General features: G+C 44.5%; 2 protein-coding genes across 7 annotated transcripts; one reads left to right on the forward strand and one right to left on the reverse strand.

The window, feature by feature from the left end:
• The first annotated feature begins 6,698 nt into the window (after positions 1-6,698).
• On the forward strand, positions 6,699-87,534 carry EPG5 (ectopic P-granules autophagy protein 5 homolog). 6 transcript variants are annotated; one of them, XM_030567846.1, is made up of 44 exons: positions 6,699-6,791; positions 14,462-15,394; positions 18,120-18,363; positions 19,355-19,491; positions 20,067-20,174; positions 20,611-20,684; positions 23,197-23,305; positions 25,520-25,634; positions 26,135-26,285; positions 29,524-29,679; positions 30,155-30,312; positions 31,930-32,084; positions 33,419-33,559; positions 33,904-34,068; positions 34,985-35,107; positions 35,449-35,708; positions 38,122-38,262; positions 40,234-40,378; positions 41,208-41,405; positions 42,026-42,136; positions 42,861-42,980; positions 44,293-44,459; positions 44,670-44,897; positions 48,206-48,329; positions 49,363-49,507; positions 52,626-52,797; positions 56,405-56,567; positions 57,874-58,016; positions 60,128-60,284; positions 61,907-62,101; positions 62,851-63,064; positions 63,965-64,119; positions 64,271-64,478; positions 65,333-65,408; positions 66,543-66,646; positions 68,952-69,127; positions 71,531-71,716; positions 76,526-76,735; positions 76,868-77,012; positions 78,461-78,703; positions 79,678-79,897; positions 81,271-81,486; positions 83,206-83,320; positions 85,179-87,534. In XM_030567846.1, the coding sequence occupies exons 1-44, from the start codon at positions 6,729-6,731 to the stop codon at positions 85,359-85,361; spliced, it is 7,752 nt and encodes a 2,583-aa protein (XP_030423706.1). In that variant the 5' UTR covers positions 6,699-6,728; the 3' UTR covers positions 85,362-87,534. The 6 variants fall into 6 exon arrangements, 4 of the variants coding, with proteins under 4 accessions (XP_030423706.1, XP_030423707.1, XP_030423708.1 ...); XM_030567847.1 differs by having other exon boundaries at positions 33,904-34,060; positions 35,010-35,107; XR_004001056.1 differs by lacking the exon at positions 85,179-87,534 and having other exon boundaries at positions 81,398-81,486; positions 83,206-83,292.
• Positions 87,535-95,713: 8,179 nt separating this feature from the next.
• Positions 95,714-107,777, reverse strand: SIGLEC15 (sialic acid binding Ig like lectin 15). Its single transcript, XM_030567449.1, has 5 exons — positions 107,607-107,777; positions 104,374-104,757; positions 99,904-100,263; positions 98,210-98,240; positions 95,714-95,814 (listed from the first exon to the last, which is right to left on the reverse strand). The coding sequence occupies exons 1-5, from the start codon at positions 107,656-107,658 to the stop codon at positions 95,736-95,738; spliced, it is 906 nt and encodes a 301-aa protein (XP_030423309.1). The 5' UTR covers positions 107,659-107,777; the 3' UTR covers positions 95,714-95,735.
• Between the last annotated feature and the right edge of the window lie 36,402 nt (positions 107,778-144,179).

Here is a 144,179-nt window from a genome sequence, read left to right on the forward strand (position 1 = left end):
CGCTTGAAAATAACTAATATTTTCTTATTGCCTTTTCCTATCTCCATTTAGCAAACCTTTTCCCCCTCCCCCATTTCTTGGGGTCTGATCCTGCTCCCATTGAAGTCAATAGAATTCCCATTTGTTATCAATGTTGTGGGATCTGGCTCTTCCGTTTCTAATAAAGCCCAAACTAACTTGGTTACTGTTGTTGGCCTAGCTGCAAAGCTCATTGCCTGACCAGAACTTCCCCAGCCTTCATGTCCATCTCCATTGGCTGTTACCTGCAGGGCCGGCTCCAGGCACCTGCCCAGCAAGCAACTGCTTGGGGTGGCCAACGGTGAGGGGTGTCACATCCGGGTCTTCGGTGGCAATTTGGCGCCAGGTCCCTCACTCCCTCTTGGAGCAAAGGACCAGCCGCCGAATTGCCACTGAAGCGGTGGCAGTAGAGCTGCAGATTGCGATTTTTTTTTCCCCTGCTGTTTGGGGCTGCAAAAACTCTGGAGGCAGCCCTGGTTACCTGTCAGGTGCACAGACACTGATGAAGTCTGCCCATTGTGTGTCGCTCTTGGTGCGAGTGTATACAGGTTTTAATTTCTTGCTGTAGAGCAACAGGGATGAGTCTGCATCAAATTGCGTCTGAGCTCTGTGTGTACAAACCTTTGTTTCCTTGTGTGGGAAAGACCCCAATGTGATAAGTGAGGTTTGAATTCTGCCCTGCTACATTTTAATGATCTGTACGAAATGCACAGTTAGAGGAATATGTTGTCTTATAAAAAAAGACCTTTAAATATCCTGATATAATTTTATATTGTAGATTATTTTGAATCTCATGTGTGTACACACACACACACACACACACACACACACACACACACACAGAGGCAGGTTATAGATATTTGGGGTGCCCAAGCACCAGGAATATTCAGGGCTGGGGGCCCTGCTCCAGCAATATTTGGAGCTGGGTCTCTCCCTCGGCCCTGCCTGGATCGGCCCCCTGCCTCCCGCCGCGTCCCTGCCTGGAGCAGGTCCCGGCCCCCGCCTGCCACCTCTCCCCCTGCGTGTCCCCCCCAGCCGCCCCGCCTCCCTGCCTGGCAAAAGCGGCGCGCGCTTCTCCCTTGCCTGCTGGTGCTGCCGGAGTAGAGCGATTCCCCGCAGAACTGCTGTCTGCTGCCCCAGGGTCCTAGTGCCTGCCCCCCACTATGGCAAGGCAGGCTGCCCTTACCCTGCTCTAGCCCAGAGCCTCTCCAACGCCCCAAGCCCTCATCCCCCACACCCTAATCCTCTGCCCCAGCCCTGAGTGCCTCTGCATCATGAACCCCTCATCCTCAGCCCCACAGCCCTCACCCCACACCCCACTCCTCTACCCTAGCCCTGAGCCCCCTCCTGCATCATGAACCCCTCATCCCCCAGCCCCAGCCAGAACCCTCATCCCCCGTGCACTCTAATCCTCTGCCCTAGCCCTGAGTGCCTCCGCATCATGAACCCCTCATCCTCAGCCCCACACCCCACCCCTCTGCCCTAGCCCTGAGCCCCCTCCTGCATCATGAACCCCTCATCCCCCAGCCAGAACCCTCATCCCCCTTGCACCCTAATCCTCTGCCCCAGCCCTGAGCCCTCCTCCTCAGCCCCACAATCCTCACTCCACACCCCAACCCTCTGCCCTGAACCCCCTCCTGCATCATGAACCCCTCAGCACCAGCTAGAGCCCTCATCCCCCCCTAATCCTCAGCCCCAGACCTAAGCTCCCTCCTGCATCATGAATCCCTCATCCACAGCCCTCACCCCTGCACTCCCTCCTATCCCCAAACTCCATCCCAGAGTGTGCACCCCCTCCCCTTCCCACACACCCCTTCCCACCCCCAAACTCCCTCCCAGAACCTGCACCTCTCACCCCTTCCTATGCCCCCAGCCCAGAGCCTGCACCCAAACTCCATTCCAAAGCCTGCACCCCTCACTCCCTCCCGCACGCCCACCCCCTGCCCCAGCCTGGAGCCTGCAGCCAAACTCCATCCCAAAGCCTGAACCCTGCACCCCTCCTGCACCCTACTCCCCAGCCCAGGATCTGCACCCCTGACCTCCCCTCCCAGAGCCTTAGGCAGGTGGGGGCGGAGTTGGGGGACTGGTTTTAGGCACCACCAAAATTTCTACAAACTTGCCACCAGAGTGTGTGTGTGTGTGTATATATATAATATTTCAGATTTGAATCTTGCATACTGAACATGTAATTATATATACTCTAAAACAGACTTCAATTTGGGGGGTGAATTTGCTCCTCCGTCCTGCATGTAAAGGCCTGGACAGACTGGTTATAGCCACGAGTACAATGTGCAGAAAGGAGACATTGAAGATTACAGACTTCTGCTACTGCACCTTTTTCCTGATCTAACCTCTCTCTGCTCTGCCCGTCCCAGTCCTCCCTTTGGATCTTGGCCAACACTACAGCCCACTACTCTTTCAAATCTCGCCCCCCAAAGAGTTCTGTCGATGCTTCCCAACCCAATCGATCTGAAGTATTAACTGAGCGCTGGTCATGTAAGTGTTCCTCTTCTGCTGGGCCTTTGATGCAAGCTTGCCAATTCAGCACAACCCTCTATGCTGTTCTAGTCCTGGGTCTCCAGAACCATTCTGCCAATGCACCTCAATACTCACCTTGAGCTTCCTGGGGTATGGACTTCTGTTTTCCTCCCGTTCTGGAATGCATAGCCAGTAGCACATATACTGTGTCGTTTCCAGTGCAAGACACCTATGGACGTAGGGAACTTCAGTGGCTGGATCTCCATATATGATGGCCCATTGGGCTGACTCTATTTTTCTCTTGCCTCAGTTTGGAGGGGAGTGGGGGTGAGAAAGTGATCCCACGGGTTCCTATAAATGCAAGTGAATCCCTGACTTTAGTGTGGTTGAAAATGATGATGTAACACTCTCAGTGAATTTAAACAGTGATTCTCACTCTTTTCCATGCTAGACCCCCTTCCCATCTATCTGAAATCCCCAACCCATTTGGCAACATGGGCGATTGTGATCCCAACATTTGTTTGTGATAGTCCCTATCCCTGTTCTAGTAGTTGCAATTCCCAAGATGAGAACCCCGTATTTAAAAGATGCCAGAAGCTGGTCAAGCCTGGATTTCATTTGCAAATCCAGACCACAGAGTATTAAAAGAACAAACAGGTGAAGTGCAGATGAGAAAATACATCCCTATTTATCATAGTATTGTCACAAATGCACACCAGAGTAGATGGTTCAGTGATACATCCTAGCACTTATATAGTGCTTTTTCATCATTTGTTCTCAAAGTGCTCAACAAAAGAGATCAGTATAATTATTCCCATTTGACAGGTGGGCAAACTGAGGCATAGTAACTTGATCAGTCACCTAGCAGGTCAGTGGTACAGAGAAGACTAGAATCAAGATCTCCTGAGTCCCAGTCCTGCATTCTCTCCACTAGGCAACACAGTCTCAGCATGAGAGCGAATTGGTACAGAGCCTTTGTGAGTAGTGTCCAAATGTTACTTCCATCTGAAAGCTGTAGCAACAGAATTGAACCCAGAGCTACAGCTAGGGCCTTTCATTAAAGATTACTGGGATGGCTGAATAGTAAGGTCAGGGCCATAGTATAAGAACTAGTACTCAGAATATTGTACCCTTTTTTCTGCTGGGATTTCCAGACTGATGCAGGGCAGTAGATGGTCTTAGTTTGTTTCTTGCTTACAAAAACTGCTGCTCAATAACTTTCAAAGTGGTGCACTGTGTTTTAGGCACATAACTCACAATATGGAAGTCATGCAGCTAAGCCCCCGTGCATCACTTGAAAAATGGAGGGGTTAAAATGCAGCCCCATATTAATTGCCCAAGAGTGACGCTCCTATCTCAGTCCTGAGAGTAGAGAGAGCGATTATTTAGTTAACAGCAGGACTCCAATAAATAAATGCTTTTCGAAAAGATCTTTTTAGTTCAGAGTGTAGCTAACCACAGGGCAATGTCATGCACGTTTGAAATGTGGATCATTTCACTGTATTTGCTCTCTGATTTAAAGAAGCCGGTCCTGAAAGCAAACGCCAAAAGTATGAGTATTCTGCGCAGCCAATCTTAGAGAGAAAGAAAGCAAGCTGCCATCAAAAATCAAGGTTCTTCTTTGAGTTGTCCTAGACAGTGTCTAAAATCACTTCAGAATCAATAGGATAGATAAGAGGAAGGTGTGAAACCGCTAGCAACGCAATATTGAGTTCAGTTTTTCAGGAGGTGAATTAGAATGGTTGTAAGCATGTGGAAATACTTTCATTTCTAGCCTGACGTTTTCAGTTTCTAAAGGAGTCTGGAAAGGCAGATGGTTTCAAACCGTAAAATGTTGATGATAAAAATGACAAGCGCGGTCCGTGGCTATTATAAAAGCTTTTTATTATTGTGATTAGAGCAATCGTATGTAAGAGTGTGGAGGTAAATTTGGAATAGACCTGAATTTATTAAGAGTTTAGCACAACTGGGCTAAAATGAAACTTCACAAGCAAGTGGTAGAAGGGAGCTTTCAATCTGGGGCCGCAGAACTCCATCAACCAACAGCCCCTATCCCTGCAGCTGCAGCAGGCTGCAGAGTTACAAGTGATACATCACCAAAGAAAACCATGAGGAGTCCTTCTGACACCTTAGAGACTAACATTTATTTGGGCATAAGCTTTCATGGGCTAGAACCCACTTCATCAGATGCAGGGAGTGGAAAATACTGATGGGAGGTATAAATACACAGCATATTAAAAGATGGGAGTCACCAGAAAAAATTCTCATTGGATGATTGTTTCCAAAGCATGACATTTGCTAGCTGCTTAAGGAAATAGTAACTCTTATACAAATTGAGCCTCCTGTGAATATCCTGCTGTGTTTTTCTGTGCACTTGAAGCACAGAGATTGCTGCATTCTATGTAAAAAGCTGTTTAAGTGAATGAGAAGAAAATTTGAGCTAATTTGGAAATTAAGGGCAAAAGTCTTTCTTATCTGCGCTGCAAATTGCGATTGCATCTTTGCTTCTCATTGTGTGAACTGTTATTGACACCAGTAGACTTGCCAATGTTGTAACCAATTCAACGGAGCCCTGCAGGGCAGATAAGTGATCTGTAGTGTGACTCAGATGGAGAGAACATTAGTTAGCGGCAATAAGAATTTTATGGTTGCTAAGCTGTAGTGGAACAGAATAGGACATCAGTTAATGTGTCACAAAGATATCACTCACCATTGCAGTAAAGGAGAGGAAAAGAAAGCTTGAAGTAAATTAGTGGAAGTAATTTTTGCTTATGCTTGCCTATCTTTAATGGGCTTCCTAACCAGGATTTTGGCGCAATGACAAAAGACACAAACACGCCACATCCCTTAAAGACTCCATCCAAAGTCTTTGAATTATACCCATTGCGTGGTGTGCTAGGATTTTAAGGCCTTGTGTCGATAGATCTTGCTGCAGATTTTAGCAACCATGCATACACAGTTTAACCTGTGCCTGAAGACCATGTGGTAGGTCAGTGTGGCTAGATCCAATGCTGCTGGAATGCTGGGGTTGGGGAAGGGGGGAAATGTGCTATCCAGTAACATCACAACGACATACTGTCTCATTGCTTGGAAAACACAGCAGAACTGCTTGTTTGCAGAGAGATCCTTACAAAATACTTGTACAGAACTGTTTTTTGTTAATAGAAAACAAATGAGTTTTGACTGTTAAATTATATGTGTGATGAGGTTTGTCTGTGCTAAGTAAGCTGCGCAGTGCTGTAAGTGATAACAAATGGGTGCTAAATGGGCTGTTTTGGTGCTTTATTGGATTGTTTTTGTAAACTTGTAATGATTTGTTTGTCATGTTAATTAAGAACTAGCAGTTCCCTGCTATTATTTTTCTGAATAGTTAATAAAATGGCCATGATACATGTCTGTGTGAAATTGTTCATCACTTATCAAGGTGATCAAAACTCCTTTGGTCTAGTGTAATCTGTCAGTTTGGTTGTGTGTGCTGTTGCAGGGCAGGGTGTACTTGGAGTTGCAAGGATTTGGGTGTGTGCAAGTGCCTGGGATAGTGTTAGGGGTCATGTGGCTGGCACTGCTGCTGGCAGGTATTGATGGTGCCATGACCAGGCTATTGGTGATGGAGATGGCAGGGGTTGGTGGTGTGTGAGGTGGCTGGTGGGTATCAATGAAGGGCCCTGGGGTGGCTGAGGTGCTAATGGGGATGACACTGACGGGTGAGGTGGTGAGTAAAAGTGATGGGGCAGATGTCACGTTGGGAGCGCCAGAGCAGGGGCTGGGAATGGGGTAGCACTGGGTGGCCATAGCAGCAGCAGAAGTGGTGGGGATGGCATGGGCAGGTGTAGGCAGGGTGGGTATCGGTGGTGGTGGGGTGGCTGAAAGGGATGTGGCTGGGCCCTAGGGAGGATGGGGCTGGTGGGCATCATGCTGGGCAGCTGGCTCTGGCAGGTGTGGGGACAGCAGTGGCACTGGGGGCCCAAGGGGGCAGAGCAGAGGTGGGCCCTGGCAGAGGGTGCTAGCAGCCCCGGCTGAGCTAGGTATCAGCTGTCTGGCTTTGCGCCCTGCCGCTGCCTTGTGCACCACTAGGGGGCGCCGCGGCAGAGCCGCGTTCCGTCCTGGGGAACGAATATGTCCCTCCTCGCATTCCATAGTCACCGCGGCGCTGATTGGCTGGGGTGGAGAGGCCGGTCATGTGACTCCGCCCCTGCCCTGGGCTTCCGGTGCGAGCTGCAGGAGCGCCGGGGATGGCGGAGGCCGCGAGACCCCCGCGCAGGGAGCGCCCCAAGCCCGGCAGGGGCAAGGCCAAGGTACGGGCCGCGCCTGGTCCCCGGCCGGGGTGTCGGGGCGGGGCTGGCGCCTGCTCCCAGAGCTGGTCCCCAAGCGGCCGGGCCGGGCCGGGGAGCGCAGCGCGACCGTGTCCCTGCGGGGGCTGACGGCCCCCCGGAGCCGCCCGCTGCTCCGAGCCCGCCCGCTGCGCGCTCGGGGGTGGGGGGAGGGGCGCTGTCCTTGTCGGGCTCTGCCCGGCTGGCCTCTTCCTGCTGTTTTGTTCTAGTTAAGGACGGCTCAGCCCCGCTCCCCTCCCTGTGACCGGGCGGAGCTGCTGATGTTTTCCGGGGTATGTCCCGTCCCATAGCGTGTGACCTTGTAGTTATGCTCCTGAGAAATGCGACTTTTGCCGAAATGATGTTAAGCGAATCCAATTTCCCCATGAGAATTAATGTAAATCGGGGGAGGGAGGGGTTAGGTTCTAGGGAATTTTTTTTTGTCAGATTGAAGACTACACCTATACATGCGTGTGCGCACACACACACAGTATAAGTTTTGAACAAACAATTTAATACTGTACACAGCAATGATGATTGTAGAGCTTGGTTGAGGTGGTGAAGTCAGAGGATGGGATATTTCCCAGGGAATGCCTTACTGCTAAATCGGGTGGCCAACCTGTGGCTCTTCAGGAAGTTAATATGTGTCTCCTTGTAGAGGCACCGACTCAGGGGATGGAGCTACAGGTGTCAGCCTGGGGGGTGTTTACTGCTTAATCCCGGCTCTGCTGCACGCCCTGTCCCCACTCCACCCCTTCCCTGAGTCTGCTGTGTCCTCCTCCTCCAGAGCTTCCTGCATGCCATGAAACAGCTGGTTGGGTGGTATAGGAGGGAGGGGGAGGTGCTGATCAGCGGGGCTGCCAATGGGTGGTGGGTTCTGGAGCTGATGGGGAGGGAGCGGTTTGCTGACATATTACTGTGGCTCTTTGGCAATGTAGGTTGGTAAATTGTGGCTTCTTCTCAGGCTCAGGTTGGCCACCCCTGTGCTAAATGATGACCTGGCACTCCTCCCACTCTGCGCAGCGCATGGCAGTGGGGTAATCAACGGACAGACGGGGGAGCTGAACTGCCCAGAAATTGATAGCCTGCTGGGTGGCTGCTGCACAGGGAATTTAGGGGATTTGATGTGAGACTGCTGGTCGACCCTTCCAAGCCCCCATGAGCTGGCTCTAGTGGGCTGCTCTTTCTGCAAGCAGTAGATAAAGTAGGCAGCCCGTACCACAAACTAAAAGGCAAGTCCAATCCTTCATAGGCTTGGCAAACTATTGTAGGAGGTTTGTGGAGTGGTTCAGTGACATTGTGTCCCCAATCACAGACTTATGTAAAAAGCATCAATCTAACAAGGCAGTTTGGTCAGAGGTGTGCCAGAAAGGCTTCAACAACTTTAAACGAGCATGTTCTCTAATTGATCAGTAATGTAACAACGAAACAATGTTAACCTGGATGACTTTAAATAAGGAGTTACTATAATTTATAATTAGCATCTCTTGCCTGTGGGCATCACTTGTCACATGGCTTTGCCATAGGATCTTAGCTCTCATTCAGTGTTTGAGCCTCTTTCCTTACTGATTTAAATAGCAGCCTGCTTTAGTCACTGAAAGAACTATCCCGTAATTCCAGCTGAAAGCAATTTCAACTTCTAATATTAATTATTGGGTTCCTGGTGTTTCAATCAAATTATAATGAGGCTTTGATTAACAGGGGATTGAATTAAAGGAAAGGGTTAGTTTATTTTTGCCTAGCAAACTGATAAACTTAACGGACTTACATCAGTCAGCTCTGGGGTGGAGCATTGTAACTACTCGTGTATATCAACACATTAAAACTAGGGCTGTCAATTAATCGCAGTTAACTCAAAAAATTAATTTGGATTAAAAAATATTATTGTTATAACCTTAATACATATTCTTTACAACTCTGAGATAGATGAGACCCAAACTGGGTCTCTTTTGCCACCTGCTTCCATTATAGGTTTTTTTTTCTAGTGAGAGAATGGTATGGTAGATCTCAAATTAATGAAGGCTGCACTCAGAAAGACCTTAAGACTTCTGGAATATGCTGCTCAAACAGTTTCACTTTTGTTTCTACTGCCTGTCCCTCCCTTCTCGCATTTATCTCCAGACTTCTTGTCCAGTTCTATTCCTCTCCCAACAATTTAACTTTTTGAAACTTTGCACTTTTAGAGAAAGGTAAGGAATTGACTCTGTGTACACAAATTTGCAGAGGGACAATAAGGCTGAGGTCTGTTATTTCTCACCTCTATATTATTTATTTATTTAAAAACATTTTTGCTGTTAACAAGCATGTTCTCTCTGGAGACATGAATCCACAGTTTGAGAAGTGCAAAACTAATCATCTCTGATGGTATCTTCTAGACTTAACACCGAGTCCCATTGGGCAGATGGAAGGATTAACCTAAATAATCTATACAGATGCCCCTGGAACTCCATAAGATTGGGTCCCTAATCCATTTACTTATTTACAAAACTTTTCTTAAACATTACATGAATATATTGTCTCATACTATAGAATTAGAATTTATAATCCCTATTCCATGACGAGATACATTATAACTCAAAGATATCTTAATTACAACTATCTTTAGATAGGTTTTTCCCTTAAAAAGCATTTTATCAAAAAAGATTTATTTTTATTAAATCATTGATTTTTATCACCCTGGGGCTGCTCACCGGCACCCAAGATCTAACTGTAGTGAGCAGACAAATGTTGTAGTAGTTCCTGTTTATCCTTTCAAATAGGACTACTACTCATCACTCTGGAGAGGCTGAAAGACCCTGGGCTGCTTTGCCAGAAACTTGCTAATATTTCACAGTTCTGTCTCCTGTTTGCTAAATAAATCTGTGATGGCTTGAAAAGTATCAGTATCTCTGTGATACATTGGGTGGGGTGGGGTGAGAAGTAGCTCCCTTTGATGGACACCCAGCCAGCCAGTTAGCTGTAAAATCCCTCTTGGTCTGTTCTCTGCATGCTTTGTAATACAAGCCTGGAGTGGCAAGTATTAATTTTTAAAATCCTTGCGGGCCCCCACTTCTGCACTTGGAGTGACAGAGTAGGGATTCAGCCTTGAGAGCCTCTAAAAGGTTAGCACATGGATGAAAAGCAGCTGTAGTTCTGCCTCACAGAAGTAATGTTGCCTGGAATGGGGAAATCCTTTGAACACACAGCCCTCCCCCTTCATCAAAGGCATCTCCTGTCAATTCATTAAGAAGGTATTGAGTCTTGGGGTGTTTCTGAATTCACTACTAATTTTGGACACCCCACCTAGGAAGTAACAATGCTGGGATATATTTGTTCACCTCTAGTTTGCCAGAAAATTACAAGCTGCTTTCCTTGATGAGACTATAGCTAGTGATCTCTGCTGATCATTTCCTGACTAAACTCTTGTGATGCAGTACATCTGAGGTTAAAGGTGGGGCCAACATGGGAACTCAAGTTTTCCAGAACGTATCAACCTTCATCCTTAGTAGAAAAACTGGCTCTGTTTAAATCCAGGGTAATTTCAGGGTACAAGTTGGGGTCCAACCACATCAGAACTTGCTTTTCCATTCGTAACCCACTGAACCATGTGTGATCCTCTGGGATAGTGTATCTGACAACATGATGTTCTTGGGAGCAGGAGATGAGGCATCCATCCTTTGCTGAACATGCTCAGTTGTGTAACCAAGACCTAGAAGGCAGGAAACTGAATCTGAGGTTTTCAGAGAGAGCTTCAAGTGTCACCTTTTTACAAAAGATACAATAAATAAAGATTAGTACGTACAACATCACTAACAAGAAACAAAACTCAATAAGGTGGCAAAGCTACTGAAGCTGCGAGAGCTGAAGAGCAGTTTACCACTGGCACCTGTGTAAATCTTAATTACTGTGTGTGACTCAGAACAGACTTAAAATTTTTATTAAAGCTAATGTTAAAATTATCTAATATACAGGTTGAGAAAAGAGTGTCTGTACATCTGGGTATAGTGCTTAGGTTATCCACAAATACAGAGTTTGTTTTTAGAGTCATGAGACACAGATAGTGCATAATCAGCAATAACCTACATTTAGGTGAATGAATTTAAGACTACAGTTTAGATATTTAGCATCCAAGTATTCGGGTACATTACTCATGAAAAAAGTTATACAGAGAGTTGGTAGAGGAAAGGAAAATATATCAATGAGTGAAGATTGTCCTTCAAGTAATTGAGAATTTAGGATTGGTTGTCCATTTAGAAAAAAAACAGTCCATCAGGAAAGTATTTGAGTTACTTTCCTGACTTACTACACTGTTGGATGTCCTAGAAGTAAATGACCCATAAGTGTGTAACTGTTCCATACAGAACTAGACTTCATGTATTTTAATATTGACTATTTAGTCTTCAAATACACAAAACCCAACCCATACGTAACTTGCTATTGGAATTAATTCTGTTTGACATAAAGTAAATAATCTCCCCCCCCCTTTTTTTTTTAACGTAAATTACCTAATAGGCACAACCAAATGTATTTCAGATGCCAGGCTCAGTCCTGTCACTATAAGTTGTCTTTTATATAGCAAAAGTGTCTTTTTGGGAACATGTTCAATGGAATTCAGCTTATGGGGCAGGAAATCCCCTGTGGGGTGGAAGGACTTCCTGTAGTCCCCTCACAACTCGAAAGTGAACTCATTTTGGCCCCTGAACCATCTGTCACATTTAAGTGCACTCTGTCCCGTCACTCAGGCAACATGGAGTTACTTTTAGACTCCTCCGCCCCCTTCCACACCCAGGCTCTGGCCAGATCTTATTGGCTTTTCCTTTAGTGTCTAAAACCTATGCTTTAATTTCTGAGCACTGAGTACTTTTGTCATGTCCGACCTCAATTACTGCATACTCTTAGTCTTTTGCATCTCTGCGTTCCAGTTTGTTCCTCTCCAATCCATTTTGTGCTGTGAAAATCATCTTCCTGTCCTGCCACTCTGATTACATCACTCTCTCCTTTAAATCCCTCCTCTGGTTCTTCTTGTCATCTGCATTAAATTCAGGCTGTCTCTGCTCTTTCTTACATCTCTGCTCTTCTCCCTTCCTACACATATTCCTTGTTTGCTCCCCTCAAACCTTTTATGTAGTTGTTCCCTTTGTATCTTCCTTCAACTCTTCCCTTTGAGATTCTTCCGTACTGCCCCAAATGCTTGCGGCAACCTCCATGATCTTCCGCACCAGTCAAACACCTCATTTTGAGGAGGGAATAAAAAATATTGCTTGTAGTAAGTACATTAACAGTTGCCAGCCTAATACTGAATATAAACCAATAAATCCAGCTATTAAATAATAATAGACCACAAATATCCAAAAAGAATAGCAACCAACTCAGTCTGCTTTTCGTGGAGTAACCAAACCTTCCTGCCTTGTGTTATGGCTGTAATCTGTTGTTTAGTGCAGTAGTGCCTAGAGGCCTGTCTGCACTGTGCTAGGAGGCATTGTACAGACACAGTGAAAAGATGGTTCCTGCTTGATAAGTTTACACTCAAAGTATAAAAAGAGAAACAACAGGTGTTATGTTCTTATTTGATTTTAGAGCCTGATCCTGCAGTCCTTATTCAGATGAAGTTTCTGTTGAGTTTGTAGAGTTTTTACCCTGAAAAGGAAGAAATGTCAGACTTCATGTAATCTGCCGGGGAATTCACGGTCAATTTTATGGGGAAGGTGCTCAGATATGGTGGTGGTGAGCAGCAGTATAAAGTGTTCACGTAAGAGAAGGGTTGGTTTCACCTGAATAAGAACTGTAAGATAATATCTTTGGATTTTTAAGCATCAAGGAGCATGGGGAATTTGTCTTACTTTCCTGTAAAGTCCAGACTAATGATCGTATAGAAAGAAGTGAACAGGAGAGTATAAAGTAGAGTATCCTTTTTTAAATGGAAAATGAGGCAAACACCATCTGCGACTGTGGTCACCAGGCATAAATGATAGAGCACATCATATCTGAATGTCCCCTTTGTTCTTTCGCCGGGGGCATGAAGGACATTCACTAGCTCATTGTGGTGGCAACGTGCTTAGATATAAATTTGTAGTTGTTGCTACATACCCAAGCCATACGAAAGAAGAACAGAGAGTGGGAGATGTGGGATCCAAAAGCAAACCAAATAAATTGCCATTTTATAAAGAAGCTGCAATTAAAAGGTATTCAGTGGGAAAGTGAAAACAAATATGCTAGGTTAGCTGGGGCGTTGATATCCATTGTTATCTGTTAGCTGCTTTATAAGGCAGAACCGCACAATCAGCTGCTCTGCTAGGAAATGTGTGAAACTCAGTAAGTGTTGAGAACTTTACTTTTGTTACTTAGCCTTTTTCCAGTTTTGAGCAGGGACTGAGGGCTCTTCATTAATTCCCTTTCTCTGACTTTTGTCACATGATGATTTCGGCAATCTGTTGCATAATATAGGGAAATTAGAGCAGTATAAGCTAACTTTCCCGGTATTTTCTCAGTTCAGCAGACTAAATGAGAGCAGAACTCTGGATTTTAGCCATTTGCCCAGGAGTGCTTATATCATACCCTGGTTATATTGTCATATCAGGTGATTATTCCACACGTTTGTGTTTTTGGTGAGAAAGTCATAAAAATATACTTCAGACTGGGCTAGCTGTTTGTCTCCTCACAAGCATAACCATCCCTGTTCAGTAATAGCTAATGTTAATTAAATAGGGAATAATCAATTTAAAATTCACACGTCTCATTTTATTCAGCTTTTCTACTTCTCCAAGTGACAGAATTCCTAATGAAACTGCTAATTTCTAATTTGTGGATTGCATCACAGGGTCAGTCTTTAATTAATTGGACATTGCAAGAGCAATATCAGCTGAAAATGTAGGTTTTGTGAAAATAAGCTCATACAGAATTGAAGACCATTAGACATGTTTCCATGAAATTAAAAACACATTCAATGTGTGTTTATATTGTGGTAGAGCCTAGAGGTTTTTCAGTCAAAGAACAGGGCCCCATTGCTTTACTCATTTGTACAGCATATAGCTCAGAGACAGTCCGTGCCCCAGAATGCTGACAGTTTTTCATTAACAACACGGTGAGCATCATTCCAAGACATGAAAGCCAGGAAGTGAAATTGACAGGGCACTGGCTGCTATCTTTTGGGACTAGGGGGTGGGGGAAGGTGGGGAAGTTTAAGAGTATGTTAGGCATGGTGGAGACTGAAAGTTACAGCTTGCACAGTTTCTCTCATGCTGTGTATTAACTGACATGCTTGGTTCCCAAACAAGATGTTGAGTAAGAAATAGGGGAATTGAAAAAAGAGGAAGTGAATAGAGGAACACAGTCTGTGTAACCATGAATCATGTGCAGAGTTTAGTGCCTTTGGCATGTCCGCATGGCCAGTAGACATCTGATGCATTTAAAATGTGCTCTGTTTAACAGAATCCCTTTTCATTTGTGGATTAAATGAAACAAGGGGCCTAGTGACTTTAGCTGGCTCACCAAGTATACTTATTGCATGTCAACATGCGAGTTGAAATATGCATTTGTTTCTTACCTTCATAACTACATAAATTAGGCTGGTGATGTAAGCTTTAGGTACGTTGCAGTGCAGGACAAATGCTGACTTTCTTTTGTTACTCATTTATGAATGTCAGATTCTGATACGCTGTCTGCTCTTTTGTTTCTAGGAAAAAAAGAAAAAATGCAGTCAAGAGCCCCAGAAGCAGGACTTGGACAAGGTCTTCCTCCCCAACAAAGCTAGAGATCAAGAGGTGACTTCCCAAGCTAGCGAGGTGCAGGTGGAACATCCTGAAGTGTTTGCAGAGATTCAGCTTAGTGATGAAGTAGAAGATGGAAAAAATGTGAATGATATGTATGATATCCCCTTGACTTCTTTAACCTTAGCAGATGAAGGATCCCGATCAGCTACCCTAGAACCTCTCACACAAGGAGAAGAATTCAGAGCTAGTCTTGTGCATGAGACATGCCGGGAGAGGTCTGAAGAAGATGCTGGAAATAAATTGGAGAAACTCCAGAGCCTTATGGAAGCACTTGCTAATCAATCAGAAAACTCTGGCATAGCAGAAAATACCTTTACGTGCAATGCTGCTTGCACTCAGTCACTAATGGGAATTGTACGGGACAGAGGAACCGAGAAGGTACAAGAGGCTGCAAATCCTGCTCTTTCTTTGGAGGCACAACCTGTGCTGTCACAGCTCTCTAATGAAGCCAAAGAGCGTGCTCAACCTTCTGGGTTGAAAACTTTATATCCCGATTTATTGGCTGAATTGTCCCAAGAGAGACTGACCACACTCACGGTAAAACGTAACAAGAGGCTGTATCCAGAGATTCCCTCTGAGCCAGAACTAGTGCCATTTACCAAAGAGCAGCTGAAAATCTTTGAGCCATGTTCGTGGCTGAAGAATGTTGATTCCTACATGGAGGAGTTTGAGCACATTGCTCATCAGGATAGACATGAGTTTCATGAATTGCTCCTGAACTATTGGCGCTGTAGGAAGCAGCTCTTGTTGGCTGAGGCGGAGCTACAGGCCATGACATCAGATTGCCAAAGTGCCAAGGACAGGTTGTGGACTTTTAAGGAGGAACAGCAGTCTGTCAAGGTGGTGTAACAGAAGTTGCTTTTGATCATGGCCAGTCTATGATCCCAGTCATGTGGTCTGCTGAATGTGGATGTTTGCTGTATTTAAGCTGGCTTGTACAGAGAGGTTTATTTGCCTTGGATGATGATGTTTGTTTTTTTTCTTCTGTTCAAAGGAAAATAAACCTGTCACTGCTTAAATCAAGTTCATTACATAGAAATACTTATTCCATTGAATCCTTGATTTTAAACTGGTAGCTAATATAGTGGAGTGCAGTCTCTCTTGCAGTGAGCTCTGATAGACTGAAATTCCTGTACGTAGTGAATTGGAATGAGAGTTCCAATGCTTTGCAGTATGAAAACTGGAATTCAGCTTAGAATGACCTCTGCTGTGAGCGAAATACTTTGTGATGGTGACAGTCCTGTCCATCCTCCTTCCTGGGTGTGGGTGACCCCATGTCCAGTAGTCTTGGTTCAGTGGTTCTGGAAGGATTTGAGGACAGCGCAGCAGCCTGGTTATTTGGAGCTGGGGAATGAGAAGATAGATCCACTTGCATTGGTTGTTGCTTCCTTTATGTAGCACAGAGATTCCTGTTGTTGTGGCTGCCACTGCAGCCCTGAAGTATCTTTGGGCTTGTCTATGCTACATCTCAATATGGACCACCGGGATGTGAACTGCAGAGTACAACAAAGTGTTGCACTCAGCTACCCTATTGTAAAGAAGGTACCGACTTCTATTAACATAGTTCTGTTTGCAAAAGGACTATGTTACTGCCAGCTAGGTACCTTCTAGTCTGCAGCTTCAGTGTGAGGCAGTTACAGTGCAACACTTTGGTGCACTCTGCAGTTCACACCCCTGTAGTCCACCCTGCAGTGCCATGTATACATGGCCTTTGTAACTCTGCAGTTGCCTAATGAGGAAGGATTGTTTTGCTCACGTCTCCGGGAGAACCCCATCACGCAGCTTGATGTTCCAGCTGTGTGCTGATTTGCAGGATTTGGTCTTATAGGGCCCTGTCTTCAACCAGGAAAAATTGGAGATATTCAGCAGTGGTGGAAGTTGTAGTCAATGTAGATGTTCTTACTACTCAGTCTGATCCTTCCCAGAGCAAGTTTAGATAGTAAGAATGCCTATTGGAGAACTTTCTCTGTTGCTCCCATGAGTTGAGCTGCATGGCTGGTGAATTCCCTGTCCTTTTTTTTCCTACGCTAGATAAGACGTGAGGGCCCAATTGTAGATACAGTGAAACCCCGCTATAACACGATGATCGGGGTCCAAAAAATTGGATCGCGCTAAATGCGGGGTCGCGGTATAGCGGGGTTTACCGTTTCAAGCTGGTCAGTTTCAAGCCGGTCGATTTCTCTTGGACAGAAAACTACTTTCATTTGTGAACTGCCCGTAGCAGTAACTGAAAGGGTGCAGCTCCAGCAGCGGGGGCTCTCAGCCATGCAGCGAGAGAGGAAAACACGTGGGGAGAGTAGGGGAGATGTGCAAGGGGCAGAGGAAGAGCGAGGAACACCTGGGGAGGAGAACGACTCTTCTCACCATAAGGGTAAGCGGGGGGCAGGCGGGAAGAAGCGATGGAGAAGGCACATTCCATTTTTTGTTTTTGTTTTTCTTTGGGGGCGCTCCAGCCTCTTTTTTTTCTTTTTTGCACTTCAGTGGCGCTCTGGCAGTTTTTGTTTTTGGCCTGGGGCGACCAGAGCCACAGTACAATCGCATTATAGCCGAATTTGCATTATTGCGGGACGCATTATAGTGAGGTTTCCCTGTATATTACTCTTTTTTTAGAGGAATGTGGTGTAAATGAACATTATAACTTTTAATTATGATTTAATTTTATCAGTCTCTTAAATTTTGTATTTATCTATTTTTATGTGCAGTACACGGCATCTACACTCTATCCACAGACTTTTACATGAATATAACTGATTTCTTAGTGTAAAGTCCTGCATGTTGTGCGAACAAGTTTCAAACCAAACTTTCTAAGTGTGTATTTTGAAGCTTAGTTGCATGGCTGTGTGAAGCAATAGCATGGGCAGAATGGAACGATGGCTTCATTGTATTAAAGAACATTGGATGAGGTGGGGAAAGACTCCACTGAATGGTTTGATTTGCAGTTTGAGGAAAGTCATTTCACTGCTTGGCAAGTCTGGATAATTTTAAAGTATATTGTGGCAAATTGATGTTAGGTGGGCTGGAGTCTAGAAAAATACTCCTCTTGTGTACATATTGTGACTTTAAAATAAGATCAGGGTCTGCCTGGAAATTCTTTGTATTTTTTTATATATATACGTTTTAAGAGTAGATGGGACCAAGGCTGTGAGGCAGGTGTGCTCTACTGGATTGGGTGTGAGGGTGGGAGTTGAGACACCTGATTTTATTCTCACTTCTGTCACTGACTCACTGCGTGGTCTTGGGCAAGTCACTTAAACCCCAAATTTTCAAAAGTGGTTTCTGATTTTGGATACTTGAGGGGTTTGCAGGGCCTGATATTTTCAGAGGTGCTGGGCAGTCATCAGCTCCAGTGCTCAGTGCCTCTGAAAATCAAGTTGGATATCAAAAATCAGAATCTGCTTTCAAAAATGTCTTAGCTTCTGTTTCCCTATCTATTATCTGAGCAGAACATTGCTGACTCACGTTTGCAAAGAGCTTTGAAATCTGTGGCTAAGAAGCTCTGTGTAAGTGCAGATTTTTTTAACACATTTTAAAAAGAAAATGTATAAAATAATTGTTCTCTTTGCAGGGTATCTGTGCAGATCAGTGCCAAGTGTCGGAATACCATCGCTACCAGACAGTAGAGATGAATGAAGGTGTATTGGGGGAACTAAAGAGGTTGTTTGAAGCCAAAACGGAGCACGTGCATCAGACGTTGGTGCTGCACTCGTACACTTCAATGTTGTCCCGCTTGCAGGTGGAGTCTTATATCTATGGGTTGCTCAATAGCTCATCCCTGCTGAGATCTGTGGCTGTTCAACAACAAGAGCAAGGTGTGTCCACGATCTGAGTTTCTGCCTCTGATGTCCCCAGCATGCAGAATACTAAACTTGAACTTTCAGTCTGGAGTTCTATGTGTGGGTATTCATTAGGAACCCTCTTTCAACACCAAAAACTAAGGAGAGCTTATTCTGTGGCCCATGAAATCCCAGTCCATCAAAAGCATCCTGAATTTCTCACTTCAGTCTCATGGAGCATAGACAAGTTGCAGAAGTCAAGTACTTAAGCTTATTTTGGTAGCAGATTGCAGGAGTGCCCCCTGCTGTCTGATCTATGAGTGGCACTGGCTTTGCCTATGTCAGAAAAATATTTTTGTTCTGCATGCTGGAAGTGGGCAGAAGGAAGGCTTTAACTTAAAGTAACAAAGACATTTGTATATCAGAGTTGCTATTTAGTGATTGCAAGATGTTTAAAAAAAACCTAGTGTCTTAGTTTTAGAGAGTAGTAGAGTATTTGTTTGGATTTAATAATATACAGTAGAACCTCAGAGTTACGAACATCAGAGTTACAAATTGACCGGTCAACCACATACCACATTTGAAATCGGAAGTGCGCAATCAGGCAGCAGCAGAGACCAAAAAAAAAAGAGAAGAAAAAAAAGCAAACACAATATAGTGCTGTGTTAAATGTAAACAACTAAAAATAAAGGGAAATTTAAAAAAAAGATTTGACAAGGTCAGGAAACTTTGCTTGTTTCATTTATAGTAATATGGTTAAAAGCATTTTTCTTCTGCATAGTAAAGTTTCAAAGCTGCATTAAGTCAATGTTCAGTTGTAAACTTTTGAAAGAACCATCATAATATTTTGTTCAGAGTCACAAACAACATTCCCGAGGTGTTTGTAACTCTGAGGTTCTACTGTACATATAAAGGACAAAGGAGAAATTTTTTATAGAACCCCTAAAGCCGTGAGGGCATTAGTCAGCCTAGCAGGGCTCTTAAGAGTCAGCAGTGTCGGAGCTCTTATTGTGATTCTAATTCACAGCTTCTAAGCAGTCAGAAAACCTTTCCTCGGACTTGGGTCACCTGAAAGAATGTATCAGCATTCTTTTCAGTTTCACACGCAGAATTATCGAAGATCCTCAGTTCCAGAGTGACCTCCTCCTTTGGCTGCAAAGGCTGGTAAGGGAGGAGTGTATGAAGTAACTGCTGTTTATTAAAATGAACTGAATCAGTCCCAGAGGCCATCCCTGGAAACCTCACCACTGCTCTTGCTGTTTGGTGTCCTGAGTGAAAAGAATTTGGTGGTTTCATTCCAGTTCTTAGCAGACAATGGCCACATCACTGAAACCACTAGCATTATTGGCTCTTTTGTTGATAGAATCAACTGAGAGCCCGGGTGTTGAGAGGACTGGAGCCTGTGAACTCAAAGGTGGTTGGTTTGGATTAGGACAGAGCAGCATGGGGAAAACTCATGTTGGAGATGGATGTATTCATCACTGTCCATCCGGTGATCTTTTTTCATCACTCAGTTTCCCATAAATCAGTTCTTTTAAAAAACTACTTTGCATTGTAGCTCTTAAATCAAGCCGCAGCCCTTACTTGTCAAAGAGCACTCTTATCTCTGTTGGCCTTTTGGTGATACAGCATTCTCTGTACAAACCCATTGGGTGTTGGAAAGTGCAAGGAGAATAATAGAAAAGTCTGTGAAGGAGCCAACCTTGAAATTCCCTTACAAGATGCTCTTTATTGTTTAGGTGTCAGTCTTGCAAAGAGTTGGCTGTCCAGGGGACCACCTCTTCCTCTTAAACCACATCCTCCGTTGCCCAGCAGGTGTCAGCGGATGGGCTGCTTCGTTCATTCAGGTGTGAATGTTTAATCCTGTGTGCTTTTCTTTTTTTGGCTGAGATTTTGGAGTGGGTGGGAGAAAGGAAGAGAGTCTCTCCTGCTTGAAACTATAAGACTATTACTAGACTAACTGGCAGATTCCAGAAATATGGAATCTGGGACCTAGGAAGGAGAGAAGCCAAAATCTTTCTGTGGGGCTTTGATGGGCTGGATTTTCAGCCCTCCCTGTCTTGTGCCGTAGTGAGATCTGCAGCTAAAGGCAAAAGCTGTGTCTTCTTTGAAGACCTGTTTCTCGCTTAGATCAGCAAGTGAGTTTTGTCAAGACTTTCCTTTAATGCTAGAAAGTTAAAGGAAAAGCCAGATCATGGAAATTCAGAGATTTTATTTAGAAGCTGAAACTAAACTAGCTAAGGCTTCTGGTTTGCTTAGACTGAAATGTTGGTTTCATTTCAGATCAAAATCTTGGATAATCCATCAGGAGTCTTTCATTTTATGCAGTCTCTTGCCTTGCTTATGTCTCCTGTCAAGTAAGTGGAAAAGGAGAGAATTTGTACATGTGTTCTGACAATGTTTATCTCTGGATATTCAAACTCATGGTGGCACTAGGGATATTCAGGTGACATTGAGAAATTGTCAAAATGGGCAGAGTGAACTGATAGTTAAGTCTAAAGCCTTGTTGATATTCACTCATCCCCTATTTACAGCCGCAGCACTATTCTCAGATGCTAAATATTTAGCATGATGAATGTGCAATAGTCCTATTGTTCTTATCAATGTTGAAATAAAGTTCTCAGCTACTGTTTGCAGGAACAATTGTCATGGATGAAAAAGAAGTTCCTGAGTCACTAAGTCTGGAACAATTGTTGCATGCAAAGAATATGCTGTTTAATTTTTTCCCCTATACTTCCAACTTTACCCAGAAAAAACAATTGCAATACTTGATGAAAACAGTGAAGTCAGGGACCAATGATAACAAATGAAACATATTTCAGAGGAAATAAATGTTCTGATCAAAACCACAATCTTTTCCTGTTTCCCCACCCTGCTCTGTTAGATTAATAAAGGTTAGTGTGACTTTTATGATTGTGTGTGCTCACTGCATTATAAGAGTTACAGCCACTGGTTTTCTAACTGTCAAGATACTAGCTATTGAACCTAACTGATCTGAAGCAGTTCTACAGAAATATTTTAAATGGGTAAAGAGAGAGCTGGACTGAGTTATTTTCAGAGTTAATATTAGTCAAACCTGGATTGTCTGAATTCCAACCATCTGTTGAAGGTTTGATTTCAGTGCATAAGGATTTATATACTAAGCGGAGCTGACTGAGGCAGTGTGGGAAAGAAATTGGCCTACACGTTTTGATGTCTGTGCTCAGAGTTTGCGGGCTAGGTTGAAAACCTTGGAGCAGATCCTTCAGCCCTTGTAAATCTGCAAAGCTTCATGGACCTTCATGAAGCTTTAGTGAAGTACATCAGCTGAGGATCTGGCCCCCTGATCCTGTCTGTTGAGCCAGGTTTTGGGTGTCCTCTAAAACCTTGCATAGTCAGAGTTGCACTGTAGCTATTTCAAGTCAGTAACAGTAGCAGTGAATCTAGTGTCTTAATGAGTATTGCATCCAAAGAAGTGAGCTGTAGCTCACGAAAGCTCATGCTGAAATAAATTTGTTAGTCTCTAAGGAGCCACAAGTACTCCTGTTCTTTTTAATGAGTATGAATTCACAGCTATCAACTTTTCTTTTTTCTGATTTGGATGCTGAGAGAAGATGTAGTTATCCTGACAGCATATGTAGTGTTTCACCAACATGTTGCTGGTCCTGACAGGTTGAGAGAAATCAGACCGTATGATCATGTCATTTTGGTTACTATGTTGCTTTTCCCATTACTTCATTTCTGAGGTGGAAGTATCAGCTGACATCACCTGTACAGTTAATAAATCATGTACATCATTTGTAAACCAGTATTTCAGGATATCAAGTGATCAAAAGTATGGGAGTCTGTTTGTAGAGGCTTTCAAGTTAGCATCCACTAAAATAATTTTGAAATGGAAGTATGAAGAAAAACAGGATGGCCAGAATGAGGAGTTTAGGGTCCAGTGTCTCATGAGCTGTCAGAGCTAGATATGAGTGCTTCATACCACGGGAGGAGTCCCAGCTTTCAGTTGGCATATAAAACATTTGGTTATAGTCCTTTTGATTTATAAACTTATGACTTGTATTCACTTTCAAGGCCCTTCATGGCCTATCACCACACCTCTGGCCATCTGTCATTCACTATCAAGATATAGACTCCTGATCAATCCATCTAAGATACTTTTATGGCCCCCATTACCATAGTATGACAGTCCTTAATGAATTTATCCCCACAACATCCCTGTGAGGTTGGGCAGTGCTATTATTCCCATTTTACATATGTGGAACTGAGGCACAGAGAGGCTAAGTGATGTGCCCCAGTTCACACAGGAAGTCTGGTAGAGCAGGGAGTTGACCTAGGTCAGATTAGGATCCCAGGTTAGTGCCCAGATCCACTGGATGATCCTTCCCATCATGATGCCAGCCTTCATTGCCCATTTGGTACATTTTCAAACAAGCACCTTTGTGTTGTCTCCCATGCTTCCCCTCACACGTGGGTGGAACTCCTTGTAAACATTCACTGCCTTGTCATGCTCCAAATCCCTCTTTAAAACTCTCCGTTGCTGTGATGCTTAAAAACACTTGACAACAGTTAGGCAGTGGGTGCTAAACTGTTGCCCATCATGCTCATCAACATTGTTTCATTATTTCTTTGTACTTTCCCGTCTGCCTGTATCCACCTGTTATCTTATCTTACACTTGGACTGTAAGATGTGGGAGGAAGGAAGGAGCTTGGGATGGAGAGAGGAATAGGAGTAGCCCACCCCTCCCCTGTGGAGCACGGCTTTACCGTGTTATATTGGGTCATGTTATATTGGGGTAGAGGTGTACTGCAAATCTTGAATGTTTACTTTGTTTCTCTAATTTACTTAAACCTGGCTTTCATGTGAAATGAATTTGTATTCCCCAGAAATCGAGCAGACTTTATGTGCCACATGACACCAAGTGAAAGAAAATCTTCCACCTCCTCTGGGAAAGAATCTGGGAACTGGACATTAGTAGATGAGGGAGGAGAAGAGGTACTTTAAAACTAAATTGCTTTGCTTAATGTTTGTGCTCAAGCCTGTTGGATGAGTCTTACTGAAGGGTTGGAGGAGGGAAAAACCAAATATTCACCTGTAATGGAGTTCCATTTCAAACAATAAATCTTCATCGTAGAACAGTGATACTCAGACCTCATTTGTTCAGAAGCCAAATTAGCCATCAACATCATAGCTGTGGGGACTGAGGGTGCTGCCGCACCCCCTAACTTGAAATTGTTTGCATTATACACAGGATTTACAGTTTGGTTCAATAGCTATCAGCATCCCCATTACACAAATTGGTCCAGCCCCCGATCAACGTTACCCAAAAGAGCCACACACTATGCATTCATGGTTTCGTTTACCATAGTACGCCTCATTTTTAAACAGTATGATGGGAAATATTTAGTTATATAAAATTCTCACCGCAAATAAGTTATAATTTAGTGCAAGTTGATACTTCCGTTATGTTATTAACCAGTTAAGTTATTCTGAGTGGTTAATAACATAGATTGGTTAATTATTAAATCACAGTGTTTTAATACCATGTGCGGCAAAGAGCTGCAGGAAACACATTTAAGAGCTACTTGTGGCTCGGGAGCCTCAGTCTGAGTATCACTGTCATAGAGTATTACATTTTCAGTAATATAAATCTGAGAGCGAATACCTCAGGTAATTTAAGCGGGAAGGAGGGAAATAGAATAGACTGTTCTAAAAATAGTTGTATAAAATTACCCTTGTTATTTAATAGTGCAGAAATAGATACCCATTTGGGAACTTTCCTCCTTTCAGTCATCATGGAAATAGTGCTGCGCTGGGGGCTATGATATTTTTCCCCTCGTACTTTGAAGATGGTATCTACCACTTCTTTATAGTTGATGGCTGCTGTCATATAGGAACACACAGAAAAGGGGAATGAAAATATATATGTGAGTGTGATACTTTCTAGGTGTACCCAGCGTTGTGAGGTACCTCACCACACCTGCCCTTAGCGTGAAGCAGTCTTGTCTGAGCCTGCTGTGGGTCAGTTCCCTGAAACCACCAGCCTCTGGCAGCACAAGCTTTGCCTTCCAGGCCTCTGCAGGACACAATAGGCGCACACCAAACCCACCCCGCTACACCACCTCCTAACCCCCATCCTCAGAATGTTGCCTGCAGTGCCCAGCATCTTATCCATTGAACACACACTGAATTAGCAGGCCTGCTGTTCACAAAGCACCATACGTACTAGCTTACCATGCACACCTGCTGTTCATAAAGGAACCATACACACCACTTTGCTTAACACCACAGCACTTAGGTATGTTTATAATGAAAACAAGAATAACTTCACCCGAGGACAGAGATTCCATTGACAATGAGTAAAAATATTGGAAACTAATGATTTTATTTTATATGTATGCCTTTGTCTCTTTCAAGAGACTAAACTCAACAAACAGGTTAACTTCCTGTCTATAGAAGTTTGTTGCCCAAGGTTGTTTTCAGCCAAGCCTTATTGAGACCCTTCCGTAAAGCAGAATCACCGTCCTTTTACTTCCTCAGTGAAGGGTGACAAGGTGTCATCTTTGCCCCCACAAATATAGTAGAGCGAGCCTTTCATGTGCACCTTCAGACAGGGTTCTTCCCATTGCTCTTTCTCTTCCTGTTAGTTTCTTTCTGAAGTCCCTGCAATCCTTCATTTGCATTCAGTTCACACTGATGATAGGAGACTCATTGTGAAGTATATTCTACTTAGTTTACATTCAAACAGCCAACTAGATAAAACATTTCTTGTCTGACAGGAAACTGGTTTTTCACCTTGACTGGCAACCTGTCCCTAAACCCAAACCTTACAATTTTCAGTGCATGTACATAACTCCTTACATATTACCTGTACAGACATGTCACAATGTTATTGATGACCAGAGTAATATAGACTTCTATTGGAAACCTTACATAGCATTCTTTGAATTAGAATGTACATATCTGCCTCAAGAGATTCCTGTAGCCCCTATGCACTCCCTCTGTGCCCCTTGCCAATTGGCACTGACATTCTGGTGTCACGATGAGGAATGAGAAGAAGACCAGTATCCCTTTGCTACATTCTTTCTCTTCCTTCAAAAGAAAACTGGAGGTAGATTGTACAATAGCCAGGTCCATTCATTATCTGCCCCCCTCTCCTCTTGGGGGAAGCTAATAAAATCCACTCTGATATGTTTCTTTGTTTTGTAGGATGAAGCCCCCGAAACTAGCTGGATTCTCCTTTTGGAAGATGACTTGATTGTCCTCCTATCACAGTTTCCATTTCATGAACTGTTTCAGCATTTTCTTGGGTTTAACTCTAAAGGTGAATTGGCTGCTAAATACATAGACTTGTAGGGGATAAGGAATGATTTTAAATGTAAAACATGTTGGGGCCTTATATTGTTCCAGTGTCCTCTGAAGAATTAGATTTTCTCTCTCCTTTCACTCTGATCTGTGGTAACTGGCCGTAGATCTGCTTTTCAGATTCTATCTCTTTTCCCTGGCCTATAAATTATAAACACCTCACTCCTTGTGCTCAATCACTGTTTCTTAAACTCTTCTCCATCTCTGTTCACCCACGTGAAAAGATTACGAGATCTACTGCAGGCAATTTACATAAATGATTTGTACTTGCACAATTAGATTTTAATCTACCGTGAATCTGTCTCTTATAAAATGGTATTCACGCTGTATGAAATAAATCATTTAGATAGCGGAATAGAAATGCATTCCCTCATTGTTTCTAATGTTTTTTGATTTCTAAATTTCTAGGTAACTTGCTGATTTTTGTGAAACTTATGGTTCAGTGTTTTGATTTTGTAGGTGATTATTTCCCTGAAAAAACAACCCCTCAGGAGATGATGAAGATTTTTGCCTTTGCAAACTCCTTAGTGGAGCTGCTAGCTGTGGGGCTGGAAACATTTAATAGAGCACGCTACAGGCAGTTTGTGAAACGAATTGGTCATCTGATCAGGTAAGAGGAGCAGCTTTCTTCCTCTGTCATGTGAATCTGCACAGACAGATCTTGGAGTTTGACAGGGACCGCAATAGATCTAGCTGTGTGTGTGTGTGTTTGTATATAGGCATATAATGTATGTGAGCATATGAATGTGATTTAGAGTAAGTTCAGTGATAGTATTTCTCAGCATATAGGCTAGGAACCCTTAGGGGGCACCAGACTCATAGGGTGGAGGTTACACAGTGGGGCAAAGAAAAGCTGCATGACCATCAGTTCACACAGTCTACAGGTAATTATTTGGAATATGCCTGATGTCCCTCCTTGCTCCTGTGGGTTCAATAATATTACACAGCTACTCAGCAGAGATCAGGGCACAGCATAATGGAGTAGAGGTATTTTTAATACATAAAATAAATATAATACACTTATGCAGCATATACCAGTCTGTTGACCACCAAGCCAGAGCCCAAAAAGCTTAAAAAGCAGAATGTTAAGAAAAACAATATTTTCCTTCTCTGAATAGATGGCTTAAACTCCATCATAGATTTCCAGTACAACTTCAACCGCTACGACCCGTCCATTAATTCTGGAACACTCCCACACTAGTATCAACTTCCTGGACACCACAATCAGCTTCAACAATGGAACTGTAGACAACCATATATAAGAAACCCACAGATCACCACACTTACATTCATATATCCATTAACAACCTCAAACAAATCAAGACATCTGTCTACAGCCAGGCGCACTCAGTTACCGCTGAATTTGCTCCAAGAAGAAAGTCCAGGATATATACACCTTAACACACACAAATCCGCCTTCACCAAACAAGGGCACTCCACCAAAGAAGTAGATCACGTCATGGAACAGGCCACCCAAAAACCCTGAGAGAATCTGCTTCAATATAGAAATAAAGCCTCCTGCGACTGCAGACACTTAGTTGTTGCCTACAGTCCTACACCTGAACACACATGAGGTGTCATCAAACTACTACAATCCATACTCAGTTTTTCCTGAACTCCCACTTATAGGCTTCAAACAACCGCCCAGTCTCACCAAGCTCATAATCAGAAGCAAGCTCCGCAGAGATCAGGTTGCACCAACTCAAAGTGGCCTGAGACCCTGCCAGAACAACAGATGCAAAACCTGCACACACACGTCCACTGCTATAATGATCAACACTCTCCATGTCACCTTTTAAGATCCATGAATCCTACACATGCCTATCACAACATGTGGTTTACCTGATCCAGTGCACTATATGCCCAAATACAATTCTGTGGGTGAAACCAAACAGTCGCTACACTCTCAGATGAACTCTCACAGGAAAATGATAAAAGACGAAAACACCCTATCACCTGTGGGTGAACACGTCACAAAAAGGTCCAATAGAGTGTGATTGGTCAGTCCTCCTCCTCCTCCTCCTCCAAGGAAATGTGCGCACAAACTTTTCAAAAGACAAGCCTGGGAGCTTAAATTCATAACTCTGGTAGACATTAAAAATTATGGGCTGAACGGACACTGGATTTATTGCTTATTATAACAATCTAACCTGCTAATCCCCTCTTTTGGTCCTATGACTGCTTAGGTGTCAATGGGCCACTCTACCTTGAATAATCGCTTTAGAATATGTGCTAACTTCTTATGCTAAGCAATCTGGTCCACCTTGCATTTAGCTGTGACACTCTTAGGGCATGTCTGCACTACAAAATTAAGTTGACTTAAGTCATCTATAGAGCCACTGCATGTATTAAAGTGGTGTTTCATGTCCACATTATGCTCCTTTTATCAGTGGTATGTGTTCTCACCAGGAGTGCTTCTACCCATTTAACTATGTGGGCATTGTGGAGCACTGACAGCTGGAGCCCCCCTGCCATGGGGCTCATAGCTAGAGCCCAGCCCTGCATGGCGCTTACAGCTGGAGGCCTCGTCCCCCTCTTCGCGCTCCTTCCCCCCCGGGGGGCTGACGGTTCAGGTTGTCAGCTCCTGGGGCTGGCAGGGGGGGCACCCTCCGGCTGTGAACCCTGTGCAGTGCTGACAGCCAGTAGCCGATGTAAGTAACAGACACTGCGTTGCCCTAACAACATCGACCTAAATGCTATATCTCTTGTGAAGGTGAAGTTAAGTTGATGTAGTGGGCGACTTACATTGATGGGAACTACATTTTAGTGTAGGTGCTTAGAGAGACGTCAACGTAAACTGCCTTACCTCAGCCTAAGTCTGTAGTGTAGACCAGGCCTTAGAGCATTTCCCAGACCTGAAGAAGAGCTGTGTGTGGCTTGAAAGTGTCTCTCTCTCACCAACAGAAGTTGGTCCAGTGAAAGATTTTATCTCTCACCCACCTTGTGTGTGTCTGAGGTTTAAAAAAAAAAAAAAAAAAAGAGAGAAAATGGATAGAGGAAAGGGTGCAGAATGGAAACTGCCAGTGCACGATGTGTGCAGGATCCTGTCTGCCAAACTGTCTCAAAGGTGCACCAAGAGAAGCTGCAAGCCGCAGGATGAAATGCATCTGACAAAGTGGGTATTCACCCATGAAAGCTTATGCTCCAATACATCTGTTAGTCTATAAGATGCCACAAGACTCTTTGTCGCTTTTTACAGGATGAAATGTATTTCAAAAAATGTTTCATTCGTGCTTTCCCTTTTGGGTTAATGATACGATTGGATGTTCTGCATGCTTTCTCTATGCTAACCCAGAACCATGGCAGGTGATTTAATTCAATTAATTACTTGAAGCTCTTTGTTGTTGTAGTGAATGGACATAGCTGAAAATCAAAAGCCACTCAGCGTGGTCCCTTTTACAGTTCTGCTACTTCAGTCTATGTGTTTATTACTGTCTAATCTAGATTGTACTTGCTTTAGGACAAATGTTATGGCTTCCTTCATACTTGTTCAGTGCTGAACAAGTTAATGATGTTTCTTAATTATTAGATGTGTGGACTTTTTTGTGTGCACTGCCAATTTGTAAGGAAGGGGTGTATTTGACACACAAGTTTATATGTCCTAACGTATTTGGGTTAGTAAAATGTCAACTTACTTTACCTGTAAGACCAAGGAAAGATAAGTTATTATGACTCTAAAGTACTCAGCAGATAGAAAACTCCGAGGGTATGGTGCCGGATGCTCTGAAACTTTAGGACAGAAGATTGAATTTTTGGCTCTCGCTTGTGATCAGAGTTACTGTTTCTGGACACTGACGATGTGCTCTCTGATCTTTTTATCCTCCTTTCCTTTAACCCCTGTTGCATAGGATGACAGTTTGTTACGTGAGTGACCACTGGGCCCAGTATGTTAGCTGCAATAAAGAGTATGGATCAATAATGCACCCCTATTCTGTGGAGAAACTGCAAGTGGAATTTGATGAACTGTTTCTTCGGGCTGTTCTACATGTGCTGAAGGCGAAAAGGTAGGAAATCCTAGTGAAGGATGTGAAAACTCGCACCAAAATGCTATGAAGAACAATAGGAGGGTGAAGGTCTAGAGGTGAGACCAAATAAAATCCTGCATCAGAACACCCCAGGCTGCAGAATCCAGAATCTACATGGACCAGCTTTGATCTGATTGTGACTTAATATTTTAATAGTGATTCAGTATTTTCTGTGGATTCAGATTAGACTGTAGCATGCAAGATCCTTAAACATGCAGATGGTTACCAAAAAGGGGAGTGGTTAGAACTCAACAGGCTGATGTAACTTATGCTGTGGGGACTTGCCCAGTGCAAAGTGGGGTCAAGAGAACAGAAAGCCCACTCTTGTTCTCCTCTTTCCCAAATGAGGTGTGGGCTCCTCAGCCAGAGCCGAGGGTCTGGACCTGTAATTTCTTTTCAGGCACTGAGGCTTATTATTGTGCAAATTATTTCTACTTGGCTCAAAATCCAACAGGCTGGGTGTCTGGCAGTTCATGTCTGAGATGCCTTATGGAACGTTATCGAATGGCATGCTTTGGAAGCTCTTCTTCATCATGCATTGTGCAGAAAATGAGCACCTGGAAAATCTCTGCTCCACCATGCAGCCTGCCGACTGCAAGCACAAACTCAGAGGTAGAATTCCTTTGCTTGCTATGAATTAAGGAACCTGCAGGGCAGTGTTTTGAATTCTGTTCTGGATCTGTAGCTAAACACAGCCCTTTTTCCAGTGCCTAAGCATGTGAATTCCAAAGAACAAGGATGTTGCCCCTTCTGATTGGTAACTGCAATCACTGTTTTGAACAGGGCGGCACCCACCTCTCGTGGGCGCCTCCTTTCTGGTTGAGTGTGAGCCTGCTTTTCTTTCAGTTCTTATAATGAGGTGGTGCCCTTCTGAGTTACTGCGAAGTTAACTGCATTCACACAGTTTTCCAAAACCAAAGTTGAAATCTTCAGTTTAAACACTCAGCAGATGTGTAGTGTTGTCTTCAATCCAGGACAAGGCTCAATCACTTTTGTTGGTCTATGTCTGGGAGAAGCAGAGCTTCCCCCAGGCTTTGTAACACAGAATTCTTGGACATCGCTTCGTCTTGGGGTTCAGCTTTCCAGTGCTCACTTTAGTTTTCAATCAGTGCAGAATGACTGCACTAGCTTAATTGCTGTCTAAAATCATGGTATATGGGACGAGCAAAATCCCTGAACTTACTTGAAACCTACCTGCTCTGCTTGGCTCTCCCCAGTTCTGATCTTGCCTTGACTGATTATATAAACTGTTTAAAACAGATAAAAGGAAAAGGTCTTGTAATGGCACCGGAACTCACCTCTTGCAAGTGCCCCTGCCCGGGCTCAGCTTTCAGTCAGATTGGCAGGGCCTATCGCAGTACAATCGCCTAGGTTCTGGGTTCAGTTTCCTGGACTCAATCCTGCCTGCACTGACCTGTCGATGGTCCTGCTGCTCTTCAAGCCAGCCAGGCACCTGGTCATTGGCAGCCTTCCCTGGAGTCAGTCCTGCCTGAGGTGTAGCTGTCTGTGGCCCTGCTGCTTTTCCAGGAAGCCAGGCACCCTGATTTCCCTCTTCAAGCTCCGGGCAGTAACTGAGTGCCCTGCCTGTGCTACTTCCTTTATATGGCCCTTGTGGCTACTCCAGCAGCCTCTCTGGCTGCCTGGAGGACTTCTCCTCTGCTTTTTTCTGGGGTGGGGTGAGGCAGGGTTGCGAGGCCTCCAGCAGGGAGCCTCTGGACCTAGTTCACCCCATCACTGGTTTTTTCACACAATTTGTAGTTCACTTGTGAAAATCATTGCCACAAGATATCATTGAAGCCAACAGGTTAATAAATTCTAAAAAACTCAGAATATTTTTATGAATAATGAGCATCCAGAGTTAGAATAATAACAATTAACACCCCCCTTCCCCCAACCCAGGAGTTTTGGAAAGACTATAAATCCTCATGCTTCAGGACATAAATGCACCTATAACTATTGGGGTTAGGAAGGAACTTTTCAGGTGGGCAGACTATTCCATAGCTACCTGCTGCTGGGTTTCCTGCACCTTATCTGAAAGGGCTGGGACTGGCCAGTTTTGGAGGCAGGGTACTGCACTATATGGGCCACTGGTTTCGATCCAGTCTAGAAGTTCGTACGTCTCTTTCTGTTCCTGGCATATTAGACTAAAGTTAAAATATATATTTTGTTATAGGAGGCAATTAACCATTTCACCTATATTGACGTGTATTCCGTCCATGTGATTTGCAGACCCAGAACACATGGAAAACTTTGAGAAGAATCTTACGTCCATGAACTGCTCAGAAGAAATTTGTCTGCTCACCACATTTGCTCAGATGGCACAAGCTAAGAGGGCTGATGTAGATGAGGACTTCATCAGAGTCATTGTACTGGAGATATATGAGGTGGGCAATGCCATGGGGCCAATTCTGTGTGTTGTCAGTAGCAACCAGTGTGGTGCTTTGCTCTTGTTCAGTGTTGGTATCAGCCAGCTGTGTGCGTGTTCCTTCTGTGTGCTGCCCCGGCTCTGCGTAGATAGCTGACACAGCAGACCCCGAGAGAACTCCCAAAGACCACAGACTCTAGTAAGGTATGAAGGAACCCGAGCCAGGTTTACTGTCAAATGAAGCACAGTAATAGTTTCCTATAGACTCTACAGGACATACTACAAATATGTGCTCCCTGGCAATGGACACAGCTCAGTCAGTGGCGGGACTTTTCACTGCCCCCTAGGCAGAACAAAGATGCACTCTCCAGAACATAGTTTTATACAGTTAAGGACCGCTTACTCATCCCTGCTGATGTATTGAGGTACAGACCCTTGGCTCGTTAGGGTGTTATTTCCCCTTTTGATCATGTTGTTCCAGACAAACAGATCTATCCATCATGCTGTCCTGTCTTTAAGATGCACCTGCCTGTTCCTTATGTCTGTGGAGTGTCCTGATGTTATCTTGGCACAAGTTCTTCTTCTTGCCACTTCTGTGAGTGAGACCTGCCTCTGGCTCACAGCCCAGCTTTTGCTTTGCAATGCCTAGAAGTACTTTGGTTCAGGCTTCAGGCCTCAGACTAGGCCTCTGACACAAGAGGTTGTTTCAGGGCCTCTTCTTATTACACTGAGATGCTGAACACTACTGTGGGGCACTGAGCAGTCTTCCATTGTTAAGTTAAATGGAAAGTTCAAGGCACTCAGCACCCGTTAGGATTAAGGCTTTAATTTATAACCCTATCAAGCCGTTCTCTTCTCCTGGCTTGATTATTTCAGCCCTAGAGTATTAAACAAAGTATCCTGGATGGCTTGTTTGTCATTGCTACATAGGAACATCACTTCTGTAGACCAGCCTGGAATGAACAAAGTCAGGACATGGGAAATCCTTTTCTTTTCCTTTCCTTTCCTCATTCCCTTTCTCTGTTGGAGCTGGCCTGTAGTGCATCAGAACTAACTGAGCTGGAGCTCTGACTCTCCAATTTTATTACTACCTGTCTGTGCTCAGTTTTAATTTTCTGCGATCCATGGAGTCCATGCAGCCTAGGCAGTGTGGTCCAATAATTTTTCATGCTGTGTCAGGATAAACAGTTGGAAGAACTTGGATTGGAGTTTGCAGTTTGTAAACACCATTGTCCAGGATCAGCAGAAGAAAATACATATTATTTTATTGTATTCTCCACTACACTGCCCATTAACCTAATCATAATGTGTGGGTTTTTTGTCCCCTCCACCCCTCTGTTCTCACCTTCTCAGGTATCTTATGTCAGCATTTCCACAAGAGAGACATTTTCAAAGGTTGGCAGAGAGCTCTTGGGAGCAATCACAGGTGTCCATACTGGGATCATTTCTGTGCTCCTGGATCGAGTTAGAGACACCATTGAAAAAGTCGGGATGGTAAGAGCCAGTCTGTGTGTCCTTTAAAACAGCCACTGTGTTAAGAGCTTAAAGTGGATGTTATGACGTAGTGTATTAAGGATGAATAACCAGAAATTTGGCACGCAGTGCTTTATTAGGTGGCGCAAATAGAAACTGGTTGTGCTGTGACTGTGAGCAAATATGCTCCGCGTGTTCAGATGGAAGTAAGTAGAATGGGGGAAATGAGAGATGCTGGGATCAGTGTTGAGTAACGGTCAGTTCTTTTTCACTGTGTGTTGTACAATGCTGAGCACATTGTCAGCATTAAAGAAACCAATCTCTTTAACCATTGATTTGTAATATGTGTATTTCCCCCGCCACAGGTTTCCTTATACTTGTTTAAAGAGCTGCCATTGTACCGTTGGGAGCCATCTTCCTCGGAGATAGCGCTGATCCGTGACTGGCTATTGAATTACAATCTGAACACGGTGGAGAACAAACTAGCCTGCATTATCCTAGAAGGGCTAAACTGGGGATTTGGTGAGCATGTATGTATTAACAATTGAAAGCTTGACACTCAGTCAGACCTGAGAAAAACTGTTATTCAGCTAGCATTGTAACTAATCACGAATGCTGGAGATCAGTTAGGAGGTCTAATACATTCTACTGGGATGGGATGGGTTGCTTTGTGTGCATTTAAAGTTGTGAGGATACAGGGATCCCAATGGTTTTGGAAGATGCTACTGGAGGAACCAATTCTGTTCCCCTGCCGTACTGTCAAAGTTGTGAGTGGCGGAGGCAGAGCTCCCTCATTATAAAACAGAGGCTGCAACCGGCAGTGTGTGTTCTGAGAACCTGACAACTCTGGAATGTGCTTCTCTCCTGGGCCTGCCAGTACCAAGATTTTCAGGTGCATGGAATAGATCACCTTTTCCTTTCCTGCATTTAAGGAGTATGATGGATTTATAGGAGGAGTGTGTCAAGTCTTTGTTATGATATGATTGGCTGGTGGTTGTGGAAAAGTCCTTCAAACTGGAAACGAGTGTTTGGAATTGTGATTTGAAATATTGTATAGAAACTTTAGCTTTTGAAATGGTTTTTATACGAATTTTTTTTTTTTTTTTTTTTTTAGGATGGGGCCAGGAAACTCAAAAACAAATCAATAAACTCTTGGGGTCTCTAGGAAGGTCATTCTCTATAGACAGGTCCTCACTGTAGAACTCTGTGTGGCTAGAAGTCTCTGAGCCTGAGTTCATTATCCTTCAGTGTACGGTGCAAGACTCCTCTTGCTGACCAAGCATTTGGCTAATCTAACGCACCAGTTACGTTTTTTCCTTTTTGTGTTTACACTGTCTTTACACATTCCTTGGTGATATAACCCGAAGCCAGGTGAGGGTACATTACAGTGAGAATGATGATACAATGTTATAGGTCTTCTTTAATAAAGAAAACAAACTTTAACAGGATACTACTCTTCACCTCGATCCAGCTGTCCATGCTGAAGTTGCATTAATGGTCCTAGAAGCATACCAGAAATACCTCCCTCAAAAACCATCTGGTGGGCTGCTTTCTGAAAGCATAAAACAGGTACTTCTCCCTCTCTCCCTCCCTCTCTGAATTTTTGGTGGTTGTAGAGGAAAGACGTGTAGGATGGGAACCTCAAGCTTAATTTTAAAAAACCCAAACTTTCATGCTGTTGTATTGGGCATTTCATGACTGAAAGGATAGTTATGATATTCGAGCTAAGGTATTTGTTACACACACAAAGATTATGTTAAAAGAACATTATAAAGATTGCAAAGTCAAGGCCCAGTGTCACACAGGGGTCTGTGGTGAGCAGGGAATTGAGTCAGAGCCTCTAGTCCTAGTCTAATGCCCTAACTCCTGGATCTTCCTTCCTCTCTCATCATGTTACTTCTTTGTTATAGGTCTCCTACTTGGCTAGTGTTGTTCGTTATGGAGAGACACCCGAGACCTCCTTTAATCAGTGGGCATGGGGCTTGATTTTGAGATTAAAGCTGCACAGAAATGATCCTGGTGTGCAGCAGCATTGGCCTGCAGTTCCTGCTTTCAGCACTATGCTCGACATGACAGAATCAGTCACGCTTCATCCACTACTGAAGGCTGTCAAATCCGGCATCCCTATTGGCTGTTACCTTGCATTGGCAATGAGTGCAGTGGGTCATAGGTAAGTGTGCCATTTACCGATGCTTGTGAGGAGTGGGTAACTCCAGTGGGCCAAGCATCCTAAATGGTAATGGACCCGGAGGGCTAATACATTCTTCTTGTTCATCTTCAAATGGTCTCAGTATTTTGCTGAGGGGGATAGAAAACCGTTTTCTCCGTCCACCTCAGGAGAATGCTTTCCAGTAACATGCTAATTTATTTCATTTCCTCAGTTATAACTTAAGCTCTCTTCACATTATAGTTGAAACGGTGCTAAGTGATGACAGTGTTAAAACAATAATTGCTGGCGTAATGTCTGTAGCCCTTGTGGACAGGGGTTCCTTCTTAACCCTGCTAACCAAAAAGTGCTGACTTGCATTCCCTCCCATATTAGTCTGCAGCGACATTTTCTAACAGTGTTGCAACAGGATGTTCAGGAACATCCCTGTCTGTCTTGGGTACTAGAAATTGATAAGATGCTTGTTACTTCAATCAAAATGTTAATGAGCATCCTAACCTAGCATTAAACATGTTTCAAAACAGTCCTTTCTAGTATAGTCTCAGCTGCTTTGTGGTTAGGCTCACTGTGAGTTTCTCCTTTGATTAGTTCAAAACTGTAAAGTGATGCTACTTGTGTCCTACTTCAATATTTTCACTCTTTTTCCAACTTTTAGCCTTTTTGCTTTCTCCATATAATGTTGATGTAATTTGTGAGGAGAAATTGTCCTATTGCTTTTCTGAAAACCTCCATTCAGTGTGCAGCGGCAGACAAAAAAACGAACAGAATGTTGGGAATCATTAGGAAAGAAATAGATAATAAGACAGAAAATATCTTATTGCCCCTATGTAAATCCATGGTATGCCCACATCTTGAATACTGCGTGCAGATCTGCTCACCCCGTCTCAAAAAGATATATTGGAATTGGAAAAGATTCAGAAAAGGGCAACAAAAATGTTTAGGGGTATGGAACAGCTTCCATATGAGGGGAGATTAGTAAGATTGGGACTTTTCAGCTTGGAAAAGAGACGACTAAGAGGGGATGTGGTAGAGGTTGATAAAATTATAACCGGGGTGGAGAAAGTTAATTAGGAAATGTTATTTACTCCTCATACCATAAGAACTGGGGCGAGGGGGTGGAGGAGGTTGGGTCACCAAATGACGTTGATAGGCAGCAGGTTTAAAACAAACAAAAGGAAGTATTTTTCCGTACAATGCACAGTCAACCTGTGGAACTCCTTGCCAAAGGATGTTATGAAGGCCAAGACTATAATAGGGTTCAAAAAAGAACTAGATACATTCATGGAGGTCCAGCAATGGCTATTAGCCAAGATGGGCAGGGATGGTGTCCATAGCCTCTGTTTGCCAGAAGCTGGGAATGGGTGGTAAGGCATGGATCATTTGATGATTACCTGTTCTGTTCATTTGCTCTGAAGCAGCTGGCATTGGCCACTGTTGGAAGACAGGATGATGGGCTAGATGGACCTTTGGTCTGACCCAGTGTGACCATTCTTATGTTCTTCCTCCTTTGCATGTGCTCCCCAGTAGGGTTAGATCAGTTTGATTCCATGTCTTTAAAGACTGGTTCTAGCTTGAGAAAGTTGGTGGTGTGATCTGAGCATAGGATGAGAAGCTCGTACTATATGTAGAACGGAGATTTATTTGGACTGATAATCCCAGACCTAAGCATTTAAAATTTTTCTACAGCTGCACTAATTCATCTGTTTTACCTTATGCTGTTGGTAGAGCAGTTTTTGCACCCAGTCCTCTTGACTATACTGAAAAGCTACTTTGCATAAATGATCCAACTGAGGTGTTATGATATTGACTATCACTGTGGCTTTGGGAAAATCTTTTGCTCCATCTCCCATATGAAAAATGGGGGCTAATACTGATCTTATATCAGAGGAATGTTGAAGGCTAACTAGTGTTTAAGCAAACGGAAAAAGTAAAGAGCTATGAAAGAGGAGGTGTTTAATATTAATGTTACGTCTTCCTGGCGTAGAAGATCTGGGCGTTAAAATGTTATCCTCACTACCTTTGACATTGCCCCAGGGCTGTGTGTTTGTACTGCTAGCACTTGATACTAGGAACTGCACTGAATGAGATGTAGGCTCCCTTTTCCTAGACATCCCTTTTCCCTGCAGTGTCTGAGGCTGCTGAAAGTTAAGAGCAGGAATTCCACGTGGCATCTCCTGTAGTGAAATGCATTGCCAGCTATCGGATGGCTCCCCATCTCTATCTGCAGCAAATACCTATGTGGTTAGAGGCCTTAATTCTCTAGGGCTGACAAACCAGGAAGTTTCACCAACCTTAAATTCCTCCTTTTTTGGGAGGGAGGTGGAAAAACTTGAAACTGCTTGGATAAATTCACAACGATTGACGCTATTTAGTATTTGTTGGTCATTTTGTTTGTTTTTGGTTTCTCTCCTTGCAGCATTGAAAAGTTCTGTGCTGAAGGGATCCCTCTGCTGGGCATACTGGTGCAGTCTAGGTATCTGAGAACAGTAGTCCATGTACTGGATAAAGTTTTACCCTTGTTCTATCCCTGCCAGTATTACCTTCTGAAGAATGAACAGTAAGTATGATCTTTATTTAACTGTAGTGCCAAGGCAGAGCGATTTTTGCATGTGGCAACAGTTGGCTAGAAACATAATTGGCATATTTGCCAAGTTGTTTTTTTACGATTGTGATCAGAATCTGCTGTGGCAGAAACACCCACTACATGTGCTATCACCGTGTGTGCAGACATCCTGCTGAGACCAGATGTGTAGCTTGTAGCACAGTTCTCCAGTCTCTGGACAGCCTGACATGTTCTGTCTGTGGATAGGCTAGGTAGAGGAGCAGGCAACACTCTGGGTGTTACGCGATTAATGCTGTTACTGCTAAGTGTGTTAAAGTTCCAGTTAGAATCTCCATAGGGCATGGCCCAAAGGCCTATTAACATAATACCCTGTCATGACTAATTGCTATGTTACTAGACCAGGCTGCATAACCTTCTATCCAAAATCAGTCCCCTTCCAAGTCCTCATTGCTATCATGCTGAAACGTGATCTGTTCCAGGACTGACTGGTCAGTACTTAGAGCCTCATGGGGCAGACAAGGGTAGTTTTCAGTCTCTTTCAAAGAGTACTTCAGAGAATGCTTTCCTCTGCAGGGTAACTTCTGCAGAGAAATCCTGAAATATAAACAGGTCCGTCCACCAGTGTCCCAGGTGCCTTTCTCCTGATTACTGATCTATGTCAGTTCTTGTCAGACACCTCCAGATGTTCTTCAAGACTAATGTGCACTGATACCATCCGAACTGTCTGAGGAGCACAGTCAGGTTTTCTTAACAGGCTGGTCCTTCTCTGCCCTACTGCCTTTCCAGGTTGTGATACCATACTGTGCTTTCTTGATTTGAGCTTTTCTCCTGTTCTTCCTATTTTCTCTTGCACAAGTCTGGAAGTGTCACGCACTCCTGTGCTTATATAGCACTGCAGAGTGTATTACAAACTCTGCCTATAGAACCTGTAATGTAGAGGGTGGCAGTCCACTGGCCCACTGTGCAACACACGGCAATGTGGAATTTTGGCTAACAACAGTTGGGCAAGTGTGTCTCATAAGTAGTATCATAATCCCTGCAGAGCAGACTGGACCTCAGTTTTTTAAGATCTCATCTGAGACCTGTCTACACAAACTGATGCAACTTGCCTTCCTAAATATCACTTGCCTTGCTTTGTCCCACACACCTCTTCATGCCTTGTTCCATGTTGGTGCCTGTTCCTGGAATTCCTTCCGTCTTATCACACACCAGTCAACTTCCCTTTCATAGTTCAGCTGTCTCTTGAAAACACACAATTTCTACCAAATGTTTCAGTGATGATCTAGTATCAGAGGGGTGGCCTTGTTAGTCTGGATCTGTAAAAAGCAAGAGTGTCCTGAGGCACCTTATAGACTAACAGTGTTGATCTAGAGTCGGCAGTCCAAACATCTTTGAAAAAGAAATTGCATTGATCTGAGATTATACAATTTGAGAGGCTGTCACATCTGAAATGTCTGAATTAGACTGAGGCAGCTCATATGTGACTTCTGTGCATTTCTGATGCAGTGAGGGTTATAAATTGGTCCCATGCCATTTACAACATGTTGATGTGTCAGATGAGACTGTAAAAGCCTGCCTCCTGTCTGCTCTTTGCTGATATTTATAAAAAGCACATTGAGATCTTTAGAGTAGGATGTGTCTGGTCAGAATTTTCCTTCCTTACAAGTTCTGTGTAGTGGCTCAGACCTTTGGCTCCTGATGCTGCCATATTTCAGCTGTGGGTTGTTTAGGAAGGGTTGAGACTAAAATCGTGGTATAAACTCAAGACGATGCTTCAGATGTTCACATACTGATTTTTAAAAATGCAAATTTATTTATCATGGTTTGGTTTTAAGTCTAATCATTGTCACCTTTGGTATTATGGCACTTAAATCCCTCAGAACAAACCGACCCAGCCCTTTATGTATGATGTAGGAGAAATCTTAGAATGGAATGAATTTCATTTGTGATTATTATGGTCTCTAGGTTTTTATCTTACATTCAGCTGTTCCTTCACCTGGATAGTGGAGTTCCACAAAGCGTGACTCAGCAGGTTACGCACAAAGTGACGCAACACTTGACAGGAGCAAGCTATGGAGAAAATGTGGAGCTTCTCAACAGCATGATCCAGGTCAGAAAAAGAAGTGTGAATGGACTGTACATCTAATGGCTAGAGGGAGATGGGTCTGCAGTGCTCCAGTGTTAATTCTTTTTTTCTTAGTGTTGCAGCTCTTGATTGTTAAAAAGAGAGAGAATGCTCACCAGTGTTGTTTAGAATGTGGTACGAAGCATAATTTGCACACTGACATTAGGGTTGGGTAGAGCAGGAATTAAGAGGTGTATCTTGCTACTGTTAGGGTGTGTAAGTTTTCCTTTCTGATTGCTGGTTTGTGATCAGTATTTGGAAAATGGTGCTGGTCTAGAAAGAATCGGCACTAGTCTGCCAAAGTATCTGTAGCCCTATCAGGTCATGAAGTTTAGACCCCAACGGAGTTAAATGGAAGAAAATACCTGGCTTAGAAAAGACGATAAACTGATACCCATGATGACGTCGAGAGTTCTGCCTTGCAGGAAGAGCAGAATGAACACTACAGGGTCGGCATTGCCAGGCTGAGAGCCTGCAGGGTTTCAAATGTGTGGCCTCAGTGACTATTTCTTCTCCTGCAGTTAGAAGCCTTAGAAATGGTCTCTTCTCCAGCAGTGTTTGTAAGCTTCATGGACCCCCTGCTTCAACATCTCTTTATCCTGAGAACTTCTGTAGTCAGGGATAAAGAACAAAAATAGCAAACCCTTTACAGTGACATCACTTGTGTCCTTCTGCAAATAAACGGATCTCATTAGAGCCCTTGATGCTGTCACAAAAATCAACCAATGGAAATTAAACAATTGTTCAGTTAAGTTTTGTGCTTTCGTAATTCAGGCTGTATGCTGTTTGTTAACTCCACCCTTTAACTTGGCAGACCCACATTTTCATAAGCTGTCAGCCTGATGGAGCGTGGCCAGCTGCAGTGTTGGAGTTCTGGGTGCAAGTTCTCACTGCTCAACAGTTGTGGCACAGAGAGAGAGCAACGCTCTACCTGCTGGATCATCTATGCAAAGCAGCTTTTCAGTATAGTCAAGAGGACTGTGTGCAAAAACTGCTCTACCAACAGCATAAGGTAAAACAGATGAATTAGTACAGCTGTAAAAAAATTCTGAAGGCTTAGATCTGGGATTATCAATTCCACACAAATCTCTGTTCTATATATGGTATGAGCCATTTATTTGAAAAGTAACAGGGATGTCGGTAAATTGAGCTTTGGCTAATTGGGTGGTACTGTGGTACTACTGAGTGAATTGGAATGGGGGCATCACTGGCATTAAGACAAATAGGGAATTTTGAAGTATGGAATATGGGTAAAGTGAGTTTTACTGTGTCTTTAAATTATGGTTTCTGACTTATTAATACTGTGTTTGTACTGTTCTCAGTGCTTTACATGGTACAACAATATACAGGCCCAGCCCTAAAAGACATAAGACAGGATGCATTGTTCTTGCTTTTGGATATTCCAAACTAGGATGATTTCATTATATTCATTATTTGGCCTCCTGTGACCCTCTTGGAAAAAATGAGATTTTTAGCTGGCATTTCAGTGATGGCTTTGTGAAGCAGGATTGGGAGTTGGTTGCACGCATAAGGGGCAGGCTGGAGAAAGGCACAGAGACAATTCCATAGCTAAGTAAATTCCCCATCACTCTCTCACATTCATTCTTTGTTTTATGCAAACTTCCCATGTAGAATGCCTTAGGTTATCACTGTGACAAAGGTCTGCTCTCTTCACTGGTCAGCTGGCTTGTGGCAGGAAATGTGACCCCTTCTTTCATCGAGGGCAATGCAAATTCCACGCAGGTAGGCAGTTATGTGACTCAAAAGTGCTCTGTTTTTCCCATGACACCTGTTTGAGTGTTGTCTTCTACTCTTGTGATTCCTTGTTTTCCTTATTGCAAAAGGTCTCTTGGGATGAAATAAAATTCTAATCTAGTCTGAGAGAGCACTGCAGGCTTATCAGACTGGAGATGTCGCAGGCCTTTGAACTGATGTTTTTGGGCGTGAGGAAGTCGGCAATTTAAATCCTAAATCTGTACCCAAGAACTCATTTAACATGACTGTCAGTACTACATAATGTGTATCCTCCCCAGATAATCCCTTGTAGGCTTCAGTGTGAGAGACTGGGCTGCCATGTCTGACAAATGTTCTAAATTCTGGTCACCTTCCTCTCTGCCTGCAACATGTAACAAGCCCCTAAGCAGAGATCTTTTTTGCATGTGTTGTGTGGGAGCGGAGTTCCTATGATAAAATATATGGGTTGGTTATTTTATCTGGAGTTCTCTGAATGGATAATGGTAACTACAGATCTTACCCCTTCGTCAGCTAAGATTCTTCTGGTTCTAATAGGTCAGCAGTGAAATAGAAAGTTTGGTTGCATATACATGGGGAATAGGGTATCTGTTCATAAAACTTCCTGGCTCCATGTGATGATGCTTTCAAAACTTCATGATAAGGATCTATAAAAATTATTTAGAAAACAGGATTTCCTCTGTAGTCAAGATTTTCTATACACTGTGTCTTACAGGTTTGGTTTTCATGGATGGTTCTGAATATGGAGTCCATATTTGAAGAAGATTCCCAACTTCGCAGAGTTGTGGAGGGTGAATTGGTCATCAACGCTTTAACTCCTGATCAGGCTCTGAAGGCAAGAGAACAGTTACCCTTTCATACATGGAAAATTGAGTCGTCTTTTGAGCCATTCCTGGCAATTTTGCTTGCACAGACACCAGTGTATCTCTATAAGACCTTATTTGCTTGGTTTACAGGGAAATAAAAGGGTTTAAAGGATTTTCCATCCTCTTTTTTTAGTTTAACATTTTAAAACCAGCATGCCAAAGGCCTGATTGTTTAATACATTATTATTTTTAATGTTTTTTATAGTAACTCTTCTATCTGTATATGAAATACTTACAGAGCATATTTACTATGGCATCTGAGCACCTCTCAATCTTCAGTGTATTTATTTCACAAGGGTGCTGTGAGGATAGAGCAATGCTATTATCCTCTTGGTACAAATAGGGAAACTGAGGCATTAAAGCAACTAAATGATTTACCCAAGCTCACACAGGGAGTCTGGCGAATCAGGGAATTGAACTCATGTCTGTGGAGTTCCAGGCTAGTGCCCTAATCACTGGACCCTCCTTCCTTCAACTATTGCAGCGTAAATGTAATTTTTTACCGAGCGAGCCTTAAACCATTGGTCATAAACATTGACCTGGATTAAAAAAAGCTTATTGCTAATATGAAACTGATACAGGTGTTCTTATGTTTGTAGAATTCAGGGCTTGGTGGACGCACCTGTATCATTTTGCTTGGTCTTCATCTCATCTATCTTTGGGAAAGCTGATGCAATTTCTTTTTAGTGAACAAGTTAGCTTTCCATTCAGTACTGCTGCACTGTACTAGCTGTCCTTACGTTTGCAAAACACTATTGAAAGTGCTCAGCACTTGTTACATTAATTAGTACTCTGTTGGTTTCTTGGACCTCACAAAATATATACGGTCTGCTGCTGTCTACAGGATGGCATGGGGATGTATGCTCACATACAGAAATATCAAACTTGTTCTGTGGAGAAGATCAGCTTACACTTTGAATTAAATCCTATGTCCCTTTTGTGGCCTTTGGTCTGCAGCAGTTCTGTTGTTGCCAGCGGTATGTTTGCATGAAGGTCGAAGGTATAATATGACCCTCTAATAGCAAACCAAGTGGACCGGATTGGGCCTATAGCTGAGAGTGTGGCACCTTGGCCTTAACATTACTGCAGAAGCGTGACTGTTTCATGGGTTACTGCTATGTAATAGCTGTAGGTTATTCACAGTTTCCCAAACCATCCTTGCTCTGCTAATCAAAATTAAAGATGTAGGAATAAATTAGAACCTAGTCTGATGTAGGGAACTGCCATGGAAATAGGCCTCCTAGAACACTTGTTGAAAAAAGTTCTCCACTTCTTTTGCAGAAAGCCCAGGCCCAGCTGAAGCTGCCTATTGTACCTTCTCTCCAGAGACTAATCATCTACCGTTGGGCTCATCAGGCCCTTGTTACCCCTGCAGATCACCCCCTTCTGCCCCTCATCTGGCAAAAATTTTTCCTCCTTTACCTTCACCGACCAGGGCCGCAGTATGGGTGAGTTTATTGTTCGTTAAAGGTTCTAAAATAATTAGTGGCAGGCATTTGTGTTTCAAGTATAAATGAGATTACCAAGTACCCCTTTTCCATGGTGCCAAGAGCTCAGCTGAGAGCAGTATTTAGTGTCCGTCGTCTCCATGATGCAAAAACCAGTTTATGATGCAGAGATGTTGATTTGACATTAACAACAAGACTTTTGTTTTGAAGGTTACCTGTAGATGGCTGTATTGGAAGAAGATTTTTCCAGAGTCCAGCTCAGGTTAACCTATTAAGTGCAATGAAGCAACGCTTGACAGAGGTAGCAGACTTCCACCATGCAGCTAGTAAAGCGCTTAGAGTAGAGAGTGCTGCAGATGGCAGTGAAGGCTTGTCCCAAAAGGGGAGCTGCTCACCAGATTACCTGACTTCACCAGAACTGCATAAAGAACTTGTCAGGTAAAGAAAGCCCGTCCCATTTCAGTCATGGTTGACACAGCTAATTTCGCTATAGCATTTGCTGAGATCCTACTGTTACTATGTACCATACACATTCTTCATCGAGTGATTTGCTCCGTTCAACTTAGGTGTGTGTGCTCGCCGCATGTACCAGTGCCGGAAGTTTTTCCCTCAGCAGTATCTGTAGGGGACTGGCTCTGGCGCCGCCTGGAGTGGTGTGCATATGCCACGGCATATAGGGCACCTCCACCCTCAGTTCCTCTTTGCCACCAGTGATGGTGCATGGAACTGGTACTGCTTTGGCTAGAGCTGTTGCTTTTCGTTCGTTCAAACTCATTTGCCTCTTGCAAATTTTATTGAATATATTTCCCTCTAGTTTAGTTCAACCGATTTGTTAAGTTAGAGACTTAGTAGGTCCCTAAAGGGACTTTGCCTCGGGATGGGGCATGCCCCGGTCCTCAGGCTTTAAACCCCATGATCGCTGTAAAAGGCCAAGCCCATTAGCAAGCCACATAATACAGTAACTCCTCACTTCAGGTCGTCCCGGTTAATGTTGTTTTGTTGTTACCTTGCTGATCAGTTAGAGATCATGCTCTTTTAAAGTTGCGCAATGCTCCCTTATAATGTTTGGCAGCTACGTGCTTTGTCCACTGCTTGCAGAAAGAGCAGCCCGTTGGAGCTAGTTGGTGGGGGCTTGGAACCAGGGTGGACCGGCAGCCCCGCTATCAGCTCCCTGCTCTCCTAAGTTCCCTGTGCGGCAGCCGCCCAGCAGGCTATCGATTGCCAGCAGTTCAGCTGTCCCTCCAGCCCACCGCCATGTGCCGTTCCCACCCTCTGCCTTGGAGCTGCTCCCGGGAGCCTCCTGCTTGCTGTGCCGGGGGGAAAGAAGGGTGCTAATGTCAGGGTGTCCTTCTCCCCTGTGCTCCTGCCCCCCGCTTACCCTGTCTCCACAGAGCAGCGGGGAGACACCACAGGTTCTCAGGATGGAGGGCTCTTGCTGGGAGCTCAGCCGAGGGCTAGTTCATCATTTAGCAGTAAGGCATTCCCTGGGAAATATCCCACCCTCTGACTCCTCCACCTCAACCAAGCGTCACAACTATCATTGCTGTGTACAGTATTAAATTGTTTGGTTAAAACTTATTTTGTGTGTGTGTGTGTGTGTGTGTGTGTGTGTGTGTGTGTGTGAGTCTGTCTGTCTGTCTGTCTATAGTCTTATTTTGTCTGGCAAAAAAAATTTCCTTGAAACCTAACCCCCCTATTTACATTAATTCTTATGGGAAATTGAATTCCCTTAACATCATTTCACTTAAAGTAGCATTTTTCAGGAACATAACTACAACATTAAGCAAGGAGTTACTGTAGTTTATGGTGCTTGGGCGAATGTCACATTAGTGATAAGTGCAAAATCTGCAAGTCCTTTAAGCCCAGGACAAAGAGGAGCATGACATTTGTTTGAAGGTGCTCCTGATGGAGTCTGCCCTTACCCCAGTGTTGGAGCAGCACTCTGATTCGGCGCTGAGCACCATGACCTCAATGCACAGCACCCCCCGGGTACCGTCTACGAGCTGGCACCGGTCTCCTTCCGTGGCTCTAGCCAAGAAGCCCAAGAAGATGGGGCGAAGGAGGTCTCCAGCTTCCCACAAGGGAAAGCACAAGTCTAGCGGCGGAGGTCCTCATCAGCTCCAGGTGCTGTCCATGCCAGAGGTCCTGCAAGCAGCGCAAGACATTATGTCCCTCCTGGTGCCTCCCACTACGGCCCCTGCAGGGTCCTGGTCCTGGGGTAAACCTGCACTGGCATCATCGTAGTCTCCACCTTTCCAGCAGCGCTCCCCATGGCAGGGCACATTCCGCCAATGATCGCCCTCTTGCAGCCGACACGCTTCTGACCGTGATAGGCAGAAGCTTCTTAGCCCCATCCAGTCTCTGGAGCTTGGACAAGGGCAGAGAGGCTCAAGGTGCAGCTCACTGGTAACCAGGCGCAGACCTCTGGAGGCATGCGCCCCCCAGCAGGAGTTTTGGAGTTGACGTCTGAAATCTCTGCGGCACTGGTACTGCTCCAGGGACAGGTCGAGGGACCAACGATACTGTTATCTGGACTGTCGCCAATCCCCCAGGCGGCATCACCGCGTGCAGCTTCATCTTCACAATGCCAGGCCCCCTCTTATTCCCGGTCCCGCTCCATATCCCGGTCTCGCTCATTAAGTGTGAGGCGTAGATCACCAGCTCAGGGCCATTGCAGATCTGCCCAAAGCTGCCGGTCGCCGAGAGCCCGATCCAGATACTCGTCGAGGTCAGCCATATCCAACTCTGAGAGGAGCGACTGGAACCAATCAGGTCAGAGCCACTCAACAGCCCCATCCTGCTGATGCACGACCTCCCTTTTGATGGGCATGCCTTGTTCGCAGAAGAGACAGACATTAAACTCCATGGCCTGAAAGATTCCTGCATGACCATAAAAACGCTGGACCTGTACGTCCCTGGCCCTGCCCACAAGTGGTTTAAGCCGCAGCAGTCTTGGAGCTAGGGGAACCACCCTCACTAGGAGCCTCACCACAGAAGATCCAGTGACTGCAAGAGGTGCCCTGGCCATCAGCCCCGATCTACATCCTAGTTCCGCTCGACCCACAGTAAGCAGATGGGCAAGCTCCCATTCTGAGGGTACGCCCGAGCGTGACCTACCGGACTGTTCCCCGGATCCTTCCTCCCCTCTGTTTGCCAACTGCCTTTCTTCCTTCCTCCCTGCGTGGGTGTCTATAACATCGGACTGGTGGGTCCTTAATACGATGGTGCAGGGTTACACCCTTCAGTTACTTTCTACCCTGTTTCCCCCCCCCCCATTCCCGTCCTCCTTCAGGGACCCCTCTAATCCTTGAAAATTAACTCTCCAAAGCTCTTTCCTCCTGCTATCCCATACTTCAATCTAGGCTGACAGACTATGTTCCACACTGGAATATAACAGGGCCATTGAGCCGGGCTCTGATGTAACCCGCCAGTCGGTTTGTATCCCTCTTTGTCTTAAATGTGTAAAGGATATTAGTTGGTTACATCCCCCAGTTACTGAGCCTGGTTCTTTAGCTCAAGTTGAAAAGACTCATTCTTTTTAGCTCCAGAGGTTCCCATTTCAGTCGTTAGTCTTGATCAGAACAGTGGTCTTCACGAGCTGCTGTGAACACACTGTGTGTGTGTGTGTGTGTGTGTGTGTGTGTGTGTGTGTGTGTTGGTTCATGTGCCATTAAGGAAGAAAATACACACACTGTAGACATCTAACTTTTTTTCTTTCCCTCTCTCCCCATGTTTTTCTCTTTTAGGCTTTTTAATGTGTTTGTTCTGTGGCTGGAGGAAGAGAGCTTTCAGAAAGGAGATACATACATTCCATCTTTACCGAAGCAATATGATGTGTACAGACTTGCTAATATCATGCAAAATCAGCAGGTGAAACAGAGACTTCAGTATCACTGACAGAACAGGACTGGGTTGATTTGTGATCCAAAATTCAGTTCACTGGTTAAGAGACACTTAGTAACTTCTTAAATTGTGGTGCACCTTATGCTCTTCTAGTCTGCAGCATAGTCCATTCTGCAAGCTGAGGCTTTCCAGCACGAGTGGACTTTTTCTTACACTCCTGACCCAAACAGCCTCCCTCCGTATGTGGGCCAGAGCTCAGGCCCAGAGTTCTTGCATGCTACAACAGGAACATAGCTCTTATTCTGCACCTACTTATGCTTTTTCAAATGGCCTTGAGGGCAGTCCAGAACTGGATTTTAAACAGTAAATAAAACACTTGAGCCTCAGACCTGCTTTCACTGAAATATTATGTATTATTTTGTGATCAAGCAAAAATGAGCCAGAGGGATGCTTACATTATTTTGTACTCTGTGCATGTGAAACCTTGCGTTCGCCTATTTGTTGAGGGCTCTTTGATCAGGCAAACCCTTGAAAGTTATTCCTTGTAGCTGGAGTTGTGTGTTCCCCCCACCCCCGTTCCTTTTGGGTATGGATAAAGTCTGGGAAATACAGCCCTTTTTTACCTGATTTCAGTAGCTTATGCCCTTGATACTTAAGGAACTGCAGCTTCCTCTCCATTTCTTGCAAGCAGTTGTTTGTTTGAGTTGTGCTTGCCCTACTGTCTTGGGGTTCAGTTTGAACTGGGCTTGGAATGGAGCCCTTTAAGCTCAGGGAACTCATTTATAGAAGTTCCTCCCAGAGCCTATCTGTTAGATTCCTTCCATGATAGTCATGAGTGCCTAGATAGGTTTATCTCTAGCTGCTGCTTTGCTTCAACTTTTTTCTTTTGGGAGCTCAGTTTTTCTGGGAAAAGTTTTTCTTTAAAGTATTGGGCTTGGTTTCTGCTCAGTGATTGTACAGTGTCCCTGGTACTGTATGTGGAGATGGGTGCACTGTATATTGTACGTTGTCAGCTGTGCAAAGTGCCCTGTAGTAATTTGAGCTTTCTCTCATGCCATAGGATTTGTGGATGGAATATGTCAATATTGAACGCATACAGCATGAATTTCAGGAAGCTCTAAATCTTTGGCTCCAAGTCAAACTTGAATCCCATGCAACCCCTAGCACTTTATCAGTGCAGACAGATTTCACTAACCCTTTGTCAGGTAAGCCACAAACACGACATTGTTCAAGCTATTGCAGAAGCAACGAGTGTACATTTAGGACTGTTGTGAAAAAAGCTCATTTTAGCAGTAGGCTGCTTTGGGAACACGGTGTTTATCATAACCAGTGGGTTAATGAAGTTCATATATTCTGTTGATCTGTTTCCTTATTTCCTCGTGCGGGTATTGCTGTAACCCCTCAGACAGAGACCAACACCTACAAAATCTCCACCAAGCATTCTTAAAACTACAATACCCGCATGAGGAAATAAGGAAACAGATCAACAGAGCCAGACGTGTACCCAGAAGCCTCCTACTGCAAGACAAACCCAAGAAAGAAACCAACAGGACTCCACTGGCCATCACATACAGTCCCCAGCTAAAACCTCTCCAATGCATCGTCAGGGATCTACAACCCATCCTGGACAATGATCCCACACTTTCACAGGCCTTGGGTGGCAGGCCAGTCCTTGCCCACAGGCAACCTGCCAACCTGAAACATATTCTCACCAGTAACTGCACACCGCACCGTAGTAACTCTAGCTCAGGAACCAATCCATGCAACAAACCTCGATGCCAACTCTGCCCACACATCTACACCAGCGACACCATCACAGGACCTAACCAGATGAGCCACACCATCACCGGTTCATTCACTTGCACCTCCACCAATATAATATACGCTATCATATGCCAGCAATGCCCCTCTGCTATGTACATCGGCCAAACTGGACAGTCGCTACGGAAAAGGATAAATGGACACAAATCAGATATTAGGAATGGCAATATACAAAAACCTGTAGGAGAACACTTCAACCTCCCTGGCCACACTATAGCAGACCTTAAGGTGGCCATCCTGCAGCAAAAAAACTTCAGGACCAGACTTCAAAGAAAAACTGCTGAGCTTCAGTTCATCTGCAAATTTGACACCCATCAGCTCAGGATTAAACAAAGACTGTGAATGGCTTGCCAATTACAAAACCAATTTCTCCTCCCTTGGTTTTCACACCTCAACTGCTAGAACAGGGCCTCATCCTCCCTGATTGAACTACCTCATTATCTCTAGCTTGCCTGCATATATATATATATATACCTGCCCCTGGAAATTTCCACTACATGCATCTGACGAAGTGGGTATTCACCCACGAAAGCTCATGCTCCAAAACGTCTGTTAGTCTATAAGGTGCCACAGGATTCTTTGCTGTTTTTTCCCTAGTTATGAGAAGTCATGTGAGACTGTATCAAAAGCCTTACTAAAGTCATGATATACCACATCTACCGCTTCCTCCCATCCACAAGGCTTGTTACCCAATTAAAGAAAGCCATTAGGTTGGTTTGACATGATTTGTTCTTGAAAATCCATTCTGACTTTTACTTATCACCTTATTATCTTCTAGGTGTTCGCAATTTGCTTAATTATTTGGTTCATTATCTTTCCAGGTACTGACATTAAGTTGATTGGTCTGTAATTCCCCAGTGTTCTGTGAATCTATGGTTCTATGTGCCAGACACGATAGTGTACTAGTCTTTTGAAGTGTCCCTACTCCAAAGTAGGTGTTGCATCTGTCACAATGGGCTCATGGTAAAGGTGGCTGAATACCTTCCCTGGAAAGCTGGATTCTATCCCTGCCTGTGCCAAGAGCTCCTGTGTGATGCTACTCAGGTCATTTAAATCAGACTTCTTGCAGGTAGCCAATAATTGTATGTCTTTGTTTTCTGGGGGTCTTACTTGAGACCTTGGGGTCTGATTTGCACAAGTGTGAGCAATCTGAGCTGAACCTGAAGCCAAAGGGAGTTGTGCTCTAAAAGTGTCAAGTACTATATATTACTAAGTACTCTGAAAAATCAGAGCACGGGTGTCTCAAATTGGGCATCCAAAATTAGTGGACACTTTTGATCTTAATCTCTCGACCTCAGTTCCCTATTGGTAAAATGGGGATAAAAAATACCCCCTCATCTCAGTGTTGTGATAATAAAGACATTAATGTTTGACAGGTGCTCCTATACTGTAGTAATGAGCACCATAGAAAAGCCCTTCAGGAAACTACTCTGTTTTTAAAGCAGGGTTTGAATAGTGTGCAGTAAAAAAGGACTGAAGCCGCACACTGAACAATGAGGGGGGAAAACAATATTTAATTGAGCATCATCCATTTTGTGCAGTGAATGAGGCAGAGGTCTTAGGGAGAAAATAGTATGTGGTCATATAATTAAAGACTATATCATAATGCATACACATCATGCACACAAGGAGGCTGAGTTATTAGTTAAGAAAAAGAAGTGAGAGTTAGAGAGGTTAAAGCAACTAAAATACATTAACAGGTGAGTCCAAGTTTGTAAGTCCAAAAATGATAGGAGAGATGTAGTAATCTGCTAGTTTTGTAAATGTCTTTTCAGGGTCACCCAGGGTAAATCTCTGTCAGCTTGTTCAGTATTCCATCCTGCTGGAATCCAGAACAGTTCGGAGATTCATGATCATTCCCCTGGATCTTTTCTTATAGCTGTTTTCTCCAGAAAACAATCTGGCCAGTGTCTCCATCACAGCTTGGGCTTTTCCTTGTTGACTAAATGCAGACTGGGTCTGTGGATTTCCCATTGCTGAACACAATGACCCATACTTTGAAGTTAGTGTGCTTCTTCATTTACAGTTCCAAGGCTCCAGTCCTGTTTGATGAATAGTCCAGTTAGAGATATACACAATGCATTTAGTTATAGCAGTCCAAACAATCTTTCATTAGTTTTCATGAAATTTACACATCAACCATCTCCTCATCTTGGCATTAATACATAATTTTGATCTAGGGTTAACTAAGTACAAGGATATACATAATGTCAGACAATAGCAACCAACACATAAATTTGGTGTAAATGTAATTACCAGGGTATATGCCATGTAAATGTAATATGATAATTTTCCCCTTAGTTCTAACAAGTGAATTGGCTTATGCCTGCTAGCCCACTTACATTTCTTTGCTATTCACACACAAGTGAATTGGCCCACAGCTTTGATTTGAGCTGGTCTGTCAGCGTCACAACCAGTAGTAATCAAATTATTTATATGGTCAGATTATATCCTACATGTTTTTCTTTGAGTGACAAGAAATGCCCCTCCTTTCCTTTCTAGCCAAGGAGAGAATACTGAGTAATTTGAAGAAGTATGAAGCACCCAAACCCCCTCTTCCCCTTCAACCAGTGAAACCTCCTGTGCCTGTTGTTTCCTCTGCCAGTCTAGTAAGTCAGAAGGAAGCAACACAGCTTGTGCGCATGGATCTTAACAACTTGCAGCAACATGCCAAGTAAGATTTAGCTATGTTTTTTCTGCTCTGCTGGTATGCTCAGATGACTTCTGAAGCAGCCTTCTTGTCTGTATCGTTAACATGATTAGAAATAACGGAATTTGATTCACTGTTACTGACCTATTTTGTGTTTTTCTTGTAGATTGCATCATTTAATTGATGATTTAACAAATTTAGGACCAGAACTAACCACTAGGATTTACTCTGTTCCCTGGAAAAGAGTGGAACATTCACCTCATTCTAATTAAGATATAACCTAGTCCTACTCTAGATTGTTATAGTTAGTAATTAGTTAACTAATCCTTTTACACAGGTCATCCTGCTGTGGCCATTTCTTGCAATAGAGCCGGCAAAAGGAAAATCTGGCCTCAAGTGATGGTACTTCATACGTTGTTTTTATACAGACTATTCTGTCACCATTCTTATAGCAAAATGCAGCTGAAGAACTTAGTTTTAAAAAAACTGATAAATGAATAGTTTAAAAAAATTACCTTTTTTAGCCATTAAGAAAAAATCTTGACTTGATCACGTTCATAAGGTGCAAGCAGAATAAATAAATATACTTATTGCACTAATAGAGCGAGTTTCACAAAGTTGAAAACAATTAAGCCAGATCAGCTGAGAAGAATAATTTAATCAGAAAAATATGAATAGTAATTGTGAAATCATTTAAGAACACTTTACTAGACAACCAAAAAGCCACAATCTTACAACTGAGGAAGGAGGCCATATTGGGTAAAAAAAAAAAACAAAAAACAACCCACAGCCCCAAAACAAAAAACTTGGTTTAAAGGGGAAGTGAAAGCAAATATTTAAAAAAGAAAGAAAGAAAGAGGAGAAATTGGAGGTTGATAGTAATGAATATAAAGTTAGTAGTTGTAGACAATTATATGGGAAGCAAAAAACTACAAAGAGAACTATGACAAAGGACCACAAAAAGAATTCTCTGGCTAGCAGAGTTAAGTTTAATAGGAAGGAATGTTTAAAATTTATTAGGAACAAAGAATCCTGGCAATGGTATTGGTCCATTAATAAATGGAAATAGTAGAATTATCAATAATAATGAAGAAAAGGCAAAAGTGTTCACTAAATATTTCTATTCTGTATTTGGGGAAAAAAACAGATGCAGTCTGATCATATGGTGATAACACTTGTTCATTTCACTAGTATCCCTGGAGGATGTTAAACAGAAGCTACTAAAGTTAGACATTTTAAAATCAGCAGGTCCAGATAATTTGCATCCAGTAATTTTAAGGGAACTGGCTGGACCTTTATGTTGATTTTCAATAAGTCTTAGAGCAGCAAGGAAGTTCCAGAAGGTTGTGACCATTTTAAAAAAAGGACAAACACAACGGCTAGGGTAGTTATAGTCCTGTCAGTCTGACATCGATCCTGGGCAGGATAATGGAGCAGCTGATATGCGACTTTATTAATCAAAAACAAAATTGCTAATCCACATGGGTTTATGGACACTGGATCCTGTCTAATAAACTTGGACTTCTCGAAGGCATTTGACTTTGTACTGCATGACATTTTAATTTAAAATAATTAGAATGATATAAAATTACAAGACACACATTAAATTGTATTTCTAAATGGGGAATCATCCTCAAGCAGATGTGTTTCTGGTGGGGTCCCCTGGGGATTGGTTCTTGGCCCTACGCTATTTAACATTTTTATCAATGACCTAGAAGAAAATATAAAATCATCACTGATAGTTTGCAGAGAGCACAGAAATTGGGGAATTGGTAAATAATGAAGACAACAAGTCACTGGCACAGAGCTATCTGGATCACTTGGTTAAGTGGGTGCAGACAAACAATTATAGAATCATAGAACTGGAAGGGACCTCGAGAGATCATCTAGTCCAGTCCCCTGCACTCAAGGGAAGACTAAATATTTTCTAGACCATCCCTGACAGGTGTTTGTCTAACCTGCTCTTAAAAATCCTCAATGATAGAGATTCCACAACCTCGCTAGGCAATTTATTCCAGTGCTTAACCACCCTGACAGTAAGTTTTTCCTAATGTCCAACCTAAACTGCCCTTGCTGCAATTCAACCTCATTGCTTCTTGTCCCATCCTCAGAGGCTAAGAACAATAATTTTTCTCCCTCCTTGTAACAACCTTTTATGTACTTGAAAACTGTTATCATGTCCCCTCTCAGTCTTTTCTTTTCCAAACTGAACAAACCCCATTTTTTCAATCTTCCCTCCTAGGTCATGTTTTAATCATTTATGTTGCTCTTCTCTGGACTGTCTCCAGTTTGTCCACATCTGTCCTGAAATGTGGTGCCCAGAACTGGACACAATACTCCAGTTAAGGCCTAATCCATATGTGTTCTGGTATGGCTAAATGTAAATGTGTACATTTGGGAACAACAGAATGTAGGCCATATTTGCAGGAGAATGGGACTGTATCCTGGAAAGCAGTGACTCTGGAAAATTTTTGGATGTTGTGGTAGATAATTAGCTGAATATGATCTTCCGGTGTGACACTGTGGCCAATGGAGCTAATGCAATCCTGAGATGCATAAAGAGGGGAATCTCGAATAGGAGTAGAGTGGTTATTTTACCTTTGTTTTTGGCACTGGTGTGATGGTTGATGGAATATGGTTTCCTGTTTTGGAGCCTATAATTCAAGAAAGATGTTGATAAATTGGAGGGGATTCAGAGAAGAGCCATGAGAATGATTAAAGGATTAGAAAACATGCCACAGTGGTAGACTCAAAGAGTTTAATCTATTTAACTTAATAAAGAGAAAATTAAAGGTGATTTGATTAGTCTGTATAGGGAATAAATATTTAATAATGGGCTCTTCAATCTAGCAAACAAAGATATAACATTTTCCCAATGGCTGGAAGTTGGAGTTAGACAAATTCAGACTGGAAGTTAGATTTTGAAGTGAGAGTAAATAACCATTAGCACAATTTACCAAGGCCGTGGTGGATTCTCCCTCACTGACCATTTTTAAACCGAGATTGGTGTTTTTCAAAAAGATCTGCCCTAGGAATTATTTTGGGCGAAGTTCTATGGCCTGGGTTATGCAGTAGGTCTGCCTAGATGATCACAATGGTCCCTTCTGTCACTGGAGTCTCTAAACCCTTTCAAAGAGTTGGCATGATAATTGAGAAGAGATGCATCAAACTGCTTGAAATACAGAACAAATCCTGAAAGAGTTTTTTTTTTTTTTTTTTTTTAGCAATAACTCTCAGTGGGCTTCGGTGTGTTAACTGAACCATCCAGCCTTTCTATTTAAAGGCTATTTATATCTAGTTACAATATGTGGCCTAATTAATTTCCTGCTTGATTGTCCCAGGCTCTTTTTTCAGGTGCTATCTTTGAGTAGTTTCTGATCCTCCCGGTGAAGTTACTTCCCCATTGTTATGAATTGCTGCTTGTGAAATGTACATCTGTTTTTATTCATTCTGTTTTTCATTTATTAAACTTCTGTACTGCCTGAAGTTTGAATTATTTTCTATCTAGAACTATAGTTAACAACCTGTTTCCTTGTAAAACCCGTAATCCTGCAGTCTTGGTAATTCTTGCTATTAAAGTGTCCAGTGCCCAGCTCTGTGCTAAAGGTTTTGTCTTGTCTATATTTCGCAGAACTGCGGCTCGCCGGGAGACCCAGCAGGTTGCGCTTGACAGTGAAATATTGGACACCATGCCCAAACTCTATATCAACAGGGAAGAACAGATTACCCTTGAGCTGAAGTGTCCGGGTACTTCAAATAAAAGCTGTCAGGGAGCAGCTCTTGTGACGGTCCAGGTTAGAAATCTAATTTCACAACCCCTAGCTCAGCGGTCCCCAAACCTTTGAGGGTTGCGCCTCCCCCAGAGCCAATGGGGCCGCAGCTTGGGGCAGAGGGATGAAGACAGGCAAAGAGGCTGAGGCTGCGGGGGGGAGCTAGGGCTGAGAGTGGGGCTGAGGGCGGAGCTAGGGCCAAGGCTGGGGGCGGAGCTAGAGCCGAGGCTTGGGGGGTGGAGTCTCAGCTGGTCTGCGATCTGCACCTGCAGTGAGGTGCGGCTCCGCTTCTGGCTTTGCCCCCAGCCTTGGCCCTGGGCTGGGAACGGAGCCGCGGCCAGTAGCAAGGCTGGGAGCTGATGTGGGGCCATCAGTGGAGCCATGCCAAGGCTGGGGATGGGGCCAGTGCAGAGCTGGAGGCGAGGAGGTCCCCACCGTACCTCTCTGGGTGTTCCTCCGAACCCCCATAGTGGGGCACTCCCCACACTTTGGGGACCTCGCTCTAGGTCCATGCTTTTAGATCATTGAATTTGTATACTGAAACCACCAAGTTGAGAGTTCTTGTGCTTGGGGTAGTGCAGGATGTGCACTGTTGTACAGCTGTTGCATTTCACTCTAGAGGTGGATGCATTTCCTCAACTAAAGAAATGGTCCCTATGTAAAGTTTATATTTAATCTTATTAAATTATTTTGGTGAAAGACACTCGGCAAATATGTTTGTTGATGGGAATAACGGAACCAAAATGGGATGCTTATAGAATACCTCACTGGTTGTGTAGACTGAGTTTTAGTCTATCTACTTGTTTAGGTCAGTGGTTCTCAAACTTTCGCACTGGTGACCCCTTTCACACAGCAAGCCTCTGAGTACCACCCCCCATATAAATTAAAAACACTTTTAAAAAATATTTAACACTATTCTAATTGCTGGAGGTGAATCGGAGTTTGGGGTGGAGGCTGACAGCTCGTGACCCACCCCCATGTAATAACCTTGTAACCCCCTCCGAGGGTTCCCGACCCCCAGTTTGAGAACCCCTGGTTTAAGTTTTATCCATTTGGTTATATGTATTTAAAAATACTAAATAGAGGAGCATAAATTTTGTTACTATGTGATCATTAACTATGAAAATGATCAAGATGTGTGTGCTTACGCAGTACATTCCACAGGATCGAGACATGCTCTGTGCCCAAAATCAGGAAATCCTCTCTCTTCAGGACCTTGCTGTTGGGTTCCAGTTTCTTTTCATTTTTGTTGTGAGAGGAGGGAGAATTTTAGAAAAACTTGTCTCGTAAAGGTTCTCAAATTATAGTTAACTGGCTCTATCTCCCTTAGTTTGAAGGGAAGCATAAAAATGAAGCAATAAGCCAGCAGCTTCACACTCTGCGTAAAGAAGTAAAACTGCTACAAGCAGAAGCCACAAAGCCGCCTTTTCTGAGCATTGTGGAAGCAGCTGTGCATGTGGAAAACTTTATAACGTAAGTGACGCAATTGCTGCTATATATGGTAGTGTTTTACAATGAGAATTTGACTTTCTGTACAGCCAAGAGAAAAGGCAAAATCTATTTTCATGTTTTTGTAATGCCCACCGGTATGAGTCATGGGTAGGATTTGAACCCTCAAACTTACTGATTCATAACACAGACCTCTACCACACGAACAAAAGGCGTAACTCTGTCTTTCGACAACAATAGTAGTCTCTTCTTATCCAGGCTATCTTATCTCATAGTGTTTTGCATGTTACACTTTTATTTATTGTACTCTGCACTAGTATAATGATTGCTTTCGAACTCATTTGCAGAAGCAAATGACAACATTTTCTTTGTGCAGTGACATCATATCCTAAATATCAGGCCACAGCAAAAATTTACAGCATTTAGATCCACCATAAACTGAAAATAGGTGTTTATAATGTCAATGTTTATGGACTTTCCCCAATGCACTCAATAGTTCCTTGATGGTCAGAGCTACGATTCAGAGTTTGCCAAGGTGTAACTGATTGGAACTCGGTAAACAATTCTGTTGATGGTTCACAAAAATAGATTCCCAGGCCAGAGGGGACCGTTGTATTCATCTTGTCTGACCTCCTCTATAACACATGCCATAGAACTTTCCCAAAATAATTCCTAGAGCAGATCCTTTAGAAAAAGATCCAGTCTTGATTTAAAAATGGCCAGTGATGGAGAATCTACCATGACCATGGCTAAATTTGTTTCAGGGGGTAATCACTCTCGCTGTTTAAAAATTGACACCTTATTTCTGGTCTGAACTTGTCTGGCTTCAAGTTCCAACTTTTGGCTTGTATTATAGAACTGGAAGGGACCTCGAAAGGTCATCTAGTCCAGTTCCCTGCACTCGTGGCAGGACTAATTATCTGGACCATCCCTGACAGGTGTTTGTCTAACCCACTCTTTAAAATCTCCAGCGATAGAGATTCCACAACCTCCCTAGGCAATTTATTCCAGTGCTTAACCACCCTGACAGTGAAGTTTTTCCTAATGTCCAACCTAAACTGCCCTTGCTGCAATTTAAGCCCATTGCTTCTTGTCCTATCCTCAGAGGTTAAGAAAAACAATTTTTCTTCCTCTTCCTTGTAGTGACCTTTTTACATACTTGAAAACTGTTATCGTGTCCCCTTTCGGTCTTCTCTTTTCCAGACTAAACAAACCCAATTTTTAAAATTTTCCCTCCTAGGTCATGTTTTCTAGACCTTTAATCATTTTAGTTGCTCTTCTCTGGACTCTCTCCAGTTTGTCCACATCCTTCCAGAAATGTGATGTCCAGAACTGGACATAATACTTCAGTTCAGGCCTAATCAGCCTGGAGTTGGGTGGAAGAATTATCTCTCATGTCTTGTTCACAACACTTCTGCTAATACATCTCAGAATGATGTTTGCTTTTTTTGCAACAGCGTTACACTGTTGACTCATATTTAGCTTTTGGTCCACTATGACCCCCAGATCCCTTTCTGCAATACTCCTTCCTAGGCAGTCATTTTCCATTTTGTACATGTGCATTATACACATTTTTTATTCTACTTTTCTCTGCTAGATTGAAGAGCCTATTATCAAATGTATTCCCCATATAAGTACTTGAAGCCTGTGATGAAATCACCTCTTACGCTTCTCTTCGTTAAGCTAAATAGATAGATGCAAGGAGCTCAATCACTTTAAGGCATATTTTCTAATCCTTTAATCATTCTTGTGCCTCTTCTCTGAACCCTTTTCAATTTACCAACATCCTTCTTGAATTGTGGACACCAGAACTGGATGCAGTATTCCAGCAGTAACCACACCAGTGTCTAATATGGAGGTACAGTAATATCACCTCTCTATACTTTATGCTAGTTCTTCATGGCTAATGAGTAAAATGCAGTAAAATCTTTTGAAAATAAAGTGACTGTATCTGACTCTGATTACAAAGGTCAAGATCTAAGGCGCTGCTTTTACATACGGAGCCATTTTTCAAGAACCACTCTTAAAAAATCCCACCAAACCAAAAAGTTATATTACCAGCCCTGGTAATGTGGATTTTGTTATGGGTGATAATTTGTATATAGACTAGTAGTTTTATATGCATTCTTTTGCAGAGCCTTAATAAATATCTACAAGAGGCAGCCTACGTCTAGAATTCAGAAAGTTGGAATTAGCTTGTTCTTTGCAGTAATAGATTTTGTGTGTGATGAAACTCAGCGCCATCCACCCACAAGACAGTTCTTTACCTCCTGCATCGAGATCCTCGGCCAAGTAAGTTTATTTTGTATACGCTCTAATTCTGCGTGCTCCACAATTTTTTAATCCCATCCGCCTACTAATATCTGAGGTCTAAAATAAATCCACAAATGTCTGGGAATTCATAGCTTAAGTATGCCACTCATTCTCCTACCACTGCATTGCATAATACCTCAGCAGTGTCACACACAAGCAGCATGAAGATTGTTCTGAGATGCTTGCTATAGATACTGCAGGCTCAATGTGAAAAGAAATTGATTGAGTTTAATAGTTAAGAAGTCTGGATCTTCAGTTTGCCCTTTGAATTCCAGGTAGCTGCACTACTTACAAGAGTATTTTAGCATTTTGGTTCATTGATTGACTATTTGTTGTTTCCATGGACTTGTCCAGTCATCCGTGCCTTTGTCACCTTCAGATTAAACTGTTGCAGTATACTTGATGTAGAACAGGGATCTCAAGCTCAAATGACCACGAGGGCCATGAAGACTAGTACATTGGCCTGAGGGCTGAATCATTGACACCCCCACCCCTCTCCACCCCTTTCCTGCCCCCATTTCAACCCCTTCCCCAAAGTCCCCACCCCAACTCTGCCTCTTCCCTACCCCTATTCCAACCCTTCCTCAAATCCCTGCCTCTTCACCTCTTCTCTGCCTCCTCCCTTGAATGCGCAGCTCCCCGCTCATGCCTCTGCCCTCCTTGAAAGCTGTAAGCGCTGCCAAACAGCTGTTTGGCGGCAGAAAGTGCCTGGAGGTAGGCAGAGGGGTGGGGACATGGTGCACTGGGGACAGGGGTGGCTGTGGGGGAGGGAAGCTTGGCAGCTGCAGGAAATGACTCAGAAGGGCGCGGGGAGCTTGCTGGCCGCAGCAAATAACTCTGCGGGCTGCATGTTTGAGACCCCTGATGTAGAACACCGGTCAGGAGATGCTGATGTAAAACACGTTTCCTACTGCTTGGTAGTGTTAACTATAGGAAGCCTATTATGCCAGTGCTCCAGAGAAGCCATTAGCAATTCGTGGTGTTTATGTTGATTTATTAAACCTCATATCGTTTCGGTTCTAGGTACCACTTTCCCTATGCGCCACTGCCTCATTTGAGATCAGCTGAAGAGTTCTTGTTTACTGTCCCTACATTTCAAATGTATAGTGACAGGAGGAAGGGCTCTTGAATCAGGAATTAATTTCTCTCATTAGCCCATCTGAGCCAGAATTTCTGACTTCTAGAACCATGGTGTAACACTTTCTTGGACACTTGGGCTTTTGCTAAAGGCAGCGGTGGAACATACTTATTTTACGAATGGATTTTAGAGGAGGGTGTTTCTGTTACGCTTGTTTATTTGTATTATTGGGAGCCTAGATCATGGACCAGGATCCTACTGGCTAGGTTCAGGAGAAACACAGAACAAAAAAGACAGTCCCAGCCCCAAAGAGCTCAGTTCAGTTTATATTGCGTTTTAAGAGTACTTTTTATGTGCTGCCAGAGACAGACCTGATGAGATGTATTTAAAAAGATACGCACTGGATTATCTGTTTTTGAGAGAATTGTAATCCAACTGAATTCTCCACCTCCAGAAAAGCCTGCTGGAAAGAATGAAACTGCATTCTTCAGGAATTCTTTAATGACACTGACTCTCTTTTAAGGTATTTATCAGCGGGACCAAATCTGAATGCAGATTAGTCCTCCAAACCATCCTACAGAATCGAAGACTCTGTAATTTGCTCTCTCCCTACTTCACTCCAGTTGCCTCACCTGATGAATTTGTCAATTTGTATGAAAAAGTTGTGGCGTTTCTCAGTGATGACAACAGTGATGTTGTTTTCACGTTGCTGACGAAGGTAACATGCTCTGAATGCTCATAATCTAGTGTTATATGGGTTGCGTCTCAGGACTGTTTTCCAAAAGAATATGAATTCATACTAAGAGAGAAAAATACATTCCTGATTTTTTTTTTTATTATTTTTTTTTAAGTAGCAGTGATGAATTACTCGTTAGGAGTATATTGCTAGTACAGCCCTGCTCTTATTGTGGCTAAGTTGAAGCAGGGCTGGAGGTGAACACTATATAAGAGACTATAAAGATATCATTTCCCATCAAGGGCAGCAGCAGTACACGCTTTCCAGTGCTTCCCTTTCAGCAAGTTTTACTTCAGAGCTGGGTTCAAAGGAAGGTTTGGGGTGCTTGGCTCATTCCATCCTTGATGCCTCTGAAGAGGCAACCACAAGGGAGCCAATCAATCCCATTGTGAGGGCAGTATTGGAGACACAGACACATGTCCACTGGGAACCTGACTGAATGCCCCAACACACTTCATGGAGGCAGCCGAGCAACCACTGGGTAATGATTACGTTCAGTCACTATTGACCTAGGTTGGATTTGAACAGATAACCTAGAGGTTAGACAGACGCTGTCTCCATTTTCAAACTTATGAGCCATGCAGCCATCCCTTCTTTCCTGGCCTATCTTGAAACAAAAATATTCTTTTTCTGTCCCAGCAAATCTTTTATTCTTAAAATGTAGCTCTTCTATTAACTCTGTTTTTAACGTAGATCTTTCTTGAACAAACACTGCCTCTCTTCTGTTTTAGTTTGACCTCCTACAATGGCTAAACCTCACTAAGCCACCCCTGTCTGAACGTACCCGGCTTCTGGAGTCCATTCACTTGGCACTCAGTGCCTGTGGACTTGAGCCTGAAGAAGACATTTTGATGCCATTTAATATTTTCTGCAAGCACTGGACATATCTCCTTCAGTACCAGTTCCCTGACCATTACAGTGACTTTCTAAGACTGCTCATGCAAAGTAAGTATCTGAGTCAACCAGGGCAAGCCTCAGATTAATTTTAAAATAACTAGTACATTGAACTATACTAGACTGCTTCAGTATTAAACTCCTAAGAGTTGGACTGGGTTATGGAGAGAGATTGCAGTGCAGTTAAATCACCACAAATACAGTATGATTTCAGAGTTGTCACAGTTTAGTAAATACAGATTTGCGTATATATTTTCTGCTAATTGTTTGTTTGTTAGCTGTGCTAAAAAGCTACATTTTCTTTCATGTCAAGATCCACAGATCTAGGGTGATAGATTTTCAGCCTGCATTGCTGCAGGGAAGCAGAGCAGAGCCTTTCTCTCACTGGCAAAGTTGGAGTGTCTCATATCAGTGAGCCATTTTGCCGTCAATTATGTTAAAACATATTTTTGAGACACCTTTAACTAACCTTGGTAGTTAAAACACTGGAATTCTGGAACCCTGGATTTGATTCTCAGCTCTGCCACACATGTCCAGTGTGACTGAGGAAATTCCTTAATCTCGCTATTCCTCAGTTCCCCCATCTGTAAAATGGGGTGACAACACTCCTTTTCTTTCACCCGTTGTCTTGTTTGTTAGGTTGTAAACTCTTGGAGGCATTATCTGTCTCATGCTATATCTGTGTAGTGCCCCTACTGCAGTTGAGGCCCTATAAGCTGTAATAAAAATAACACTAAATCTGAACATTAAAATATCCACATCTGGGGAATAGCTTTAATATCCTAAGAGTCAAGCCACCATCTCTCACATAGTTTTCTCATCGGCTATACATGTCGATCTAATGGCAGGCTCCTGTGGCTAATATTAGGAAAGAGGAATTAAAGTTATCATTATGATTTTAATGTATTTTTCCTAAATAAAAAACACAATCCCCATTCTTTTTGTCCTAAGGTTCTTCAGAGCAGCTCCTTAGCCCTGACTGTTGGAAGGCATTGCTTAAAACTTTGGGTTGCGGTACTTCAGAAAGTGAACGAAGGAGCGTAGGTGACTCCACTAAAAGTCCAGTACTGTGGAACGCTGCAAAAATCCTTCTGTCTGCAGAACAGGTGGGAAGCTTTCTAGCTGATCTCTGAAATTTGCTGTAATTCTCAGCTGAAATCAGTATCCACCATTGAACAGCAACAGAGCTCTGTAACACTGTTCTCCCCCTGAATTTGTATCCTCCTTGGTTGATTCAGAGCTGTCCACTCTCTGCAGGTTACAGAGACAATAGAATGGCTTTGCAAGTCTTTCTGCAAGCTACGATTAGCTTCATTGGATTTCAGGAGCTTTGGCCTGTTTTCAAAGTGGAGTCCCTACATGACTGAAGTGAAGACATTGCTGGAATACCTTGTGAAATGGCTTATTGATTCTGAGGTGGTCTGTTTAGCACAAGAACCAGTTGGCAGCAGCAGAATTCTAGCAGGTAATGTGCATAAAAGCAAATTATTCAACTTTAAATATCCACAATCTAGTGGGTTAAGATCTTATACTGAAGACCTTTGCGTCTGTAAATACAGTAGAGGGCCCAGCCTTATAAAGATCTCAGCTGTTGCTTATGAGCTGTGAAGTCATTTAGCTTAACTCCTAAGGAGTTTAGGATCTCCCCAGAGCCAAGGCTCCATATAAGCCCAGTTATCAGGAGCTGCAGTCAGTGAACCCAGGGAACATAATCAACCCGCATTTATCCAGAGTTCAGGAAATTCAGGTGGATTTTTATTTGGCATTTAAAAAAAAACAGGGCAGGATATTGTGGGAACACTTTGTCTTTAGTACTTCACATTGCAGGCATGCTGTGCAACTTCTCCCCTCTATGGTGATGGGAGAAATCTAGATTTACTGCTGAGAGTTGTGTGTCCTGGTGTCAGATTCTCTTCAGATGCATATGTGCTGCTACCACTGTTTTCAGAGAAAGAAGTGTGGCATTGTGATTTGAATACAAGAGTGGGAACTAAACTCCTCAGTTCTGACACAGACCCTTTTTGCCTTTAGCAAGTCCCTTCACTCCAGTGATTCATTTTATAAAAATTGTGTTAATATTTACCTGATAGGGGTTGTGAGATTTAATGAGGTAATGTTTGTGAAACTGTTGGGAAATATAAAGTACTTATTAATTTATTTCCAGTCTTCATTTGCCCATGATTTAGTCTGGTTTGCGCCTCTGTTGAAGGAGGAAGTTAAGACCTTTTATCCAGGTTTGGTGGCTGTGTGTAATTTGATTGCTACAGTTATACTTGAGTAATAAAGCTGTGTGTGTTTGTGTGTGTTTTTGTGTTTTAGTGGTGCAGTCCTTGCATTCAACCATCACTGAGCTCTTTAAACCATGGATTCTGGTTTTAAATAGAGATGATGTCAGGTAAACACTAATGCAATTTAATTTTTCATAATTACATGGACTGTTGCTATTAAACAAAAGGGTATTTTTTAAAGTAATGGCTTCGTTGTAATCCTCTGTTTAACCAGCAAACCTGATTATAATTTAAAGTCATGTCATTGATCAATTGTGGAACTAATCAATGAACTCATTAGAACACTGTTTTTTATCTTAATTTTTTTAAGGAATTGCACTTCACTAAGAAAATTACTTGGTCAGAGTCCTCTCACTCACTCCAGTCAATGTTGTGTTTGACTTGAGTTTCAGATAAAACCTGAAAAGGAGCCTAGTAGTATCTTTAAAATAACACACACAGTAAATGAATTACCTTAATCCGCTGTCCTACACTTGCTTCACTCAGTCTTGGACCAATGGAAAAGAACTATTGCCAGGCTGTGGGACCAGGGTCCATACTGAGAGCTAATAACTTGCTACTGTCAGGACAAAAAATATCTTGCCATAGCAGGACAGTCCTTTCTGGAGCTTGAACACTTGACTCAACACAGCTGTGGAACCATAGATGATAAAAAGAAAAATATGGATGCTGGCAATTAGTACTGGACACAGATTAAAAAAGTGGCTTCCAGATTCCTGCCTTCAGCTTCCATAATACTGATGTCTTCCATGTTACTTTTCAGCATGAGTCAGCCCTAGCATTATACCTGCTGTGGAGTGTGTGTTTTCAAATACATCTCAGAGTTTTCACTTGGGGAAACAGTTCTCATGTTAGCAGTTTCAGTGCGGTTTCCTTTTAACCCCCCGATCATCTTTAGCTGTGAATGTATCTTCCGCATATAATTGAAAAGTTGACTGTTGCTGGCATATTCTGTATCTTGGCACTTGTGAAAGACATCTGGGAACGTTGGCTCGGGTGACTAGATAATACTGTGGACCTCCAGGGTTGCTTTACTACAGTCCCATAATGTGTACCTGTTCTAAGCAAGGAACAGGTGAATGTAAATGGTTGAGTCTGAATGGAGTGTGCACACCTGTAATATTCCCATCCAGGGACAAGGTAGGATGGCTTGTGCAGATATTTTTGAATTACATAAATGTTTATTACTCATAATGGCTTGATAAATGCAGTGACACAACTTCATTGTTTGTATTTTGAAGTAAACAGCAATGCTACCCCTGGTTGGAGAGTGACACTCCTCTAGCCTCAAGTATGGTACAGTTGTTCACAGATTGCATATTGGTCTTACACCAAAGCTTTAAAGGTGGGTGAAGTCCAGATTTATGCTCTTGTTGTTTCTCTCCAGTTGCACTTTCTGCCCTAGCAGCTCAACCAGTGTTTTGGCTGGATGTCTTTGGTGGGTATGAATTTCTAGCCAAGCTTGTGTCTGTCGTTCTGTTATAAGCACTGTCCTCTAACTCATTCGTGAAATGAAAAGGATTTTAGTGGCACAGACAGAGAGGAAGGGTAGATTTTTAGAAAGGTTAGAGAGAGAAAAGCAAAAAGTTCTGGCAAAGGGCCTGAAGAGGAGGAGAGGGAGATTTAAAACCAGCCACAAATATTTCTGGTTCCAATGGCAGATGCAGTTTGAAGAACTTCCTGTCTTGGTCCTGAATCACTAGGAGATATTCTGAAACAGATATTTGTGCATTCTTGAACCCCCCAGTAGAGGGCAGTCGAGGTGTTGCAGTGCCCAAATCAGTTTTCTGAAATGTTCATTACTCATCTGAGAATTGGGAGGGTTCATCGTTAGTACGGTGATTCATGGTCATATGTCATAAAGGTGGTAAAGCAGGCGGATTAACGGGGTAGTGATCCGAGTGTTGTCATTAGTTGAGGGCTGGGAGTGAGAAGGGCTTTGGGCAGGGTTTGAGCAATTAATCTTTCATGTTCTAGGATTCCTGCAAGCCATTGGGTGTGAGAGAGTTCTTGGGTGTGGGCCATGGCCACTGGGCACATGCGTATGAGTGCTGCTGGGCTTGAACTCTAACACCATGGTATTTTACAAGGATATCCCCGTTACACAGCCACAGAATAGATGGCAACAGTGTTAGACAAAATAGGGGGTTTGTTTGTTTCAAAACTTTGTGTGTAACTACTGCTGATGGAGGGTGCCTGATTGGCCATCCTGAATATTCACCGCCTCCATTTATCAACAGTGCACATGTACTGCTACTGCCCAGACTGTAACCTTCCTGTCATTAACCTGCTAATGTGTCTCAGCCCCTAATCTGGAGGGACAACCTCATCTCCAGGCTCATCCATTCTTAGACACGGCTGCTGAGATTGCAAACAGTGTTGCTATTTGTCATAGTGTTTTTTATATTCATGTAAATGCTTGTCCACCAGCAATGGAACTGTCACCACTAATTCATATTACATAGGCCACTAAACAGCCACCACACGGTAATAACGTGGGGTGGCTGAGCTGAATTCAGGCTAGTGACAGTAGAAATGAAAGAAAAATATGTTGTGATGCCTTTGACAGTTTTCAAATCCTGTAACAGTTTTGAAAGGATGCAAGAACCAGTTCACTATGTACAGAACGAAGTGGATTATAAACCGGGATCCTAGTTTTCCATGATAAAAATCCCTGAAGTTTTCTTATAAGAAAAACATAACAATCTGTGTTTTCTGCGATTAAAATGAAGTGCTGAACTTCAGTTTCCTTAGCCACAATATATGTAGTTGCCTAGCCACAATATATATAGATATCAGTTGAACAGGATGTTTTATTGATATATTTACAGTTGTAAAACATTTGAATGACCCACTCACAGTGCATTGTTTCTTTACTATTGATGGCCCTGCCGTTTCAGGCTCTTGTTTTTGTTTCTTTTCATTCAGTTTAGCGCTTTTCATGTGTTCTACAACTGTCTGCCTTCGAATGTAATCTACAGCCTTGCTGCATGCAATCTAGAACAGCACATTATCATCAACATGAAAGTCCTCCTTGCCAGACTCAGTGACATGGTCTTTAGGGGTGATTTTTTTTTTTTTTAGAGTTTTGGGGATTTTTTCATAACTTTAATTACTCACATCTGGAGGCTGAAATGAAATTTGAGATGCATTAAAACACAAACCCCTACATGCCACTGAGTAACCTCTATACACCTGAAGCAGTTTATTGGAGTATATTTAGTTATGTAAACTTAAAGCGCATTCAAAACTCAACCACAAGAGGGGGAGGTTGTGCGCATTGAATAATTGACACTGGTACTTTCAGTAAAATTTAGTTAATAGTTAATATGGTTTTATTTGTTCACAAAATGTAAAAACTAAAGATTCTCTTTAAAAATGCAAATTCCACATTTTTCGGATTTCTAGGATCCCTGATTACAACTCTTCTTGTCCAAGTAACTTTTTCAGAGTGAGCAATGTTCAGTAGAAGAAGCACTTTAGTTATAGATTGAAACAAACAAAGTTTAGAAAATGTCCTTTTTCTTTGAATGTTCTGTCCATGGAAGAACTGGTAGTGAGTGTGTGTCCCCTTTATAGTCAGATTTGTCCGTGTTTGGCTAGGTTTCCCTGGAGTTGAGTTTTAAATGGGCTGTTTCCTTTTAATCTAGATAAGTTGTTGCCAGACCACCGTGGGGCTCTCTGGTTACATCTGATGCATTATTGTGACTCATGCACAGCCCCCAAAATGCCAGAATTCATTCTCTATACTTTCCATGCTGAATTCAGCAGGCTTCCATGGAGAGAGATGCACCCAGATCAGATGCTCATGGAAGAATTCTTTAAAGTAAGCACCTAATGCGTACTGAAATAAGACCATTTATACTTTAGATAATTCCGTCTTTGAAATTAAATGGACGTCCGTTGCAGTTGATTTAGCCAAAGAGTACATCAATTAGGTTTATTGTAGAATCTGAAGGTTGCTATTACAATATATTATTTATTATTATTAATGCTATCATAATTTATCAATATGATATTATTACTGTGAGATTAAGTTACATTGATGTATGGCCCTCAGTGGTACTATCTGAACTTATGGTATCTGAGCATCGCAGTCTGAAAACATCTACTCAATGTGCAGTGGCAGTCAAAAAAGCAAACAGACTGTTGGGAATCATTGAAGAAGGGGATAGGTAATAAGATAGAGAAAATATAATATTGCCTCTATATAAATCCATTCTGCTCACATCTACATGCAATATTCAAGATGTGGGATCACCCCATCTCAAAAGAGATTATTGGAATGGGAAAAGATTCAGAAAAGGGCAACAAAAATGATTAGGGGTATGGAACAGCTGCCATATGAGGAGAGATTAATAAGAGTGGGACTTCTGAGCTTGGAAAAGAGTTGACTAAGGAGGGATATGATAGAGGTCTATAAAATCATGCCTGGTGTGGAGAAAGTAAATAAGGAAGTGTTGTTTACTCCTTCTCATAATACAAGAACTAGGCGTCACTAAATGAAATTAATAGGCAGCAGATTTAAAAGAAACAGAAGTATTTTTTCACACAACAGAGTCAACCTGTGGAACTCCTTGCCAGAGGATGCTGTGAAGGCCAAGACTGTATCAGGGTTCAAAAAAGAACTAGATAAGTGCGTGGAGGATAGGTCCATCAATGGCTATTAGCCAGGATGGGCAGGAATGCTGTCCCTAGCTTCAAAAAGAACAGGAGTACTTGTGGCACCTTAGAGACTAACAAATTTATTTAAGCATAAGCTTTCGTGGGCTAAAACCCACTTCATGGATGCATAGAATGGAACACACAGAAGATATTTATGCATACAGAGCACATGGAAGCTGGAAATGGGCGATGGGATGGATCACTTGTTGATTACCTGTTCTGTTCATTTCCTCTGGGACACCTGTTATTGGCCACTGTTGGAATACAGGATAGTGGACTAGATGGACCTTTGGTCTGATCCAGGTTGGCTTTTCATATGTTCTTATCTTCAACCTCCTTGTGAGGTAGGGCAGTGCTATTATCCCCATTTTACAGGTGGGAAACTGAAAAATGTAGTGACTTGCACAAGATGACATAGGATTTGCGTGGTGGATCAGCAATTGAGCCCAGTTCTCCCATGGCCCAGGCTAGTGCTGTAACCACTGATTCACTTCCTTTCCGTTAATATAGGCACTACCACAATGCATATAAATAATAAGTCCTACTCATGAACCAGGGCCTCATTGTGGTAGGCATTGTACAAACACAGAACAAAAACATGGTCACTGTCCCAAAAAGCTTACATTCTACATATAAGACACGAGACAATGGGAGGATACAACAGAAAGACAGGGAGCCCATGGGCAGCATGATGGGCAGTGGCCACAGCATACCAGCTGCCTAGCCATTGTCACCATGCAGTGAGGTATTAAAGTTTCTAAGAATGATTTTGTCAGCTTGGCTCTAGGCTTTCAGGCATTTGCGCCAAGGACAGCTTATAAATGAATTTCTAGACAAGAAATGAACTTGAGAAAGAATATTAATCAAATTAGTGTCCGTTTTGGTAATGTACTGAAGGTTTCCCAAAAAGTTGACTCTCGATGACTTAGGGTTTATAATGCATAATTAACATGACTTTGGAAAATAAGTATCAATATATAGACAATGCATGTAGTATCAATCAGTGGATTATAAACCAGTTTTATACTAACTAAAATGATCACCATACTTCCATTTTCTAGTTGACTGCTTCTGATTTGCACCCTAAAATTGTAGTACAGATAGTGGTGGAACTCGAGAATCTTTCCTCCAGAGCCTTTACTGCCTTCCTGCTGGTGTTGCATTGTTCATGCATGTCTCAAATTGTTACAGAATTTTTTGGTCTTCCCCAAAGAGAGAAAAGCCAGTTGCAATTTTGCATCTGAAAGTCCACAATAGCCTGAATATTGCCCCTGCATTTTAAATAGTCTGAATTTGGTGGCCTTCTGGACGTACTGCAAAAGACACTTCTTTGACTGGGGTTTTTGGAAGGGCTGAGGGTTATACTTCCTTGATGATGAAGGAGTAGAAGAGAATTCTTGTAGATGACTGGCTATCTTGAGGTCCTGTTGAATGGCTTATTTAAAGCTGTGGAGATTGAATTGCTTTATTAGTGATGCTGGGGTGCCTAAAGCTATGGACAATGTCTTCTGAGTTGTTTAAATCTAAATAAATAAAATAAAGTTGCCTGTCTGTTTTCTCCTAGGTTGAAAGAGGCAGCCCGAAGAGTTGTTTCATTTTCTTGGGTTCTATTTTATGTGACGTAAACTGGGTCAGCGTCCTGTCTGATGCCTGGAATCCCAAGCCCGTTCCTGAAACGCACAGTATGATTGTCTGCTTTCTCTATATGGTGGTTCTGTTGGCAAAGGAGGAGCAACTTACAAGCAAAGAGGTAATTTTGAAAAGGTTCAGAGATGGATCAGATTGCCTTGGGTTTGTCACAAACTTAGACATCTAAGCTTTGTTTATGTGCTACGGGGACCTATGAGATGGCGGCAATTGGAAGCTACCATATTAATGGTTGAGGCCAGGCATTGTGCCTGATAGGCTGACAGAGTGGTCCATCAGGTTTACAGAAATATACCTTGCATCCATTTATCTCTATGTTAATTGCCATTTCCAGGCAAGCAAGTCTACCATACCTAAACCCTGCCTGAGCTGCAGCACACTAGTAAAAGAAATCCCATGAACTGTGTCCAAACCTGGATCCATTGGGTCTGTCTATCTTAAATATTTATGTCATGCTGTCTGGAGTGGCTGTCAACTGTGCGTGCCTGCTTAGGGGCAAACTGTCAAAAACCAGTACAGGCTGCCCAATCTGCTGGTGTTTTCTATAATTAGATTTCAGCACAACCCACTGACAAATGGGAACTCTTGGATCACTACACTAGTCTTACCCTCGAGTCACAGGCATTCCCTTCAGACTGTCCAGTCTGTCTTGACACCCAGACAAACTGAGCTTTGTGAAAAAAGGTCACTCAGGCCAAAAATCACACCACATCACGTTGCTCCCTCCAAAGGGCCAGTCACTTAGCCCAGATCAACTTTTGCTCTAGATCTTACATCAAAGACAATGCTGGTGGCCAATTTCTATAGTAAACTAAGTACACTTTTATTAGCTAAGAAAAGGAAATGAGAGTTACTGAAGGGTTAAAGCAGGTAAAATCTAAGTACAGGTGAGTAATTCCAAATGATGGGAGTCATGTAATAAACTGCCTTTTTCCCCAAAAACCTTTTCAGGGTACCCAGATGATTTCTGGGGATCTCTACTTTTGCATCTGGTACACTTCCGTGTAAGAGTCCAAACAGGCCAGAGATGAAGGATCTTTCCTTGAATCCAGGCTTACAGCTTCTTCTCACAGACAACACCTGACATACCGATCTCCTAGAACTGGAAGGAACCTTGAAAGGACATTGAGTCCAGCCCCCTGCCTTCACTAGCACGACCAAGTACTGATTTTTGCCCCAGATCCCTAAGTGGCTCCCTCAAGGATTGACCTCACAACTCTGGGTTTAGTAGTCCAATGCTCAAACCACTGAGCTATCCCTGCAGACAACATCTGACAGTGACGCTACCCAAATGCATTTTGTGTCTATTTGACCTCAGGTCATCACACACACTGACCATGTGCTTTGAAATTAGCCTTTTTACTGATAAAGCTCTTTATTTTCATTTCACACAGCTTTAGTTAGAGGTGTATTTGTTATGTAAATGTTTGCCATAACATTATAACAGGACACAAATGATTGAAACTATGCAAGTAACGACCCATTCATTTTCATTGTGTTTAAACACCAAATACATTCAGACATTTAACAATCGCTTTGATCTATGCTAATACACAAGTGAATTGACCTGGCTTTGATCTGAGCTGGCATCTGGTCTGTCACCATCACAACACGTATATGGTTCCCTTTATCATATCTGAGGGTATGGCTACACTTGAAATTTAGTGTGAGTGTGGTCAGAGCACCAGCGCTGGGAGAGAGCTCTCCCAGCACTGCACGTAAATCACATCCTCTACGGGTGTAGCTTGCAGTGCTGGGAGCCGCGCTCCCAGCGCTGCGGCACTGATTACACTGAGGCTTTACAGCACTGTATCTTGCAGCGCTCAGGGGGGTGTTTTTTCACACCCCTGAGCGCGAAAGTTGCAGCGCTGTAAAGTGCCAGTGTAGCCAAAGCCTGAGCATCTCACCACTGTAATGTATTTATCCTCTCAACACACAGGGAAGTGCTATTATCCCCATTTTACAGATGGGCAACTGAGGCACAAAGATCATACAGCAAGTGTTTAGTGGAACTGGGACTTGTAGCCAGGTTACCCAAGTCCCAGCCTAGTGCCCTAACCACTGGACCACTTTCCTCTTTTGAAGTAGCTTTCCAGTGCCCACAGTGAGACATCTTCATTTGAGGAGCCTGATTTATCCTGGTGGATTAAATAAAATTTATTGCTTCACCCTGATCTCCATGGTCTCTGTAAATAAGAACAATTCACTAGTTAGGGCCTTTCTGTGAGAATAAGCCATAGCTATGTTGTTTCAGTTTAATTCAGACTGGACTTTTATACTGCGTGAATGTGGCATGACGACCTCTCTGTGAATTGAATTTTACAGTTTTTAACGTATGTGGGTCCAGAGCTTGGGGGAGATGGGAGACATGTTCGATGAATCCAGATAGATATATCTGGTTCCAAGCCTTTCTAATGAGGCGTCAGCCCTCTACAAGGAGACAGGCTGCTGTATTCTGTCAAGCAGGGAATGATTAACTGAAGTGTGCTACTCTTAAATGTAATAAACAGCTGTACTCCAGGGAGGGCCAAGAGATTTGATTGTTTAGTCATATTTTGTGTATTGCTTAAGTGGAAGTTGTTCTACCATAGGAAGTGGTTGTAAGAAGCAGTGATCTAGCTGCAACTGAGCCTCCAGTGACTTTGTAGGGGTTGTAAAAAACCAACTAAACATGCCTGTCCCCACCACTGAGTCTTTATCTCACTCCTCCAGGTGATTCTTCCCCAACAGCCCTGGAAGACTCTTCCTAGAGAGGCTACCCTTCTCCCCCATGTAAAAATCAATAGGAGCCCTTTTCATTTTCCTGTCTGATATTTAAGTACGATTAGCTTGAACTGCTGCTGGTCCTGATGCAGCCCACATCTGCATCTATCCCCGGTGGCCCAGGGCTGTTCAAAACTGGAAAACAGTATTAAGCAAAGACCTAAAACTTCGGTGCAGGAACCCAGGCATAATTGCCAAGGAGCATAAAACAATTAACATGGAAACCTGTATCATCCTGTTAAACCCAATTACACTCTGATTCTGTACTTTTATAGCATGATATAAGCAAATTGAATCAGTCATCAGCATTCTTTACTTTTCCTGGAGTATTATTTGTAGCCTCAGCTATATAGCTGCTTCTACAAACATTTATTTCTTACCATACAACTCTACCTTCCCTTCTGAATATACACATGGAGATGCTATGTAACAATAGCAGCAGGTCAGGGTGATGTAACATTCCTAAGGCCTTCATCTCTGTGCCAGCTGAACACTGGCTGTGGCTCCTTATTGGGCAGAGATTTGCCACACCATGTGAATATTTTTATAACGAGCTGCCTCTGGCTGAGTTTTTTCCACCTGTTCCTCCCCCTCCCCATCCCTTCTGGCTGGAGATATCCTAGTTTCCGACAGCCCCTGAGTTCCACTTTATGGTTGCATTTAAATATGTGTTCGATAGAGAGAATAAATGCATTAAACACAAAGAGAAGCATTTAGCAAAAGTGGGTTTTAAAGATTCAGTAAAGTTTACTTAAAATTAGCTATGGCTCTCTTCATAGCTCCCAAATTCCCCCTGTGGTAGCATGGTGAGTCTCCCAAAAGTTCTTTGTTTGCACAGAGTCTGTCACAATAGGGTGCTGGTCCATGACAGGGGCTCCTAGATTATTAACAATAATAATCAGACTCTGTTTCGGTTCCTTTGATGCATTGTGTTTGAAGGAGGTATGATGATGTTCTTCATTCTAACCTCTAATCCACAATAGCCATTGTATTTTCCAACTTATTCAAGTGACTGGAGTTCAGTATCCCAGGTCAAGGACTCCTGTTCTTTTTGTGGCTACAGACTAATGTGGCTGCTACTCTGAAACCTGTCATTATGCAAGGCACTAAATTTAGCCATATGTAGTGGAAATCCATCAACTTCATGAAAAAACTCGTACAGATAGAGCAGATGATATCTTCCTTTCCAAATGCAAACAGATGGCCTCTTAGAGTTGGTATGGCAACTTCCACCTTTTCATGTTCTGTGTATGTACACCTCTACTCCGATATAACGCAGCCTGATATAACACGGATATAACGCAGTAAAGCAGTGCTCTGGGGGTGCGGGGCTGTGCACTCCGGCGGATCAAAGCAAGTTCGATATAACGTGGTTTCACCTATAACGCTGTAAGATTTTTTTGGCTCCCAAGGACAGTGTTATATCAGGGTAGAGGTGTATGTTTATCTTCTTACTATATGTTCCATTCTGTGCATCTGATGAAGTGGGCTGTACCCCATGAAAGCTTATGCTCAAATAAATTTGTTAATCTTTAAGGTGCCACAAGTACTCCTGTTCTTTTTGTGGATACAGACTAACACAGCTGCTACTCTGAAACCTTTGACTCCTTTCAGTGACCTTCTAGATATTTTGTCATTTCAAAAATCTTCCTTAAACGTCTAAAGATACCTCCAATTCTCACACAAGTGTATCATAGTGTAGTGGATAAAGCACTGGACCAAATGATGGGACACCTGGGTTCTTCTCCCACCTCTGCCACTGACATATGTTACCTGACCGATGTGACCTTATGGAAGTCAGGTCATGTCTCTGTTTCTCTGTTTGCCCTCTTACGTTTTCCTACATGTTTAGATTGAAGCTCTGTTTATGGCAAGGGCCATCATATTGTACCAACACATTGGCCTGCTAATTTTGGTTGTGGCTGTCAGATGCCACTGTAATACCAATAGTACATACAAATGCAATGAGTATTGTTTTAGCACAATGCACTATTAAAGCCACACTGCTAGCAGTTAGCTGTTTGGTAGGTTTTTTATTACACTTTGTGCATCTCTAATCTAAACATTGTGGATTGATGTCTCCATTAGTTTCCAATATTTAGTATTGTGACTGTTCATAAAAAGAGAATTTGTTTTTTTTAATCTTCAGGAATCGCCACTGATTAACCTCCTTGGACAGGCCAGCTCTCTTCCATGGCAACTTTTACACATTGAATCTTATCAAAGCATCATCAGCTACTTTAGCAGCCACTATCCTCCTTCCATCATCCTAGCCAAGGATTCTGCAGCTGAACTGATAGTCAAACTTTTAAAAGTTTCTGCAGGCTTTGGTGCTTCTTCTGATAGCCATGTGCATTTTGTAAGTATGATTGGCAGTTCTTCTAGACTGCTCCTGATCATCTTCTTGTTTTGTTGAGGTCGGGATGTGTCGTGTGGTTATATGGTCCATGAGAATAGAGCTAAGTGTGCCAACTTTTTAAAATTTTAATAGGATGCAACACTAAAATGCCAAGCATACATTCACCAGGTGGTTCAGTTTCTCAGCACCCTGGAACAAAATGGAAAAATAACCCTTTCGGTATTGGAACAAGAAATGTCAAAGCTCTTAGACGATATTGTCATCTTTAACCCTCCAGGTTGGTTCTAAGGAAATATCATGTTTTTTACAGTTGTCAAGACATATTATTTGTAGAGTTAGGTTAGTTACAGATACAGATAATTTTTGAACTATTTCATGCATTTAAAATACATGCAATATTTCTGAGATGGGCTTTGGGCCTCTGAGGATTTATTGACTATGTAATGAATGTCCCTTGGTTTTGAAGAACACATATGCCCTCTCACACAGCTGAAGGAGAGAGAATTCCATCTCCTACTCATCAGCCAAAAGGAAGAAGGTTCTTGGGTGTAGGTGGTTTGGAATGGAGGGCTCTTCCACCACCCTTTTAGCAGCTGAACAGCATGTTGTCATATATCAGATTTATCAAACACTTGCTAGTTAGAAGCTGATGGGGAAAAAATGGTGCAGCTCCCTTAGCAGCATTCAATGACAGGACATTCCCACTTCACAGCAGCTGGGGTGGGGAGGGCTGGACTTCTCACAAGAGCGTTGCCCCAGGTCCTTGCTCATATGGAGTTCTCTCTTTTCTTGTCATTCTTTGGTTCATTAGGTGTCTGGTAAAATTTTTTACAGCCGGGTCTAAGTGGCTGTGGCCTTGGGGAAGTCATTTAACTTCTTAGCCTCAGTTTCACCATTTGAACTATGGTGCCAGTAACACTTCCTTGCAGTGGGCTGTGAGGATTAATGACTGAGTTAGTTTGGTTTATAAAAATAGTATTAAATTACTTAATTTCCATTTAGTAATGTAAATTTGTTGAATTAAATTGTGAAAAGTGCTATCTTTAGATAAGGATTATAAGAACTAAGCATTATAATGGCATGTTTAAATTGCTTTAAAGAAAATTGTTTATAAGTAGTTGCTATTGAAGGGGTCCCTATGAAATAGAGTAGGCATTATGAAAAGATATTCAGGGTCTGATGCTTAGACTGGCAAGGTTATCTGGATAATCTAGTATTTTGGGAAATGCTGTGGGACTGCTAAAATCTCTAGGACTCCTCTGGTCATATTTGAAGTGACCAAACAGCTGTAAAGGGTTCATTAACTTTATTTTACAAACAAGTTGTGTTGAGTGGGAGCCCAGTAAATGTCCCCTCCCCGCCCCCCCCACTCACTTAAATAATAGTAGCACCTAGAGGCCCCAGCTGAGATCAGAACTCTATTGTGTGAGGCACTGTACAAATAATAGGTATAGTGCCTTGCCTGAAGTGTCTAATTCGGCAGGTCAAAGTGGATTCTCAGGAAGAATGATCATCTCCTTTTTATAGATGTAGAACTGAGGCACATAGTGAATAAGTGACTTTTTCAAGGTCATACAGGAAGTCTATTGCAATGGCAAGAATTGAACCCAGATCTCCTGAGTCCCAGTCCAGTGCCTTAAACACAGGACCATCCCCCCTCCCTTCTTTAATTTTTATTTTTACACCTGACTTATTCTTACTGGTATATTTTTCTTTGACTTTCAGACATGGATATGCAAGCTCGTCATATGGCTCTCAGTAGTCTCTTTTCAGAAGCACTGATGATGATGAATAATGCCAGCATCACAACAGCAGAGTCGCTACGGGGTAGTTTACAAACCTGGATCAACACCAAAGTGCATGGCCTGCTAGTGATGCCCCTGCTAACAGCAGCATGCCAGAGCCTGGCCTCGGTCAGACATATGGCAGAGACTACAGAAGCTTGTATTACAGCTTACTTCAATGAAGGTAAGAGAGAACCTCTCCTTCTGTCACTTATGCCAAGTTCTGAGCTAACGTTAAAGATCACCCTTGAAATGTCCACTAATTAATTGCTAGGTTGGAGCTCCTTGTAGCCTCAGGCTACTCAGAAGTAGCTTGAACTTGGTTTTAATTTTGTAATCAGACCGTCTTTCCTGAAGTATGTTGTTGATGTTACTCACTGTGCTCCGTGTGTGTATCTGCAGTAATACCTTTGCACAGTCAAGTAGGGTATGGACAGTGTTGTTGCTTATTTTTGAATTTCTTTGGTTGTCTGTTTTACAGTCTTAAGGTAATGATTTCTTAGAATTGTTTCCAGCCACACATCACTTTCTGATACTGTCTGACTTTGCCCGATGGCTACTCTCTTTCTAGCTGAGGGGACCTAAATGACCTTTCCTATGTATTCTAGTCCATCCTTTTATGGAAAAGTCGTACAGAATTTAATAGAAAAGGATCATTTTTTCTATAAAGCTTTTTAAAAACAGTCATGTAGAATTTAATACAAATTTTATGTTGTTTGGTAGAATTCTGTGGGATGGTTATAAGAAACCTTGTAGAGAGGATCATGTTCTCTCTCAAATTGTGTAGGTTTTTGGAGTGATGTCTATGGAACTATATATCTGTTTCTGCCCCAGTCAATTCTGTAAGACTTTAGCCCCCCCAGGGGAAGTGTTTGAGGTCCTGTCACTGGGACGTATAAAATTAATACTGCTGTCACACCCTCAAATGTACTTGCTTACATGGAGATGGATGAGATAACCTAATAGGTCTTTTCCATCTTTAACTTCCATGATTCTCTGACAAGCTGATGATTTGGAAAATAACTGCCAAAGTATGAATTACTTAATTTAAAGGAACATAATGAAGTAGGTTAGGTCTAAAGCTTTACTCTGTCCTAAAACTGTTTTAACAAATACGTCCTGTCCTTTCTGTATTCTCTTCTCTCACTTTGTTTTAAGAATTTCCTCTCAACCAGGATTTAGGCTGGGGCCCTATACTCGCCTCCCTTCAAGTTCCTGAACTCACAATGGAAGAATTTCTGCAGGAATGTTTATCCTTGGGAAGCTACCTGACCCTTTATGTCTACATGCTGCAGTGCTTAAACACTGAGCAGACTCTGACCAATGAAATGAAAATGCTGCTAACTCTTGGCAAATGGCTAGAGCAAGTGTATCCAAGGTATTTAGCATTTGATTCAGTACAGTCGTTGGTCTGGTGTAGGACTATACTCCAGGCTTTCTAATCCCAGCTCTGCCACTGTTTCTTGAGCAAGTCATCTTGGCCTGCATTTTCAGCTATCTCCTAAGTTGGAATATGTTACATTCTCAGTGTTCAATTGGAGATGCTAGGGGCCTGATTTTTTCAAAAGGTGCTGAAGCTAATGTGGGATGCTCAACTCTGGAGGAAAAAATTCAGGACCGAGTATTTCCAGTATTGGTGGGCACTTTTTGAAAATGGAGGTCTTCATGTCCCTGCCTCCCTGTAAAACATGGGTAAACCAAACAGGGAGCGTGGTGAGAATTGAGTGTTGTTTATAAAGAGCTTTGAAGCTGTAAAATGCTATAATACTGTAAGTACTAAGTATTTATTAAAATACAAATAGTGCTGGTGTATAAAGCACTAGTAAGTGTTACATGCTGCTCAACAGTGCTATCCAGAATGTAGCAAATCGGTTGGCTGGTAAATGCCTCTCCATTTCAGTGGCAATGGGGCAAAATTTTCTTGATTAAAAAGCCTTGCTTGGAGAATGCATGCTCTCCTTTTTGCAGTTCAAATCTCTTGGCCATCTGATGACTGTAGTACCCTCCAGCTCTATCCACTTGATTGCCGAAGTGGGGAAAGACAGCAATCTGCAAAAGGCTGTTTCGGTACCTTCTCCAATGCTAAATGCATGCTCCAAGATTGCTGCGGGGTTTTTTGGTGGTAGAAGGACTGGACAGAAGTTACGGGAGCACAGTCTGGTGCAGATCTCTCATGCTGATGCTTTCTGTGGAATATCTGAGTTCATTAACCTTGGGTGTGACTTCAGGCCATTTGGTTTTAAAACAGTCTTTAAAAATATCCACAGAGGAACTTGTGCTGTGTGCCTTGCTCAGCAGAAGCCTTCAGTGTTTCCACTGCTATACAATAAAGTGGAAAGTTTTAAAAAACAAAATCTGCTGCTCCTCAGAGTATCAAATACCTGTAAACAAAGCCGTTCAAAGAAAAACGGGCCTGACTCACCAGTCTGTTACACCAGATTTTATGCCATTTATCAATAAATTTAAGGGCTGAAGGAATCATTGGGATAGTCTAGTTTGACCTTCTACATAATACTGGCCTTTGAACTCCCCCTTTAATTTATACATCGAGCCCATAGTTTCTGGAATTCCACTTCACTGGAGTTATTCCAGCATAAGAACTAGTATATCTAAATGTCCTTCACAAACTTGTCAACTAAACACTTCACTGGGCTGGTGTGTACAGGGACACTTTCCAGTGCCACAGGCTTAAGAGATATTGAAGGAGAAGGAAGATCAGTTTCTAAGCATTGTTCTTTCATCTACCAAAAGTTCAATGAAGGAAGAGGCAAAGCTGTTTCTTTGGTGGCATAAAGCCCTGCAGTTATCCCTACTCCAAACGGAACAGAATGACGCCATCCTGATTGAATCAGTCATCCGGATATTGCTCTCAATACAGGGCAGACAGAATCAGCTGGCTGAGGAGAGACTGATGTCCGGAATATTGGGTGTTATTGGTCTAGGCAAGAAATCTCCTTTGTCACCCAGGTAAGAATTTAGGAAGCAGTGCTCTGATTAAGAAAGTACGTATTTTGAAAATACTTGCTCAGATCCTATACACTTTATGAATGGATGGTACTAATCTCTGAAGTTGGGTTAGGAATCCAAAGTTCCTGAAGGTTTGGGGGTGTTCCTGTTTTGGCCTATTATAGAGAAGCAATGGAGTTTGGGACCGCATTAGGATCTGAATGTAAACTTTCCCATAATTTGTGCTGGAGAGAGGGGAAGTTGGGAGTTCTGGTTTGGTGCCATCTCTAGTTCAAGTGTCCCTGTTAACTATGGTTTGACCCATGAACTTAATTTAATCACAAATTTCTCTTGGGATGGTGGATAGCCTTCCTGGTGAATGGGTTATACCACTAAAAATGGAGTGTAGAATAATTGTTTCCCGGCTGCTCGAGAGATAAGGTACTTGTTTACAAAAATCCTGACAGAGGAAACTTGATTGTGATCCTAGGTTGGCCTGTTTTCATGTAAAACAGATCTCTTAATTTTAGAGAGGGCACAGGATTGGTCCTGCTTTCAGCAGGGGGTTGCACTAGATGACCTCCTGAGGTCCCTTCCAACTCTGATATTCTATGGATCTATGATTCAATGTTTGCAGAGAGATCCATCAAAGAGAATACTTGTCTGGCTTTCTTTTACCTTGTCTCTAGCAGTCAGCTGTCTTGCATGTCTCACATTACCAGCATGTGTATATTCATGTTCCACTCTGCCTTTCCTATATTATCCTGTATGTGCTGGAAAACATGAGTGGTTCAAAGAAACACCAAACCTTGCATGTTAAGCAGTTTCCTTCCTGAAGAGATGGATAGGGAGCTTGGTAATAAGAGAACCAAAAAAAAAAAAAAACCCAATCCAAATGAAAGAGAGTTATCCGAACCAGAAATATTTGGCCCTGATCCAGCAAAGCACTTAAGCATGACATAACTTTAAGAATGTAAGTGGTTTCTTTTGGGCGAATCCAACCTCCATTGAAACCAGTGGCTAAGGATACAATTCTGTCACAGAGGTCACGGATTCTGTGACTTTTCAGGACCTCTGTGACTACTTCCAGGGCAGGGCTGGAGCAGCTGTCAGCCTTCGGGCCACTGGAGCAGCAGCTGGGGTTGGGTCAGCCTTATTACTGCTGGAGCAGTGGTGATCAGCCCTGGGGCTGCTTCACCCCCTCCCCAGGACTGGAGCAGCAGTGGGCTGGAGTGACTGCCGAAGATCAAATCCAGCATCACTCTGACTATTAGTGTTCCCTTAGGATATTTTTTAGTGAAAAGTCAGGGACTGGTCACAGGCTTCCATGAATTTTTGTTTATTGCGTATGCCCTGTCCCGGACGTTTACTAAAAATGCCAGTGACCGCACCGTAACCTTACCAATGGCAAAGCTCCCATTAAGTTGAGTGGGGACAGGATTTCACCCTTTTCTGGTGATAGACATCTCAAAATACACAAAGGATGTAAGTACAAAGAATGAAAAGAAGTGGTTGGGGTGATCTGAGGCTATAACTAGGTACCAATGAGATCTCCAGTTTATTTGTGTTAATTTGTATTATACTGCAAGAGGTGCATTGCATTAAAAAAAAAAAGGTGGAAAGATCCTTCACCTATTTTAGTGCAAGAAATAATAGGGTGATATTTTTGGCGCGTCTAATCCTGATGCTCAGTAGCATCTAAATTTTACATCAACTTCTCTCTTCCTTTTGACACTTAAGGTTCCGTGTGGTTGCCCGCAGTATGTCAGCCTTCCTGTTGGTGCAGATTCCTCAGGAGAATCAAATCCGTCTGAAGCCTGGTTCAGAATTGCAGCTGTCACAGAAAGCCCAGCAGGTAATGTGTCAGCCATTGATTTCACCGAGCATCCTCTGTCTCTGTACTGGCTAATCAAGTTGCAGTGTGAAGCTCATTGGAATCATTACAAACAATGTATATTAAGCCTACCTTCTCTTCTGAAAGGCCTGATTTCAGTGAGAGCGAAATGTCCATTCTAATTTGGCCCTCAGTGCTTGCCCCCTCTTTATATCTGGGTCTAAATTCTGAAATTCAAAAGCAATTAGTTGATCTTATCCTTGTAACTTGAGGAACTTTTGTTTGCATCACAAACTACTGCACTATTTGCTATAACGTGGCAGGACTGCTAGTGTGTGTTTGAGAGAGCAGGACTAAGATACTTGAGGTGATCTAGGCCAGGGAAGTGAGTTGCATAGGCAAAGCTGGTTGCACAGCAACCCATGTTGTTTGGCAGGGATATTTTGTCACATTATAAATCTTAAAACACACAGCTTTCAGTGAAATAGTAAGTTCAATACACTGAGTGAGAAATAATGGAAACTAGATAACAGAAGGAACGGGAAAATATACTCTTTGGCTATGGGGCGAAGGAGAGGATTGAACACTTTTACCAATGGAACATCAATTGGCAGTATTTTGTGTGTTTCTTAAACTTTTGGAAAGGTTTATTTTTGATCCAATAACTTCAGAATACAAAAAGTGTCAATAAAAAATGGACAGGAAAGGGTTAAGTTCTTCTGAGGCCTTGTCTGTATAGACAGGATGCACTGGTTTAATTAAAAGTGTCATTTTTAAAATGATTTAAACTGGTGCATACCTCTGTCTGGGTGCTCTCTCATTTCTATTTAAGAGGGGCGTATTTCAGTTTAACTGATTCCTGATTGTCTAAGCTAAATAAGACTGGTTTAAATCCAAATAAGAGAGTCTGTGAAGCCTTTTGTACCAGTTTAACTTAACTGGCTTAAAATTGTTCCATTGGTCAAATCAATGCATCTTTGTCATGTCCACAATAGCAGAGTTCAGGAACATTGGGACTCAGCAAGAGCAGGTAGAAGGGATGAAAAAATATCAGCCTTGACTTTAATATATTCCCTTTAAAGGGTTATATTCAGGCTTTGTTTAGCCCAACATTAAGTTTTGTGGATACAAACCTTTAAATGACTAAGACAGCAGAAAAACATCCTCCTGCAGAGTGTTTGCAACCCACACATTGCAGCAATATGCTAGTGCATGAGAACCTGACAGTGGAATTAACCACAAATGGAAGCGAAGCTGACTACTCTCTTTTCCTTCTTTGGTGTGAGTGAAAAGTAAAAGAGGTTCATTCAGAATTCTTTCATCTTTAATTAATCACTGGAGTTATCGCTAACTTGGGTTATGGATTTCTTTTTAATATACGGTTTTTAACCTGACAGTGTTAGGCAGAAACAATATACATATTTATATGGAAATTCCGGGGACTGATGAGAACATTGTGAAGTGAATTGCAAGGGTACTACGAGCTGTATTTGGTGTATTTTCCCTAAGGTTAATTGTTTAGTGCCAGACGTAAATATAAATGATATGTGAAACTTACGACAGGGTAGTTGTTCCTGTCACCCATAGAGAGAGAACAACATTGGCATATGTAATGTGAAGCTAATGTGCTGATACTGTACTATACAAAATGTGCATGTGGAATGTTACATGATCATGGGAGCTTGTTATACAAATATTTGTATAAAACCAGTAAGTAGATGTAGGTCAGATCCTCAAGTAGTGTAAACCAATATAGATCCATTGAAGTAAATGGAATCACATTTGTTTAATGGGTCAGATCATTAGCTGGTGTAATTGTAACTGCAGAATATAGGGACAGAATATACTTAGCTAACTGAATTTTTCCCTCTATTTGTAGGCACTGAATACCCTTGAATCTATGGCATCAAACAAACAATATATGGAGTATCAGGAACAGCTTTCCCAAGTGTCCCAGTTTATCAAGCACCCAGATCATTGTCTTCAAGATGGAAATAATCTCTTGGCTCTCCTTGTGAACACTCTGTACCCAGAAGTGCATTACTTGGACATTATACGATAGCAAGCACTGAGATCACCAGAAACCTTTTTACAGTCTTGGCTTTCTCCAGTTTACGTTCAAAGTTGTTACTGCACAAGTAATTTTCATTGGAGAGTCGTACTTTATATCAAAATGAATCAAAGGGGGCGCATGGGTGGGAAATGTCCACGGGCATGTTATTAACTCTCTTGGGTATTTTGTTTACGTTCTTAACATACTGCTTCAAATGGAATCACTCAATTTTTGTCTGGTGAAAACACTTGAATGGCTTCCCGTGTATAGTACAATCTAAAAGAGTGATTGAGACTAGATGTGTGAATCCTTTGAGAGAATGTCGCTTGTCCTTGTCTTATATACAGCAGTTGGGTTTTTTGCTTTGTGCCTTTTTCTTCTTCTGAGACTTCATTGCAGAGCTTTGGACCATTGTTTAACCATGGCACCTCTAAAAGTTATCTACCTACCTATTCTGAAACTTGGAAACTCACTATACTCATGAAGATAGTGTCTCTTTAAAAACTGAACTTCTCTGTGATCGCGCAGACCTCTGCTGTGGAATGTGACCTTTTACATCTTTTTCCACCCCTGTAAGCAGTAGCTGACGTTTTTTTTAAGCACTTGAGGTTTTTTCCAACTTCCAGATGTGACTGAATCCGATTCCATATCGTTTGCTAGAATGAACCATTCATGTCCATGTTGCTTCTATTATAAAGACAGATAAAGTCAAGAACTGAGTTTCTAGATGTAGAAGGGAAAGTAGCCATTGGTATTCACGTTAGCTCTCCAATCCCTCAGTGCTGCTGAAAGAGACTGGCTGTTTTGTGGCTGAATCGACCGGCAGGGAGACTGCGGTGGCTTTCCTTCCTCACTAGTTGGGCATCTTGATATCGGAGATGACACTGTGTTTAATTTGGTGATTTATTCTTAAAATTCTGTTACCAAGATGTGAACAACTGTACATTTGTCAGTTTAATTATCCTAATCTTTGTTGCCTTGCGCATTAATGAAAGGAACATCTCATAAGAAAGCAGAGAACAGGTCTTCCCAGCTGTGTTTATATGGCTCTGTGGCCATTTTGTTTGTCTTCATAGAATCTGATGTGTTCCAAATGGCCTTAAAGTTCCATTGCTGTGGGCTGTGAATACCTCAGGATTTTTGCAAAGAAACCATGATATCTTTTTCTCATCTAATTACTCAGTGCCTTTATGTTTAGGACACGCTTGCATTGCAAAACACTTAGCTCTGGTCACCACTAAAAGAGAAGTGCTACCTACAACCTCTTCCATAACCAATCATTAGCACATTCACCATTTTTGCACTTAAATATAGTTTTAGTGTTAGAGAACTAACCAGTTACTGAGTGACTCATTTGTTTTGTAATTTCCCTTTCTCTTCTTGCCAAATTATGCAAACCACGTCAGTTTGGACTTCAGATAACACCCATTCTCCAATTTGTCTTGCAGTTTTGTTCTCTGTGTATCAGCCTGTACTTCGTTTTGTGCATCAGCCAGCCATCACTGTTGCATGTTTTGAACAGGCCCTTTTGGGAACTTCGCAACTGGAAAAATAAATTCTGCTGCTTTTTTCGTTTAGACTTAAGACACTGGTTTTAGCACTTTTATTAGACGTAATGTTATGCCTCAGTTGTATAAAAAATATGAAAACACAGGACTTTTATGTATATATTGGACATGCAGATTTTAAAAGAAAAGCCATTGTGTCAGCCCTTGAGTTTGTACAGATGGTGGGTTTATAATGTACGAGGCCTGCAAAGACCATATGAAATAAAAAAAATGAAAATCAAGTAACTCTTGGTGAAGGTCCCGATAATTCCATTGAACCACAAGCAGCAGCCGTATTATCCCACAGTGTGTAACTTATTGTTCTTGGGAGATGAAGGTATTGTCTGGGTGTTTGAAGTCTTCAAGTTAGGTTAGTTACCTTTCCTGACTCTGTTCCTTGTATGCATGTTGCACGACCATGTTATATGATTGGCAGAGGTCCTAAGAGAGGCCCAGGAGGAAAATGGCAAGAATGTGTTGCTTTTTCTTCATGGTAATATTTATTACAATTTTGTAAATAAAAGCTGTTTACAGTTAATTTGTGCAGTTTTGATCCCTAAAGTATCAATATTTGTGGCTTTTGGAAACCTTGAACTGTACGGTGTCCATTGCAATAAAGCGAGTGGTCTGCTGGACTGCAGCCTAATTTCTATTAAGAAAATGAAGGCTGGGAGGGGAAAGTCGTTGGTCTCTTCCAGCCTTGGACTCCTTGTGATCGTCTGGTCTGACCTCCTGTATAGCACCGTCCACAGAACTCTTAGAATTCGTAGAGCAGATTGTGACAGATTGGACCCCGCTTCCAGGATGCTACTGATGTACTGAGGTCCCACTGAGCCTGCCTGTTCCACCAGCCTGAGCTCCCTCACCCTGTCCTGCTGCAGGTGCACTCACAGGTAAGGATGCACCCAGCTGTAGAATCACACAGCGTCTGCAACCAGCTCTGTGTGGGAAGACTCAGCTCAGGGAATTGCCCAGCTCTCTGGAGTGTAAGCTCAAAATTATATTGTCTGGCGCTGTATAGAGATCTCTATTGTGTAGCAGGTCAAATGGCTTACAGGTTGTGTCAACAATGTTACCCTTGTCAACTGAACAAGTAATCTCATAAAAAGAAATCAGATTAGTTTGATAGGATCATTTTCCATAAACCCATATTGTATTACATTTCCTTCCTTTAATTCTTTAGTTCTCTATTAATTGAGTCCCATAGAAACCCGCCATTATGTTGTCCAGGATTGAGGTCAGGCTGACGGATCTTATCCCATTTACCCCTTTTTAAAATTAGGCACAATATGAGCTTTCCTCCAGTCTTCTGGATCTTCCCCAGTGCTCCATGACTTATTGAAAATCAAATATTAACTGTCTAGCCAGCTCCTCGGCCAGCTCATTTAAAATGTTTGGATGCAAATTATCTGGACCTGCTGATTTAAAAATATCTAACATTAGTAACTTCTATTTAACATCCTTCAGAGATACTAGTGGAATAGGAAGAGAGTTATCACCATGTGATGAGACTATATCATCTGTTTTTCCCCCAAATTCAGAAGAGAAATATATATTGAACACTTTTGTGTCTTCCTTATTATTGATAATTCTACCATTTCCATTGAGGAATGGACCAATACTTTGTCAAGATTCTTTTTATTCTTAGTATTTTTTTTTTAAATCATTATTGTCCTTAACTTTGCTGGCCATAGATTTCTCCTTGTGTCCCTTTGCTTCCCTTATCAATATTATACAATTCTGAACTGCTGATTTATCTATTTTTAAAATTTTTGTAACTGCCTTCACTTCCACTCTAAATCAGGACAGGTTTTTTTTTAACCAGCACAGCCTTGTTCCTCAATTGTTATATTTGTGGGTTTTGTCATCTATTAAGGTTTTCTTAAATAATTGCCAATTATCCTCCTCCCAGCTGACTTGGCTCATAATTGTTTTCAGCTTTTTTAAATTGGCCCTATTATAAATGTGATACAGTAACATAAGAACGGCCATACTAAGTCAGACCAAAGGTCCATCTAGCCCCAGTATCCTGTCTTCTTACAGTGACCAATGCCAGGTGTCACAGAGGGAATGAATAGAACAGGTAGGGGATGGATCACTTGATGACTATCACCCATTCCCAGCTTCTGGCAAACAGAGACTAGGGACAGCATCCCTGCCCGTCCTGGCTAATAGCCATTGATGGACCTATCCTCCATGAACTTATCTAGTTATTTTTCTTTTTTGAACCCTGTTATAGTCTTGGCCTTCAGAACATCCTCTGGCAAGGAGTTCCACAGGTTGAGTGTGCCTTGTGTGAAAAAATACTCCCTTTTGTTTGTTTTAAACCTGCTGCCTATTAATTTCATTTAGTGACCCCTAATTCTTGTGTTATGAGAAGGAGTAAATAACACTTCCTTATTTAATTTCTCCACACCAAGCATGATTTTATGACCTCTATCGTATCCCCCAGCCATAACTACTTCAGCTTAAGCTACCATTAAGTTTTAGTTCAGTGATCAGCTCCTGTTTATATGTTAGAACAAGGTCTAAAAAGGAATTTTCCCATGTTGGGAGCGTGTGTGTGTGTGTGTGTGTGTGTGTGTGTGTGTGTGTGTGTGTGTGTGTGAATTGTCATCAGTAATGTTTAGACATTCCAAGGATGTTTTAATACTGACAGCACGAGACTTCCAGAATTTGTCCCTCCAACTGAAGTCCCCCATGCTCATACAGGTGTTTTTTCCTACACCATATAGATAGGTGTATCAGAAGGTGGCCATTGTGTTGTCAGTGTGATTTGATGGCCTGTAGCAGACACCAACTAATATCCCATCTGGTAGGACATTTATTCTTAAGCATTCAAGATAATTTTCTTCTGAGGTATCAGTGATGAAGTAATGCCATTTTTGACACAGAATGCCACTCCCCCTCGCATTTGTCCCATTTGATCCTTCCTGACTAGGTTATAACCACTGATTTTTAACATTCTAATCATGCGAATGATCCCACCAGGTTTCAGTGATACCAACTACCGTATATATTTATTAGCCCATTCCTTTATAAGCCAACCCCCCAAGATGGTTAGGTAAAAATAGCAAAAACTGAATGACCCTTTCATAAGCCGATCCTATATTTCAGGGGTTGGCAAACTTTGGCTTCTGGCCCATTAGGGTAAGCTGCTAGCATGCTTGGACGTTTTGTTTACCTGGAGCATTCACAGGCATGGAGCCCCTCAGCTCCCAGTGGCTGTGGTTTGCCATTCCTAGCCAATGGGAACTTCCCACAGCTCCCATTGGCTGGGAACGGCGAACCACGGCCACAGGGAGCTGAGGAGCTCCATGCCTGCAGATGCCTCAGGTAAACAAAATGACAACATATTAGATATTCAATTCAATTATTCCATAGAGTTTAAAATCATCAAATTTTGGTGTTGACCCATTTATAAGCTGACCCCCACTCTTTGATGCATTTTACCAAAAATATTCGGCTTATGAACGAGTATATACGGTAGATTGAATTTATGCTCATAAATGAGCCATTCCCATTCCTCTTGTCTGTTACTCAGCCTGTATAGGCATTGGTGTACAGGCAAGTAAAGAATTTCTTCTCGTCATGTCCTTTGGTACCTTGATTACTAGTGCTAATTTAAGAGTAGCAGTAACTTGCGATAATGCAGTGAAGTAGAAAAAATGAAGCATAATACGTATGTACAATGTTTTTATCTGCAGGTCTCCATGTACTTTGCAAGTTTGCACAGGGAGTCCATTGCAAAGCCAGAAATAGAGCCCCCTATGACCTGGTCCTGTTCTCTCACTGCTCTAGACTCTCTACCTGTTTAGCATGTCTGAGAAGAGGATAGATTCATGGACACTTTTTTTTTACTAGTCACGCTGAATGATTTAATGTCCATTTTCCCAATAAACAATTCTAGTAAAATGTGTCTCTAAGTAAAAGGGAGGCAGTGGGAGTGCATATGTGGTAGGTGTTGATTGTGCAAAAACAGAGTCAGTGGTAACTACTGTATTATACTTCATAGAAATAATCTGAAAATGTATGTCCCCCCTTTTCAATGTATTTTACTTAACATTAATGGCAGTGCAGCCCTTTCCCTCTGCAGAACAGCTTGAGGGATCAGTGTGCAAGTGGGAAAGAAATAGTCGTTGTGAAGAAGTATTTTTCAAGATCCAGTTCGTCCTGTTAAGGAACAATCCTGTTCTGGGATGGGTTAAGGATAATGTGACCCTGGTAGCTGATTTCCATCTCAAATTTCTGACACTGTTATTTTAATAGGAACAAACGCAGCTTGTATGCTAATTAGAAACACAAACATAGACAAAGCCAAGTACAATATTAACTGCCTGTTGCTGAGCTACAGACTTTTTTCCAAACGGCTGCCCATAATCACCTACCCGAGTAGATCTGGCAATCTGCTTAGAGCAGGAACTGTATACTCACTAGCTAGTATATCATACAGAAGCAAAATACAGGCAGCATCTAGTCTGCCTTCTATGAGTCCCCAGAACCAGGACCTCCACTCCAGGGGAAAGATTCTCCAGTGAGTGCAGAAAAGCATTTGATTTGCTTCCTCTGTCCCTTTCCCAAAATGTGTGCGTGCTTCAGTTCCCCACCTGATGGACAGGCTTCCTTTCCTTATTCCTTCTATCCCTTGTTAGAGTCAGGTGAGAAAGGAAATGAGATCCAGTAGGTATCTTGGGGTCAGGGGTCAGCTCTCTCACTGCAGGGGCCTTTTGTTGCATCTCCTGCTGTAAGGCGGTGATGAGAGTGAATGCACTGCAGACAGATTGCCTAGAATTTTGTTTGCTGGGAGAGGGTGGTGATGCAGACGTAGAGGAGATCTAATCCGCTCTCCGGCACAAGAGTCTAGCGCAAACGCCCTGTACTTTAGATTTAACTGACTGCTTAATAGGGAAACCCCATATAACAACCATTCTAGTCACCGCAGTGACAAACAGTAGGTTATGGCAGTCAGTCACAGAGAGTGTTATGGAGGGTAATTACCAAAGAGGAAGGTGCAGTGTGGGGCTTGGAAGAAGGAGACCTCGTTGGGAATTAGGGTTTCAGAGTTACTGAAAGTACGTTCTATGCGTCTGAAGACAGAGTTCAAGCTGTTGTTAAACACATTAATTAAATCAATGGTATCTATGCAATTACTTATGTGGCTCTTATCACCATAGTATCTGACCATCTAACAATCATGAATGGATTTTAGCCTCCAAACGGAAGAATTAGCCCCATTTTACAGATGGGGAACTGAGGCCCAGGTTCAACTGAAGTGACCTGCTCAGGGTGACACACGAAGTCTGCGGCTGAGCCTGGTGTTGAACTCAGATTTCCTGAGTCCTTGTTAATTGGACCGTTTTTGCTCATGAGTCCACAGCAATTCCTGGGCAACACCGAAAGGTAAATGGCATTAACCGAAGATGAAGAACGAGTACCTCAGAACAGCTGATGGCAGAAGAGATTGAAAAAAAAAACAAACCCTCAGTTGGTGAATCATTTAAAGTGGCAGTAGCCATCGCTCCCCGAAAGGAGCCACTGAATCAGAGGCAGGTATTTCTGAACTGTTTTGGATAGGACTTTATACACAGTCTTATTAGGTTGTCTAAGGCCTGTTCCATTTAGCAATATGGGACTGGTAGGAAGGTGGCCAGGTTGAGAACTCAAGATTGAACTTTTTGCTGCAATTTTTAAGGCCTGTTCCCCCTTCTGTGGAAGTTGGGGAGTTTCCCCATTGCCTCGAATGGGTGCAGGATTGAGCCCCAAACTGCCATTCAATGTATCCTGCGCGGTGGTCACCATTAAGCCAAAATATCCCCATTTTCCACACTGCAGCATCAGATCCTGCAGATAGTTCCTGCTCTATAGGTAAGGAAACAACTGCAGGAAATGAGGCCTGAAAGAGTACCATATTGCAACGTCGACCCCTTCTTCTCTTCCCCTGCCCCTCACTCTGCCAACATTCCCAGCCTTTATTCCTCAACCGGCTTCTTCAAACAACTCCCTGCTTTCTTCTATGATGCCCTTTATCCAAGGGGAAATTCCCCAATTAATATCTGTACAGCAACTACCTCATCCTCCTCCACAGCCCCCCTTAAAACACCACTCAGCGGTGGTGCCTACAAACCCCAGCCAGCTGGGTCCTGTGACCAGTTGTGACTATCGCTGTTCCCATTCCTGTCTTTTCTATCTCCGTTACACCTGGTAACTCCCCTGGTGTTTAGGGCACTGGCCTAGCACTTTGGAGAATTGGTTTCAAGTCCCTCCTCTGCCTCCCATTTTCTGTGTGACCTTGGGCACATCACTTATTCTCTCTATGCCTTTGTTCCTCAGCTGTTGAAAGGGTTATTACAGCCCTGCCCTACCTCACATACTCGGTGGAGAAGCCGGCAAGCCCGAATCTTTAGCCAAGTTCTTTGAATATTAACCTCATCCAGAATAGGTCATGGGCGATGTTTTATGTTAATGATTCATTGTAACTTTGCTTTAAAAAAAGATTGTGAGGCACTCATATGCCAGGATAAGAGAGGCCATGTAATTAGATACATAGAATCCTGTTGTTACCTCCCCTCTGCTCTCAATTAAAAGAAGCAAAAGCCAACAGCAACCACACTGCCTGTCATCACCATGGTCATTAGTTCGTTTGTTATTCCCTATCCCCAACCTGTCATCTGTTTGTGCCTTTAAGAGTGTGTCCTTACTGGAATCCCTGGCTGTGACTGCAGCTTGAGCAGAGCTACCTTGGGCACCAGAAGCATGAATCTGCAGGCTGGCTGGGTGAGCCCGCCTGCCCCAGGTAGTCACTCATGCAGCTAGCCATGGTGATGCCCTTGTGGCTGAGCTAACTAGATTAAAACTGGATTGGGGGTACCTACATGCAATGCAATAACACATCAGGATTGCAAGTGTACACTCTAAGCCATCCAGAACAGGGACACTCTTTATGCAGGTTAGCACAGCAGCCATCATGCTGGCATCCTCAGCCTCATTCAAGGCCTTGATATGCTACCAGAATATCAGACTGTAGTAACAAGTAACAGGTGCGTCAGTGGTAATGGTTGGCGAATGACGACTCTTTAATAGTGACCACCGTAGAGCAGAATATAAAGTGTGGGGTAAGTATGCTGAAGGAACCTTTCTGCATAACGCAGCTACATCTGAGAGTTGGCTGGGAATTTTTCTCCTCTGAAAAAAAAATTAGAATATTTTTGGGGTTTTCATAGAAAAATGAATTTTTTTTGACAACATTGAAAAATGTTGGTTTTCAGTGGCTGAAAACTGGAAACAATTCTTTTTCCAGGTGATAGGGTTTTTTTCCCCACAAAAACTGAATTTTTTTTAATAAAAACCAAAACAGCTTTTTGTAGAAATTTCTGTTTAGTCAAATAGCCATTTTCCATTGTAAAAACAGCTGGACAGAAAAATTTTAACCAGCTACAATCTAGAGAGAGAGAGAGAGTGTGTGTGTGTGTGTGTGTGTGTGTGTGTGTGTGTGTGAGAGAGAGAGAGAGAGAGAGAGAGAGAGGGGTTGATAATATAGCTCAGGGCTGCCCAGAGAATTCCGGGGGCCTGGGGTCTTCAGCCGGGGGGGTCCTTCCACTCTGGGACCTGCCGCCGAAGTGCCCCGGAGACCCGCGGCGGGGGCCCCCCGCCTCCGAATTACTGCCGAACACCCGGCTGCACTTCGGCGATGGGTCCCGCTTTGGCGGTAATTCGGGAGGACCCCCTGCCGGCAAAGACCCGTAGCTGAAGAAGCTTCGGGAGCCCGGGCTCTGCGAGAGTTTTCTGGGGCCCCTGGAGCAAGTGAAGGACCCCGCTCCAGAGCCCCAGAAAACTCTCGTGGGGGCCCCTGCGGGGTCCAGGGCAAATTGCCCCACTCCCCCCCCCCCCGTGGGAGGCCCTGATAAAGCTAACACAAGTTTTACTGCAGTGTAGTCCGTAGAGCCTCTTATCATAAGGAAACTTCATATAATGTACATACACGTGTGTGTTTATATACAACATCCACTAACAGCAACTGCTAGAATTAAGGCTGCAATCGAGTTCTCATTCCAATTTCCTGTTTTCCACTCCCACAGCTTTCTGAATACGTTTCCCTCTTGGGCTAACATGGTTAGTCTCTGCCAGAAGGGAAGTATTTTTGGGAGGGGGAAGCCAAGGTGTTTTTTTTGTTTGTTTTTGTTTTTGTTTTAAAAGATGGAATAACTTTTTTCAGCAGTTTTTAAGAGAAAAGAGTAAATATATATAAGATATAAAAATACATTTCCCTCCCACTTAAAAAAATTCAACAACTTTTTTCTTCACATCTGAAGAAAGGCTGAAGTTTGAAATGGCAACCTCAGTCCTTTTGTTGTCTTTAATAAGCTGCATGTGTTTTGCAAAGTTCTAGTGGTTTTAAAATAGTTTTAAAATAATTTTTTGAAAATGCAGGATGAGGATGATGACCTTTTTGGAAAGTGCTGGAGGACATTTGACTTTTAACCATGTCCTGATTGCTGAGTGGTACAGGCTGAAAATATGCAGGTTGTTGGAACTGACATCCACAGTCTTCTCCTTGGCCCTGGATATTCCTTCCCTTTTCTCACTCTCTTTACCTACAGTTCCTTTTTTTTCCCCCACAGCTAATATTTTTGGTAGGTTGCAGCCAGTAGGGGCCAACCAGTTCACGCATGACTAGTCTGACATTCCATGCATCAGAGCCCAGTAGTACATATGCACCTTGTTGGAGAAAAGACACACAAACAGAACCTGTTTTGTTCTACATGTAATGAATAGTAGATCAACATGTGTAAACGAGAAAATGATGTGGTCCAGATTCCAAAGGCCAAGTTGCTGCAGGTCATTCTGTCGGCAAACTCTGATTGACACAGTTGTTTCTGCGGTCAAGATTTTCATATGTGGAGTCTTGCGCCTGCTGCCTGCCAACAAAAGAGTTGAGAAAGGTAAAGGCTAGTGTGTCCATTGGCCACAAATATAGATGCTGGCTTCCCTATGCAGGGCTTCAGAAATGATGCAATCTTTGAGAACTCAGCTGATTTCAGATCACAGTTCCAGGGCGTCAGAATCAACCTGATAACCCATTTTATTTGAAATTGGTCCTACTATCTCTTTTTTTTTTTTTTTTTTAAGTTTCGAATGTTTGTACATGGTGTTTTTCATTCTCAAGAATCCAAAAGCATTTCACAAACTATATACATACAACACTACTGCCAGGCAGCTGCTTTGGAGCCTCAGACCGCAGGGACAAACCTCTCCACCCATGAGAGGTGTCATGGGATCTTTAATATTCATGTGGAGCATCCAGGACCTTGGTTTTTAAGCTGTCATCTAAAGTGAGACAAAACAATGAAGACTCCAGTGGCACTTTAAAGATGAACAGATTTATTTAGGCATAAGCTTTTGTGGGTAAAAATTCCACTGCTTGGGGTTTTTTACCCACAAAAGCTTATGCCCAAATAAATCTGTTAGCCTTAAGGTGCCACCGGAGTCCTCGTTGTTTTTATGGAGACAGACTAACACGGCTACCCCCTAATACTTGATAAAGTGACACAGGGCATTTCCACCCCACAGAGCTTTTGGCAGTAGAGCTATGTCCGCCAAGCCCCCTAGTGGAGATGCAGAGTATGCCAGCAAAAGTTGTTCTGCGGCATAACTACACCACCTTCCCGAACAACATAGCGATGTCGACAAAAGCTCTCCTCTTTCGGCACAGTTACACCTGTGCCAGGGTTTTGTTGACATAACAATGTGGGCTGAGAAGGCAGATGGGGTGTGTGATTTTTTTCCCCAGGCTCCTCACTGGCATAGCTATGCCAGAAAACTTCATAGGGTAGACCAGAGGGGGGCAAACTATGGCCCACGGGCCACATCCAGCCCGCAGGACCATCCTACCTGGCCCCTGAGCTCCTGGCCTGGGAGGCTAGCCCCCGTCCCCTCCCCTGCAGCCTCAGCTCGCTCACTCTACCGCCGGCGCAATGCTCCGGGCGGCAGGGCTGTGAGCTCCTGGGGCAGGGCAGCTGCAAAGCCCAGTGTCTGTGCTGCGTGGTGACGGTGGCAGCGTGGCCCAGCTCCAGCCGAGTGATGCGGCCATAGTGCCGCCAGCCACCGGTGCTCCAGGCAGTGTGGTAAGGGGGCAGGGAGTGGGGGGGTTGGATAGAGGGTAGGGGAGTTTGGGGTGGTGGTAAAGGGGTAGGGTGTATATAGGGGTTGGGAGGGAATCAGGGGATTGATTGGGGGCAGGGATTCTGGGGGGGGTCAGTCAGGAAGGAGAGGGAGCGTGGGTGGGGTGGCAGGGGGCTGGCAGGGGTTCCAGGGGGAGTCAGTGGACAGGGAAAGGGGTGGTTGGATGGGACAGGGGTCCTGGGGGGCCATCAGGAATGAGAGGAGGGGTTGGATGGGGGCAGGGATCTGGGGGTGGTTAGGGGCCAGGGAGCAGGGATGTGTGGATGAGGCAGGGATCCCAGAGGGACTGTCAGGGAACAAGGGGAGGTGGATGGGGCAGGAGTCCGGGGGGGGGGGCAGATAGGAGGTGGGCGCTGGATCACGACCCCCTCCCCTAACTGGCCCTCCATACAATTTATGAAACCCGATGTGGCCCTCAGGCCAAAAAGTTTGCCCGCCCCTGGTGTAGACCAAGCCCACAGACACGGTCAAATGCATAGGATCCAGTTCATCAACCTTAACAAGGTCAAGGGCTGAGTCACTCCTGGCAGGATTGAAAGCCGTGTTTCTGGCACAGCGAGGTGTTTTCCATAATATTTACCATGTTGTCAGGCTAGCTCTACCGCTGAGTTCAATGGGAGTCAGCTAGCACATTTCTAAAGACTAGTTTACTCCCAAAAGTTTCCTCCAGGCTACAGACGTTTGTGGTTTACTCTGAAGCCTCAACCTGGAACAAGTGTTTTGGAAGTGTCCAAATTCGCCTTAAAAATTGCATTACCTACCTGGAGCCGACTGACAGCCAGTAAGGTTAAGATTTCGTCATGGCTGTTTTTAGTAAAAGTCACGGACAGGTCGCAGGCAATAAAAATGATTCACCCCTCTGTTGTGCAAACCACGATACTGATACAAAGGTGCCTATATCAGTATAGCTTATTTTGGTACATTGATACAAGCACCTTTATACTGGTGTAACAGTTCACCAGCCTTGATTCGAGTCTATTTTTAAAGCAATCTAGCTACATTGGAACAAAAACAGTGTCTAGACCAGCCCTTAGATTCTAAGATTGTTTCCAAGTCAAGGATCAGCGTCAGTTCCCTGCTTTAAAAGGAAGTCCAAGCGGGTTAACGTGACAGAAAACATGATGTTCTTACCTGCACAGTCTGGACGAGGCTGTGACATGACCTGTGAGGTGAGAATAAAGATGCAAATTAGTTTCCTGCCAATTTCATTTGGGAAGATCTGAGATTCCAGCACTGATGGTGGGTTTCTGAACCACAAGGAATGGGAAAAAATTCCTAAGGTTCTGGTTAGTCTTTCAATATGGTGGGAATGACGTCTAAATACAGGGAGCAAAGCATCTCGCTGCTCCTTCCTAGATGTGATTTGCTTTGTTATAGTTTCCTTTTTATCTTTCAAGGTGATTAGTGGCTCCCATACAGCTTCAGAAGAAGAAAGTGTCATTAGAGCCACAAGACTCCGAGCTCAGACTGGGAGCTCCTCAGATGAGTCCTGGCTTTGATGCGGCATAAGAAGCAGGGCCGCCCAGAGGATTCAGGAGCGTAGGGCAAAGCGAGGGAGCGGACATAAAAAAAGGCGCCACCCGCTGCGGCAGTTGTACTCACCAGGCAGCGCTCTGAGTCTGTGGTGGCGGCGGGTCCTTCACTCGCTCTGCGTCTTCGGCAGCACTGAAGGACCCGCCACTGAAGTGCTGCCAAAGACCCGGAGCGAGTGAAGGGCCCACCACCAAAGTGCTGCCAAAGACCTGGACCGCTGCCAGATGAGTAAAAATTAACAAGGCGCCTCTAGCCAGGGAAGGGATTCTCGGCCAGGGCTCGTGGGGCCCCTGTGGGGCCCGGGGCAAATTGCCCCACTCACCACCTCCTCCCCGGGGTGGCCCTGATAATAAGGATGCTGAATTGGCCTGGGACTTGAGAGACTTTCCTGGCACAGCCACAGACTTTTTGAGTGACCTTGGGAATGTCACTGACTTCACCCTGTGTCTCAATTCCCCACCTGTAAAATGGGGATATTACCCTACTCCAGCCTCACTGGGGCATTGTGAGGATGAAAATCCATGAATGACTGTGAAGCACTCAGCTAATATGGTGACATGGGCCATGGGAGTACCCAGGTAGACAGTGATTCAGCGTCCATGGTACATTTATGCAGCAAGTCTCGGAACCGGGCTCGATCTACAGTGCTAAGAACAGCTGTGTGGACATTGCTGCGTGGGCTGGAGTTTGGGCTTTGAAGCCCACCCCAATCCTGGGCTTCAGATCCTGAGCTGCAATACCTGCGCAGCTATTTTCAGTGCTGTACCATGAGCCCAAGTCTGTCGACCTGGGCTCTGAAACGCTGTGCCATGGGCTAGGTAGACGTACTCTCTGTGGCCTTGAGCAAGTCCCTTAACCGCTCTGCTTCGGTTTTGCCATCTGAGAAATGAGGATGATGATACTGTAAGGATTAAACCAAGTGTACTGAAGGCAAGCTGTGCCGGTGCCTAGGTGCAAAGCATTAATAATTAGCCTGTTTTAAAATGGCATCTCCCAGCCATTCATCTTCCTTCCTACACCCATAGTGTTAGACATATGGAAACGCCTGTGTACCGTGTCTTTTAAAAAAATACAAGGGCCCAGTCCAGCAACCCCGTAACTAGAAACTGGGGAGTTTTGTGTTTCTCCTTCTTTGCTTATGTTACTTTGCTTGGATTTTCAGTTATAAACATCCCCCGAGGAGGAAAATCCTGGCTGATTGCATCTTTTTCTTTCAGCTGAGTCACCCCACGAGTTAACAGTCTGATTGAACACAGTGAATGGTATGAAAGCAAATAAATAACGGCACATACCTGCCCTCCAAAAAACAGCAATTCCTAATATCCCCAGCAACAGCAGTACTTTTATTCCTAGCGTTACATACATCAGGATCAGAATCAAGGAGCTGCTTGCTGCTTTGAATTTATAGAAGTACACGGCTCCCTCCGCACGCCCGTGGCTGTTAACGGCCGTGCACGTGTATTTTCCATCGTGAGTCAGATAGTGCAACTCTTTGGTTATCTGGTGGTCCAAGCTTGTGACCGACGTGGCATTGCTGAAGAGAGGGCCGGTCCACGTCAGAGAGGGCAGCGGCTCCCCTTCGGCGGTACACTGTGCTCTGAAGGTACGGTCCTGGTTGGAGCCGATGGTGATGTTAACAATCCTGGGAGCAGCTGCGCGAGTCACAAGAAGGGATTAAAATCAAATGAAGATTCAAATCCCTTGCTGGTTTGGGGCTCAAAGCTTTTAGTGCCCTTGTTGACCTGAACTGATTCCTAGACTGCTAGGATTTTGTTACTTTGGGATCAAGTCTCTCATCACTCCTTTTCCTTCAACATTTCCTGTCTCTTGATTTCCTCATCACCCCTGGGCTTCAGAGAGAAGCATGGGGTTCGAGTAAATAGGGCACAAGCCTCAGAGTCAGGGGATCTGAGTTCCTTTCCTGTTTTATTATGACTGTTGCTATTGGGGTGATTAAAAATAGAAAGAATGTCGTCAATCTAATTTCCCCTTTGCTCTCTATGTGGTTTGGTTTATTTATTGTTAGTGTATCATGCAGCCTGAGCAGTGAAAATAGACTAGTCAGTTTCAAGGCCAATCAGAGGGGGGCGCAGGAGGGCCATTTGGCCTGGGCCTTAAGCTCAAAGGGGGGTCTCAGATTTAGACACTTGTAAATTTTTTGGCGTTTGATAAGTTTCTCAACTTGTTTTTAGGCACATGAAAGCTAGATTTCTCCTCAATAATTAGTGCATTTGGAACTCTGAGGGGGCCCAGTCAGTTTCACGGCCTGTTCTTATGCCTGCAGTGATTAGACTGCAAATTCAGCGTATCCCATATACAGAGGAGTTGTGTGAATGAATTAATGGGTGTGAAGTGCCTTCCTCAGGTGTAAAACATCACCCAGGTGCAGATAAATACATTCTTTCCAAGGTATTACTTGCTATTTTTTAAAAATAGCCTCAGACGCTTTGCAGACTGCGTGCCACAGGCAGGGATCACTTATCCATTGCTGAACCCTGGACAGTCTTTGGGGGTGCAATACTGCTGCTAATGCATACCAGTAGTGCTGCGCCCCGCAAGGGAAGTGAAGAAACTTCTCCAGATGAAACTAGATGAGGGTGTTATTCAGCTGGATTATCAGCCACTGGTGGTTTTCAGACGGGGGTATGCGTACCTCTAGGGGTATGCAAGATCTTGTCAAGGGGTACTTGAGAAAAATCCTGTAAGGGCGGACAATGCACGTTGTTTAGTTAGGCTTGGCAAGCTGAGCCTAGTATATTATGACCCTATCTCAGATGGGGTACACGGTAGATTTTGGAAAGGGGTACGCAGCCTGAAAACCACTGAGCAAACAGAACCGCGGCCCTGATACTGCAGTGAGCTCTGTACATTTGGACCTTGCATCCATGAAAGCCCTATTGATTTCAATGGCTGCAGCATGGTTTAGTGGGTAGGGCATGGCACCAGGACTCAGGAGACCTGGGTTCTGCTACCTACACTGAGCTGCCATGTGACCTTGGGCAAATCGCTTCACCTTTCTGGGTCTCCGCTTCCCGTCTTTTCTGTTGTCTGTTTAGATTGCAGACCCGTCAGGGTGGGGACTCTCTCAGACTATTTGTCTGCTCAGAGCCTGGTATGATGAGTCCCCAAGCTCAGTTGGGGCTCTAGGTCAGGGGTGGGCAAACTACGGCCCGCAGGCTGGATTCGGCCCGCTAGCCATTTTAATCTGGCCCTTGAGCTCCATCTGGGGAGCAGGGTCGGGGGCTGCTCCACACGGCTCCCGGAAGTAGCGGCATGGTCCCCTCTCTGGCTCCTACACATAGGGACCACCAGGGGCCTCCACTCTGCATGCTGCCCCCACCCAAAGCACCTCCCATGCAGCTCCCATTGGCCGGGAACCACAGCCAATGGGAGCTGCAGGGGCGGTGCCTGCAGATGGGGCAGCACCCAGAGCTGCCTGGCTGCGCCTTCACATAGGAGCCAGAGAAGGGACATGGTGCTGATTCCGGGAGCTGCTTGAGGTAACTGCCACCTGGAGCCTGCACCTCTGAGCCTCTCCTCGTGCCCTACCCCTGATCCCCCTTCTGTCCTCCACACCCCTTGATCCCCACCAAGAGCACCCTCCTGCACACCAAACCCCTCATCCCCACCCCAGAGCCCGCACCCCCAGCAGGAGCCTGAACCCCTTCCCACATCCCAACCCACTGATCCTTCTACCGCCCTCCAAACCCCTCGATCCCAGCCTGAAGCACCTTCCTACACCCCAAACAACCTGAGCCCCACCCCAAAGCCCGCATCCCCACTCGGAGACTTCAACCCCTCCTGCACCCCAAACCCAATCTGGTTCTTACTCCTGGTGGCCAGAAGCCAGCCCTTTTCCCTGCCACAATTCCCCCTAGATTCTATTCTATTCTATTCTGGCTCTTATTTTGTACACATTGGTATAGTATCTGATGCTCAGGAAAATGTCCTGTACTGATGTTGTAGAGCTCCCCAGGAATGACTAGATTGGTTCATTGCTGTGACTATGTCTACACTACCACTGGATTGATGCTCTGGCAATTGATGCACTGGGGGTCGATTTAACAGGTCTAATGAAGACCTGCTAAATCGACAGCAGATCACTCTCTGATTGACCCTGGTACTCCACTCGGAACAAGAAGAGTGTGGAAAGTCAATGGGAAAATATCTCCCGTCGACCCAGCATGGTGTAGACACTGCAGAAAATTGACCTAAGCTATGTCGACTGCAACTACGTTATTCACGTATTTCTATTCCCAGATATGGCCCTTGGGCCAAAAAGTTTGCCCACCCCTGCTTTAGGCGTTACTGTAATACAAGTATTAATAACAGACCTCTGCACAAGTGCAGAGTCTTAATGCTTGGTGCCCGTTGCAGTCTCGGGGCTCAAACTAGGGAAGGGCTAAACCCCTTAGAAACGAGGCCCAGTGCAGGCTCCTCTTCATCTGCCTTGCTGAGTTGTGGGTTTAACGGTTCAGGGAAGCAAATTAGCCCTCACTGTGGCCTGCTCCCCTTTTTAAAGGGTGAAATAACTTTCTCACACATCATGGTAGACACCATTGTGAAGGACAGTCTGACAGGACATTAGCACTGGTGTCAGAGTGAATGGCTCTGTACAGCTGTCTGACAGCCAAGAAGGTGTTAATTTGCAATTGCCAGCTCTCAGGATCATTGATCAGCCAATTAGAGTTAGCTCTCATCATGTCGCATTTCATACTTAACCTTTATTGCCCCAAGGACGAGTTTGTCCAGCTTTAGAATCCTGATCTGAGTATCAGGAGGTAAATATACCCAGCTCCTGGCTCTCTGCTCCCCTGTCATCAGCTCTGCCTCCTTCTGCACTCTTCCCCCTTGCAATTTCTTGAAAGACTGTTCTAATTCCAATCTAGCTCCCACATGGTGCTCTTACAAGTCCCAACAAAGAGGGTTATCCCAGTGGATGGTGAGCCCCATCTTGTCTCCCCACCTGGTACATCTTCTGCACAGAGCAGCTTCTGGGATTTACAAAGTGTCCTCTGTTATCTGCTTGGGCTGCCCTGAGCCACCGCTATCCTCCCACCGTGTTTCCCAGTATGAGGCAGGGGATGGGCCCCAGCCTGAGGAGGTGGAGCAAATCTCACACTGTGGAGGGGAAAGTGGGGAAGTTCAAGACTGGCATTGTCCAGGTGTCCCAATCTGGTTCTTACTCCTGGTGGCCAGAAGCCAGGCCTTTTCTCTGCCACAGTTTCCCCTAGATTCTCTTCTGGTTCTTAAATTGTACATGTCAGTATAGTATCTGAGGACTTAGATGCTCAGGAAAATGTCCTATACTGATGTTGTAGGGCTCCTCAGGAATGACTAGATTGGTTCAATGCTGTGGCTATGTCTACACTACCGCTGGATTGACACTCGGGCGATTGATGCTTTGGGGGTCGATTTTACAGATCTAATGAAGACCCGCTAAATCGACAGCAGATCACTGTCTGGTCAACCCCGGTACTCCACCTGGAACAAGAAGAGTAAGATAAATAGACAGGAGAATGTCTCCCGTTGACCCAGCGCGGTGTAGATACTGCAATAAGTTGACCTAAGCTATGTCGACTCCAGCTCCGTTATTCACGTCACTGGAGTTGCGTAACTTTGGTCGACTTACCCCCGTAGTGTAGACAAGGTCTCAGTGTGAAGTTCAGTGGCAACTAGCATGGAGTGGTCCCTCCAGCTTCCACATTCTTCCAGCTCTTTAGCCTCTGTCTGTAGCACCTTTAGAGCTGATGTTCTCTTACCTATCAAATGGAGTCTTATCCCAGTCCTGCTTTCATACTTGTCATGAAGATCCCCAGAAAACTCCACCCGGCAGAAGTATCTGTTGCTGTCGCTCCAGGTCAGGTTGTCGATCTTAATGGAGAGGTTATTGTGCCTGGGGTTCCCAATCAGTTTGTACTTGTTCTTGTAGCTAATTGAAGTTTTACAGAGGTCACTCGAGCTGTGAGTAACACATTTGAACACCACCATCCCATCATAAGGTTCCTTGATCCTCCAAATGGTTGTGAGAGTCCGGTCATATGTTTTGTGGGGGTGTGTGAAAGTACAGGGCAGAACAACCCCCTTTCCAATCTCACCAGTAGCATCTGACGGAACCTGAATGGACCAGCCATTGGATTGCAAACCTGGAACCAAAGAAACTGGCTTCAGAAACCTGAATAGACCATAAAGGCTGATGTCCCAATCCTGAAGAATGACGTCCCCTCTCATAAATCAAGAGATCCTCTCCTTACCCTGAATCCTATCTGATCCATCCTTAGTGAGCTTATCGATACTTCATTGGCTCCGTGCATTTTATATCCTCTCTTTCTTGTGCTAGGAGCCATCTCACAGATCTGTAGGTTATGTTATGCCTTTGTCTTTTGAGGGTGATCAAGCCTTTTTACACAATGGGTTGAGCAGCTCCAACAGGAGCATGCACATTAATATGCTGCCTTCTTCATTGCATACTCAGTTAGAATAGCAGCATTCTCTGTAGGGAGGTTGTGGCTTCTAATATTTCCATAAGTCCACCTTCTTGTCAACACGGGGACATGTTATTTGTGAGTCACCACACAGTGATGGGCTCTAAAGGCAGACTTAAGAGATGCTGGCAATACTGATTTAACGAACATGGCAAGGCTGGAGTGTGCATGCCAGTTCCCAGCACCTTCCCCCAAGTGTCTTGGAGGAGAGAGACAGTCTTTGACGGTTAGAGGAAAGCAGTCAGTGATAGAGGCAGAGCACCGGCACAACAGCAGTGGAATGTTACCCTACAGCTTCCTGTAACTTCTGTAAACCATCCCTTTCCCCAGAACTACACTGTGAGTTTCCCACACAGAAGTGTTGAAGGAAACAAAAATAACAACCCTTCTCTCTCTGGACCAAATTCAGCCCTGATAAAAATCTAGTTGCAGTTACTGGGAACAGCAATTCCTCCATGCCAGGGCCAGATTTGATCTTTGCTGTCTGATAATCCTTCTCTCGAAACATCTCCACAAAACCAGCTTTCACCTGAGTGGAATACACATAAAAGTGTCAGAATCTGAGGTCGTCACCTTGAAGGGCGGCTAATAACTGAGCTGCCACAAACAGAGCTTTTGGGAAGGCCGGTCTCAGTTCTTCATATTGGTGGAAGCAATAACAGCTGCGGCACCAGGTAATGCTTCCAGGAACATGTGGCTCAGTATCTTATAGATCAGGGGTGGGCAAACTTTTTGGCCCAAGGGCCACATCTGGGTATGGAAATTGAAGGGCAGGCCATGAATGCTCACAAAATTAGGGGTTGGGTGCGGAAAGATGTTTGGGCTTCGGCTGGGGGTGTGGGTTCTGAGGTGGGGCTGGGGATGAGGGGATGGGGATGCAGGAGGGTGTGCCAGGCTGGGACCAAGGGGTTTGGAGGGCAGGACAGGGATCAGGGCAGGGGCAGGGGATTGGGGTGTGGTTGAGGGTCAGGGGTGCAGGCTCCGGGCAGCGCTTACCTCAAGCAGCTCCCGGAAGCAGTGGCATGTCCTCCTCCTGGCTCCTATGCAGCGGCACGGCCAGGCGGCTGCGTGCTGCCCCGTCCACAGGTGCTGCCCCTGCAGCTCCCATTGGCTGTCGTTGTTGCCAATGGGAGCTGTGGGGGCACATGTGGAATCCCCTGCCTGCTCCTATATGTAGGAGGCAGAGTGGGGACATGCCGTTCCTTCTGGGAGCTGAGCAGAGCCCCTCATGTGCAGAACAGGGCAAGCCCCTGACCCTGCTCCCCGGCTGGAGCTCAAGGGTCAGATTAATATGTCTGAAGGGCTGGATGCGGCCCCCAGGCCATAGTTTTCCCATCTCTGCTATAGATCTTCCCTGACAGCTCACTTCTGATGTAACTTTTCCCTGAGTATCAGAGACTGGGGTAGATGGAAAAACTGAATGGCATCCAAAGGGCAGAGCACTCTCAGCTCCACTTGACTTCCCTGGGATTTGTGGGTTACACGGGGTAACTGCCTAGCTAGGTTAGGTAGAGACTACAGGTTGTTTTATTTACATATGTGATGTTTTTCCATGGTACCTGGCAAGTATCTCTGGGACTGTACAACTAGGATCAGCCAACTGAATGCTTTCTGAGGGGCAAAAGCCAATGTAAGAGCAAGTATATATGCAAATTATTATTTATTTTATTAGGTTTCCTATAGATTGCCTGCCCCTCTCTGGCCTGCAGTGTTTTATATTTTAGTGGCTGCTGTGTTGTCAATGGAAAATGTCTTAATTTTGAGGTTACAGATCAAAACCTATGATGATGAACTTGGTTAGCATTCATCTTGGATCCTGAAAAGATCAGGCAAAAGAGATCTCCTTGCACACTGATAACAATCTTGTACTCAGGTGGGCCTTGGTCCAGAAAAGAAGACACTTAAAGAAAGACTTAACTTTAAGCACGTGCTTTAAAGCTTTGCTAAATCTGAGCCATAATGTCTTCCATCCATAGGAATCCTAAATTTGATGAGCTGATTTATGAATCACAGGTGTAAGCATTGCATTGCAGTGCTGTGTATGTGTGGGTGGTGGGTAGGTGTACACACGCATTAATTTTGTCTACCACTGAAGGGCAGTCAACTCTAGAGCAAACTATGTTCTTTGTACAATAGCTCCCAGGAACGCTACACAACAGTGGGGCAGACAGAGAAAAATGCTGTAACCGGTTGAAAATGCAGGGGGAATTTAGGTAAATATAAACTCCTGAGTTGGAATTTGGCTGTGATACTGGGATTAAGCCCCCTAGATGGTCGGCAGAGTCCTGGTCTCTCTCATGGCTGCAAAGAGTCAGAACGTTGGTCTTTTCCATAAGTTATTAGCCCTTTTTTTGTAATTATTGCCACCTGGAATTTCAGGGCACTATAAAGCAGCATTCTGGATCTGCAGTTCCTATCGAATGAATTGCATCGCGCAGTTCCACAGGCACCTCGGCTGAGCAAGAAGATCGACAGTGATAATAGAGGCAGGGATAGCAGTCAGAACTCACCCTTCTTGAAGATGCAAAGTAGACACGTGAGAAATAGCCCAAACCCTTTCATGTTCTCTGGTGCTCCTCGCTAAGGACAGATTTCGGATCAGCAAACCAGCATTGTTAACGCCAAAGCCAAGTGGTCAGACGTGTAGTCCCAGGCTGTTTGGCTGGGGAATGGAAGCCTCAGTGGTTACCCTCTCTCTGGAGGGAATGAGTGAGTTCAGCAGAGCTGGCGATGGGGTTGGTTAAAAATACTTTTGTGGTCAGTCATGTGGAAAACAAAGGGAGCTCAACATCTGATCATTTTCCACCAGTGGGAGGGGCAAAGAAATCTCTGCTGAACATCTCCGTTTGTAACCTTTATTGTACACGGGTGAGCCAAAGTCACAAAGGACCTAAGTGCTCCAAACCCATTGACCCATGGGGAAGTTATAAGAGTCTGAAAAGTGACACCCTGGCTCTTGTGGCTTGAAGGGGGCTGTTCTCTCCCTTCCACCCCCCGGCTGAGACTGGCTAGGCTTCTGCACCGGTCCCAGGCGGCTCAGCTCCGGGGAGACAGGCAGGGCCCCACAGGCCTGGACCCAGAGGTGCACTGGGGTTCTGCCAGGGGGCAGAAAGGAGCAGGGGGTGGGGCCAAGGGATGTAGAAGAGCCCTTGGCCAGCTGGCCGGCAGGCCAAGAGGAGCAAGTGGTGGGCGGGGAGGAGTGGGGTCTTGGGGTGCAGCGCAAGAGAGGCAGGCCTGGGCCCCTTCGGAGCATGAACTAGACCATCTCTTTCAGAAAGCTGTGATCATGTACAAAGTGGACAAAAACAGGGTTATTTCCCACAAGGATTTTCCAACAATAGGTAGGATCTGTAGGGCTGGTAGTTGGAGTAAATAAATTTAAGAGCCAAAGACACTAATAAGAAACACAGACCGGCACGATGTCATTGCTAAGGCATCCTTCTAAACCAGAGATCCCTTTCAGCAGATCTGTGACACTGAACGGAATCCAACCCATGGAGACATAGTCCATATTCTCCTAGGCTCTACAGAGTCTCATGCCCCCAAAGCACTGATCACTGATTTCAGGCTGAGGAGGCAGCCTGAGAAGGAGAGAGATTGAAATAATGAAAAACAGCTACATATTGTGAAAGTGCATTCTGAAGAGCAACAGCCAGCTGTGAGGGGAAACAAGGGTCTTTGATGCAGCTACGCTTCTTCACCTTCTGCCACACAATGAATCACAGCAGAGTTCCTTATTTGCTCCCTTAACTATCTCCTCACTCCTCCCTGCAGCTGCTTCCTGGGCAAAGCGAGTTGTACAAAGAGATTATCTCAAATGCTGCTTCAGGCCACAAAACTCATCCTGAAAGGCTTGAGACCCAACAGTATCAGACAGACAGATGATTTGGGGTTAAGAGAGAGACCTCCAGGATCATTGGATCTGAATCTCTGTTATTTATTATTATAGTTAGTGTCTAGGGACCCCAACCAAGACGGGAGCCCATTGTGCTGGGTGCGGTACACACACGGAGTAAATCCACTTTCAATCATCCCACTCACACACTCTCTCTGAATGTCTCCAGATGTGGGGACCTGATTCCTGCACACAATGATTTATTTAATTGTCAGATCCCTCTGACCCCTATTGTTAAGAAACATTTCTAATATGGGATATAAAGTGTCCCGGTTTTGTCTTTTTAGGTGACTAATTTCCTTAGATCTCCACTCTGTAAATAGCTAGTGAAATATCTCCCCAATCTAAGCAGCTTTGTTCCAGTTTACAGTCCTCCCAATAATACTTTTGCATGTGTTGTGTTCTCCAGTTCTCACTTAACCTGTCTTTGTGTTCTCTCCAAACCTTTTCATGGTCCTTCTGTGGTCTTTAACAGATCGGCTTCCCCAGCCCTCTTCACCGGTCTCCTCCCATTCTGTCCCACTCCTCCTTCCCATGGTCTAGTTCATCCACAAGTTATTGGGCTTGAGGCAGAAATCGGGTGAAATTCTTTGCCCGTGTTATACAAGAAGTTAGAGTGGTCCCTTTGTTATACCAGTTATATCAGACCAGTAAAAAAAACCCAGCAGGATCTTTTTAAAGGGGACAAGACAAAGATGCCACATTTATTATGATAACAATTTATGACTAATAACTAATATCTTAATTCTTATACACACACTATACCTATTACCTATACACACACATACACACATTCACATTATACCTAATACCTATACACACACACACATACACACATTCACACACACACACCCACATTCATCAGGTGTTCTGCAGCTGCTGCATAGTTACCAGTCCTGAAGATAGCTTAAGTTCATGGCTTGATTTTGCAGCTTGGGTTCGTAGCTTGTGGCAGCTAACTGGCCAGGAAAGCTGGGCACAAGGACAAGCTGGATCTCTGTTGGGCAGGCACTGATGTCCTTCCATGTTGGCAGCAGAATGTTACCCAGAGTCTCTCATCTCACCCTTCTTTTTTATAGGCTTTTAGTTTGGATTCAAAGGCCATGTCTACATCTAAAATTTTGCAGCGCTGGTTGTTACAGCTGTATTAGTACAGCTGTATAGGGCCAGCGCTGCAGAGTGGCCACACTTACAGCAACCAGCGCTGCAAGTGGTGTTAGATGTGGCCACACTGCAGCGCTGTTGGGCGGCTTCAAGGGGGGTTCCGGGAACGCGAGAGCAAACCGGGAAAGGAGACCAGCTTCGCCGCGGTTTGCTCTCGCGTTCCCGGAGCCACCCAGCAAACCGCAGGGAAGGAGACCTGCTTGCTCGGGGTTCCGGGAACGCGAGAGCAAACCGGGAAAGGAGACCAGCTTCGCCGCGGTTTGCTCTCGCGTTCCCGGAGCCACCCAGCAAACCGCAGGGAAGGAGACCTGCTTGCTCGGGGTTCTGGGAACGAGAGAGCAAACCGGGAAAGGAGACCAGCTTCGCCGCGGTTTGCTCTCGCATTCCTCGAATCACCCTGCAAACTGCAGGGAAGGAGACCTGCTTGCTCGGGGTTCCGGGAACGAGAGAGCAAACTGGGAAAGGAGACCAGCTTGATTACCAGAGGCTTCCTCCTTCCACAGAAGTCAAGAAAAGCGCTGGTAAGTGTCTACATTGGATTACCAGCGCTGGATCACCAGCGCTGGATCCTCTACACCCGAGACAAAACGGGAGTACGGCCAGCGCTGCAAACAGGGAGTTGCAGCGCTGGTGGTGCCCTGCAGATGTGTACACCTTCAAAGTTGCAGCGCTGTAACTCCCTCACCAGCGCTGCAACTTTCTGATGTAGACAAGCCCAAAGTCTATAGGTCTTGCTGTGTCACGCTGCCTCTGGGTTTAGATTGATCACCCATCAATTGCAGGCGTGACTTTCAACCTTGAACCTGGCTTTGATCTTCCTTCTGTTGTCCTTTTCTTTTTAGGGTGGATGCTTCTTACTTTGTTTAGGGCTGTTGTCTAGGTCTTCAGCCATTGGTATTTGAACTTTATCTCATCAGGACAGGCTGGGGCTGGAGGTTGATTCCATCATTCATACATACCTCATTTACACATCTAAACTAAACTAATAAGATTACAGCAGGGTTTGCAAAAATGAAGGTTGGAGGAAGCTTTTACAAAATGGAGTGAGTGTTTTAAAATGGGGTTTGAATTACAATATGGAACAGAAGTTACAGTATAGGCAAGTGTAGTGAATGGTGAACAGAAGTTACATTAATAAAGTGAACAATTGAAAACAATTTCATTTATCAGTTCTACACCTTCTGGCCTTAAAATCTATAAATTGTTAAACCAGTGCTAGAGAATTTTAAATGAGCATAGCAGTGGCCTTGTTGCTGATGATGGAGGAAGCACAATATCTTCCATAGCTTTCATGGCTCTGTTTTGTTAGGTATAAAATTCTGCTCTGTCAATTCAAGATGTGATTTGAAACAGACATGGCAAGGGATCAGATGTTTGCAGTACCAAGTATGGGGGGGCAATTTTTGATCACTTTTCAGGTAATAATCCCACATTATTACATCTGTTCAGTTTCGAACACCGCTATGCACATGAACATAGTATCTGAATTTGTCTATGACATTGATGAATCATAGGAATTTGAGATGGAAAAGAGCTCTTTAAATAATCAAACCCAGTCATTGCTAACACAGAATTGTTCCCAACATCCAGTGCTCTGTCCTGTTCAGATGACTCAGGAAGAGAGCTGCCACCACTTTCCTTAGAAGAACATTCTATCGATCTCATTTTCTTTTGCTCTATTTCATACCACAACACACTTGGACCACCATAACCAATTCTTTTGCTGTACACTGCCTTTAAACTGAGATACGTACATGACTCTTAGGAGTTTTAACTACTGTTAGGAACCACATGCATTGCTTTCATCTGACTTTGAAGTGGTCTTTTTATCATTTGCAATGCATTTGGTGATGGACATTTAAATCTGATAGAGCTCTGCTGTCTAGAGATATGGCCTGCTTATGTTCAGTTCATTGCGGACTATCAGAGAGAGAGGAGACACGCCCTGTGTTGTCTCATGGAGACTGTCCTTTTGTCCTTCCTTGCTGTTATCGGTCACCTGAAATAAACCATTTGAGACTGAACTCCATGCTTTGCTCAAAATCCTCACCCCAAGGCTCCCACCCTCACCAATTCCATCTGGGTTTAATTCCTTTCAACTCCTCTTGTTGCAATGAATATTCAGACAGCTATGACTGAGGAATTATCCACCAGGGGGTGCTCATAGTTAACCACAACAGACGTTGCTTAGTAACTGTGTTGCCATTTCAACTCACACTTACCATCGCCCACCTCTTTCTGCATAATGGTGTTTTGATGCTGTTACGCGCCTTTGTTCTATGTTACAAAAATAATCACATGGGCATTGGAGGAGCTTTAAATTCTTCTTCAAGTGCTTGCTCATATCATATTAAGTGAGTGTGCGCCGTGTGCACGGATGTCAGAAACTTTTCCCTAGCAACTACCCGTCGGGCCGGCTGTGCAGCCCCCTGGAGTGGCACCGATATGGCGCTCTATATATGACCCTGCTGGCCCGACCCCACTTCAGTTCCTTCTTACCGCCAGTGACGGTTGTTGGAACAGTGGTCTCTTGTTCACAAGTGCTCCACTAATCCCTAGCTCTTCAACTTATCTTGTATATAGTTACTAATTGTTCTCTTTAGTTGTTAAGTATAGTCTTTAGCAGTTGGAGGAACTTCCCCTTCAATGAGTGCCCCGTGGGGCTTCAGGGCATGCCGTCCCAGGGCTTCAAACCCTGTAGCCTCTGTGGTAAGCCTATGCTCCCAGGCGACCCCCATGACTCCTGTCTTCTGTGCCTGGGAGAGGCCCATCAGGCAGATAAGTGCAAGATCTGCAAGGCCTTCAAGCCTCACACTAGAAAGGAGAGAGACATTCCTCTGAAACAACTCCTCATGGAGTCTGCTCTCCGTCCGCCACAAGACCCGGCCCCAAGCCTCAGTGAGGAGTGCTCCTCCAGCGGTGCCATCAGAGGCACCAAAAAAGGACTTGTCTCACTCTCTCAGCGGCCGACAGGGCACAGAAGCATTCCCCCAGCATTGCTCCCACTCACCAGCTGCCCTCAAGAAGCAGACTATGGATAAACCTCCACAATGGCTTGATGTGATGCAGATGCCGCACCCCTGGCAGGGGATGGTGTGGACCAGGAGCCTATGGCTGACAGACCCTCCGGTTAGGCTCAGCCTCCATGGGCCCCCATCTCCCTGGGAAGCCCCGCGCTCCTGGACTCCCCACGGCTGCAGGTGGAGAAGGACATGCTACCTTCCACACCAGACACTTTTCAGGCCGCAAGGGGGTTCATTGAAATGACAGCGCCAAGTCCCCGGTCTCGAGGCTTCCACTACCTTGTTGCCCGGTACCATCAAGAGGCAAACCAGCAACGTTCAGGCCGTCTGCTCCCAGACCAGCATCTCTGCGCTGCTCTGAGTCCCGGCACAGCACCTACGCTCCACGCTGGTCTGACTCATGGCACCGGTCTGACTCGCAGCACTGGTCTTGCAGCTCCAACCCTCGGAGCTGTTCCTGCTCGAGGTGGTCGTCGGCTGATAGGTTGTGGTCCCGCTAGACGTCTAGGTCCTGCTCTGAGACCTCATGGCACCGCTCCCCAATGCAGCACCAATCCCCATCGTGGCACTGATCCTCGACGTGGCACCGATCACGATCACATTCTCGGCACCACTCCTGATTGAGACAAAGCCCAACTTCTCGACGCCAGTTGATCTCCCAGTACCATTCTCCACAACAGCACCGCCGGTCACCGTCTGGATCCCATCATTCTTTGAGGCACCCTTTCTGCACATCAGAGGATGCGGAGGCCTCCCTGGCACAATCACACACCGCCCCTCCTTGGCCGTCCTGCTCCCAGTCACCTCCCTCAGGTTGGGCAGGGCATTGGGAACATTGGAAGTACCCCAATATGGTCCAGAAAAAGTCAGCTCCAGAGCCCCAGTGGCAGTCCCAGTGGCAGTTCTGGACCCCTGGGCATATGACCAGGCCCAGGGCACCCCTCCTGGCATCCCTCCGCCATCACGTTTGGGGTCCTGTCTCCCTGAGGCAACCCTCAGTTGCCCTCCTCCGGACCTTGCACAAACTCAGGACCCAGTCCCTCCCCTGATGGTGGCTACACCGGTTCTCAAGAGGAACTGGACCCAGCAGATCGGGAGGCTGTTATGGATCCGGCGTTGCTGGTCACGTCCTCCTTGTCGTCCCCTTTCAAGTCAGTGGCGGGTGCATCCACATCCAGCCCACCACCCATGGACTACAGGGCCCAGCAGGAACTTTCCTAACAGGTGGCTCTGAACATGAACCTCCAGGTGGAGGAGGTGATTGAGGAAGAGGACCCTATAGTGGACATTCTGACACTGGAAGAGCCCTCTAGGGTAGCTCTGCCAGTTATCTCTTCACCCATTCCCCCCCAACCCCCATGCTCCCTGGTGGTGGAGGTGTGAAAGAGAAAGAGAGGCAGGGCCAGCAGGGGTCCACTCCCAAACCAAGAGACGCAAAACACCTGGATCTCTTTGGAAGAAAGGTTTATTCTACAGGTGGCCTCTCCCTGAGGATCGCTAAACATCTCGCGATCCTCAGCAGATACAGTTACAACTTGTGGCCTGCAGTTCAGAATTTCAAAGAGCTTCTTCTATCTGAGTGACAGATGGAGCTGGGAGCCATTGCCGAGGAGGGCAGACTAGTGGCCTGGACTTCTCTCCAGGGTTCTCTGGATGCCACGGATGTGGCAGTGTGTACACTGACGTCCAGTATTGCCATGCGGTGCAACGCCTGGCTTCAATCCTCAGGTCTCCCGCCGGAAGTTCAGCAAATGATCCAGAACCTCCCGTCGACGATCAGGGCCTCTTCGCTAAACAAACCAACTCCAGACTGCATAGCCTGAAAGACTCACCTAACACATTAAGTCTCTCGGCATGCATACCCCGGTGACACAAGGAAAGCCATTCAAACCCCAGCCCACCCAACAGCGGTCTTTCCCCTCTAGACCCAGGCAGGACTTCTCCCACAGGAGGAATAGATACACTTGGCATAGGCCGTCATGCCCTCCTCCTGGGCAGGGACAGGGACTGTCCAAGCCCCCTCTGGGCCCTAAGTGCCCCTTTTGAAAATGCGCATGAGGACGATTTACCAGTCCACAACCCGGCCAGCTTCCCTCCCTTTCTGAACTGTTTATCTCACTTCTACTGTGGATGGTCCCTTATTACATTGGACTGGTGGGTTCTCCACACAGTAAAGGTGGGCTATTCTATCCACTTCTGCTTCTTTCCACCCTCCCACCCCCGCTGTCCATCCCTCTTCAGAGGCCTCTCTCAAGAGCAATTCCTCATCCAGGAGGTCCTGTCCCTCCTCGCTCTAGGAGTTGTGGAGGAGGTGCCCCAAGAGCTCAGAGGCAAGGGTTTCTACTCATGTTATTTCCTCATCCCCAAGGCAAAAGGGGGCCTACGGCCCATCCTAGACCTCAGGGAACTCAACAAGTACATCATCAGCTTGAAGTTCTGCACGGTCTACTTGAGCACAATTATCTCTTCCCTGGATCTGGGAGACTGATACACCACCCTCGATATGAAGAACGCATATTTTCACATTTTGATCACTCCGGCTCACAGACGGTTTCTCCGTTTCATGCTGAACAAGATGCATTATCAGTTCATGGCCCTCCCATTCGGCCTGTGCATGGCGCCTTGTGTCTTCACTAAATGCATGGTGATCATGGCAGCTTTTCTTCGCAGCCATCACTTGCATGTCTACCCGTACCTGGACAACTGGCTCATATGAGGCTGATCTCACCAGCAGGTAGAATCACAGGTGGAAATAGTCAAAGACACGTTTGAGCACTTGGGCATCATTCTCAATGTCAGAAAATCTGTTTTCACCCCAACCCAATCAATAGAGTTTATCGGGTCCTGGATGCGAACCGAGTGAGAATTTTCCTCCCAGATGCCTGACGCCTAGCCTTTGCTCAAATAACCATAGGCCTTCGCAGCTTTCCCACCACCATGGTAAGGCAGTGTCTCAAGCTGTTGGGCCACATGGCGTCCCGCACTTACGTGGTGCAGCATGCCAGGTTGTGGCTCAGGCCTCTGCAGGCATGGCTCACATCTGTGTACCACCCAAGCTGCGACAATCTGGACATGCTGCTGACCATTCTGGGGCATACCCTCGATTCCCTATGTTGGTGGCTAGACCCCCACATGGTGGGCGCCGGGGTTCTGTTCCACCCTCCCCAGCCCACTCTGACCCTGGTAACAGATGGGTCCAAGCTGGGCTGGGGAGCACATCTCAGGGACCTGACGACTCAGGGCTTCTGGCAAGTAGAGGACCTGGCTTTGCATATCAACATCAAAGAGCTCAGGCAATCCGCCTCGCGTGTTAGGTGTTCCTGTCCCACTTGCCGGACCATTGTGTAGTGGTGCTGACAAACAATACTACAGCCATCTTTTATATAAACAAGCTAGGCAGAGCCCGATCATCTCCTCTCTGTCGGGAAGCCCTCCTACTGTGGAAATTCTGTTTATCTCACTCCATCCTTCTCCAAGCTTCACACCTGCTGGGTGTTCAGAATGTACTGGTGGACAGCCTGAGCAGACAGTTCCTTATATATGAATAGTAGATTCATCTGGACATTATCTACTCCATAGTCTGTAGTTCGTTTCTCCGAATCGATCTGTTTGCTACATGGGACAACAGAAGTGCCCAACCTTTTGCTCCTTCCGGGGTCACAGCCCAGACTCGATTGCAGATGCCTTCCTGATTCCATGGTCTGGTCAACTGTTCTACGCTTTCCCACCATTCCCACTCATCCATAAAGTGCTTCTCAAGGTCTGCAGGGACAAGGTGGATGTCATACTGGTGGCCCCAGCTTGGCCTCACTAGTGCTGGTACTCCACCCTCTTGGACCCATCAGTCCGGCCTCCGGTGTGTCTACCTCTCCCTCCTGACCTCATCTCCCAGAATCACGGTTGTCTCCTTTGGACCTTCAGTCACTCCACCTCATGGCCTGGAGGATCCATGGTTAAACCAGGCAGAGCTCGTCTGTTCAGACCTGGTGAAACAGGTGCTCCTGGAAAGCTACAAGCCTTCTACCAGGACCACTTACAAAGCAAAATGGAAATGTTTTTCTATCTGGTGTGCTCAATGGCAGGTATTCCCACTCCAGGCTTCAATCCTGTGCATCCTGGACTATCTGGTGCACTTGACAGACCAGTGCCTGGCATTTGGTTCTCTTAAAGTCCACCTCACGGCTATCTCGGCTTTTCACACAGGTGTTTCTGGGTGCTCAGTGTTTGCACAACCCATCGTGAGATGTTTTCTAAAAGGACTGGAAAAGATCCATCGCCCAATGAAGTCCCCTGTCCCAGCCTGGGACCTTAATTTAGTCCTTTCTCGTCTCTTGGGCCCTTTCTATGAGGCATTAGCTTCCTACTCGCTCCTCTGCCTCTCTTGGAAGGTTGCCTTTTAAGTGGCCATCACCTCGGCACAACGCATTTCTGAGCTACGGGCCCTCACATGCGAGTCCCCGTATACCATTTTTCATAAGGACAAGGTGCATCTTAGGACTCACCTCGCCTTCCTGCCAAAAGTCGTGTCTTGCTTCCATGTCAGCCAGGATATTTTCCTGCCAGTTTTTTATCCAAAACCGCTCGCCAGCCTTCATGAACAGCAGCTGCATTTGCTGGATGTTAGAAGGGCGCTCGCTTTCTACATAGACCGAACAAAGCCGTCCCGCAAAACAATCCAGTTGTTTGTTGCTCTAGAGGAGCAGATGAAAGGTTTGCCTATCTCTTCCCAGCGGATATCCTTCTGGATCACGGCATCATGTATTTGCTCTTGTTATGACTTGGTGAAGTCCCTCTGCCTGTTATTATGGCTCAGTCCATGAGGGCTCAGGCCTCATCAACAGCCTTCCTGGCACATGTACCCCTCCAAGAAATCTGCAGGGTTGCCACATGGGCTTCAGTGCACAGCTTCATGTCACACTATGCCATCGTCCACCAATCACGAGACGATGCAGCTTTCGGCAGAGTGATACTTCAGTCTGCGATACCTTGACTCTGACCCCACCTCCGAGGTAAGGCTTGGGAGTCAGCTAACTGGAACTGATATGAGCAAGGACTTGAAGAAGAAAAAACGGTTATTCACCCTTTTTGTAACTGTTGTTCTTCGAGATGTGTTGTTCATATCTATTCCATCCCCTCCCCCACCTTCCCCTCTGTCAGAGTTGCTGGCAAGAAGGAACTGAAGGGGTGTAAGGCTGGCAGGGTCGCATATAGAGTGCCATATCGGCGCCACTCCAAGGGCCTCCACAGCCAGCCCGATGGGTAGCTACTAGGGAAAAGTTTCCGACATCCGTGCACACGGCGTGTGCATGCGCCTAACTGGAATAGATATGAGCCACACATCTCGAAGAACAACAGTTACAAAAAGGGTGAGTAACTGTTTTTTCTCTTTCAATCTCTTCCTCCCTGTAGCTTCCTCTCAGATCCTCTGACCCCTATTTCTCTCTTTTGAGAGTGCTGCTTGAGGAGCTAAGTATCAGAAGGGTAGCCGTGTTAGTCTGTATCCACAAAAACAGTGAAGACTCCGGTGGCACCTTAAAGACTAATGGATTTATTTGGGCATAAGCTTAGTCTTTAAGGTGCCACTGGACTTCTCATTGTTTATACTTGAGAAAGGATTTGAAGATTTGATGCCTCTTATTTAGTTTCTCTCTCTCCTTCCAATCCCTTTCTTTTCTTTTTAAAAAGTGGACCCCCGCCTTGATCTTCATGGGTTTGTATTTTAAAGGGATGAGTTCTCTATTTTTATTGTTATACAAGGCCCTGAGCACTTTGCTAAAGGTTCTGATGCCATGTAGATAATATTATTATTAGTGCATGTGGTAGATATGGGTAGCTAAATAACCACCAGAGGGCAGTAATATTTCAACAAATGACTATTAGTACAACAACACAGCATAGTAACTATTCTCACATTCATTATTATTATTTATTGGTACTACAAATAGCACTATGGCAAATTGCCGGCACTATTTTGATGGGTCTCACGCTTTCTCTTCTTTGAGGGGGGGGTTCAGGGCACCATTTCTTGCCCTTGCAGTGGAACGTTAACTGCCCCACTAGTGTCCTAGAGGAGGGGAGTGGAGAGGGAGGGACCTGGGCCCACCCTCTACTTCAGGTCCCAGCCCAGGGGCCCTGAGGATAGTGGTAAACCACTTGAACTGGCGGTTCCTTCCCCTGGGCTACTTCCCTCTCCTGCCCTTCAGCTTGTGGGGGGCTTCCCGCCCTCCCTCTGTACAAGCCAGGTGCCCCTTACCTAAGGTCTTGGACTTCTTAGCTCACAGCAGCACTTCTCCAAACTATCCTCTGCTTCCCTTCAAACTGTTCTCTGCTCCAACACCAATTCCTCTCTACTCCTACTCTCACCCTGTCTGATTGAAGCAGGGGTTTTTATCATGTGACTGACTGCAGGTGCTCTAATTGGCTTCAGGTGCTCTAATTGGCTTCAGGTGCTCTAATTAATCTATAGCAAACTTTCTTCCCCTTACAGGGAATAAGGCTCCCTTCTAACCCTCTCCTGCTGCCCTCTGGCCATGCTGTATCACAGGCACCTAGTCCTGGACTAGGACCGCATTGTGCAAGATGCTGTATAAACACAGTCCCAAACTCAGACTAAAACTAAAACAAGACTTGCTTCTTCAGTGATATCTGCAAGAAATGAGTCGAGTCATAATTTTAAAAACTCAGCCTGTTCAGATTGAATAATCATATGATCTGAGTCACAGAGGCAACATGACTAAGGCCTGGTCTACACTGGGGGGGTGGGGAATCAATCTAAGTTACACAACTTCAGCTACGTGAATAACGTAGCTGAAGTTGAAGTACTTAGATCTACCTACCGGGGGTTCTTCACTGTGGTAAGTTGATGGCTGACGCTCTCCCGTTGACTCCGCCTGTATCTCTTGCCCTGGTGGAGTACTGGAGTCGACAGGAGAGTGCTCGGAGGTCAATTTATCGTATCTAGACTAGACAGAATAAACTGACCCCCGCTGGATCGATCGCTGCCCGTCGATCCAGCAGGTAATTTAGACAAGCTCTTAATGGGCAGGGCACTGAACTATGAGCCGGGAGACCTGCATTCTAGTCTCAGTGATGCCACTGTTACCTTGGGCAAGTGACTTCACCTATGAGTGTTTGTTTCCCTTCAGACCCTTTGTTTGAAGTTTCCTATTTAGGACACTTTCTGGGACAGTGACTGTCTCTTATTACCTTTTTTTACGAGTCTCAATGGGATTTAAGCACATACATTTAAACCTCTGCTTTACTGTATGTATTGCAGAATTAAGGCTGAAGTGACCAACTGAAAGTCCCCGTCATTTCCAGTTTCTTTGTTTTTAAGATTTAGCCCAACATCTGAAATTTGGTAGTTGTACAAGGCCTGGTCAACACTTAAAAATTAGATCGATCTAGCTGCATCGCTTAGGGGCGTGAAAAATTTTGCACCCTCAGAGCTGTATTTAGGTCGACTTAATTTCCAGTGTTGGGTCAATCTAACCCCCAGCATAGATGCATCTAGGTCACTGGAAGAATTCTTCTGTCAACCTAACTACTGCATCTTGGAGAGGCAGATTAACGACATTGATGGAAAACCTCCTTTTTGTTGATGTAGGAAGCATCTATGATACAGCAACATAGCTGCAGCTTGTGATGTAGACATAGCCAAGACAAGTGGCCTGTATCACCCATACCTATCTTATAGCTTGTCATGCAGCATTATTGGTTAGAGCTGTGGTTCCCAAACTTTAACAACCTGTGAATCCCTTGCACTAAAATGTCAAGTATCATGAACATATCCTAAAAATGAATATTTCCAGGGATTTTCTCCTTTACCGGAGTATAAATTATAAAAGCAGTGATCCTGGAAATATAAAATTTGTTTTTATTACTTGCTTATTATACACTATCTATTATTATTTATCATTACAGTATTTTTATTACATTATGAAAACTGCAACACTCTTCCAAGATCTCGCTTTTGTCACTTGTATCACTTTGAATAAGCCTGTTATAAGACAAGGATCCTATGTTTCATCAAGGAGTATCAGATGTGAAACAGCATGAAGGTATTAAAAAGCCAACTCAAAGAGTTCCTCCTACACAAGCATTCAGGTCTTGAGCAGTCCAGGCAAACAACGCACGTTACAACAAAGCTTAAACTTGTTCTTCATCATAATTTTAAAAACAATACTAGCTGCCTATTTAATTTTAAAAACAGCAAAAAATATCCACCTCCCTTTCCATTTCTTATAAGGAGTCTTGAAGTTTGATAGATATGCTTGATTTGATTTGCTTAGCTCTCGGAAGTCCAGAGGCTCTGGGTTGCTGGCCTCATGCTGCCAGGGGTCCTTAGGGACAGCTACATCTGCCATTAGGGAATTTTTTCCTGAGAACCCCCTGTAACATTTCACAAACCTCAGTTTGGGAACAGTGGGTTAGAGTCTGATCCAATACTTATTGAAGTTATTGCCAAGACTTCCATTAACATCAAAGGGCTTTGGATTCAGGCCTGTAATGATTATAAAATTCTTAGAAATCTTTGGCTGAAAGGTAATATAGAAAGGCAAAGTATTGTTTACTGCTTTATTGTGCTGCAGAGCCAAATTTTAGCCTAGCGTCATGCCATTAACTTTAATAGAGTTAACATGGGAATGAATTTGTCCCAAGTGTGTTAGACCACTGTTATAGAATACTCTAGACTCCCAGAATTTGCCGCTGAAAATTGTAACTTTTTACTGGAGCTCGTCAAAAACTTAAAATGAAAGTTTGAGAAAAGTTTTTAAGCATTTTTGGTTTTTTTTAACAGACTGATTTTTTCTTTTCTCAAAATATTCCATGGAATTTTTCTGTTGAAATATTTTTCACTTTTGAAAACAAAACTTTTTTCAGTATTAAAATAAAAAATACGTGAGGATGATATTTTTTAATTCTGAAAAAAATTCTACCGCGTGACTAACCTGACTTCTAAAAATTGTCAATTAAAACAAAACAAAACAAAAACAAGCAAGGAAGCAAACAACCCTCCCCAACAACCAGCAAACAACAAAATGAAAACTAACCAAAAGAAAAGGCAAAGGAACCATTTTTTATCAAAAGTTTTTATAATACATTTCAGAAAAATGAGAAATTTGGAGGGGAAAATGCCCAAGTGTTTGAATCAAGACCTGCCCATTTTTATTAACACCTATCTTTTTTGTTCTGAACATTTTGACCAGCTCTGCTCACTACAAGCTATGCAACATTGTGTCTTTGAAACTCTAGCCTAGAGTGTGCTTTGTGGTCATTAAGGGTTAATATTTTGTTGAACAGCTGAAATACTGTAGTGTGTGTAGTGCTGTGTCTTGGGATGTAAACAGAGGCTAGTTGTAGGTCAAGTTAAGATATTTGGGATAGGTTTTACTAGGCATTTGTCTGAGGCGCTGTAGCTGATACTTTGTTTGTCTTTCGAGCATTCCACAGAGACCCCTGCACTTTGCTTTGTGCTGTGTACATCCGTGCTTCGCTGAATCTTTGTTTTTTGACCAAAAATGTAGATAAAAGGAAATGATTTACTTTTAACTGTTCTTCTTTCTCCTTGCCCACGCCTTTTTTGAATGGTCAAGTGCCGTCATGTCTTTCACTGATTCAGAATACTAGACCTGGGCTCTGGTTTATGAGAGATCCTGGCAACACAATATACCATCCCTAAAATCCAGTCACACCCCCTTGCAAAACCAATGGATTTGTGGTTTAATTAAATGACGTGTACAGTATTAAAAATACACTTTTTTTTTTTTGCAAATACCACCCCTCCAATAATAGTACAGAATGGGGGAATCTGACACTCACTCTGAGGAGTCAAATCACAGCAAAGAGTAACATTATTAATATAAGTGATAAAATGGTCCATCCATAAAGGATATCTAATTTGTATAGTATTTTATTACTGTGTCCTGACAGCACAGCTAAGATAGAGTTAGCTGGATTCCTTTCTTACCTGTGCAACATCAACAGAATTGTTTACTAAATTCCACTCTGTTACATTTGTGCAAATCCATTAAATGCAATTTGGCTGCAAGGAGGTTACCCAGGGCAGAAATGGGCAGGCCTACAGAGAACCTGTGTGACTGTCGATGACGCTCAAGGAAGGAGGACTCATAAACTTTAAGGCCAGAAAGGACCATCATGATCATCTAGTCCAGTGGCTCTCAACCTTTCCAGACTACTGGACTCCTTTCGGGAGTCTGATTTGTCTTGTGCACCCCCAAGTTTCTCTTCACGCAAAAACTACTTGCTTACAGAATCAGACATAAAAATACAAAAGTGTCCCAGCACACTACTATTACTCAAAAATGACTTGCTTTCTCATTTTTACCATATAATTATAAAATATATCAATTGGAATATATATGTTGTACTTATGTGTTAGTGTATAGTATATAGAACAGTATAAACAAGTAACTGTATGAAATTTTAGTTTGTACTGACTTAGCTAGTGCTTTTTATATAGCCTGTTCTAAAACTAGGCAGATATCTAGATGAGCTGATGTACCCCTTGGAAGATCTCTGCATACCCCCCAGGGATACGTGTATCCCTGGTTGAGAACCACTGATTTAGTCTGACCTTCTGCACATTGCAGGCCATAGAACTTCACCCACCCTGCTCCTATAATAGACCCCTAATCTCTGGCTGAGTTACTGAAGTCCTCAAATCATGAGTTAAAGACTTCAAGTTATAGAGGATTCACCATTTACACTAGTTTAAACCTGCAAGTGACCCGTACCTTGCCCCATGCTGCAGAGGAAGGTGATCCCTCCCACCCCCCCGAAAGGTCTCTGCCCATCTGACCTAAGGGAAAATTCTTTCCTGACCTCAGGTATCGCAGTCAGCTGGACCCTGAGCATTTCGTCAAGACTCAATAGCCAGATACTCACAAAATTATTCCCTGTAGAGCCAAAATTGAATGTCAGGCTGAATATGTGTGTCGAAGAAACGGTTGCAGTCTTTTACCACTCAGTCAATGATCTTCATGGATTTGGTCTTCCTGCTATCTTATTTATTTGCAGCTCTAAGGTTTGCCACTAGATATCTCTGTGCCCTGTTGAGAGTTCCATAAAAGGCTTATTCTCCAGTCCCAGAGTAAGATAGAAGCCATCTTGTTTTGTTCATCATATGTTGCTGAGCTCTAATAATCCCTTTCTGAAGAAGGACTGTAGCTTCATATGTCAGGATACCCACTGTTCTGTCCTCCAATCCTTCCTCAGTGCTCCTGCAGAGAAGAAAATCATAGAGCTTGGTTACATGCGCTCTCCAATTCCTGGCCCCTTCCTGTGCAATGGAAAAACACTATGTCTGCTGAAGGAGGTATTAGTCAGAAACAGGGATCAAAGTTTCTGGGTTTTCCCTACAGTGCAATACTGGTTAGTTTTATAAAATGTCTCCCTGAGCCACTTGCATCACCCTGGGCTTTCCTGGGTTCACTTTCATCCAGCTGCTCCTATTCCAGAAGCTGACCCCTTCAGACCCTGGAACAGATGGGCGATCCTTTGATTTCTCTTGAGGTGAAGGAGGTGTGTAGGTGGGTTTAATTAGTCGTCTTCAACTGCACATGTTCATTCCACTTCAGGTGCACATGCACCCAGTGCATCAAAGCCAAAAATATTTTCCCTGCAGCAGCACCCATTGGAGCAGCACATGCGTACTTCACACACTTGTGCTGCCAACTAATGGTATAAAGGGCTGACTCCCTTCAGTTTCTTCTCAACCCCTGTGGTTAGTAGTTGGAGCATGGGTGCCTCATCACACAACTTCTCTTTTGTCCTCTAAGGAGAATCTTTTCCCCCAAAGTACTTTTTGTAAATAGTTCAGTATAATGTAGTTACAGTAATGTTGTAGTCCTTGTTCAAGTAGGCACCAAAACCCTCCTCCATTCTGAATGGATATGTGCAGCCACTGGAAGACGAAAACATGGTTGTTTATCTGGTCTGTAATTGTTGTTCTCTGAGGTGTGTTGCACTGTGTTCATACCATGACTCACCCTCCTTTCCCTCTGTCTCAGAGTCTATGCCTACTGGATGTGACTGAAGGGGAGCTGTGGCCAGCTCTACCCTCATACCATTGACTGGTGGCATGAGTACGTGGAGAGGGCATGAGCATGTGGAGGGGGCATGTACTGTCCCGATGGATAATGCTATGAGGAAAAAAATTTCTGCTTCTGTGCCTTGGGCATGCACGCATCCCAAGAGGAATGGAGATGTGCAACACAGCTTGAAGAACAACAGTTACAGAATAGATATGCAACCATTTTTCATGCTGCAGTTATGATACAGGAGCACTGTAAAATCTATGGTGAGGTACAATCCCTATCCCAACAGCCTACAATCCAAAAAGACAATCAGATATGCAAGGGGTTGGGGGGAAGGAGCATAACCCACACATTAATTGATGAAGGTGGTTACTGGCTGCACCTTGCTAATCCATTTTTTTAAATTAGCCATAGAAACTATCCTTAATGTCCCCTACTCTTTTTCCATGGTGAATTGGCCAATTTCCTGTCAATACTGGCCTTCGGGAGGAGATGTGAGGTGGATGTGGATGTCTTTGTGGGTTATCTGCTTATTGCTAACATTTATTTCTTTATTTGTATTACCGTAGCATCTAGGCACCCCAGTCCTGGACAAGGACTCTCCTGTGCTAGGTGCTGTACAACCAGACAACAAAAAGACAGTCTTTGTCCTTCCTGCTTCAGTGTGAGACAAGAGACAATGGATGGAGACTGACAGACCAATGGGGAGTACAAGGAAACAATGAGACAATATTAGTCAATACGATAGGCATTGGTCTCAACTCACTAGCAGCCTAGGTATTTTCAAGGCTGTGGCATCTGTTAGGTCCTAACATAGACTTTGAATATAGCAGAGGACAAAACAGATCCTTGTGGAACCCCCAGTTGCCCATCTGGATACAGTCTATGAGGAAAGCTAACCTCTGGCTCTGAGAGAAGCCAACAACCTCTCACGCTGAATAGTGTTAGTCTGCAGGGAGACTCACAAGTGTGTAACCCCCCTGGGCCCATCCCTCCATGGATACCCCTCAAATGCTCACCCCTTATCAAACAACTCCTTGTTGACTACTACTCCTTCTGGGTGTTTAAGGTGATGCTTTTCACCACCAGTGAATGTAATACAATAGTTAGTCACAGTAATAATCATGTATCTTCTGTCCAGCAGAGGGCAACAGGATACGCACACACCGCAGCCCACAGTAGGAGAGGGGGTTAAGATAAATGCATTGTGCTTCCAAATAATAATGCTTTCCCCTGCTCGTGTACACACCTCTGGCTTTGCTGGCAATGCACTGCCGTGCAGCATAAGGTCAGAGTGTAGTGTTGAATGTTGTTTGTTTCCCTTTTCTCACGGAATCTTAATCTTCTACTTTAATTATTTCAATGGCGTGTAAAGATCCTGTTATTCCCCCTTTCATGTGCCAATCCACAAATGCAGAGGCAAAAACTATATGTTCTGTAAAATTTGGCCCGGTTCCCTTTAGAGACTGGACCTCTGAGGTAGCCGGGAAGTGACTCCAACAGGCCAAGGGAATTTTCCCTACCAGTGTCAGCCAAGGCTACTGTGCTGAATCGTTTAGAACCCTGCTACGGTTCTAAGGCTGGGCTGCCAATCTGCCCTGTGTGTTTGTTTGATCCTTACACAGCTGGAGAAATATGAGGCACCGAAAGTGCAAGCAGAAAAACCTCTCGGGGCAGTGCAGGTCAGCCAGCATTCCTGCACGTGGTGCTGAGCTTGCCTACTGCAGCTTAGCACAGTCACGGAATGCTGTCCGTGCCACGTCCGCTCCGGGCTGATCCAAAGTGGAAATTCACAGGGTTCAAAGGCTCACAGACAGCAGTTGTTCATTTCAGCCTCTTAGTTTAACAAAACCAACAACCCAATACTGTTCGAAAAGCCTCCTGCTTGCAATGGAGTTACTGCAGTGTCATGCCATCCTAGCCTAGACAGTGGGGACACACTTGCTGATGGTCTGCAGAGAGTTGGCTGGTTGGCTGTCTCCTCTTCCTTGTTTCCACCACCTAAATTACATTAAAAGAAGCTAAAGTGTACAGCAAAGTTTCTCCTCTGTCACGTAGTTGCCATAGGGTTGTTGTTTGATCAAGATGATTTGATTGAGGTGTGGGGGAAGTGGTCTGAGTGATCAGGAGTGGGAGAGAAAGAGCACATGAAGCTCCCCTCTCTCTCTACTGAGATGTGGTCCATTTCTGCTGTAAGATATTGTGATGATTTTTTTGTCTTGTGATGCAGCAATGGTTTCTCAAGTGACCAGCACTTGGAGTGTTAGGTTGGCAACATGAACTTTAATACTTCTGACCATCAAAAGCCATCTCAATATATTATATCAGATTAAAAAAACAAGGGACAGTGAAGGGTTATGGCTTCCATCTCTCAAGAAACACAAACCACCTTCAGCAAAATATGGTACAAATGAAAGGAAATGGAAACTACAGCTTCACTGGTTTAGATTTAAATTTTAAAGGAGTGGGGGGACACAAAGGATTAGCCAGGGGCTCTCGACAGTCCTCAACTGTTCTGTAGAGTCTCAGCTTTTTTTTTTTAAACAAAGATAACTGCTTGCTGTTAAGATTGAGGAGAAAACCTTCAACCCCTGACTCTGCCATATGTTTGCTTTTTATCTGGGTCCTAGGAAGAGCTGTTTTCAAAATGAGACAGCGGCAAAAGGGCTTTACATTTTCCATCTGTCATGCAGCCTCATCCTGGTATTTTGCAAGCACAGGGGAAGATGGTGGTGTAATAACTCAGGCTGGTTCTGTCTAAACCTCAGCCAATGGTAACGGGTAAGTCATAGAATCCATGACTTCTAGCGAACTCCGTGATTACAGCCTGTGGTGATTGGGAGCTGCAGGGTCCTCCGCCATCCGCAGGTGCAGGAAGCTGCAGGGTACACAACTCTGGTGGTTGCCATGGTCAGCGGTGTACCCCCACAGCTCCCAGCTGCCATGGGTGGTGGGGGAACCCCCAGAGTGCCTGGCCATGGTGGGGGAACCCCCGAACTTCTGGCCTCCACGTGCCGTGGGGGAACCCCAAGCTCCTGGCTGCTGTGGGCCCTTGGAGCTGGGGCAGCAGGGGTACCCCACAGCTTCCAGCTGACATGGGAGGCAGGGGCACCCCACAGCTCCTGGCCCCCGTGGGCAGTGGGGGAGCCCCAGAGCTGCAGGCGGCTGGGTATCCCACAGCCCCCAGCTGCTGCAGGCAGGTCCTAGCCCCTGTGCGGCTGCCCTGCTTCAGGCAGTGTGGGGACCCGCAGATCTCCATTTTGTCACGGATATTTTTAATAAAAGTCACGGACAGGTCAGGGCTTCTGTGAATTTTTCTTTTTTGCCCGTGACCTATCCATGACTTTTACTAAAAACATCCGTGACGGAATCTTAGCCTTAGTAATGGGCTATTGGGTTTGTACCTTTGCTTCCTTACATTTCATCGCAGTATGTGGCTCATGCCAACCAGGCTGTCAGTGACCACGATATAGGTGCTCCTCCCTAGTGGTTGGAGCAGAAGTTGGGAATTGGAGCCCAGGGTGAGTGCTGGAGTCAGAGACTAGTTCCAGAGCTGAAGTTAGAAATTGGAACCTAAGATAAGAACCAGAGTCAGAAGCCAGGCATGAGAGCTCAAATCAGAAAGCAGAGCCAGAGGTCAACACTGGGTAACCTAGAGTCACGGCAAGGTGCGCAACAAGGCAGGAGTGATCTTAGCCAGGACTTATGCTCCTAAATCAGTCCCATCTGAAAAAGGGATTTAGGATCCTAAGCCACTTCTGTGCTTTTTAAATCTTTCCCCTCAGTGAATTGCTCAGGGTCACATTGGAAGTCCATGGCAGAGCAGGGACTTATACCCTAGCGTCCTGTGTCCCAAGCTAGCACCCTCACCCGTGGACCACCCTTCCTCCACGATGGAGCTCAGCTGGGCCTTTAGGAGTCACTGTCATCTGTACACCAAGATTCCAGGATTGCTCCTCTGAAGCTAAGGATGTCTGCTTAGTCAATGTGAAGTGCTGGGAGCAGCTCTGAGCCTGGCTGAGGGCTTTCCTTGTTTCACTCCTGAGGGAATTCTGCACCAAAGAACCCAAAAATTCTGCGCACAAGATTTTAAAATTCTGCATATTTTATTTGACAAAATAACCCAATATAATCACGCCAGTTTCAATTATGTTGGTAACTTATTTCAGTCTGTATCAATACAGACAACAAAAAAGATTCAGGAAATGTTTTTTTGGCAAACAGATTCCATACTAGGCATATTAATACAGAACTCTGAGTAATAATTCATTAAACTACAACCCAGAAACATATTTCCCGAACCCCTCAGAAGCAGTGCAAAGGCTTGTGGGAGTCAGCGGTAATGCAGGAGCAGAGGAAGAGGGAAGTTATTGCTGGGAAGGCACCTGAGTGTGAACTTGGAGGATTGTGGGGTGTGGGCAGGAAAAGTATGGGACAGGTTTTTTTAGGGGAGGCAGGGATTGTTAGGGAGCTTCCCCCATGCAGACCCTGGCTGACCCCTAGCCTCTCTCATTCACTCAGGCACATCTGCCACTGTCCCCATGTATCCCTTCACCCTTGCTCAGCAACCCCATATAATAATAATAATAATATATGGAGATATACCTATCTCATAGAACTGGAAGGAACCTTGAAAGGTCATCGAGTCCACTCCCCTGATTTCACTAGCAGGACCAAGTACTGACTTTTTTTAGCAGGCCCTCTTCCCCCATGTGTCGATGAACCTCAACTCAGCCAGCCCCCTTCCAATGTGTCTCTGCACTCCTGTTTCCCATCCCTATATGTCCCTACAACCCCAGTCCCATTCAGTCCCCCAGTCTGACACCCCACTAACCTTTCTGAACCCCAGTCTGTGACCTCCCCCAGCAGCCCCATGTGCCCCACGCTGTCCATCCCCCCATATCCCATGCCTCCTGACCTGGCCCCACCGGCAGAGCACTGTGAGGAACACAGTCTTTTCTCTTCCCTAGCCACAGGTGAGGGATGCTTCCATCTGGGAGTGGCTGCTCTCTGTTCTGGTGCCACAGCAGCTCTTGGTGGGTAAAAGACATAACTACAGCATTTCTCAGCAGAATGTATTTTCTGCAGAGAAAAAAAATTCTCTGTGGTACATGAATTCTGAGTGTGCACAGTGGTTCAGAATTCCCCTAGGAGTATTGTTAGAGTCAGTCATCACTGGGACTCGTCATCTGTTACCATCCAATTTTTAAGTTGTCAGCCATTTTTGGCTTTTTCACACACACAACTTTACATGACTTTCAGCTACTATTGCAAAAAAAACCAACAACAACAACAATGCTGGTTGCTCTATAACGATCTAAGATAGCCTGCACACAGGATTTTGTCTCCAGCTTCAGCTATATGTGGACTGCATTTTCAACAAACTGAATTGCTCTGTGCATGCCAGACAGACAAAAGGGAAAGAATACAATTTATGCTCCAAATCATGCCATGTCTTGTCAGGTGCCGCGTTGATGTGCAAGATGCATCTTGCAAGAAGGCAGAAAAATGGTATTATTGCATATGGTTTTGGTGAACAGCACATGGGTATGTGATTATAAACTATATTACAATGTTGCATAAGAAGACAGAATTAAGGCTGTTTGTGTTAGACCCCTGGATGTACTGGGCTGAGTGAGGGAGACAGACCTTCAAGGTAGAGAGAGGGCACAAGAGAGACCGTGGAAATACATTGAAGGCTATGAAATGGGCAGCCAGAGAGATGATGCCTTTGGAGTAAAAGGAGAGGAAGAGATGAAAGAAGTGGACAAATGAGAGAGAGAAGTGGGAAAGCATGGACCAATGATGAGGGTCATAGTCTAGCCTCAGACTTCCTATGTGCTCTTGGGCAAGTCACTTACACTTTCTGTGCTACGCTTCTCACCCGTGAAATCGGGTTAATAGCACTTCCCTACTGCACAAAGATGTCGAGAGGCTGAATACATTGAAGTTGTTCAGATGCTGTGGTGATGAGCATTGTATAAGTACTCGCTGAAGCATATGTGCACATTGGCCCTGGAAGAGTGGGACATGGATTCTGTCTCAGCAAGCAAACAGGATTAAAAATACTGATGAAATGAGAACAATACATGTTTTTATGGCATTCCTAATAGACTTGAGGAAACCTCATTAAGTTCCCTTCCCTATTACCCAAGTGTTTGATCATCATATCAAAATCATCTGTTCCTTGTTTGTGTTTTCTGGCCCCTGGTGGCTCTTGTGTGTGTGTGTGAGAGAGAGAGAGAGAGAGGAGGGGAGAGGCTGATGCACAGGGTAGATCTCACTCTGTTTGTCTCTCCCCCAAGCTGAATGTGACCTGCGTGCCAAGCTTTGGCTCAGCAGAGCAGTCATTTCTGTATAATTTATTTCCTCTGGTTTGAAAAGTGTTGAAAAGTTGCTCGGAGAAAATGTCTGTGGCAGATAGCGAGAATTAATCTGAGCCCAGGGGGAGCCATTTGTGCTCAAAAATGGCTCCTTTATGCATGCAGTAAATGAGTCTGGCTGGAAAATATATTCAGACCAACCCAGGAAAAGGGGGACAATAAGCCTACCCATCAGCCTAATCCAAATGAATTGTCTGCATCTTGTATTAAGAGCATTTTGAACAATCACAACAGAGAAAGTAATCACCCAGCCCTGCTGCTGTGTTTTGAGTTAGCCTGCAGGGTTCATCTGGTTTAAGTTTATCTGTCGAGTGAATGCTACTAATAATTTAAAGAGATTTACACTTCTTCTCTGTAGATCTCAAAGGGTGGGACAGCATCTCCTTCATTTACAGATGAAGAAACTGGGTAAGTGATTTGTCCATGGTCACACAGGATACCAGTGTCAGAGTTGAAAATAGGACCCCAGGTTTTCTCACTTCCAGCCTGGACTCGGGTGCTGGCACAAAGCTTCCCTGTGATCAGTACAGACAAATGGGTAAAATGAGCCTGACTTGATAGTTTTGATAAGCACTGCTATTGTTTGGAGATGGAGTCACCATCAACTGGTACTGCACTCTCCCTCCATACAGAATGTTCCGTGAAGAATCCATCATCTAAAACAGATTGACGGTGAAGTCAATGGCCCACTTGAGTCTTGTATCAATAACTCCTATGAAGGTAATGAGAATTCCTCGTTTCCTGCAGGAGAAACCTTATAATCTGCCCTTGGCTGGAAACTTTGCAAACGGTTAGGCAGCTGCTGTGCTGTGATGGCTGCCCATTACATTAGCCAATATTGTTTTATTGTTTCTCTGTGCGCCATTGTCTGTTGGTAGTCACCTGTTGTGTCTTGTGTTACACTCACTAGCAATTTCTTTGGGAGCAGGCTCCAACTTTTTATTTTGTTTGTGCAGTGCCTAGCACAATGGAGTCTTGGTCCATGACTGGGATTTCTAGGTGATACCACACTTTAACAGATAATAAATATCAGGCCCTGTGAAGTCTCCTGATTTGCTTGCTTTTTACCGTCATTTCAACGGCTGTACTTGTGAGTGGGCAAAGTTGCCACCCCAACGCACCCCTTCCTGGGTTAGCTGTAGCATTGCAGAACCTTGTGTCACTTTCCCCCCTATCTTCTTTTGGCCTACTCTGGTCATAGGCATGTCCTGGCCTTCCAACCAGACCACTTTATGGACTCTCGTCCCTTCGGAGGACCCTGAGGCCTTTACCCAGTTGGACTCAGCTGTCAAGCACCTCATGGCAGGCTTGTATCTGCTACTCTAAAATGTCCCCTGCTCTAACCCAGCCTTCTGTAGCTTGATTAACCTCACTGCTCAGTGTGTGGCACGCTCCTCCCCTCACTCTGGGAATCAGGTGTGCTCTAACTCCTCTCCAGTCAGGATCTCAGCTCGCCCTAGAGCAGCCTATCTCCTCCTCAGTCATTCTGTTCTACTCTCCTTCTCACTGTTATTTCTGTTGGCTTCCCAGACAGTCCCATACCCAATGGGAAATGACTGTGTAGAAAGAAGAACTGCAGAAAAGGATCTGGGGGTTATAGTGGATCACAAACTAAATGAGCGTCAACAATGTCACACTGTTGCAGAAAAAGCAAACATCATTCTGGGATGTATTAGCACAGGGGTCGGCAACCTTTCACCAGTGGTGTGCCGAGTCTTCATGTATACTCTCTAATTTAAGGCTTTGTGTGCCAGTAGTATGTTTTAATGTTTTTTAGAAGGTCTCTCTATATAGCCAAACTACCGTTATATGTAAAGTAAACAAGGTTTTCAAAATGTTTCAGAAGCTTTATTTAAAATTAAATTAAAATGCAGATCTTATCAGTTTAGTGTGATCCTTGCCCTTGCTTTTCCTTGCTGAGTTTTCCAGTGTCTGGTGACAAGTATTTGGATACTTTAAGCTACACACAGGCTTCTGAGTGATCAGTTGTTAACCAGCTGGAACCCCAGATGGGCAGCTGAGGTCAGTGGAGCTGGCAGCTGGTAAGGCTGAGCAGGGCCAGAGGCATGGATCCTGTCTGGCAGGGGGCCTGCGCTGGAACTCCAACCGGAAGAAAGTTGAGTGGGGCTGCGGTGAGGACCTCGACTGTCAAGGGGCCAGCAGCCAGAACCCCTGAGCGGCAGCGGGCTGACTGGATCAACCCGCTGCCGCTCTGGGGTTTCCACCGCTGGCTCCTGCCAGCTGGGGTCTCAGCCCACTGCCAGCCGTGGGAACCCCAGAGTGGTGGCAGGCTGAGCGGCTCAGCCCGCCCTGTGTGCCATCAAAAATTGGCTTGTATGCCACCTTTGGCATGCGTGCTGTAGGTTGCCGGCCCCTGTACTAGCAGGAGTGTTGTATGCAAGACACGAGAAGTAATTCTTCTACTCTACTGCACACTGACTAGGCCTCAGCTGAAGTATTGTGTCCAGTTCTGGACACTACGTTTCAGGAAAGATGTGGACAAAATGGAGAAAGTCCAGAGAAGAGAAACAAAAATGTTAAAGGTCTAAAAAACAAAACTGGTGAGGAAAGATTGAAAAAATTGGGTTTGGTTAGTCTGGAGAAGGGAAGATTGAAGTGGGACATAACAGTATTCAAGTACTTAAAAAGTTGTTATAAAGAGGAGGGTGATAAATTGTTCTCCTTATGCACTGAGGACAGGACAGGAAGCAATGGGCTTAAATTGCAGCAAGGGAGATTTAGGTTAGACACTAGGAAAAATTCCTAATTGTCAGGGGAGTTAACCACTGGAACAATTACCTAGGGAGCTTGTGGAATCTCCATCTGTCATAAACAGATAAGAAAAGTTAATAACACAGAAGTACTTTATATCTCTTTGACTGTAAAGGGTTAACAAGTTCAGTAAGCCTGGCTGTCACCTGACCAGAGGACCAATCAGAGGACAGGATACTTTCAAATCTTGAGGGAGGGAAGTTTGTGTGTGCGCTGTTAGTTTTGGTTGTTGTTCACTCTGGGGGCTCAGAGGGATCAGATGTGCAACCAGGTTTCTCTCCAATCTCCCTGATACAGGTTCTTATAGATTCAGAATAGTGAGTACTAGGTAGATAAGGCGAGTTAGGCTTATGTTTGTTTTCTTTATTTGCAAATGTGTATTTGGCTGGGAGAAGTTCAAATTGGTATTTTGCTGAAAAGATTTTAATTTGTACTTGTATACTTAGGCTGGGAGAGTATTCCCAGTGTCTATAGCTAAAAAACCCTGTACCTATTCCATCTTAAATCTACAAGATCATTTTTACTGTTTTTCTCTCTTTAATTAAAAAGTTTCTTGTTTAAGAACCTGATTGTTTTTTTATTCTGGTGTGAGACCCCAGGAGACTGGGTCTGGATTCACCAGGGAATTGGCGGGGAGAAAGGAGGGAAGAGGGAGAGAGAGGCTGGTTTCTCTCTGTGCCAGGATCACTTTCTCTCAGGAAGAGTCTGGGAGGGGGAAAGAGAAGGAGGGAGGAAGGTGAATTGTCCTCTCTGTTTTGTGATTCAAGGAGTTTGAATCACACAGTGATCTTCCAGGGTAACCCAGGGAGGGGAAGCCTGGGAGACGCAACGGTGAGGGAAAGAGTTTGCTTTCCTTGTGTTAAGATCTAGAGGGTCTGGGTCTTGGGGGTCCCTGGGCAAGGTTTTGGGGGGACCAGAGTGTACCAGGCACTGTAATTCCTGGTTGGTGGCAGCGCTACGGGTACTAAGCTGGTAATTGAGCTTAGAGGAATTCATACTGGTACCCCATCTTTTGGATGCTAAGGTTCAGAGTGGGGAATTGTACCATGACACCATCATTGGACAAATACCTTCAGGGATACTACTTAGTCCTGCCTCAGTGCAGGGGACTGGACCAGCTGACCTATCGAGGTCCCTTCCAGTCCCGTATTTCTATAATTCCATGATTCCGTCCCTCCACTCCTCTGAGTCTCCTTCCACTCCAAATGAGCTCACCCTGCTCCCTAGAAATAAGCCCTGCTCTCCCGCTTTGTAGTAAGGTAGTGTGGCTCCCCACCGCCCTGGAGGAGGCCAGAGTGGGTGGAGCTAGGGAGCTCGCATCTCAGAGGGTCGGGAGGCGACCCGGAATTATAAACGCCGGCCCTCAGAACTCAGTAGGAGCCCAGCCGCTTGAGAGAGCAGATGTCCCTAGTGAAGCCTGCAACTGGGAAGCTCCTACAGCCTGAGGCAGCCGCTTAGATTGGCTGGGCCTGCCTTGTGCCCATTATCCGGAGGAGCTGCCGGACCTACCCTGTGCCCGTTATCCAGAGGAGCTGCCGGGCCTATCCTGTGCCCGTTATCCAGAGGAGTTGCCCGGGCATACCCTGTGCCCGTTATCCAGAGGAGCTGCCGGGCCTATCCTGTGCCCGTTATCCAGAGGAGTTGCCCGGGCATACCCTGTGCCCGTTATCCAGAGGAGTTGCCCGGGCATACCCTGTGCCCGTTATCTGGAGGAGTTGCTGGACCTACCCTGTGCCCGTTATCCGGAGGAGTTGCCCGGGCATACCCTGTGCCCGTTATCCGGAGGAGTTGCCGGGCCTACCTTGTGCCCGTTATCCGGAGGAGCTGCCGGACCTACCCTGTGCCCGTTATCCGGAGGAGTTGCCAGGCCTACCCTGCACCTGCTACTCAGAGGAGCTGCCGGACCTACCCTGTGCCCGTTATCTGGAGGAGTTGCTGGGCCTACCCTGTGCCCGTTATCTGGAGGAGTTGCTGGACCTACCCTGTGCCCGTTATCTGGAGGAGTTGCTGGGCCTACCCTGTGCCCGTTATCTGGAGGAGTTGCTGGGCCTACCCTGCGCCCGTTATCTGGAGGAGTTGCTGGGCCTACCCTGCACCTGCTACTCAGAGGAGCTGCCGGACCTACCCTGTGCCCGTTATCCGGAGGAGTTGCTGGGCCTACCCTGTGCCCGTTATCCGGAGGATTTGCTGGGCCTACCCTGTGCCCGTTATCTGGAGGAGTTGCTGGACCTACCCTGTGCCCGTTATCCAGAGGAGTTGCCGGACCTGCCCACCAACCCCTGCCCTGAAGAACCCGCGCTCCTGGATCCCCCAGAGGCCAACACCAGGACCCAGGTAGGGCCTGAGGGGGAGTGTGGAAGTAGCCCGGGGGCAGCCGACCCCAGTCTGGCTGCTGCACTACCAGAGCCTATGTCGGTGTGTTGCGGCCAGGATCCCCACTGACTAAGTAGCAGATCTTCAGCCGCTGCTAGGGTCCTGGGCTGGGATGCAGTGGAGTGGGAGGGCCTGGGTCCCCCCGTACCCCCCAACTCCGGTGTGGCAGACTCCTCCTCTCCCTGGCCTGAAGAGGCTAAAACCTGTTGTTCCTGCTCAGCCTTGCCTGAGGGCCTGAGCCCCCTAACTCAGCGTTTGTTGCCCCATCCTGGTCTAGGGCCTGGGCTTAATTATTGTTCCTGCTCAGCCCTGCCTGAGGGCCTGAGCTCCCTGACTCAGTGGTTGTCGCCCAGCCCTAACCTAGGTCGGGCTTAATACTATGTGCTAAGATTGCTCCGCCCTGACTGAGGGCCCGAAGTCAGACTTAGCGGTGTTGCCCCTGCCCTGAGCCAGGGCAGGGCTAGCTGCGCTTCGGCCGGCGAAAGCAAGGGCTACCAAGGGGAGACTCCTGGCTGGACTAATTCTCTGGAACCAACGGGATGTAGCAAGCCGTTGTGGCTCCCCATCGCCCCGGATAGGGTCAAGCCCTGGTGAACTGTTGTACACGCCTAGATTAACCTTGTGCCTAGGTCTGGGGTTGGCAACCTTCCATTGAACTGCGAACCACGGCCACTGGGAGCTGCGGGAGGCTGTGCCTGTGGATGGTCAACATAAAAAAAGTGTCTCATGGCCTGCCAGCAGATTATCCTGGTGGGCCACATGCTGTAGGTTGCTGACCCTGGCCTAAATTAACCTTTTCATGGCATATGTGAAGTAGACACCTCATCACGGAAACTTAGGTTTTATGGGTGAGCTTTTGGGGATGGTTTTCCAACTGAGGGGCCAGGACCAGATTGCTTTTCTGTAGGTTGCAGGTGGGTTTGACAGCTGGGAGTTGGTGATCATGATGGTCCATGTCAGAATGAGGTTCTTGACTTCCCTCTGCCTCCTTTTGCCACAGAAACAACATATTGAAAATGAAAACTGTGATTTAGCTCTAGTCTTTGAGCACACGTATTAAAGCAGGTGCCTGCTCTGGGTCTTTACAGCAGCCAGAGACTTTCTCAGTATGAGGCAGAACCATACAGTGTTGGCTTTCCAGGCATTCGGTGAGGTCTGTCTGTCTGAAGTGGACTGGGGAAGGGCACAGGGATCGGGTTGTTGTCGGAGATTTAAGGAATGCAAGGTGTTAGCCAGCACACACATGTTAGGTTAGCATATTCCACATTATACAAATGTCTGGCAGTTATAAGAGCTGAAATGGCCTATGTTTTTTCCCAGAGTTCTGTTCACTCATGCAAAGCTACATCCCACAATACCCTGCAACAGTATAACTCAGTGTTTGGCATACGCAGATAGAAAAACTGTCCAAATCAAAATATATTTGTTCTACGGTTCAGTACAAACTGAGGAGGTACCTTCACAGACCAATGCCTTGAATGTTAGTATCCAAGACAAAGCTAGGGAGGGTAAAGGTAAAGCACAACAAGTTAAGGCACTGGTACAAACTAATAAATTGGATTCTAGCAACATATACGAAGTTATATAACTTGTAAACTCATCAGATAAATACTCCTAGCTGAGCTGTGCAACCTCGAAAGCACTCCCGTGTCAGCGAATTTAACAACGCTGCACAAATTGTCTTCCTGAAAACTGACATCGTATTGAACCTTTATACTATTGTTGACTTGCAGCAATAAAAGTAATTAGTAATTTAGTTTCTTGTTTTTATTTCATAATGAATCAAAGTGTAGTCAAGCCATTGACTATACACTTTGTGAACAAAGGGGTACGGTGATTTGGTTGAACTTGTAAGAGGTTTTGCTATCTAGTGGGTATGTGGGGGAAGGGAATTAGCATTCTTTTATGTTACTTTACTTAAATCCAAGCAGATACTTTCAGAAGAGAGCACATAAAAGCATAGGTTTATAGATTTTTAACACCATAAGGAACCATTAGATTATCTAGTCCAGGGGTAGGCAACCTATGCAACAGGTGCCGAAGGCGGCACATGAGCTGATTTTCAGTGGCACTCACACTGCCTGGATCCTGGCCACCGGTCCAGGGGGCTCTGCATTTTAATTTAATTTTAAATGAAGCTTCTTTAACATTTTAAAAACCTTATTTACTTTACATACAACAATAGTTTAGTTATATATTATAGACTTTATCAAAAGAGACCTTCTAAAAACCTTAAAATGTATTATTGGCATGTGAAACCTTAAATCAGAGTGAATAAATGAAGACTCAGCACACCACGTCTGAAAGGTTGCCGGCCCCTGATCTAGTCTGACCTCCTGTATGACACAGTGCATAGAATTTTACCCATTTACTCCTCTGTTGAGCCCAGTAACTTGTATTTGGGTAAAGCACCAAGTTCTCCGGGTGTCAGTGTGGTACGAGAACACTCAGGACACATGAGGTCTGCTCAGTGCCAGGAAAGGACACTGGGAGCAGCTTTGTCCAAGCAATGGAATCTGTATGGTGACCGTTATAGGGCAGCTGGGCCTTGAGCTCTCTCCTGCAGCGAAATACACATGCCCGCCTCCTTTAGAGTCCCCATTAACTCCACATCAGGCTCTCTTTCCTTAAGCAAGCCCTTCCTTGGGCCACTTTATTACAGAAGTCCCAAACACAGTCCATTTATGGCTTCTGTGCACATGGGCCTGAAAATCCCCAAACATTGCATCCCTCAGCACTCCCATACCCTACTCCGGTGTCTTCTGCTTCACCTGGGCTTTTCAGCCCTCATAGAATTATAGAATATCAGGGTTAGAAGGGACCTCAGGAGATCATCTTGTCCAATCCCCTGCTCAAAGCAGAGCAGATTCCCAGACTTTTTTTTTAAACCCCAGTTCCCTAAATGGCCCCCTCAAGGATTGGACTCACAACCCTGGGTTTAGCAGGCCAATGCTCAAACCACTGAGCTATCCCTCCCCCCTCACTGATCCTTTCACCAGGACAGCCACTCCAGCTGGAGTACAACCCTGCTCTTCCCAGCTGGGAGCCCTGCTGCTTCTCTGCTGGGAGTTCATCTTCACTGGTGGAGCATCCTTCACTCCCCCCTGGCCCTCAGCCTTCTCTGGCTCTCTGGCTCCAGTGTGCTGGAGATATCAGCAGCCCTCCCCTACCTTCAGCCTTCTCTGGCTTAAGAGTCAGCAGGCAACTGCTTCTACTGTTCTCCTGCCTTCAGCCCTCCAGCCCTGGCTCTCTGGCTTGGGGAGATCAGCTGGCAAACCCCACTTGCTATTCTGCTTCCTTCAGCTTCCCACAGGAACCCCCTACAGCTTCCTTTGGGGTCCACTGCCTTGTCTCAGACAGCTCTCACCTGCCCTTTTCCTGACTGAAACAGTTGCTTTGACTCACTGGGTCTCACCCCCTCTAAGGCCCAGGTGCCCTCTTTTAAGCCCAGTGGGGGTCAGTTGAGTCACAGGAGCATTGGCCTCATTCCTCTTAAAGAGCCAATTCCACCCTATGTCAGTGACCGTCACAAGGATGGGTGATGCAGATTGGTGACAGATTTTGCAGATTTGTGTCAGTTTTGCTGAGTTGTTTCAGTTGCAAAAACAAACAAAACATAAAAATAAATTTGGAAAAAAATCTGTGTGTTGTTTTGACATTTTCGAAATGAAACATTTTAATTTTTTTGGTTCTAAGCAAATTTCAATTTCAAAACGTCCTTTATGTTTATTTAAAGAACTGTCCGAAATATTTTAAAATGGCCACTAACTCAATAAAGCTGTTTGATGGGATGGGTATTCAAAATGCTCAGTTGATAATGTTAATGGATATTATAAAAGATGCTTGGTTGGAACAATGGCCTTCAGTATTTAATCGTGAGGCTAGCCCGTATTTATCCACAATTGCAAAAACATACCCATCTACCTGGAAAATAACATCCCCCACCTGTGGGGAGAGTTTTTGTTTAATTGTTACTATGGTATCATGGGAAGGAAATGCAAATAAAGTGGTCCTCTTGAACCCTATGGGAGTAACTAGGGAAGAGGGAGCACATTGGGAGCCACTAGGTAGTAGGTGTGGGGAGGTGGAATGGGGTAAATTGGACTGTCATCACATTAAGCAGTTGTATATCCAGAGGAGGAATATGTATGTGCCCCTCTCCTATGACTATGGAGGAGCAGGATCAATGGCCTATTGCAAAGGGGGGGCATTTAGGGGTAATGTATATGAGGTGTGATGTATTCTGTTGGGAATGTATGCAGTCCTGCAATATAACAGTAGGAGGCAAAATCCTTCCAGTATATGACTAAATTATGAACTTCTACACACTGCCACCTGGACTATGGTGCACCAATGGATCAGTGGACTTAATCGCTGTAACTAATCAAACCAGCACACACTACCCCATGCCGTACCAAGTAGTTGAACTGGTTTGGACAATACCAAATTTCACTGTGGATATTCAATGGACACACAGTATGGACATAAGTACACAGAGATTACAAGAGCAACTTGCTGCAAGTGCCAACAGTTGGACACACTTACAATACACACTAAAGGATGGCGCTGACAAAATTTGAACCCTATCAAAGGAGGAGAAGCGGTATTTTTGGTGGTGGCCAGGATGTTGGACCATACTGCAGTGGTCAGAACTCTCAGTGTTGTTGTGGATTATCATAGCAGCTGGTGTATTGTTAACTGTATTTGTGTTACATTGTATATGGAAACGATTAAGGGGGGCACAACCCCCTAGCGAACACCCACTAATTATAACCTATACGTAATGTAGTAAGCCCTCCCCCTCAGTGCACTAGACAACCCGGACTCAACCTTCTCGGGCCCACTATAATGAGAAGACTGGAACACTAATTGGAATAGGTGTGGTATGCCCGTACGAGAAAAGGTGCAGGGCATGGTACTGCAGAAGGGGCAGTGGAACAAATGGAATATCGACACCTTCCACCTTGATGCCTGGCCCTATCAGGAAATGTCGCCATATGTCCTATGCTTTTCCAGGTATACCTGGGCAGGAGGATCCCAAAAGAAAAAAGAGGAAAAAAAAAAGGGGGTGGAGAGTTAGGATATAGATATTCAGGCCTGTCTGCAAAGGCCTATACTTTAAGAATTTAGATGTATTCTTATCACTTAGCTAGTTATAGAGGTATAAAAGGAAGAATAAAAAATCACTGTCTGTCTGTGTAAAGGCCTTCTCTCACTGTGACAGTCTGAGGCCTGGTTCTTCAGCTAAGCAGCCATAAACTGGGAAATGTATGGTCACATCCTCACATTCCAAACTAGTCCTATTGAAATAAGGCCATCTGGGGCTGTTAGGAAGGTGATTCGATCTATCACCTCCAGAGAAAAGGAAGAGCCTAAAACATGTAAAAGGAAATTTAGTTTGATAGTTTTCTGTCTGGTAAGAACTCACTTATCAATAGACACAGCTGGAGAACCCTTATGTCTATATAAATGTAGTTGTAAAACCCTTATGTCTGTATAAATGTAGTCATGAAATCCTCACTTCTGTATTGTTTTGTATGTTTATTTGCATGGTCTGTCTGGTTCTGTGATTGTTTCTGTCTGCTGCATAATTAATTTTGCTGAGTGTAAACTAATTAAGGTGGTGAGATATAATTGGTTAGCTAATCGTGTTACAATATGTTAGGATTGGTTAGGTAAATTTTAGTAGAATGATTGGTTAAGGTATAGCTGAGAATATTACTATATAAATTAGGGGCAAACAGGAAGTAAGCTGAGATTCGAAAATAAGGAAAAAGGAACTTGAATTTAAGCTTGCTGGAAGTTCACCCCAATAAACATTGAATTGTTTGCACCTTCAGACTTTGGGTATTGTTGCTCTCTGTTCTTGCGAGAAGGACCGGAGAAGTGGGAGAGTGAAGGAATAAGCCCCCTAACAGATGTGGTCAAAATAAAATGGGCCGTTCGGAGTGAAATGACTTCTTTGTCACTTTGTGATGTGCCGAAAACTCTTGAAATGTTCATTTTCAGATTGATGGGGCAGACTCCCTACTCCAGTTAGGGAAGAGCTCCTCTGGGCACAATCTGCCTCAACCCGGCGTACCTGAAAGGTTTTCAAGCTTGGTGTCAGGCAGGCCCTGACAAGGGAGGATCCCTGCTCAGTGTTGGATGGTGTTCAGGGTATGTCTACACTGCATTGTAAATCCGGGTCTGTGGCACCTGGGCTTGCGCACTTGGTATTCCAAACTGGTGCTTGCAATTGCTGGACCTTGGTCTCACAGCCATGCTAACACATCCATGGGGCACTATGCAGGCCTGGCCTCCTGACTCAGGTCTATGTCTTGAGCTGCGTCTACACAGCTTGGGCCTGAGTCACAGCAGGACTCTGGCTCTGACCCACTCCTCCCAACAGCATCCTGGGACTCAGGTCCTGAATGCTTGGTGACCCAAGTCAGACTGATTTGTGTGTGGACAGAAAAGGGGTGTGGCTCAAACCAAGTGAGGGCCTGGGTTTAGTGTACAGTGTAGACATATCCTCAGAGGGAAGCAGAGCTACAGAACAGAGCTCCCTAGCCCCGTTGAGCTGACCCAGAAAGCTGCTGAAGAATGTCTGCTGAAAAGACCCCCTGGAGAGGTTGAGGGACCAGCTTTCCTTTGCTTTTTTGGTAGAGCCCAGTGTGCACAGCCTGGGGCCCTCAGACGCTCAAGGGTTAGGAACCCTGCCCACTTCACTGAGAATATTTATTGTTTGCCTTACGAGAAATGCGTGAGCCTGGATTGTGTTGTGGGTTGCAGGATTAGTTTGTTTGTTTTTTACTTCTTTTGGATTGCAGCCATGCCAATAAGGTAGTGGCAGCTTACAGCCCTGCATTCCGAACGAGGGTTGCCTCTGAGGGGCAAAACACGGGGACAGCCACTTGACCCCCACCAACCTCACCAAGTAGAATGCAGTGCTGGCCGGATCCACCTTGCTCCCATCCAGCAGTGACCTCTGTGCAGGCAATACTTACGGTGGTGACTGGGCACTGCCCACCCCCCGCTTTCCCTGTCCAGCTCACTGCTCTCGAGCTGCCCCATACCCATGGCTCCCAGACATCCCAGAGCCAGAACTACTTCTGCGCTGGTGCCATTACCCCCTGGTTCTCACCACCACTGTCTCTAGTGGCTGGGAGGAGCCATCAGGGGGTGACTGACAAAAAGTTCTGATGTTCCGGGGAGTTCTATGTATTTCCTGGGACAGTTCCCTAAAAAAAAGGGGGACAGCTGGTCACCCTACTCCAAACCAGTGCTACGGCAGCACCCACACCTGAGACGAGAGAAGCATTCATCCTCACCTCAAGGGGCTCCCTAGACTACAATCTACGACAGACCAGAAACAATCTTTTAAAAATTATTATTTAGAGTTCCCTGCAGGCCAAAAAAATGGATGGAGAGG

The sequence above is a fragment of the Gopherus evgoodei genome, chromosome 6 (genome assembly GCF_007399415.2).
Source record: "Gopherus evgoodei ecotype Sinaloan lineage chromosome 6, rGopEvg1_v1.p, whole genome shotgun sequence".
Classification (NCBI taxonomy): Eukaryota; Metazoa; Chordata; order Testudines; family Testudinidae; genus Gopherus; species Gopherus evgoodei.

What these genes read in the sequence shown, in the direction of transcription:
- SIGLEC15 (XM_030567449.1), bottom strand. Translation starts at nt 107,658, where the DNA reads ATGAAAGGGTTTGGGCTATTTCTCACGTGTCTACTTTGCATCTTCAAG. An exon ending in ACTTTGCATCTTCAAGAAGG is followed by an intron (nt 104,758 to 107,606) that starts GTGAGTTCTGAC and finishes CTTTGGTTCCAG; the next exon opens with GTTTGCAATCCAATGGCTGG. An exon ending in TGCTGTTTTTTGGAGGGCAG is followed by an intron (nt 98,241 to 99,903) that starts GTATGTGCCGTT and finishes CTCACCTCACAG; the next exon opens with GTCATGTCACAGCCTCGTCC.
- EPG5 (XM_030567846.1), top strand. Translation starts at nt 6,729, where the DNA reads ATGGCGGAGGCCGCGAGACCCCCGCGCAGGGAGCGCCCCAAGCCCGGC. An exon ending in AGGAACAGCAGTCTGTCAAG is followed by an intron (nt 15,395 to 18,119) that starts GTGGTGTAACAG and finishes TTCTCTTTGCAG; the next exon opens with GGTATCTGTGCAGATCAGTG. An exon ending in AGCAACTTACAAGCAAAGAG is followed by an intron (nt 71,717 to 76,525) that starts GTAATTTTGAAA and finishes TTTAATCTTCAG; the next exon opens with GAATCGCCACTGATTAACCT.